At 36.0% G+C, this 116,583-nt stretch overlaps 7 protein-coding genes and 1 long non-coding RNA gene across 16 annotated transcripts; 4 read left to right on the top strand and 4 right to left on the bottom strand.

Moving 5' to 3' along the window:
- Window positions 1–5,878: 5,878 nt before the first annotated feature.
- LOC127842036 (M-phase inducer phosphatase-like) lies at window positions 5,879–13,199 on the bottom strand. The gene is made up of 9 exons (XM_052371353.1): window positions 13,058–13,199; window positions 9,407–9,443; window positions 8,829–8,996; window positions 8,532–8,690; window positions 8,098–8,256; window positions 7,425–7,523; window positions 7,130–7,260; window positions 6,761–6,878; window positions 5,879–6,421 (listed from the first exon to the last, which is right to left on the bottom strand). The coding sequence occupies exons 1-9, from the start codon at window positions 13,060–13,062 to the stop codon at window positions 6,284–6,286; spliced, it is 1,014 nt and encodes a 337-aa protein (XP_052227313.1). The 5' UTR covers window positions 13,063–13,199; the 3' UTR covers window positions 5,879–6,283.
- Window positions 13,200–17,080: 3,881 nt separating this feature from the next.
- On the bottom strand, window positions 17,081–24,317 carry LOC127842035 (M-phase inducer phosphatase 1-like). The gene is made up of 9 exons (XM_052371352.1): window positions 24,203–24,317; window positions 20,551–20,587; window positions 19,953–20,120; window positions 19,656–19,814; window positions 19,222–19,380; window positions 18,552–18,650; window positions 18,257–18,387; window positions 17,887–18,004; window positions 17,081–17,565 (listed from the first exon to the last, which is right to left on the bottom strand). The coding sequence occupies exons 1-9, from the start codon at window positions 24,205–24,207 to the stop codon at window positions 17,428–17,430; spliced, it is 1,014 nt and encodes a 337-aa protein (XP_052227312.1). The 5' UTR covers window positions 24,208–24,317; the 3' UTR covers window positions 17,081–17,427.
- Window positions 24,318–31,270: 6,953 nt separating this feature from the next.
- LOC127842558 (M-phase inducer phosphatase 1-like) lies at window positions 31,271–35,014 on the top strand. The gene is made up of 6 exons (XM_052372118.1): window positions 31,271–31,425; window positions 31,774–31,926; window positions 32,524–32,622; window positions 32,970–33,100; window positions 33,593–33,710; window positions 34,115–35,014. The coding sequence occupies exons 1-6, from the start codon at window positions 31,348–31,350 to the stop codon at window positions 34,250–34,252; spliced, it is 717 nt and encodes a 238-aa protein (XP_052228078.1). The 5' UTR covers window positions 31,271–31,347; the 3' UTR covers window positions 34,253–35,014.
- Window positions 35,015–39,165: 4,151 nt separating this feature from the next.
- LOC127841381 (zinc finger protein 236-like) lies at window positions 39,166–51,369 on the top strand. Its single transcript, XM_052370189.1, has 4 exons — window positions 39,166–39,269; window positions 42,712–42,817; window positions 46,273–46,475; window positions 46,993–51,369. Exons 2-4 carry the CDS (start codon window positions 42,721–42,723, stop codon window positions 48,886–48,888), a joined length of 2,196 nt encoding a protein of 731 aa, XP_052226149.1. The 5' UTR covers window positions 39,166–39,269; window positions 42,712–42,720; the 3' UTR covers window positions 48,889–51,369.
- Window positions 51,370–54,756: 3,387 nt separating this feature from the next.
- LOC127841382 (mediator of RNA polymerase II transcription subunit 28-like) lies at window positions 54,757–73,036 on the bottom strand. The gene is made up of 6 exons (XM_052370190.1): window positions 72,884–73,036; window positions 71,681–71,747; window positions 62,603–62,715; window positions 61,606–61,853; window positions 59,059–59,240; window positions 54,757–55,722 (listed from the first exon to the last, which is right to left on the bottom strand). The coding sequence occupies exons 1-6, from the start codon at window positions 72,956–72,958 to the stop codon at window positions 55,601–55,603; spliced, it is 807 nt and encodes a 268-aa protein (XP_052226150.1). The 5' UTR covers window positions 72,959–73,036; the 3' UTR covers window positions 54,757–55,600.
- Window positions 73,037–75,645: 2,609 nt separating this feature from the next.
- On the top strand, window positions 75,646–78,616 carry LOC127842005 (uncharacterized). The gene is made up of 3 exons (XR_008031455.1): window positions 75,646–75,967; window positions 77,224–77,408; window positions 77,791–78,616. It is a non-coding gene; the product is annotated as an uncharacterized LOC127842005 (long non-coding RNA).
- An 11,702-nt stretch (window positions 78,617–90,318) lies between these two features.
- Window positions 90,319–93,547, top strand: LOC127843101 (uncharacterized). Its single transcript, XM_052372915.1, has 5 exons — window positions 90,319–90,475; window positions 91,713–91,843; window positions 92,266–92,346; window positions 92,837–92,854; window positions 93,395–93,547. Exons 2-5 carry the CDS (start codon window positions 91,714–91,716, stop codon window positions 93,406–93,408), a joined length of 243 nt encoding a protein of 80 aa, XP_052228875.1. The 5' UTR covers window positions 90,319–90,475; window position 91,713; the 3' UTR covers window positions 93,409–93,547.
- Window positions 93,548–98,129: 4,582 nt separating this feature from the next.
- LOC127842385 (zinc finger protein 62-like) lies at window positions 98,130–115,460 on the bottom strand. 9 transcript variants are annotated; one of them, XM_052371867.1, is made up of 5 exons: window positions 115,369–115,460; window positions 108,786–108,893; window positions 104,498–105,021; window positions 102,106–102,298; window positions 98,130–100,827 (listed from the first exon to the last, which is right to left on the bottom strand). In XM_052371867.1, exon 5 carries the CDS (start codon window positions 100,675–100,677, stop codon window positions 99,745–99,747), a length of 933 nt encoding a protein of 310 aa, XP_052227827.1. In that variant the 5' UTR covers window positions 100,678–100,827; window positions 102,106–102,298; window positions 104,498–105,021; window positions 108,786–108,893; window positions 115,369–115,460; the 3' UTR covers window positions 98,130–99,744. The 9 variants fall into 7 exon arrangements, 8 of the variants coding, with proteins under 8 accessions (XP_052227827.1, XP_052227826.1, XP_052227829.1 ...); XM_052371866.1 differs by having other exon boundaries at window positions 102,106–102,213; XM_052371864.1 differs by lacking the exons at window positions 102,106–102,298; window positions 115,369–115,460 and adding exons at window positions 115,139–115,174; window positions 115,251–115,345 and having other exon boundaries at window positions 108,795–108,893.
- Between the last annotated feature and the right edge of the window lie 1,123 nt (window positions 115,461–116,583).

The following is a 116,583-nucleotide window of genomic DNA, read 5'->3' as shown; positions in this document are numbered from 1 at the left end:
TTCGTACAATAATGATGTATACATCACCAATAATCGATAAAATTGTATTTCACGGCACGCATGATTACCTACATTACCAAATCCAGCAATACACCAAAGAGCTATGCATTTTGTATTTATACAACTATCATGTTCTTCGTCGTCAACTTTTTCGCAAACGTCCATAACAACAACACCAATAAATAAAAAACCAAAACTCAGCGTACGTAAGGTCACCATTCTAGTCGTGATCATAGTCAGCGTATGTATGGTCACCATTCTAGTCGTGATCATAGTCAGCGTACGTATGGTCACCATTCTAGTCGTGATCATAGTCAGCGTACGTAAGGTCACCATTCTAGTCGTGATCATAGTCAGCGTACGTAAGGTCACCATTCTAATCGTGATCATAGTCAGCGTATGTAAGGTCATCATTCTAGTCGTGATCATAGTCAGCGTACGTATGGTCACCATTCTAGTCGAGATCATAGTCAGCGTACGCATGGTCACCATTCTAGTCGTGATCATAGTCAGCGTACGTAAGGTCACCATTCTAGTCGAGATCATAGTCAGCGTATGTAAGGTCATCATTCTAGTCGTGATCATAGTCAGCGTACGTATGGTCACCATTCTAGTCGAGATCATAGTCAGCGTAGGTAAGGTCACCATTCTAGTCGTGATCATAGTCAGCGTACGTATGGTTACCATTCTGGTCGTGATCATAGTCAGCGTACGTATGGTCACCATTCTAGTCGTGATCATAGTCAGCGTACGTAAGGTCACCATTCTAATCGTGATCATAGTCAGCGTACGTAAGGTCACCATTCTGGTCGTGATCATAGCCAGCGTACGTAAGGTCACCATTCTAGTCGTGATCATAGTCAGCGTACGTAAGGTCACCATTCTAGTCGTGATCATAGTCAGTGTACGTAAGGTCACCATTATAGTCGTGATCATAGTCAGCGTACGTATGGTCACCATTCTGGTCGTGATCATAGTCAGCCTATGTAAGGTCACCATTCTAGTCGTGATCATAGTCAGCGTACGTAAGGTCACCATTCTAGTCGTGATCATAGTCAGCGTATGTAAGGTCACCATTCTAGTCGAGATCATAGTCAGCGTACGTAAGGTCACCATTCTGGTCGTGATCATAGTCAGCGTACGTAAGGTCACCATTCTAGTCGTGATCATAGTCAGCGTACGTAAGGTCACCATTCTAGTCGTGATCATAGTCAGCGTACGTAAGGTCACCATTCTGGTCGTGATCATAGTCAGCGTACGTAAGGTCACCATTCTAGTCGAGATCATAGTCAGCGTACGTAAGGTCACCATTCTAGTCGAGATCATAGTCAGCGTACGTAAGGTCACCATTCTAGTCGAGATCATAGTCAGCGTACGTAAGGTCACCATTCTAGTCGTGATCATAGTCAGCGTATGTAAGGTCACCATTCTAGTCGAGATCATAGTCAGCGTACGTAAGGTCACCATTCTAGTCGAGATCATAGTCAGCGTACGTAAGGTCACCATTCTAGTCGAGATCATAGTCAGCGTACGTAAGGTCACCATTCTGGTCGTGATCATAGTCAGCGTACGTAAGGTCACCATTCTGGTCGTGATCATAGTCAGCGTACGTAAGGTCACCATTCTAATCGAGATCATAGTCAGCGTACGTAAGGTCACCATTCTAGTCGTTCATATGTAGTTTTGACAAAACGGGCACTCTTTCCTATGTTATTTTGACAACCCGGACATTGGTTCTTACATTATTTAGGAAGCCCGTACATTCGTTCCTACATTAATTTTGACATAGCGGACATTCGCTCTTACATAATTTTGACATAGCGGAAATTGGTTCCTACGTTTTTATACATATTATTACAACATAGTATATGGTGATCAAAGGTTAACACCTATAAAAAGACGACATTGTAATGTACCTAATTTGTTAACAGCATGCCGATCAAAAAGAGCCAATCAATACGATTCAGATTAATTAGTTGACTAATTAACTTACTTACTGGCAGTTTGTCGATTCTTTAACTTCAATTAAGCAATCATGGAAAACAATATATAGTATACATACCAATGGCCCTGCAAAGTGTTGACCCCGAGATAGTTTTTGGCACCGATGTGTGTTGTGGATAATTATTATTTACTTATATACATGTAACTTTGTATATAATTGCACATATCTGCTTATTTTCGTGTTTTGTTCATATTTAGTTCTTTATGTATGTACACACGAAAATATAAGTGTGTTTTTTCATTTCTATTATTTTTTCTTTATATCTTTATAATAACATATTAAATAAAGAACAACATAATAACTTCTTACGCGATTTTTTATTTGTTATTCCATTTACAAAATTGACACTTATTCTAATCAATGTAACTAAGGAACGAATTTCGAGGATAGCGATACTGAAGGGTTATTCATATGTGTACATTACTCTCATTCAAACAATGAATTTATTGCATCTGAAATATATTTATGTTAGCATTCCATTGTTATCGTCATCTGCATATTCATCTGTACAGAATATTATTTGTGCGTAAGACTGATAGAATCGAGCAGAAAACTGTGTTAAAACAAACATTTTCTCTAAAGCATATCGCTGACCATTTTGGTGCTATAACGAATTACGGGAACCCGTGCGCCTTGCAAATATGTAATTGGTGTGCCCTTCCGTGCACAGATCACGGAGTCACGGAGAAAATATACACGTGATATTTCAGCGCTTGAATGCGATCAGAACATTCTGCTTCTTCAAAGTAACTTACTGAGACTGATTTGCTCTATGCAAAAGCCATTAAAATATCTACATTTTATATGCAATCTACTCAGAACAATGAAATGTCACTGATGGGTACATTTTTGTACTTCACCGAATCTCAGTAATCATTACGCTCATATAAATATCTATGCTTACGCGTATGTCATAGTAAAAATATATACATAAATCATTAATATATGTCTCCACGCCACATCACAATTATATGAACTCAACCTCATAAAAAAACGTTCTGTGATTATTTTTTTTAAATACACACAAAAATAGACATTTTAGAATTCATAGTGCTTTCCGTAATATATGCATACATGTACATATGGAATTTGATGCCGATGTTTACCTGAAATTGTATTGATCAAACACGTTAAAGTAGAATATTATATGTAAAATTTATTTAGTTATTTCCCTAAATTGTACAGTATATCAATCGTATCAACACTTCCGATAATTAACTGTCCTAGTTGACGATTCTGTATAACCTATCGTAGATTGCGAAGTGTGCATTTAGTAACGTTTTCATTCTTCTCCTCGTTTTAAAATACGCTCATTTGTCAGGTTTATACCACACACAATTCGGATGTCATCATTATTGTTTATGTTCTACTTTCTTAATTGATTCTTCTTACAATCATGCGGAATATGGTATTGTAATAGTACTAACAGCTAAAATTTGCTATGATTAATCTAAAAATATTTACCGGTGTAAGTACTAAATTTGTTACCGTGTTTGTAATCGTATAGTTGTTGCTGTTGTTGACAAGACAAGCGTTTTATTCGTGATCAGTACAGAGTCATAATCTAGAAAATAATGTCGCTTAATACAATTAAACAGAGGATGTTTTTATCAGAAAAAAACATGCAAAAATTGATTCCAACACAGTATACAGGCTACGTAACTAACAAACACAGGGAGAGTTATGTACATGCATTACATGGTGACATATTGTCTGATATATAGTGCATATTTTATATAGCTTGAAACATTTTTTAAAAACATATGCGTTACTAGATCCCATCCTTGTCTTTACATGTGTATACTGAAGGTCTAACGTAAAATCTTTATCGAGAAATGTTTGCCTTATGGTAATGTAACATGGGAAAATACGTATAAAAAGTAAACGTCTTCTATATCGCGATTACCACAATACAAACAGTATCTTTTGTTTCTTGATATGCGACCTTCATTTCCGACAGTATGACAGCTTAACCCATCTATGCCTTGCGTCTAGAAAAAAGGCATTGGAAAACAGCGTAGACCCAGATGAGACGCTGCATGATGCGGCGTCTCATCTGGGTCTTTGCTGTTTGCTTAAAGGAATTTCTATAAGAAATATTCTAAATATAGAAAAACAATTACTAGACATCCCTTATTTTGGATATAAATTGATCCAATTTTAAAGGATGGGAGAGTCCACAAGGCATAAATGGGTTAATCACGTGCAGGGACAGCGAATATCGGCCACTGGTCATGTAAGACATATACCACCCTGCTATATTTGATTTAAACGGACATATTCCCGCCCGTATATATCCGTGCAATTTACGTGCATTTAAAAATTGAATTACTGGTAAGAAATCAAGCATTTTTCAGATAAAGATGTTTGGGCATGCGACAATCACAGACGGACACAAAACAGCGGTCTGGGAGCGGCCGATAGCGATTTAAGACAGTCATGTTTGTTAAACAACATCAGCCTAAGATGCTTAAATCGTTATCAGCATCGTCACCATCAACACCAAAGTCATTATCAACACCAACGTGATCATCAAAACCAACGTCATCATCAACACCAACGTCATCATCAACACCAACGTCATCATCAACACCAACGTCATCATCAACACCAACGCCATCATCAACATCAACGTCATCATGAACACCAACGTCATCATTAACAACAACGTCATCATCAACACCAACGTCATCATCAACACCAACGTCATCATCAACACCAACGCCATCATCAACACCAACGTCATCATCAACACCAACGTCATCATCAACACCAACGCCATCATCAACACCAACGTTATCATCAACACCAACGTCATCATTAACAACAACGTCATCATCAACACCAACGTCATAATCAACACCAACGTCATCATCAACAACAACGTCATCATCAACCCCAACGTCATCATCAACACCAACGTCATCATCAACAACAACTTCATAATCACCAAAAACGTCATCATCAACACCAACGTCATCATCAACAACAACGTCATCATCAACAACAACGTCATCATCAACACAACGTCATAATCAACACCAATGTCATCATCAACACCAACGTCATCATCAACACCAACGTCATCATCAACACCAACGTCATCATCAACACCAACGTCATCATCAAGACCAACGCCATCATCAACACCAACGTCATCATCAACACCAACGTCATCATCAACACCAACGTCATCATCAACACCAATGTCATCATCAACACCAACGTCATCATCAACACCAATGTCATCATCAACACCAACGTCATCATCAACACCAATGTCATCATCAAAACCAACGCCATCATCAACACCAACGTCATTATCAACACCAACGTCATCATCAACACCAACGTCATCAACACCAACGACGCTGTCGTTATGGTTAACGCATGTCATTATAATTTGAGTCGCGTTCTTAGAATACTGGGCATTATGCATGTGCGTTAAGTGTCGACCCATATTAGCCTGCGCAATCCGCACAGGCTAATCAGGGACGACACTTTCCGCTTCTATCACATCTTCCGTTTAAATGAAGTCTCTTCTTGGCAAAAATCCAATTTAGGCGGAAAGTGTCGTCCCTGATTAGCCTGTGCGGACTGCACAGGATAATCTGGGACGACACTTTACGCACATGCATTATGCCCAGTTTTCTCAGAACACGACTCATCCGCAAATTACCACATATGGTTAATCATGTTAAATTGTCAGTTTAGCATACACACATGACACATAAATAATATAATTCATGTCATTACAACAGTATATCAGTTGTGTTTGTTGGTTTGCATACGCATTTCTTGCAGAAATGAAAAACATAAACAAGTATAAAGCATAAATAAACATTTTATTATTTGTGAAGCACTCTCTAAAAACATAAAAAATATATATTACAGAGATTCATGATCATAAAAAGGTAGAAAAGGACAGAAAGATACAGAAAACACGAGAATTTGGGAATACAAGGAAAATACAAGAATGAAAGAAAGGCATACATTTTGACACAACATAACAGAACGAACATAAATAAGTGACGTAACATAATATATGTGCAGATTTAAATGCAAAAATAAAAACGGCATAAACACGCAAGCAATAAAGATGGATTCAAAAGACATATCATTGCAAGCTATCACAGATAAGTCAAAGTTTAATGCGGCCTTGGACCAACAATTCACCGAGTTAAAAAGCTTCCGCGCTATGTCTTTGGTATTTCAAACACTAGTATCGAAACGATTTGGTCATTTCGGTAATGGGCAATAAGACTTTTTCCCGTCCTTCTAGAATCTCAGACTTGTTCGTGTACAACTCGGCCTCTCCCCAGCGGTCCAGGACTTGGACTTGCCCCGGAAGTGACGTAGGTCGTCCGCGTGGTCCTTGTGGAGCATGGGCTTGTACGCCTGCGGCTCACACTGACTCTGGAAATTCGAAAAAAAAAAGCGTATAAAGTAAAACGAAAAAAAAGCATACAATATATTTTTTCTGAAAAAAAAGAACTTAAAGTTGTGAAAATTCATGCGTTGACATTTATATTCTGATATCGGTTAATATCGGTTAATATTGATTTTCATATTGGAGGTCATCAATTCAATTGTTACTTCTATTTCGTGTCCCATGATGATGTGTCCCTTCAAGTATCATATTATGTAATGCTCAATTCGACAGATGCATTATTGTGGCGTGTGGACACCCGAACAGAAGGCGGCAATAAACATTTACAATAGTATTATTGCCGGGAAGACATATGCTCTACTTACGACGTGCGTGAGAAAGAAGGCCTTGTAGCCGCCCTCGAGCAGGTAAACTTCCGGGAAATGAAGATGAGGATACACGTCCGAGTTCATGTCGCGGTCCTCGCTTCGTAAATGGCGGTACCTGTAATTAATGTAGAAATATTTCGTAAGAGCCATGTCACGAAGAATTTAAAATGATTTTGTTTCAAAATCATAATCGTTAAACTATATAGCGGTTGATGATTTTAAGTGTTTATCTATACGACAAATATATTCAAACTAATTACGTTTACTTTAAGTTGAATAAAAATTTATTTACTACGAGGAAAACTGTAATCTCGATTCTAGTAATTTCATACAAAAAAAACCACCGTGTACAAAAACATTCCCTACATCTTAGGTCCCCTCTCTGATGAGAACTCGCAATGGAAGATCAGCACGTGACGCGTGGAAGACACGTGGTTCTGTGCTCTTGACACGAGGAAATCTCGAACCATCTCGCGAGTGTACAGATTTAATGCACCCTTAAATGACAAAATATATACTCAGTGTAAAATAATAATAATAATAATAATAATAATAATAATAATAATAATAATAATAATAATAATAATAATGATAATAATAAAAACTGTAAATTGAGAGATCGTACCAATTCTTAAAACTCAAATCTGATGGTGTAAGCTACCTGAATGTGTCCGCCCTCGAACTCGTAGGGGTAACGGCAGTCAATAACTGTGACGTCATCAATCTCGGCATCATAGCAACCGAGCAACACTGCGGACATCTAAAAAGAACCGGTGCAGATTGAGTAATTTGGATGCAACTCGATCGTTTCAGATGGGGCGGGATATATTTTGAGCCACAGTAGGTGAAATTTACCCCGACTTCCCGGGTATTCGAAAAATATATAATCTTGCCAGAAACCCCAGAGCGCGGTGGACGATGAGAACTTAATGTGCACTGTGGTTATCTGTGGCTCATCTGATGAATAATATCGATGCCTAAAGATAACGGAGCAATACCGTATTATTTTAATGAAGAGATACATCTCGATGATATATATCATCTAATATATAGAGATACCCAACGCTTAAGGTGGTTCACTTAACCAACTCACATAATCTTTGCATCTCAAATCAGTAATTATGGGTTGTTGATACTATCCGCAGATAACACGCATTTATTGGAAATAAATGAAAATGCATCTCAGGTTAATATAGAAACGTTATCGAAATCTGCTAGCCAAAGCTATCGGACGCCACTGGTTGCAATTCCTCACAAAGTGTTGATGCTGCATTGATAGCATTTAGCAGAGCTCTAGATGTGATTTCATCTCAACTGCTGGATAAGATCCTTACCGTATCTGGAGAGATGGCCTTTAGATCCTTGTGTTTCCCGACCACCGTCGGCAGAATGTAAGGTCTCGAGCCGTCGGCGATCAAGTCGGCGTCGGTAGACAGCTTTTGGACCATGGCCTTGATGCAGTCATCCTTCTGGGAAAGGGCGGGTGAACTCGACTGAAACAATGAATGAGTATTAACTGTTTGCAATGATCGTTCAACACGTCTTGGATTTGTCTATGCTACAGACACCTGCTAAGGGGTATTCACAATATTTCCCTATGTAATTACATGTACATGTATTTTAAAATATTGTTAAATTAAGATATGGAAGAGTCTTTTAAACAATCTTTCTTCTTTTCCAGCACTATTTGTAATTACAAAATATTTAATCGGCTACTCAAAATAAACGCAATATACGTTTACGCGTGTTTGAAAAACAACAAACATACCTTCAAACAAATGTTATTTATAGCGATTTCCGCCTCACGTAGGCGCTTGGTTGCGGGTGAGTCGTCGGCATCTTTCATCTGCTCTGCATGACGCTTGCCCGAAAAAAGGCTCCTTTTGACATCAAATGACAAAAAGCGGCCGAGGGGTTTGCGACATAACTGAAAAAAGCAAATATAAAGTAACAAACGTCATTTACGTCGTGGTCGGTTGTTTTGCTGAACATCTTAAGAATGTTGGATGATACATCATCGTTATGCCAGCTGATCCTTAACACTCTCGTAATACCTGGAACCTACCTCTGTAAAGGAGCCGTCCAGACCGGAAGCGGTACAGGGGGTATCCGAGGTTGACTGGGCGCTGTCACTGAGTGACCAATGACCTCCTTTAAGTGGCGGTGTGATGATGGAGTCAATGTCGTCTGCCGGCGAGGTCTTGGCGGGGGTAAAACGAAGCATCTCGGAAATCTTGAAATATTGTAATATATAATTTGCGTAAATAAAATAAAATCAGAATATGAAGGATTCTGCATATGGTTTTGTCGACAGTTTTTGTTCACATATAAATGCGTCAATCATGTTTTATAAGGCTGTGTGTTAATTTATATTATATCAACTTTGTACTAGAACAACCCACACATCATACATTATAATGTCATAAATAATTTATCAAACTTCATAAGACATTGCAAAAACTGTATTTTATTGGTTATCGCGAATAAATCAGTCTCTGTAATATATCAATGAAATTTCGATTCTAAGCAAATGTGACCAATATCTAAATAGTAAATATACACACAAAATGTAACCGCTTTCTTTGAATAACTCAATAAACATATATAATATTCAACGTAAATATTAAATGGAAAATAACTTACTGTTTTTGCCTGTCTGCTCCCACTACACACTTCGGTTCTGTAACAGACAAAAGCATAACATGACCTCTCCTTTTATGTCAGAGAGATATTTATGCAAATTAACGTGCATCACTCGAGCGTGGATCTCGTTTTTTCGCCGTCATTAGGGGACAATAAAGATAAGGATCGTACAATATGCTTTGGCATAAGCGCCGCGGGTAAATTAGGGTGCTGAACCATCTTTTTAAGTGTCATCAATCACCAGGCGGTCACGTGACCAATATAAAATAGAAACGCCTTTTATTTGTGCCATGACGCTTAAAAAATACGAGAACAACTCGATTTGATATAATTTATTGTAACAAATAAGCGATTTTATTTATTTTATTTTCCGTATACTCACGTTAGATAGTCCATTAAACGGAAAAAAAATCAAATTGTGTACGGACGTAAACACGATAAGCTTAATTCCTTAAAGCCAAGCACACCGTGTTACATTGATATTTCCTGACACCTTTTAAAGCATATCAAGACAGATACAGTACTTCGTCTGCGACTGATAAAAGATGCTACCATATATTTATAAAGTAAATGCTCTAGATAGTCCAACATGCGATAATGCGTGTATATTCAATATTGTACTTGAATGATGTAACGCTATCGTATTGCTTTTTTCTTTTTTGGTTTTGAGTAATTCTGCTCAATATGAGCTCCAGTTTGATCCTATATTCTGTGGCTTAAATACGAGTGTCCGCTGTTTTTACAACAGCCTAATCGTGAATGGACGACCCGCGAAAAGACGCCGTGGGTTTTCATAAAGAATTGTCAATCTGATAAAAGGAGGCCTCGATCATTGTGCGAGCTTTTCCCTTGTATATGCTTCGTTCAAAACTGTTACAAATATGTGTTTAACGACAAAAAGCCACTTCCGCATCACCTATCATTTACCAAATACTTTCGCACGCGCATTAAAACGGTGTTATAATTATAATATAACTACTAGTATTTTATTGTGCTCCAATATATCACTTAAAAATGGAATTTGCATTCTATTGACTATTAAATCGCAAATGTGTCATAATCACTATCGCATGTGTTATTATGCACCGTAAGTGAATCATTTTTACTGAAATTTTTAATTTCACTGATTGTTTATATATGTAATCAATGCGAAATTTAAGTATTGTTTCAAAAATGATCAATTATACTTTTTTAACTAGACTATTTGTAAATGTTTTATAAATTGAACTCTTTAAAAATACAACAAACAAACAAACAAATATTTTATTTAAGTCTCAATCACATTGCATGTTCATACCACAATTTACACATACAATATAACACAATGACATGAATGTAACCAGTCATAAATGACTTATTAGAGACTGTCCATTTTAAAAGACTTTACATTTAACATGATTACAACATTTATAAAAAACCAAGTTTTCATTATAATTAAAAACATTTTTACCATTAAAACATACTAAAAGATATTCTAACTAAGACTCTGTGTGTACATATATACAGTCAAAGTATGATTATGTCCTAGAGTATAAAAATTGTTTGCGTTCATATAAAATCTTAAAGCAGGTTTTGGCAGTAACATGCGTTATTATAATTTTTAAAAGTCGCAAGTATTTTTTCATCATCTGACAAATTTTCATAACTGACACTTGGCATATTATTAATTACAGAAATAAGTTCTGTTCTACACTCATTGTACAATGGACAATGATATAGTACGTGCTTTTCATCTTGTACAACATTCTGGCAATAAAGACAACATTTATTTTCTAGTGCTAAATTCTCATATCTTCCCGTCTCAAATCGTAATGGTGCAACACCGCATCTAAATTTTGTAAAATATGAACGGTATTTAAAAGGTATATTCATTATCAAATAATTCTCTGTACAAAAATCTTATTTAAATTTTTTGTAAATTCTCAGCTTGTTTCCACTATTTCCTCTGATAGATGTATGACTATCTAACAATGCTTTCTATTTCAACTTTTCAACAATTTATCTTCAATGTAGTTAATTACAGGTTTAGAGTTGCCACTAGCAAAATTCAACAATTCAATAAATTAATATTTTGAAGACACTTTTTCAATCTACATTTAACTATAAATATAGCGGAAAACATTCTTACTTATTGAGTACAGTCCTTTTAACGTCAGATAAAAAATAACCTATACTTAAAACTTGGTAAGAAATTATCCATGATAAGGTATTTATGCTCCAAGTTGTAAAATGAAACAACATATTGTAATAATACTTGTACAATTTAAAGTAGTATATCAAGAAATAAACCTTTGTGTTTCAATAAGAGCAAACAATTACAGGTTTTACGTTATTCTTTTGTTTACGTAGAAATAGTCGTGATCGTTTTGCATAAATAATGACTTCCGAGCAATGCTTAGTAAGAGGCGAAAGAACCTGTGGCAAATCTAAAATTATGTTTTTATTGCACATCAATTTCCAATAGCGTTTCGGTGCTAGAGGCACCGTTACCGGCCCCTAATTGCTTTTTAAAGGGCTGCTAGCATTGATGGACGTTATCAGGCTTCCTTCAACTTGTACACTGTCAAAAATCGTGTAAATTGTCAAGAATGACAGGTTATAAGATGGCGTTTCAATTTTCCGTTTAGCATATCTATATTAAGACAAACTGTCCGGGTCATATACCAGTGGCACTAATAAAATTGAAATGGCAATATAGAAAACGTTCAATTTGAATGCAATTAAATAAAAAAAAATCACAGCCATCCTATTATAATATATTTTTAGTACTTTAATGACGTTTATTATTGTTTCAACCTTGGAAATACATAACCATAATTAAAGTTCATAATAAGAATTTAATATATTTGATTGATCATATTGAAATGGACCCCATGATCTCTTTTCGAGGATGCTTAATTTCATAATTTGAAATATATCTACCTAATTTTACGAAAAACGAGGACAAAATACGATGTATGGGTACATGCACGCGCATATCTTGCTGTGAATATAACAGAACAGATCAAATAACCAACATAATCAATTGAATTAATCTTTGCCTTGGCGCATGCGCTTACTTTGAACACGTGCATCACGATGGTTTGCTTCTTGCATACAATAGCGCAACGAATACTTATCGGAAGTGACATACTTGATATTGTACATGGTTATTGCACGTAATTGCACGTGCATCGTAATCATAATCGGTCGCTTCCGTAATAATATCTCACATTTTCGTAAAAAAACATTAACAACATTAAGATTGGTAAAAATATAACAGGATACATGCAAACATATTTATCGATACTGTGTAAATATGATAAGTGTGCTTATTTCTAGATACACATAATGAAAAGGAACATGTTGCGACGAAACGCAAAATATATAATATTTATGGATCGTTGACGAGCAGATGTCGCTACATGTATACATTATACCAGATACCATGTACCACACACAGATATATAACTATTTATCTTTCTTATCTATCTTCGGATACTGTTGAACTCCACTTTCGGGTATTATCAACAGATCGCGCTGTCAGTGCAAGAAAAAGATTTATACAATATTGTACAATAAAAGTATTGACAGTGAGACTTCAAAGAAAGAAAGTAAAACTGAAACAAAGTTTGAAAGTGTTAGTATAAGTCTAGACAATATATAACTTACATCATCTTGTTGGAAACACGTCTATTTAATCCAGTTCAATATAACATACACCGATAATAATCAATTCTAAATACTAGACGTTATGCACTCTAATAGATGTTTACACGAAGAAACCTGCTAAACAATAATAAGTATTCTCACGGCGAACGTTACATATAAGACAGACGAAGACAACTTTGGAAGCTACTTGAGAATGAAGGTGGATTAATCTAATCCGCGATACGGACAGCAATTTGAAATGTGTTCAACATGAAGCAATTTACAGTTTGTACCGTTTATGAACCCGCAACAAAAGGCGTAATCAAATAATTGGTTCAAATGACCGTTAGAACCGAATAGCGGTCTGCTTTTCAAATTGAATCATCAAACATGCATTTACGTGTAATTAAACAGTTAATGAAGTAATCAAGCACGTGCGAGATAAAGACGTTGGGGCCTGCGACAAACACAGACGGACACCTCAAAGAGCCCTCGAGCAGGCGCCGATGTGGATTCGTGACAGTTTGCTTGTTACACAAATCTATATCAGCAGCAGATGCCGAAGTAGCAGTAACAGCAGAACCTATGAACTTGTATAGTACAACAACAGGCATGAAATCATTTCCCTTGTCACCACCACAGTCATGATAGAAGTGATGTTCATCATTATAGTGTTTATTATACTACCGGTAATATTCATCGGCATTATTATAATCGTCATTATAGTTATCAGTTTAGTCATTATTATGGCCATCATATTTGTGATAAACATTTGCTTAGTCATCAACATAATAAGCGTCATTGACATCATCATATTTATTATCATTTTCATGTATTTTGTTCTTTAGCTTTGTCATCAGAAGATTTATCACTGTAGTCATCAACATAGTCGACATTATATTCGACATTATAGTGATAAACGACGTCATCTGCGACGTCATCTACGACGTCATTTGCGACGTCATCTACGGCGTCATCTGCGACGTCATCAAAATCGCCATCCTTACAGCGCAACTCATATCCATCATAAAAGCAATCAATCTTGTAATAATCATCATACCCATTCTCATAGTCAACATTATAGTCAGTTTTATGATCGCATGTTAACCTGCATGTTTACCTGCTTCATAATCGGCATATATAGATGCTTAATCGCCATCAACAGCTTCATCATTCTTTCATTTGGGTTATTCAGATTCTTATATTACTTTCATTCTAACAATTAATTTCTTGCATGAGACTATTTGGATCGAGCAGAAAGCTGAGTTAAAACAAATATGTTATCTTAAGCATATCGCCGACTGTTTTTTTTTTTGGCGCGATAACGTGTTACGGGCACCCGTGCGCATGTAACTCGTCCGCCTTTCGTATGTATATCACGCAACAAAATAGAACCAAAGTCCCGAGGGTAAACAATCCCATTAGTCAGTCAGAACAGTGATATTTCAGCGGTTAGAGGCGATCTTAACGTCTTCTTCTTCAAAGCTACTTACTGACGTAACTAACAAACAGTATACAGGCTACGTAACTCACACACAGTATACAGGCTACGTAACTAACACACAGTATACAGGCTACGTAACTCACACACAGTATACAGGCTACGTAACTCACACACAGTATACAGGCTACGTAACTCACACACAGTATACAGGCTACGTAACGCACACACAGTATACAGGCTACGTAACTCACACACAGTATACAGGCTACGTAACTCACACACAGTATACAGGCTACGTAACTCACACACAGTATACAGGCTACGTAACTCACACACAGTATACAGGCTACGAAACTAACACACAGTATACAGGCTACGTAACTCACACACAGTATACAGGCTACGTAACTAACACACAGAATACAGGCTACGTAACTAACACACAGTATACAGGCTACGTAACTAACATACACAGGGAGTGTTATGTACATGCATTACACGGTGACATATTGTCTTATATATAGTGCATATTTTATATAGCTTGAACCATTTTTTTTAAACATATGCGTTACTAGATCCCATTCTAGTCTTTACATGTGTATACTGAAGGTCTAACGTAAAATCTGTATCGAGAAATGTTTGCCTAATGGTAATGTAACAAGGAAAAATACGTATAAAAAGTAAACGTCTTCTATATCGCGACTACCACAATACAAACAGTATCTTTCGTTTCTTGATATGCGACCTTCATTTCCGACAGTATGACAGCTTAACCCATCTATGCCTTGCGTCTAGAAAAAAGACATTGGCAAACAGCGTAGACCCAGATAAGACGCCGCATGATGCGGCGTCTCATCAGGGTCTTTGCTGTTTGCTTAAAGGAATTTCTATAAGAAATATTCTAAATATAGAAAAACAATTACTAGACATTCCTTATTTTGGATAGAAATTGATCCAATTTTAAAGGATGGGAGAGTCCACAAGGCATAAATGGGTTAATCACGTGCAGGGACAGCGAATATCGGCCACTGGTCATGTAAGACATATACCACCCTGCTATATTTGATTTAAACGGACATATTCCCGCCCGTATATATCCGTGCAATTAACGTGCATTTAAAAATTGAATTACTGGTAAGAAATCAAGCATTTTTCAGATAAAGATGTTTGGGCATGCGACAATCACAGACGGACACAAAACAGCGGTCTGGGAGCGGCCGATAGCGATTTAAGACAGTCATGTTTGTTAAACAACATCAGCCTAAGATGCTTAAATCGTTATCCATTATCAACACCAACGTGATCATCAAAACCAACGTCATCATCAACACCAACGTCATCATCAACACCAACGTCATCATCAACACCAACGTCATCATCATTACCAACGTCATCATCAACACCAACGCCATCATCAACATCAACGTCATCATCAACACCAACGTCATCATTAACAACAACGTCATCATCAACACCAACGTCATCATCAACACCAACGTCATCATCAACAACAATGTCATCATCAACACCAACGTCATCATCAACACCAACGTCATCATCAACAACAACTTCATAATCACCAAAAACGTCATCATCAACACCAACGTCATCATCAACAACAACGTCATCATCAACAACAACGTCATCATCAACACCAACGTCATCATCAACACCAACGACATCATCAACACCAACGTCATCATCAACACCAACGTCATCATCAACACAACGTCATCATCAACACCAATGTCATCATCAACACCAACGTCATCATCAACACCAACGTCATCATCAACACCAACGTCATCATCAACACCAACGTCATCATCAACACCAACGCCATCATCAACACCAACGTCATCATCAACACCAACGTCATCATCAACACCAACGCCATCATCAACACCAACGTCATCATCAACACCAACGTCATCATCAACACCAACGCCATCATCAACACCAACGTTATCATCAACACCAACGTCATCATCAACAACAACGTCATCATCAACACCAACGTCATCATCAACACCAACGACGCTGTCGTTATGGTTAACGCATGTCATTATAATTTGAGTCGCGTTCTTAGAATACTGGGAATTATGCATGTGCGTTAAGTGTCGACCCATATTAGCCTGCGCAATCCGCACAGGCTAATCAGGGACGACACTTTCCGCTTCTATCACATCTTCAGTTTAAATGAAGTCTCTTCTTGGCAAAAATCCAATTTAGGCGAAAAGTGTCGTCCCTGATTAGCCTGTGCGGACTGCACAGGATAATCTGGGACGACACTTTACGCACATGCATTATGCCCAGTTTTCTCAGAACACGACTCATCCGCAAATTACCACATATGGTTAATCATGTTAAATTGTCAGTTTAGCATACACACATGACACATAAATAATATAATTCATGTCATTACAACAGTATATCAGTTGTGTTTGTTGGTTTGCATACGCATTTCTTGCAGAAATGAAAAACATAAACAAGTATAAAGCATAAATAAACATTTTATTATTTGTGAAGCACTCTCTAAAAACATAAAAAATATAAATTACAGAGATTCATGATCATAAAAAGGCAGAAAATGACAGAAAGATACAGAAAACACGAGAATTTGGGAATACAAGGAAAATACAAGAATGAAAGAAAGGCATACATTTTAACACCACATAACAGAACGAACATAAATAAGTGACGTAACATAATATATGTGCAGATTTAAATGCAAAAATAAAAACGGCATAAACACGCAAGCAATAAAGATGGATTCAAAAGACATATCATTGCAAGCTATCACAGATAAGTCAAAGTTTAATGCGGCCTTGGACCAACAATTCACCGAGTTAAAAAGCTTCCGCGCTATGCCTTTGGTATTTCAAACACTAGTATCAAAACGATTTGGTCATTTCGGTAATGGGCAATAAGACTTTTTCCCGTCCTTCTAGAATCTCAGACTTGTTCGTGTACAACTCGGCCTCTCCCCAGCGGTCCAGGACTTGGACTTGCCCCGGAAGTGACGTAGGTCGTCCGCGTGGTCCTTGTGGAGCATGGGCTTGTACGCCTGCGGCTCACACTGACTCTGGAAATTCGAAAAAGAAGCGTATAAAGTAAAACGAAAAAAAAAGCATACAATATATTTTTTCTGAAACAAAAGAACTTAAAGTTGTGAAAATTCATGCGTTGACATTTATATTCTGATATCGGTTAATATCGGTTTCATATTGGAGGTCATCAATTCAATTGTTACTTGTATTTCGTGTCCCATGTGTCCCTTTAAGTATCATATTATGTAATGCTCAATTCGACAGATGCATTATTGTGGCGTGTGGACACCCGAACAGAAGGCGGCAATAAACATTTACAATAGTTTTATTGCCGGGAAGACATATGCTCTACTTACGACGTGCGTGAGAAAGAAGGCCTTGTAGCCGCCCTCGAGCAGGTAAACTTCCGGGAAATGAAGGTGAGGATACACGTCCGAGTTCATGTCGCGGTCCTCGCTTCGTAAATGGCGGTACCTGCAATTAGTGTAGAAATATTTCGTAAGAGCCATGTCACGAAGAATTTAAAATGATTTTGTTTCAAAATCATAATCGTTAAACTATATAGCGGTTGATGATTTTAAGTGTTTATCTATACGACAAATATATTCAAACTAATTACGTTTACTTTAAGTTGAATAAAAATTTATTTACTACGAGGAAAACTGTAATCTCGATTCTAGTAATTTCATACAAAAAAAAACCACCGTGTACAAAAACATCCCCTACATCTTAGGTCCCCTCTCTGATGAGAACTCGCAATGGAAGATCAGCACGTGACGCGTGGAAGACACGTGGTTCTGTGCTCTTGACACGAGGAAATCTCGAACCATCTCGCGAGTGTACAGATTTAATGCACCCTTAAATGACAAAATATATACTCAGTGTAAAATAATAATAATAATAATAATAATAATAATAATAATAATAATAATAATAATAATAATAATAATGATAATAATAAAAACTGTAAATTGAGAGATCGTACCAATTCTTAAAACTCAAATCTGATGGTGTAAGCTACCTGAATGTGTCCGCCCTCGAACTCGTAGGGGTAACGGCAGTCAATAACTGTGACGTCATCAATCTCGGCATCATAGCAACCGAGCAACACTGCGGACATCTAAAAAACCGGTGCAGATTGAGTAATTTGGATGCAACTCGATCGTTTCAGATGGGGCGGGATATATTTTGAGCCAAAGTAGGTGAAATTTACCCCGACTTCCCGGGTATTCGAAAAATATATAATCTTGCGAGAAACCCCAGAGCGCGGTGGACGATGAGAACTTAATGTGCACTGTGGTTATCTGTGGCTCATCTGATGAATAATATCGATGCCTAAAGATAACGGAGCAATACCGTATTATTTTAATGAAGAGATACATCTCGATGATATATATCATCTAATATATAGAGTATCCAACGCTTAAGGTGGTTCACTTAACCAACTCACATAATCTTTGCATCTCAAATCAGTAATTATGGGTTGTTGATACTATCCGCAGATAACACGCATTTATTGGAAATAAATGAAAATGCATCTCAGGTTAATATAGAAACGTTATCGAAATCTGCTAGCCAAAGCTATCGGACGCCACTGGTTGCAATTCCTCCCAAAGTGTTGATGCTGCATTGATAACATTTAGCAGAGCTCTAGATGTGATTTCATCTCAACTGCTGGATAAGATCCTTACCGTATCTGGAGAGATGGCCTTTAGATCCTCGTGCTTCCCGACCACCGTCGGCAGAATGTAAGGTCTCGAGCCGTCGGCGATCAAGTCGGCGTCGGTAGACAGCTGTTGGACCATGGCATTGATGCAGTCATCCTTCTGGGAAAGGGCGGGTGAACTCGACTGAAACAATGAATAAGCATTAACTGTTTGCAATACTCGTTCAACACGTCTTGGATTTGTCTATGCTACAGACACCTGCTAAGGGGTATTCACAATATTTCCCTATGTAATTACATGTACATGTATTTTAAAATATTGTTAAATTAAGATATGGAAGAGTCTTTTAAACAATCTTTCTTCTTTTCCAGCATTATTTGTAATTACAAAATATTTAATCGGCTACTCAAAATAAACGCAATATACGTTTACGCGTGTTTGAAAAACAGCAAACATACCTTCAAACAAATGTTATTTATAGCGATTTCCGCCTCACGTAGGCGCTTGGTTGCTGGTGAGTCGTCTGCATCTTTCATCTGCTCTGCCAGACGCTTGCCCGAAAAAAGGCTCCTTTTGACATCAAATGACAAAAAGCGGCCGAGGGGTTTGCGACATACCTGAAAAAGCAAATATAAAATTTACACACGTCATTTATGTCGTGGTCGGTTGTTTTGCTGAACATCTTAAGAATGTTGGATGATACATCATCGTTATGCCAGCTGATCCTAAACACTCTCACAATACCTGAAACCTACCTCTGTAAAGGAGCCGTTCAGACCGGAAGCGGTACAGGGGGTATCCGAGGTTGACTGGGCGCTGTCACTGAGTGACCAATGACCTCCCTTAAGTGGCGGTGTGATGATGGAGTCAATGTCGTCTGCCGGCGAGGTCTTGGCGGGGGTGAAACGAAGCATCTCGGAAAGCTAGAAATATTGTAAGATATATTTTGCGTTAATAAAATAAAATCAGAATATAGAGGATTCTGCATGCGACAGTTTTTGTTCACATATAAATGCGTCAATCATTTTTTTATAAGGATGTGTGTAAATTTATATTATATCAACTTATTATTAGAACAACTCACACATCATACATTATAATGTCATAAATAATTTATCAAACTTCATAAGACATTGCAAAAACTGTACTTTATTGGTTATCGCGAATAAACCAGTCTCTGTAATATATCAATGAAATTTCGATTCTAAGAAATGTGACCAATGTCTACATAGTAAATATACACACAAAATGTAACCGCTTTCTTTAAATAACTTGATTTTGCATGTATTGTTGTTATACACTCAATAAATATATATAATATTCAACGTAAATATTAAATGGAAAATAACTTACTGTTTTTGCCTGTCTGCTCCCACTACACACTTCGGTTCTGTAATAGACAAAAACATAACATGACCTCTCCTTTTATGTCAGAGAGATATTTATGCAAATTAACGTGCATCACTCGAGCGTGGATCTCGTTTTGTCGCCGTCATTAGGGGACAATAAAGATAAGGATCGTACAATATGCTTTGGCATAAGCGCCGCGGGTAAATTGGGGTGCTGAACCATATTTTTATGTCATCAATCACCAGGCGGTCACGTGACCAATATAGAAACGCCTTTTATTTGTGCCATTACGCTTAAAAATACGAGAACAACTCGATTTGATACAATTTATTGTAACAAATGAGCGATTTTATTTATTTTATTTGCCCTATACTCACGTTAGAAAGTCCATTCAACGGAAAGAAAATCAAATTGTGTACGGACGTAAACACGATACGCTTTATTCCTTAAAGCCAAGCACACCGTGTTACATTGATATTTCCTGACACCTTTGAAAGAATATCAAGACAGATACAGTACTTCGTCTGCGACTGATAAAAGATGCTACCATGTATTTATAAAGTAAATGCTCTAGATAGTCCAACATGCGATAATGCGTGTATATTCAATATTGTACTTGAATGATGTAACGCTATCGTATTGCTTTTTTCTTTTTTGGTTTTGAGTAATTCTGCTCAATATGAGCTCCAGTTTGATCCTATATTCTGTGGCTTAAATACGAGTGTCCGCTGTTTTTACAACTGCCTAATCGTGAATGGACGACCCGCGAAAAGACGCCGTGGGTTTTCATAAAGAATTGTCAATCTGATAAAAGGAGGCTTCGATCATTGTGCGACCTTTTCCCTTGTATATGCTTCGTTCAAAACTGTTACAAATATGTGTTTAACGACAAAAAGCCACTTCCGCATCACCTATCATTTACCAAATACTTTCGCACGCGCATTAAAACGGTGTTATAATTATAATATAACTACTAGTATTTTATTGCGCTCCAATATATCACTTAAAAATGGAATTTGCATTCTATTGACTATTAAATCGCAAATGTGTCATAACCACTATCGCATGTGTTATTATGCACCGTAAGTGAATCATTTTACTGAAATTTTTAATTTCACTGATTGTTTATATATGTAATCAATGCGAAATTTAAGTATTGTCGTTTCAAAAATGATCAATTATACTTTTTTAACTAGACTATTTGTAAATGTTTTATAAATTGAACTCTTTAAAAATACAACAAACAAACAAACAAATATTTTATTTAAGTCTCAATCACATTGCATGTTCATACTACAATTTACACATACAATATAACACAATGACATGAATGTAACCAGTCATAAATGACTTATTAGAGACTGTCCATTTTTAAAGACTTTATATTTAACATGACTACAACATTTATAAAAAACCAAGTTTTCATTATAATTAAAAACATTTTTTCCATTAAAACATACTAAAAGATATTCTAACTTAGACTCTGTGTGTACATATATACAGTCAAAGTATGATTATGTCCTAGAGTATAAAAATTGTTTGCGTTCATATAAAATCTTAAAGCAGGTTTTGGCAGCAACATGCGTTATTATCATTTTTAAAAGTCGCAAGTATTTTTTCATCATCTGACAAATTTTCATAACTGACACTTGGCATATTATTAATTACAGAAATAAGTTCTGTTCTACACTCATTGTACAATGGGCAATGATTTAGTACGTGCTTTTCATCATCTACAACATTCTGGCAATAAAGACAACATCTATTTTCTAGTGCTAAATTCTCATATCTTCCCGTCTCAACTCGTAATGGTGCAACACCGCATCTAAATTTTGTAAATTCTGAACGGTATTTAAAAGGTACATTCATTTTCAAATAATTCTCTGTACAAAAATCTGATTTAAAAATTCTGTAAGTTCTCAGCTTGTTTCCACTATTTCCTCTGATAGATGTATGTCTATCTAACAATGCTTTCTATTTCAACTTTTCAACATAAAACAATTTATCTTCAATGTAGTTAATTACAAGTTTAGAGTTGCCACTAGCAACATTCAACAATTCAATAAATTAATATTTTGAAGACACTTTTTCAATCTGTATACAGTATAACTATAAATACAGCGGAAAACATTCTTACTTATTGAGTACAGTCCTTTTAACGCCAGATAAAAAATAACCTGTACTTAAAACTTGGTTAGAAATTATCCATGATAAGGTATTTATGCTCCAAGTTGTAAAATGAAACAACATATTGTAATAATACTTGTACAATTTAAAGAAGTATATCAAGAAATAAGCCTTTGTGTTTCAATAAGAGCAAACAATAACAGGTTTTACGTTATTCTTTTGTTTACATAGAAATAGTCGTGATCGTTTTGCATAAATAATGACTTCCGAGCAATGCTAAGTAACAGGCGAAAGAACCTGTGGCAAATCTAAAATTATGTTTTTATTGCACATCAATTTCCAATAGCGGTTCAGTGCTAGAGGCACCGTTACCGGCCCCTAATTGCTTTGTTAAGGGGCTGCTAGCATTGATTGACGTTATCAGGCTTCCGTCAACTTGTACACTGTCAAAAATCGTGTAAATTGTCAAGAATGACAGGTTATCAGATAGCGTTTCAATTTTCCGTTTAGCATTTCTATATTAAGACAAACTGTCCGGGGCATATACCAGTGGCACTAATAAAATTGAAATGGCAATATAAAAAACGTTCAATTTGAATGCAATTAAATAAAAAAAATCACAGCCATCCTATTATAATATATTTTGAGTACTTTAATGACGTTTAATATTGTTTCAATCTTGCCAGTACTTAACCATAATTAAAGTTCATAATAAGAATTTAATATATTTGATTGATCATATTGAAATGGACCCCATGATCTCTTTTCGAAGATGCTTAATTTCATAATTTGAAATATATCTACCTAATTTTACGAAAAACGAGGACAAAATACGATGTATGGGTACATGCACGCGCATATCTTGCTGTGAATATAACAGAACAGATCAAATAACCAACATTGAATTGAATTAATCTTTGCCCTGGCGCATGCGCTTACTTTGAACACGTGCATTACGATGGTTTGCTTCTTGCATACAATAGCGCAACAAATACTTATCGGAGGTGACATACTTGATATTGTACATGGTTATTGCACGTAATTGCACGTGCATCGTAATCATAATCGGTCGCTTCCGTAATAATATCTCACATTTTCGTACAAAAACATTGACAATAATTATTAAGATTGGTAAAAATATAACCAGATACATGCAAACATATTTAACGATACTGTGTAAATATGATAAACGTGCTTTTTTCTAGATACACATAATGAAAAAAACATGTTGCGACGAAACGCAAAATATATAATATTTATGGATCGTTGACGAGCAGATGTCGCTACATGTATACATTATACCAGATACCATGTACCACACACTCGAGATATATAACTGTCTATCTATCTTCGGATACTGTTGAACTTCCCTTTCGGGTATTATTTACAGATCGCGCTGTCATTTCAAGAAAAAGATTTATACATTATTGTACAATAAAAGTATTGACAGTGAGACTTCAAAGAAAGAAAGTAAAACTGAAACAAAGTTTGAAAGTGTTAGTATATGTAAAGACAATATATTACTTACATCATCTTGTTGGAAACACGTCTATTTAATCCAGTCCAATATAACACACACCGATAATAATCAATTCTAAATACTAGATGTTATGATGTTTACACGAAGAAACCTGCTAAACAATAATTAGTATTCTCACGGCAAACGTTACATATAAGACAGACGAAGACAACTTTGGAAGCTACTTGAGAATGAAGGTGGATTAATCTAATCCGCGATACGGACAGCAATTTGAAATGTGTTCAACATGAAGCAATTTACAGTTTGTACCGTTTATGAACCCGCAACAAAAGGCGTAATCAAATAATTGGTTCAAATGACCGTTAGAACCGAATAGCGGTCTGCTTTTGAAATTGAATCATCAAACATGCATTTACGTGTAATTAAACAGTTAATGAAGTAATCAAGCACGTGCGAGATAAAGACGTTGGGGCCTGCGACAAACACAGACGGACACCACAGAGAGCCCTCGAGCAGGCGCCGATGTGGATTCATGACAGTTTGTTTGTTACACAAATCAATATCAGCAGCAGATGCCGAAGTAGCAGTAACAGCAGAACCTATGAACTTATATAGTACAACTATAACAACAACATTAAAACAGGCATGAAATCATTTCCCTTGTCACCACCACAGTCATGATAGAAGTGATGTTCATCATTATAGTGTTAATTATACTAATATTCATCGGCATTATTATAATCGTCATTATAGTTATCATTTTAGTCATCATTATGGCCATCATAATTGTGATAAACATTTGCTTGGTCATCGACATAGTAAGCGTCATATACATCATCATATTTATTATCATTTTCATGTATTACGTTCTTTAGCTGTGTCATCAGAAGATTTATCACTGCAGTCATCAAAATAGTCGACATTATTTTCGACATTATAGTGATAAACGACGTCATCTGCGACGTCATCTACGACGTCATCTGCGACGTCATCTACGGCGTCATTTACGGCGTCATCTGCGACGTCATCTACGACGTCATCTACGACGTTATCTACGACGTCATCTACGGCGTCATATGCGACGTCATCAAAATCGCCATCCTTACAGCCCAACTCATATCCATCATAAAAGCAATCAATCTTGTAATAATCATCATACCCATTCTCATAGTCAACATTATAGTCAGTTTTATGATCGCATGTTAACCTGCATGTCTACCTGCTTCATAATCGGCATATATAGATGCTTAATCGTCATCAACAGCTTCATCATTGTGTTATTCAGATTCTTATATTACTTTCATTCTAACAATTAATTTCTTGCATGAGACTATTTGGATCGAGCAGAAAGCTGAGTTAAAACAAATATGTTATCTTAAGCATATCGCCGATTTTTTTGATTTTTTTGGCCCCTTAACGTGTTACGGGCACCCGTGCGCATGTAACTCGTCCGCCTTTCGTATGTATATCACGCAACAAAATAGAACCGAAGTCCCGAGGGTAAACAACCCCATTAGTCAGTCAGAACATTGATATTTCAGCGGTTAGAGGCGATCTTAACGTCTTCTTCTTCAAAGCTACTAACTGACATCTGATATGCTCAAGGTTTACAATGTATTTTAAACACGTCACGATACATATTTTTTCATATATAAAATCAAGCATAGACGAAAACTAGTTAAAATGTCTTAATTTGTACGCGTTCTGCTCAGTTCAAATATACTTCACTGCCACATGTACTAATACAATGAAATGAATCTAAGTATTTTTTTAACTATTAAGTTCTTATAATTATCTATGTTAACGTGTATGTTATGATAAAAACATATTAATTAATGCATGGTTAAGAAAGGTTGCAACTCATGAGCTCTATCTCGGGGTTCAATAAACGCTTTGAGACTTTAGAACAGAACAGAAGAGAACAGACAGTTTTATTTAGACTTATACATATATACATAGTCTTTTGTACATACAATTATATATAAAGCAACAATAAAACAGTTTTCCTGAATTCCTTTTTTGTAAATAATCCACAATATCATTGAATAAAACCCAAAATAAAAGACACTTTAGATTATTCATATTGCATTCCATAAAATAATGACGCATTTATGGATTTAAGTGAGGAGGTTGACCCGACATTTTATTTACCTTAAACGTTAAGAGGAGAATATCATATCTTAAATGTATCTAATTATTTCCTGCCGTGTACGGTATTAAATACAATATATTATGTGCATATGAATACTATCAAAGTACTAAATGCGTTGCCGCGTTTAAAACGAAGAAGTCTTATGAAACATTAATTTCGATAGGATAAACGCTTATCCATTTAAAGCGACAACGAATGCCGGACAATGGTTCTCTTGAACACACCCATCCCGTCTAATTTAAGTAAGGCGAACATATGCCGTCCCGTTTTCTAACCCGGACACTGACCCTCCCATATTGTCCCATATGATAGGTCATACAAAATCATGGTGAAACATGTGTCCTCAACGTTTTTTTTTTGTAATAATTAAATTAATCCGGATGCAGCTTATGCGTGAGTCACATTTGCTTTGATTTGACTTTATCAAATGAATCAATACACATGCATATAAACCTTTTTTGCATATAACTCAATTTACAACAGATTTGTATGTAACCCCGGAAATTTTACGGTTGATTAATTCTCGCTGTATACATGTCTGTATAGCAATGCGGTGAAAATAGTACATTTAACTTATATCAAATAATTACATACGAATACCAATTGCATAAACACTGAACGTTTTAGTTGTCGGTGTAGTTCATACACATGCAGTGATGTCCAACAAAGCAATGGGATGATGAAATAATAGTATGCTTTTCGTACATATAACAGGACTTTCATAATTTGATTCTTCATCTGTAAATATATCTGTTACGCACTCACTGGAGACTTGATTCTTCATCTGTAAATATATCTGTTACGCACTCACTGGAGACTTGATTCTTCATCTGTAAATATATCTGTTACGCACTGACTGGAGACTTGATTCTTCATCTGTAAATAAATCTGTTACGCACTGACTGGAGACTTGATTCTTCATCTGTAAATATATCTGTTACGCACTGACTGGAGACTTGTTCATAGTACATGCATTTGCCTTACAGATTTATTCATCAGATCAGTGCAAGCTGATGACATATGCGAAATCATATGTGTCTTGTCCTGAGAAAACTGGGCATAATGCATGTGCGTAAAGTGTCGTTCCAGATTAGCCTGTGCAGTCCGCACAGGCTAATCAGGGACGACACTTCCCGCCTAAACTTGATTTTCGGTAAGGAGGGACTTCATTGAAACTTAAAATACCATAAAAGCGGAAAGTGTCTTCCCTGAGGACGACACTTTACGCACATGCATGAAGCCCATTTTTCACAGAACAGGGCACATATCTGCTGCTGACAATGGGATTTCAGTATCTGTTGCTGCTATTGATTTGTGCAAAAAAAAGCATGTCACACCTCAAGGCAGCTCTGTTGTTTGTCGCAGGAACGAACGTCTTAATTACTTCATTTAATTCATAATTGCACTTAAATGCATGTTTGATGGTTCCATTTTCAAAGCAGACCGCTCTCTTCGTTTAAAGGACATTTGAACCAAATATTTGATTACGTCTTTTGTTGCGGTTTCATAAAAAGAACAAACTGCAAATTGCATTAGTTGAATAAATTTCAAATTGACGCCCGTATATTAAAGAAGGATATTCCAACGCGAAGTGTCTAGTTTCAATATATTTTATATTATGTATTTTATTATAGTAATAGCTTTATTATTTTCAGGAATGGGTCTTTTTATGACTCATTGTTCCTAAATGATAAAATCTCAGCGTCCGTAACACAACTGCGGGTATATTAATTGAATTATTAATAAGGACAAAGTAAAACTTTCAATAAAAGATGTCTCAATAATGATATATGGTTTTCGCAGGTGATTATACGAACGATAAGAAGCACCCTTTTCAATGACAATTTACACGATTTTTGACAGTAAACAAGTTAACGGAAGCCTGATAACGTCCATCATTGCTGGTGGCCCTTTAAAAAGCAATTAGGGGTCAGTAGCAGAGCCCCTAGCACTGAAACATTATGGGAAATTAGAGTGCAATAAAAACATGTCACGTTGCGTCTTTATTTACGACTAATAAACTATTAACTGTCAATTAGGGATTTTGCCACAGGTTCTAGCACCTCATATATAACAGTGCTCTGAAATCATTATTTATTCAAACTTTCACAAAAATACATTTAGTCATTTTGTCACGATAGAAAATAACGTTCTTATTGCATGTTTATCTGGATATTATATTGTACACGGTAGGAGACTTATTTATTTGATTTCTACTTTTTGCCTTTATGGAAAATAGCTTAATTGTTTCTATCAAGAGCTAGAGCTGATAGATTCAGACCATTTTATTTAAATTCTCAGTTTATTTTCTAGAAAAGAACAGTTTCAATTTATGTCGTGGGCATTGTAAATCACATCAATTTTTACATACGTTAATAATTACCATCAAGTTCGGAACATATGCGAGTATATGAATTGCATTATGAAATTATTCACATTGAACTGAACTTCTTAATTTAGTTAAAGGAAATTAATTCGTAGTAATCGACGGAGATTTGCATTTAATGCATAAATTATCATTTTTGGCCATTTTAAAGTAGTTGATCATAACAGTCTAAAGATCGGGTTTTATCAAATGTAACTTTAAAAAATATATATTCATAATTGTCGGTTTAATTTGATATGGAATTTTTATCCTATCAATTGCAAAAACAATCATAATTCATAGCGATTATTTTTAGAACTTATTGAGAATAATTTTGGAGTTACCGGTAATTCAATAAAAAAAGCATTTAAAAACTGTAAAAATAAAAGGTAATTGATATTAAAATAGATCACTTTTATATAGTTTTTAAGGAATTGGTTTTCTATAAAAGTTGGATTTATACGCGGAAATGGTGTGTTAAATACTGCGGACTTTAAGTAAGTAAATGCGGAAATGGCTTTTTGTTGTTAAATATATATTTGTAACAGTTTTGAACGAAGCAGGTACACAGAAATCAGTCGAACAATGTGCAATGCTTCTTACCATTAGATTGACAATTTCTTGTGAAAACGCGCGGCCCCATTCCGCAGGCCCTCCATTCACGATAACGCGGTTATAAAAACAGCGGACACTCGTATTAAAGCCACAGAATATAGGATAAAACTAGGGCTCATACTGAGCAGAATTACTCAAAACGCAAAAAGAAACAAGTCTGCGATTACGTTACGTCAGATCATCTATAGAACACGTACGTGCGCCCGTTATCACGTATATGTTGTATCTTAAGCGTTCGCGTTATTTATACAAGAAGCATCTTTTATCTGTCTCAGACGAACAAGTTTGTTAACACATGGTTTTATATTATATGCATGGAACAAATATTGCATTTTGTTAAGTGTGTTTGAACAGGGAAGGACTATCGTGTTTTCAGAAGATGGATGTATGCAATTCGTATGTATATGTACATAGACCTATCTAATTTCTCTAAATTTTCTGAAGTGGGTGATATAGTTAAATGGGCGCTGTCGGAAGAAAGGTTTAAATTACGAGCGCTCATTTGTTCAATATAAATAGTTGTAATACAACTGTCTTAATTTAGTTGCAGATGGTGAAGTAATTATATAAACGTCCTGTATCACACGTCTTTATAACACGTTCTATTATAGGAGAAATGTACACATTCTCAACGGCTTAGATTAGAACCCAGGAAATATTAAGGTGCAAATCTTCTCTTCTCATGTAAGGGAAACATATGCCTTACGTGACTTCACTAGTAAAAGACGACCTCTTAATATGGCCCAGCGTCATAATTACCCTGCGGCTCCTTTGGTCGTGCATCTTACGCGATCATTATCTATTGTGTCCACTAATGAGTTTGACAAACTGAGATCTTTGATCGAGAGATGCGCGCTCTAATTAGCACAATTAGTCAACGTGAGATATCGGCTGTACATCTTCATATTCTTTATTTCAGACCCGCACTTTCTACTTGTCGTACCGGACCTAAAACAGTGAGTTTGATATTACTTTACATAATTTAAAATTATCATTATAAAATAATAAACAATAATACCGTTTAAATAAATTAATGTTATAGTATTAAATGTCATAGAATTAAATGTTAATCTAATAAATATGATAGTAATAATTAATAATTAATATTAAAAAAAATATTTCATCAATAACTTTATTATTAATAAAAATTGCTATAATGATTATTTAATAATTGTTATTATTTATTTAATAATAATAATTTATTTAATAAGTTGTGTAATAATACTAATTAAATTAATAATAATTATTATTTAATACTGTTTATTTATAAGTAATAAATATTATCATTTTCGTTATTGCGATTCTCGATATCAATGTTACTGCAATCAAGCATAAACTGTTTACATCAACGGGCTTCTTTGGAACCTAAATTGCATAACAAGATTATAATTATTTATTTAGAACCGTGTATATGAACAGTTAGTTTTCTTCTAGCTATCAGAGATGTTGCGTTTCACACCGACGAAGAATGCCGACGCCGACGACATTGGCTCCATCATCACCCCGCCGCTTAAGGGAGGCAGCTGGTCCCTCTCGGACATCTCCCGGACAGTGTCCGACACCCCGTGTACCACTTTCGACTCTGTGTTCACCGAGGTAAACAGTTATCTGAAAATGTCATGAAGATCAAGCAGAAATATGAGAATACTACAATCTTTTATTTTTATAAGGATTAAACTTAAGACATACAAATAATTTGCATTTTGGAATTGTATCAATCTTAAAAAAATGTTTGTAGATTTTTGAGAGAAAAAGCAGCATGATACATGTTACGGAGTAAAAACCTTTGTTGTTTTTTTTGAAAAAAACCCAATGAATTTGTCGAGATATATAGAGTAAAATCATCAACATGTGCTCTTATGATTTGTTAAATTGATTGTATACGTCAAATGTAATTTGTATGTTTGTTTAGCAAAAATCACAATAAGTTATCAAAATGACGTATGTGACATTTGCTTATTTTGTTGTGTTTTTAACTAGACTTGCCGCAAGCCCCTCGGCCGCTTTTTGTCGTTTGATGTCAAGAGGAGCTTGTTTTCTGGCAAGCGTCTGGCAGAGCAGATGACAGATGTAGACGACTCACCCGCAACCAAGCGTTTACGTGAGGCTGAAAACGCCATCAACAACATAAGATTACAGGTATGAAATAATTGTTGAAAAAAATGTTTAAAATCCAAAGTTTTTTAATTTTAAGATTTAAAAAAAAGCAAGTCATGTATTAAGTAAGAAAAACACTCCTGTTTGTTTTGAGTGAAACCCTGATTTAATTAGTGAAATATAAAGAACATCCTATTATATTTTCCCGCTGCGTGCAAATGTTGAGTTGTAAGGGTTGTGTCCTGTCGACATTACAGAAAATCCACTATTAATTATTTATAGCGTTGCTTGTTTAAATTTAATGACAACTATTTATTTAGGTTTCAGTTCATCTAAGTTAAAATGTGTTTTACGGTGGGCATGTATAATTAGAGCTGTTTCTCTGTATAGTCACCGGACCTGCCCCAGAAGAATGAGTGCATCAAGACCATGGTCCAGAAGCTGTCCACCGACACCGACGTGATCGCCGACGGCTCGAGACCTTACATTCTGCCGACGGTAGCCGGGAAGCATAAGGATCTGAAGGCTATATCTCCAGATACGGTAAGGACCTTATTCAGCAGTTAAGATAAAATCGTATCTTAACCCTTTCAGTGCGGGAACCGAATTTTAAAGGCCTTTGCAAACAGTTTGGATCCAGATGAGACGCCACAGAACGTGGCGTCTCATCAGGATCCAAACTGTTTGCTATTCTGATAGTATTCTTTGAAAAAAAATGAAGAAAATGCTAATTTTATAAATTCAGCAGACGACATTTTAGCAGACGACAAATTTCCCAGCATGCAAAGGGTTAAGTTAAATGTTATCAGGTCATCATCCTCACTTTATGAGGCATTGCAACCGTGTGGCGTCCGATTAGTTTGGATAGCAGATTTTTATTTGGATCCTAATCGAGCTTTAATAAGACACGTTCTGAAAGTTTTGTTATTACTCAGTTACCGCGGGACCAATCGATGCTTTATTAAATGTCCGATTAGGGAGTTCGATTAAAAGAGACTGATGAATGGCTCATATTAATATAGTAAATCATGACAATTGATTTGTAATTGAAAGTAATTTATTGTGACTTAGAAATATTTCTCTGGGAATAAAGTGGCGTATTTGGACCATTAATAACATTACACGTTTCTTTCCCCGTAGATGTCCACTGTGTTGAGCGGTTGCTATAACAGTGAGATTGGTGACGTCACAGTGATTGATTGCCGCTACCCGTACGAGTTTGAGGGCGGACACATAAAGGTAGCTTCATCATCACATTAGTATTATTATTATTATTATTAAAATACTCAAAATAGTGAAATAGATGGATTAGGATATTAAATGAATAATCGAGTATATGACATTTTGTTAAAGCTTACCCTGCAAAAACAGGCGTTTTCAACGTTTTTTATGTCACATTTTAGCTATTGAGCGTTGAAGTTCATAATTGCCTGCGATTTTTTTAATAAAGTTAAAGCGTATTCTACTGTAGCACACTGCGGTGATGCCTGAAAAAATGTTCGGATTATTTTTCCTAGTAGTGTTTTGTGTTGATAATGCATTCGAATTCATTGTTATTAACATTCATGATTTTTTTTTCCTTTTAGGGATCTTTAAACTTGTATACACGCGAGATGGTGCGAGACTTCCTCGTTTCACGTGCACATAACCACGAGTCTTCCACGCGTCACGTGCTGATCTTCCACTGCGAGTTCTCGTCAGAGAGAGGACCCAAAATGTAAGTACTTCTACTTCGTACAGTCAATTGATTACTATAACAGGAAGGCTAATTATAGGCAGTATAGACACTGTCGAGTACTGCTGTATTGGTAACATGTGTTCATTGTCGGTTAAAAAATCTGAAGAATTGAGATAAAAAGGGATACTCGTTTGGGAACTGAACGTGATTACATTCGATTAAAGTGTTTATAAATACTAACCGGACTGTTTCGTTAAACATTTCTTCGTGTAGCAACATCATACAACAAGAAATGTTAAAATACAGGGTAATTGATCAATCAAAATATTAAATATATTCTTAATTAATAAAACAATCAAAATATTCGACATTTCAGAGACGCAGATAATATAATTCTCTGGAAATTTTATGGAAACATAATTAATTTCAAACTCTGTAAATACTTAGAAACGTAGTTTTAATATAATAGACATTTGAACACTGCGCGTATAGAGTAATGTACCTAACGAAATATTGCTACGTTAATTGTAGGTACCGTCACTTACGTAGCGAGGACCGCGCCATTAACTCGGACGTGTATCCTCGCCTCAATTTCCCGGAAATTTACCTGCTCGAGGGCGGCTACAAGGCCTTCTTCAACGCACACGTCGTAAGTTTAACACTGTGCTAATTGTATACATTAAAATCACAAATGGGTGCGATTTTTAACACGTGTTCTTTACCGCGACAAAATTTGTTCACACTACCATAATACTTTTACCAAGCGGTGTGTCGTACATATGTATCCAATAACCGATAAAATAACCGATAAATAACATTTACAGAGCTTTACTAAAATTAATTTTTCAGCGAAGTTTGGTTCGAACTTCTGTCGATTTATTATTTGATGAGATTTTTTTAATCATGATAATATATATTAAAACCTAATTTTAAGCCACTATATACACACATAAAAAGTATTGCTTAATAGTACCACATTCATTTGCCGTATGCTAACAGTAAAAAAGTTCAGTATCATGTAATAATATATACATATATTTTTCGTATTTCCAGAGTCAGTGTGAGCCGCAGACTTACAAGCCCATGCTCCACAAGGACCACGCGGACGACCTACGTCACTTCCGGGGCAAGTCCAAGTCATGGACCGCCGGGGAGAGGCCGCGTTGTATACGAACGAGTCTGCGCTTCTAGAATGAATCATAAGTGACTAGTCTTACGTGGAAACTCTCTTACTATGGGAAGTAATATGTCGTCGGGTCACTATTTTGGAACCCGAAGTGTTACCCACAGTTTTGGACATAACTATGATCTCGTTATTTTATTGTTTCAATGTATCGACACAGTTTTGACATTATTTATGACCATATGTGTTATTAAGAGGGGAAAGATCTGTGATAGCCCGCGGACAAATGCTGCTTGCGATTTGTATCCCGTTTTGTTCAATGTTATTTTTGACGCCTATGTTTATTTGTTATATCTGTGTGAAATGTCTTCTCTATCTTTTTGTTCTGCGGTTTCCTCTCCTGCATCTTCCTATCTATGCGTCTTTTTGTTCGGCATTGACATTGTAAATAGTGTAAACAGATAAGTTATTATTATGTGTGTTATGTCGTTGTCTGGTCGTGATATGCACAAACATGCCTATGTCGTGATATGCATCAACATGCCTATGTCGTGATATGCATTAACATGCCTATGTCGTGATATGCATTAACATGCCTATGTCGTGATATGCATTAACATGCCTATGTCGCTATATGCATTAACGGGCCTATGTCATGATATGCATTAAAATGCAGATTAATATGTGTTAATAAAATTGCATCGAATAACATGTATTAACAGGAATATGTTAATGTGAACTTTGTAATATGATATTTTGGCCATATTTGCATGGTTAAATTGTGTTGTTGTTTTCACAAATAATTGGCATATATCTTGTATGGATACGACAAAGAAAGTTTATTGTTAATGATTTGTTATTCTTAAAAAATATTAAAATACAAACAAGATATTGTGTCATTGTTCCTAACGAATTTTATAATATTATATGGTTCTGTCCAAGGCCCGGCCACAATTTTTTCATGAAATCCCCTTTATATCTGATTCAAGACCGGAGGTTGTCATTTATTGGTCCGTAGTGCTGGTTAATCTGATTTCCTAGGAAAGATGTGAGTTGGTTAAATGGTCGCCGTGAAATTACTGGAAGACTGTTGAAAACCGATAAAAATCCATTACAGACATAAGCAAACCAAAAACAAATAAAGGAATTTTGCCAAAGCCTTCTATTATAAACTATAATTTACTATTTATATAATAAACCCGTGTTAAATTAATTCATAGCGCACACAGGTGCGTATTGTCGACAGAAACGTGTACATTTGATGAACATATAAGAACATCTTACGTGTTAGTCTACTCTTCACAAAGACATAAGAGAAAAATGATTACGGAATACATAATTCTATACGCATATTGTATTAACTCATGTATAATGTACCTTAATGTCAAGACAGTATAAACATTTCATTGGAAGATACATAGTAAATTATACTTTAGTTCATTACGAGCATATATTAAAATGAACTTGTGCAAATAATCTACACTGTATAAAATAATGAGATCAAATCGTTTCAAAATGTAAAGTCGTATTCGTTATATACACATTTAATTTCGTATCAATAAACTAAAACATGAAACCATTTTAATCGGTAAAAAATAATGAAGGCATGCAAGGCAATATGTTATGCGATTAAAAACTTATTTTGTCGTCAAATTCATAGGGACCCGGCACACAAAAAAATCATATATGATATATATATATATAAAGATGGTCAAATTAATACCGCTGAAATCAACGTCCGCGCCAATCGTGATACATCGACTATCTCCGGATTCCTCCGTAAGAATTAAATCGTCTTCTGAGGGCCACCGCGCAGTGATTTGAGTGGAACCAACATAGCTGGTGATTATACCACGTGATGATAGCCGAGCTATGTGGTAAAATAATTTAACCGTTGCTATTTTTACTTTTTTTGGTGTCTATTTATTTTACGACTACCACTTAAGAAACTTATAATCCAAACGAATTATCGTTATGCATAGCCCATTCTTGAAACATACGCAATTAATGAATTTTAAGAAATATTCAGAAAAGACTAAGATGGAACAATTGGTCTTATTCTAATTATTAATTGGTCGAAATCATATGTCAGTAGTGCTTGTGTGCCCACGTTATCGTCCAAGGAATGACGTACATACCCGTGCCCTCGCCGGAAATGCCAAACCCCTGAGCGATATCGCCGAAAAGTGATAGTTGCACGAAGCCATGCTTGGGGTCCACACCACCGCTCCGCCAAGATCTTCATTACAAAAGAAAATGTTTGGGTTACATATGGCTATTAAAAACTAAAAAGATATTGTATAAAGCTAATACAACAAATGTAGCCAATGAGATTATTTTAAAGGTAATATACATACTTTATTTTGTTTATCAATAAGACAATTCCACAATCACTCACAAAATCGGAGGCATATTAAATCGATAATTCACCGGTCTAGAAATAAATGCTTTAAATAAATATATGAACGCAAGAGGTGATTACAATATGTTTCGCTATAAACGAAGAACTGGAAATGTACGATGCATTTAGTTATAATATTATTTCATTATAACAAATACAAACATTGTTCAAACTATCACAAAAACCGCCGATTTACAGCACGTTTTGAGACGATGTCTGTGGAATCTACATGAACCTACGTATACGTGTACATATTATGTTTAACGTTTTAATATACCAATTTTGTATCATTTGATGTCCATTTTAAAGTCAAGATTTAATCATGTCATAACAACAGCCTGTCAACTAACCTGTCATATTTTGTCAAAGTATACTAGAAAAAAATCGTTTATATGTGTGAAAAGTGCATGTTTTCTCTTGTTTATATTGACATGTAAAACTGTTTTGGCTCCACGTTTAACTTTTTTGGTTCATGCACACATATTTGGTACACAAAAAGCCGCTCCATGAGGTTAGTAATTTGCAAGATTATATGCAACAGAGAAAACAAGTGCACAATACACATGTTCAAATGTAAGCGAACGGCGCCATGTTTAACGGGAGATGTTTTTCAGTAAGCGAGACCATTTTCGTTCAACGCGAAGTAAGGAAAATTAACTGTAAAGAGTGATCACTTTTGATGACCATTAGAAATTAATTTTGACATTTTATTATATAACTCTATAGTTCTGGAGTGCTACTTTAATTACCTGCAATGGTCTCTGTCATAACTATGAAGACGGATTAACTGGGTATAAAAGCAAACGCTTATAACTCAGCCTCTGATCATTATATCTTTATATCGACAAAACAAGAACTGGCATAATTGCGCAGAATTCTTGTTGTTAAAAACTAACCAATGGAATGAGCTCATTTTTTTCTTATCTTATGATACTCGTTGACTATTGTTGGTGCGTGGATCCATGTTTTTGTGATCGTTAAATAGTTACCTCACGAACATGCTCAAATTGCGGTATGGAACATTTCATGTACTTATTAGTGAAGCTTACATATCGAGCAGTAGCAATCTAATTGCAAACATAAAGGTCGTTTTTAAACATCCCCCAACCCCTCCACAAACCCCCTGTCAAAGTTTCCGATTAATTGTCAAACGCTTCTTGTAGACAGATAAGTGAAATTAACTTGTACAAATTATAATCATTGTGCTTCATTTTCCAGCAATATCCATTTATTGAAGATGAATGTAAACATTAAATGAGAATAATTGCTTTTTTGTTTTTAACAAAGATCTATTAATGAATATTAATAGATCTTCGTTTTTAACGATCTCTTTTGTAATGTACGCATGGTAATATCAATTGTCGGATACCCATGGATAATCAAGCCGTTTAACTCCAGCATCAAATGAATGGAGAGAAGCGGAATGGGGCAAATGTGTACCAGAAGATACACAAACTCACAGCGAAATGACTTAGGCGAGTAATATATGTGTAAGCTCGCTGCATTTGAATCAAACAAATCAACATTGATGGTTTAATCTGACTCAAATTTTTGGATAACGCATTATTATAATAACAAGTATCCCTTACTCTCATTTAGTATCGGTCCTCCTCAAAGTATCGCGCCTTTAACGAAAACCCTTCAAGAAGTGTTGAAAAGTTAATGTTTTTCAATTTTTAGTTGTTATTTATTTGATGAGTATCCATCACTATTACGACGATCATTCTTGTGATTTCCGGTGTTCGTTGGAAAGTAGTTCAACTTTATTCCAGGGTGATGCTATGCTTTTTTACAGGGTCTCCTACGTACGTAACACACAATTATGTTAGTTTGTTTAAGGATTTATTTAGCATTATCAAATGTTTTATATGCCGCTTATGTTTTTAATGAAATGTTAAGAACAACATGAGAAAGAGTTTCGTTGTTCCATTATGTTATTTTTTAGAACAAGCACATGCGCGTAGCAACCAATCAGAAGGGTCGATACTATGTGACAATTGTACATGAAAAAGATTAGTACATGGAGCTAAGTCTAGCCAGTATTTTGTCAAAACATTGTCGATTTAAATGCAGTTTTCGTTGTTATGTCCAAGAATACACATTAAACTATAGATTGACATATAACACATGCGTGCTTTTGTATTAGTTCACTTCCAAAATTCGTGTGTATTCATGAAGAGTGCCGAGACCAGAGAAAGACATGCTAATGAACATGACATTTTAAAAGTTAACTACGCTAGAAACAAACGCTGCGGAAAAATATACCTATCATACAAAATGGGTCTCCAAAACTGTTGTCTAGAAAAAGTATCATCTTGTCACGCACTTAAATTATTCAAATGACCCAGCAATAATATACGATCCGATTTGAAAGTGACAAATCTATATTTTGACTCCATATTCGTTTAGCATCGGTACATATGCTTAAGACAGGTAAAGTTTATTAAGAACAATACTGCTCTTTTCCAATTTTTCTCACGTTTCACAGACTAACTTAACTGAACTTTTTGTAATTTGACCGTTTGACTTTGACTGTACTGAAGCCCACATTGAAATGTGGCCGTTTCGTTTCATTAGTTGTATGTAGCCTGAGACTAACTTCCGGCCGGAAACCGAAAACCATACTAATTCCCTACATTTAGAACGTAGACTCATATCAGTTGTCAAAGGTTTAAATACAAAAGGTAACATGAAATCATACTTTAAGCATACATTATTTTTTTATCAAGAAGTTATCAAAACATCATTTCATTGTCATTGAAACTGAAAGTGTACTGACTGAGTCACTGACTCATACCGTTTTACTACAGGTTAAACACCACTATATCTCTATCCTGTCTTGAACAAAATCTCGTACTTGAGTGAATCTTCATGTAATACTACCAGGTTCATTCAGCAGACATTTTTAGCATGGCTGTTTTCGGAGAAAACCCGAGGTATTGTCATAGCTAGCTCGTTCGTCCGCCGTCTGCTCGCGTCGTGCTAAAAGCTTTACATTGGCTCTAAAATCAAATTGCTTCCACCTACAACTTTGAAACTTCATATGTAGATATGTAGTTTGTTTAATACTTGACCAACCTGGCGAGTGCTCTTTTTCAAGTTGAGAAATATAAAATTCAGTTTCAGAACTCCTGCCACATCTATACAAATTGCGAACAATTTTTTGAACGAACAAAAAATAGGTTTAGTACACAAAGAAACAGCACTTTCGTTTTCACAATGAAAAATGACGTCACGGGAACAGTAAAAATAATTCTCATTGCTCTAAGCTAATCGATTAAAAGTGAAAAAAAAAAGTTAAATTTATTGGTCATTCCGTGAAGAATAACATTTGATTTTAATGTAAATATCAATAAAAAAATAATACATAACTGGTTAATTATAATACTTCTTATATTTAATTAAAAATAAACAGAAAAAATAATTATTAATAAACAGAATAATTCGTGATCAGAAGCCTTAGCCAAAATTTACCATATTGTAACCATTTGTCAATCAAGCGTGTCTTTCAGTGATAGTTGGTCTGAAATATTAAAACTCGAAGGGCGAGTAGATTAAAGTAAAGGGTGAGTGGATTGTCAGGCCTACTCGCCCTGTAGGGCAAGTGGCTCTGGAAAAATTCTTTTAGGCCTGCAATTTACATGAGCCTTCATCTTCAAAATTTGTGCCAATATCTCAGAATAAGATCCCATGGGGTTAAAAATTTGGTCTTTTGGTTTACTTTAAGTAAAGTCTTGCTAACACTCTGAAGCCTCATTTTTCATGCCTGACAGTCGGAGTGAAACTTGCGCTGAACATTTGTTGTAATTAAATCACAGCAGAGTTCTTAAACAGTTCTGGACCAATAAAAGACATGTCAGTGCATTTTTCCTAACATTAATAGAGTAAAACCTTGTGAACAAGTCTATCTCAGCCAAGTTCTGAAATGGCTTTATCAGTTGAAAAACATTGCTTTCACGGGGCGGGTCAGTTCCCTTTAAATGGATGTTGTGAACCTTGGTATGTCACAATTTTTCCAAATGTTCATGAATCTTGCCTAGAATATTTGTTCTTATAATATCTCAGCCTTGTGGTTGAGCAGTAAAACCTGTTGTTCACTCAAGATGTCTTATTTTTCCAATTTTTTTTTATGGAACTTAAGATTTGTTGAGATTTCAGCTGCGTTTGTAAATGGTGGATGTCCGTTTTAAAAAATAGCGGCCAGGAGAGAAACTTTTCTGTGATAGTATATAGCTATTTTGAAACACCATGAGCCTTCTCAAATTCACATTTTTTGCCCAATCATCATAAAACATAAAACTTACTCAGAAACTTTGTTCTAATGCAGTTTTTTTTAATTTTTTGTTTTTTAAATTGGGGCAGGTAAAAAAGTGTGTATTTTCCCAAATGGGACCTAAAAATTCCCAATTGAAGGTCCCCCCCTCATCATTTAAGTTGAACCTTTGTAAATATAATATTGAAAACACTTTTATTTTAGATTTGAAGTATTTGTAAGCAACACAACAACAGCACTCATTAACCAATTTTAGTAAAAACTCGGCGATTTTCCCGTTGCAAAGGGTCCGGGCCCCAAAATTGTGGAAAAAAAACACACTGGTTCTTTGAAAAACTTGGCCTCCAGGGTTGGGGCAGTTTGCTTTTGAGGCTTTAGTTAAACCTTGTGAACATTCTGGAAGTTAATTTATTGCCTAATCGTAAGACATCTTTGTCTGAACATTTCCTCTAGTGATATCTGGGTCCAGTTCGATAATGGTGCCAGTAAGTTAAAAAGAGCTGCACAGTTAGGGATGGCTGCTTTCCTCTCATTGCTTTAGTCAGACTTAAAGTTGATTTAGGTTTCAGGCGAGCTCGCACTGGCCTTTAGCCCTCTTGTTATCTGAAAATGAACAGTTTCTTTGCATAATATCAAGTTTGGTTATCACTGAAATCTCAGGTATTGTTGAGTAATCAATGTTGTTGTTTTTTCGCTAAAGTTCGAGTGGCTGTTATTTGGCTCCACTCCCAGTAAAATAAGTACCATATTTTGTCATGTATTGCACACCCACCCTGTTTTTTAAATTCCAAACTGTAGAAAAAATATCTCAAGCCCAAAAATCTATTTTTGCCTAAATGCCTGCCGAAAATTCCCAATAAAGGTTTCCAACATTTTTTTTTAAATTTGTTTCCCTGCCCAGCTCTGTAAGTTGAATCTAAGTAAATGTTATATTCATAGCATTTGTATTCTTAATTTTAATTGCAAAACACAAACAACACCCATTTCCAAATTTTAGTCAAAACAAAAAACATGATTTTTCCCAATCCAACGTGACCCATCCCCTTTCCGAAAATGGTGAAAAAAGAACACTGGTTGTAGTGCTTGCTTGAAATGTCTACTTTTACATGTACATGGATTGTTGTTTAACTGGTTTTCTGAAGGAAAAGACTGGTTATTAGATTGGAGAATGTCGGCGGGCGGGCTTGTGAGCTGGCTGGCGGGCGGAACAAGCTTGTTCTGGCCATTACTATGTCGTTCATTGTGAGATTTTAAAATCAATTGGAACATTTGTTCACCATCATTAGACGGTGTGTCGCGCAAAAGAATTAAGTTAATATCTCCAAGCTCAAGGTCACACTTTGAGTTCAAAGGTCAAAAATATCCATTAATGAGCTTGTCCGGGCCATAACTATGTCAATCATGGTGAGATTTTATAATAATTTGGCACGTTTGTTCACCATCATTGTAAAGTGTGTCGTGCGAAAGAATTACGTCAATATCTCCAAGGACAATTTTGTCCCTTGTTTTCATTTGAAACTAGAGATTTTCATGTAAACCTAGGTAATTTGTCAAGGTGTTCAACTGGCTCTCTTGTGGTATAATTACACTGAATCCTGCAAATGGGGATACAATGGAACTGTCGTGTCATCATATCACATGCATGATGCAAAATCAGCTCTTCTTTTAAAATTTAAAACAATGTATTTGTTTGGCAGAAGGTTTCAAATGACAAATGTGCTAGGTATCTGTTTTCATCCATTTATTGGCATCCTGTCTTAATCACATCTGATTTAATGTCTTGCTTTAAAACCTAGAGCGGGCTCTAACGAACATTAAGCCAATGTTATAATTTACGTTTTTAATTGTTTTAGATACCAGCCATGGAGTCATATCTAACATTGCTTTATCTTACACTGGAGCAAGAAGAAGCAGTGAAAAAATTGTTCCTTCAAAAAGGATGGAAGTATCTTAAAGCAGGTATACAATGATGCTTGTTGTATCCATCTTTGTACCTTGTCAATAATGAAAGTTTTGTGCCCAAACAGGAGTTTTATTTTTGTTATGGAAACAAGCTTCAAATGTGGGGCAAAATATAAGTAGTTTGCATGCTGAGCTATGAAATGATACTTGAATACAATACTTATGTTCTTGAATTTTTAAAATTTCCAAAGTGTCTTTATTACTTTAATATGACTGGGCTCTCAGAAAAGTTTAATCAAGAGCATTTGTAAGAATGAAGTTGACAAATGAGGCTTATGGGAATGTATCTTTCATTTGTAACTCAGATAGCTTATGGTATGTTTGAAGACCTTAATAGCTTATAGTGGCAAGAAATAACTGTCTAAAAAGTTAAAACATGCTTTATGAATGTAATTTATTAAAACATTGTAAATTGCTCATTTATTGTTTCGGAGAAAACCTGAGCTATTGTCATAGCCAGCTCGTCGTCTGCCGTCCGCCTTAGGCGTCGTGCTAAAACCTTAACATTGGCCATAACTTTTTAAATATTGAAGATAGCAACTTGATATTTGGCATGCATGTGTATCTCATGGAGCTGCACATTTTGAGTGGTAAAATTTCAAGGTGAACATCAACCTTTAAGGTCTAGGGTCGAAAAAAACAAAGTCAAGGGAAGTAATAAGCTTTAAATGGACATAGTTATCTGACCTGCCCACGTATACATTTTTGTTGAATAAATCAAAGCTGTGCATTAGGCGGCATTGTGTTTCTGACAAACACATTGTGGTAAAAGGTCAACGTCAAGGTCATCCTTCAAGGTCTACGGTAAAAAATACAGATTTAAGGGAAGTAATAAGCTTTAAAGGCAGATAATTATTCAATATTGAAAATAGCCACTTTATATATTTGGCATGCATGTGTATCTCATGGAGCTGCACATTTTGAGTGGTGAATCTACAGTCACAGTAGTGGCTTTTAATTATTTGCTACTAAAAATAGAGATTTGTTAGAGACAATTATTTTCAAGGGAAGTAATTTATATAATTATAAATCTCATATTATATATTTCCTTACCAAGAATTGAAGTTCTTTTCACAGTTACTGTACAGATTTATTATTTAGATTAATTTTAACTCAAATCTTTGATTTGTCAAAGGTTTTTTTAAATAATATAATTATCATTTCTTTCATGTACTTAGTTGTTAATAGTACTGTCCTGTACTAAATAGTAAGTCCTGTGGACTTATGTCCATAGATACATGATGACATCTGGCTATGATCTCTTTAATAAACCACAGGCCTTGGTTTTCAGTGATGTCTGACTTGGGCAGTTTTGACTGTCTACAGACCCCCCCCCCCCTCCCCGGTTGGATTGGACAAAATCCAAGGGAAGTAATAAGCTTTAACGGGAGATGATTTCTATACCTGCCAAATGATAAATAGAAATTTTATTTCAAAGTGGCGCAGTAGGGGGCATTGTGTTTCTGACGAACACATGTCTTGTTGGGTCACTAGGTCAAAGGTCAAGGTCACTGTGACCTCTAAAAAAACCAAAAACAATTCTGACGAGCTTTTGCAGCCAAGCGAAGCACCCGTTATGCGGTGCTCTTGTTTATTTATTGTTTTTAGCTCACCTGAGCACAACCTGCTCATGGTGAGCTTTTTGTGATCGCCTTTTGTGCGTCGTTCGTCGTGCGTCGTGCGTCGTCAACATTTTGCCTTGTGAACACTCTAGAGGCCACATTTATTGTCTGATCTTCATGAAATTTGGTCAGAACATTAGTCCCATTGATACTTCAACTGAGTTCGAAACTGGGTCATGCTGGGTCAAAAACAAGGTCACTAGGTCAAAAAAAGAAAAACCTTGTGAACACTGTAGAAGTCACATTTGATGCCCAATCTTCATGTAATTTTGTCAAAACGTTTGTCTTAATGATATGTTTGTTGAGTTAAAAAATGGTTCCGGTCCATTTAAAAACATGGCCGCCAGGGGGCGGGGCAGTATTCCTTATATGGCTATAGAGAAAACTTGTGAACACTCTAGAAGTCACAATGTTTGCCCAATCATCATGAAACTTGGTCAAAACATTGGTTTCATTGATATCTCGGACGAGTTCCAAAATGGTCCAGATCGGTGAAAAAACATGGCTGCCAGGGGGCGGGGCAGTTTTCCTTATATGGCTATTGTAAAACCTTGTTTACACTCTAGAGGCCACATTTATTGTCCAATCTTCATGAAATTTGGTTAGAAGATTGGTCTGTATGATATCTTGGAGGAGTTAGAAAATGGTTACGTTTGCTTGAAAAATATGGCTGCCAAGGGGCGCGGCATTTTTCCTTACATGGCTATATATGGCTTTAGTAAAACCTTGTGAACGCTCTAGAGGCCACATTAAATGTCCAATCTTCATGAAATGTGTTCAGAAGATAGGTGTCAATGATATCTTGGATGAGTTTGAAAAGGGTTACGTTTGCTCGAAAAACATGGCTGCCAAGGGGCGGGGCATTTTTCCTTATATGGCTATATATGGCTATTGTAAAATCTTGTTAACACTCTAGAGGCCACATTTATTGTCAGATCTTTATGACACTTGGTCAGATGATTCATCCCAATAATATCTTGGACAAGTTAAAAAATGATGCCGATTGGTTGAAAAACATGGCCGCCAGGGGGCGAGGCATGTTTCCTTATATGGCTTTAGTAAAATCTTGTTAACACTCTAGAGGCCACATTTAATGTCTGATCTTCATGAAACTTGGTCAGAAGATTTGTCCTAATGATATCTTTGATGAGTTCAAAAATGGTTTGGGTTGCTTAAAAACATGGCCACCAGGGGGCGAGGCATTTTTCCTAATATGGCTATACATGTATATCATGCTTTTGTAAAACCTTGTTAACACTCTAGAGGCCACATTTATTGTCTGATCATCATGAAACTTGGTCAGATTATTTATCCCAATGATATTTTGGATGAGTTCATAAATGGTTCCGGTTGGTGGAAAAACATGGCCGCAAAGGGGGCATGGCATTTTCCTCATATAGCTATAGTTAAACCTTGTTAACACTCTAGAAGCCGTATTTATTGTACGATCATCATGAAACTTTGTCAGAAGATTTGTCCCAATGATATTTTGGACAAGTTCGAAAATGGTTCTAGTTGCTTGAAAAACATGGCCACCAGTGGGCGGGGCATTTTTCCTTATATGGACTTATAAATCTTCATAAAACTTTGTCAGAATATTTGTTTAAATGATATCTTGGATGTGTATGAAAATGGTTCTGGTCTGTTGAAAAACGTGGCTGCCAGGATGTTCACTAGTCATGAAAGTTGGTAAGAACATTTTGTTCTAATGACATCTTGGGCTGCACAGAACAGGTCAGTTCCTTTGAATCTCAGGTGAGCGACTGTTGGCCTTTCAGGCCCTCTTGTTTCTTAATCTTTACTAAACTAAACATATGTAAATCATTTCAGATCTGTCGTCGATGACAGACACTCTTGGGCCTTCAGCTGCAGTGAGGCCTGGAAACGTCTCTGTTGTTGCCACCAAGAGAAAAGCTGCAGAGAATCCGCAAAAGCAAAATGGTGGACTGAATTCTGGCTTCAATACAGCTGCTTCTGCAAATACTTCAAAAAGAAGGAAAACTGGTGAAGGTCAAGGCATGCATGAAAATCTGGTAAGTACCGGTAATTTTTCAATAGTTATTGGCCACTTGTTACAGCCATATGTTTTATATTCATTTTGGTTGAAAGGAAAAGCGGCTAAAATGTATTTTTACTGTATTTACCGGTATGTGGGACTCTCATCAGCAAATCCATAATTCTCTGATTAATTTTATTTTTAATTGATATAGTTGTTACTTTATAAATGCATGTCATCGATAGCCATATATATGTATTTTTGGTTTAGTCATATTTAAGCAAAAATTCCATCAATGACTGTGGAAGTTGGATTAATAAATGAAATTTTCACAAATTGTGCTCAAACATGGCCACAATTTATGAAGAAAGGGGCTGCAGTGAACTCGAGATTTGCAAGAAAAGGGTTCTTCTAATCATTTAAACAAATAAAGAGTAACATCGCTGCAGTTTGTTGTGTTTGTGTGTGCGACAGTGTGTTCTACATGAAAATGGGCTTGCACCAATTACTGGATGTCTTAGTCACAATTCAGCTCAAGACTGTTGTATTTTCAGACACTGAATACTTACGTTTCTGGAAATCACTCATTGAAAGGGGAGTTTTGGGAAGATGAAAAGCTGACGGATTGTTGGAATGACAACCAAGCATTGCGGCCTGGAGGTATTGGGCTGAAACAATCCACATCCATATACGCTGACGGAGCAAACGCAGCCATTCCAGGGGAGCAGTTTCAGCCACCTCAGAGCAAACAAATTACACTCGTACAGTGCGGTATATGTGAGAGGAAATTCAAGAAGGCGAAATACTTTAGTATCCACTGGCGAAAGGAGCATGCTGTGAAATGCTCAAAATGTGTCGCGCCACTGAACAACGTAAAAGAGCTAGTTTTGCATATGAAGACCCAGCATGGCGCCATGAAGATCACCTGTAATGTGTGTCAGGTAGAGGTATCAGATGAGGTTGAGTTTACCAAGCATTCTGGTGACCGCCACTCAGAATTGGAAGCCTCTGGGGATGCGTCCAGCGGAGTCATGACTTACCGCTGTGGCACTGAACAGTGCAACGAAAAGTTTCCATCTGCAGTGGAATTTGAAAGTCATTTTATTACGCACTTCTCGCATATTGAGTTTGAAGATAAACAATGCATGAAAGTTACAAAGGTTGTGTCACCAACTTCTGATAATAATTCTCTGATCCAGTCAAATTATCAGCAGCCAGTTTCAGATCAACTTGATGCAGGCATGAACGAGTCAAACACTGAAATGAGTGTGAACGCTGACAAGCATGATATGGATGCATCCAACCCAATGCCTGTTCCTGTGGTATTCAAATGCAACAATTGTAATAAATCTTTCAGAACTGTCAAACAGTTTAATGACCACTCGAATGCAGTCCATGCTTTAAAATGTCCACACTGCCAAGGAAAATACAAGTCCCAAGACCTTTTAATCAACCATTTAAAACTTGTTCATGGCGCAAAAATGATGCAGTGCACACTGTGCCAACAAGCTGTTGCACCTGGTGTTGTTTTTGATAAACACTTTGAAGACTTTCACAGTGAGAATCAGTCAGCAAGCACATCCTGCAGTCTGGAGTTGTATTTGTGTGGGTATGAAAATTGCGCAACAAGTTACGCGACTGAGTCCGAGTTCGATGCTCACTTTTTGTTACACATTGCAGACCTGAAGTTACCTATACCAGGCTACACAATAATTCCAGATAATAATACGAGGAAAGAAACACGGTTTGCTACAAGTTTGGACCCAGCCAACGTGGTGGACCAGACCAATGTTGAGCGACATATTTGTAAGGTATGCAAGCATTCATTTAAAAGAATTAGGGGCCTTACTAAGCATTTTTACCAAAGACATGATCCAGCCTTTAAGTTCAAGTGTCCAATGTGTGTGAAGAAATACAACACCGAAGACAGGTGTTTGCGGCATATTTACAGTCACGAACGAAAAGCTTACAAGTGCACATTCTGCGACAAAGTATTCCCTAATCTAAATCAGTGTAGACCGCACTTCCAAAATGAACACAAGATCAAATCTATCAAAGAAATTATGTCACAAATACTGAGGCTCTGCCGGTATGGTGACTGTGACAAAGTTTTCAAGGACGATACAGAGTTTGGAAACCATGTGCGTAAACATAAAGATGAAGTGTCCATGGATATTATTAGAGCCACTGTTCAAGTACAGCCTAAAGTTTTGGATATGGTGGGCACTGGTCAAGTACCTGACGATGATGTGGATATGGAAGAACTAGGTACTGAGGAAAAAAATGCATTATTAGTAGACGAAGGTGACCATAAAAACCTGACCAAACCTTCTATCTTATCTCCAAGTGCTATTGTTGATGACAGTATCAAAATGGATGACAAGCAAGCATTTACAAGAGAGGAAGGTGCCAATGACATGGTAGAGGTGCACATAACAATAAATGAATAAGAAGTGAACAGAGACTTCAGAAATAAATTGGATTGTAAAGGTGTGAAACATTCTTGAAGATTTTTAGCACATTCCTACATTGTATGAACATCAATAAAGACTTTCCTAGATTGTATATGGAGTTGTGTGGCAATTTGATGAGTGTGAACTGACAAAAACATAATTGTATTACACATGCTTATGGTAGACATAAACAAGCCTCTTTCTGAGAAAACTGGGCGTAATGCATGTGCGTAAGTTGTCGTCCCAGATTAGCCTGTGCAGTCTGCACAGGCTAATCAGGGACGACTCTTTCCACTTTTATGGTATTTTTAGTTTCAAGGAAGACCCTCCTTACCTAAATCAAGTTTAGGCGTAAAGTGTCCAGTTTTATCAGAACAACCCTCATATAATCTATCATGAATTAACTTGTGCAGATGTTTACCTTATGATGTAATGATTCACAGTCTTATATTATGGTTTTCTACATTTATGCATCATGTACTGTTTGGTAGATCAAGCATGTGTGTGAATAGTTGATTTGTGTGTGTGTAAATTTGATGGTTGATTTGTGTGTTTGTTAATTGAATGGTTGATTTAAGTGTGTGTATAAATTGAATAGTTAATTTGTGTGTGTACATATTGAATGGTTAATTTTATGTGTGTAAATATTGAATGGTTAATTTGTGTGTGTAAATATTGAATGGTTGATTTGTGTGTGTAAATATTGAATGGTTGATTTGTGTGTGTAAATATTGAATGGTTGATTTGTGTGTGTAAATATTAAATGGTTGATTTGTGTGTGTAAATATTAAATGGTTGATTTGTGTGTGTAAATATTGAATGGTTGATTTGTGTGTGTAAATATTGAATGGTTGATTTGTGTGTGTGTATATTACTTAGTTTTTTGTGTGTTCATTTATTAAATGAACAATTTGTGTGTAACCTATTATTAGATTTGTAAGTGTGAAAGTTGAATGATTTGTGTGTGTGTCTGCATGTAAAGTGAATGGTTGTGTCTGTATGTGTGTCTGTATAAATTGAATGGTTGATTTGTGTCTGTGTAAATTTAATGGTTGATTTACTCATATGATTGCAATGGTAAGTATCTGACTGTTAAATTCTTGTTTTATTTTCCTACATTTATATTATAAAGAATGTATTCCTTGACTTTGTATGGCAATTAGATGAAGTGACACATCTTTTATTTTGGCCAATAAATGTTTGCATGTTGATGGTGGCCGAACCATTGCCAACCCTTCTTTTCATGCCGTCACTATATTTTTCAATATGATAACTGCTGCTAATAAGAAACTTATTTCATTGTTGTATAAAATTATAATTGAAGGAAGAGTCAAATTTGTACGCCCACCTTCGCGAAAGAGGGAGAATATTTGTTTTTGGCCTGTCTGTCTGTCAAACTTAAACTTTAACCTTGGTCAGAACTTTTGCAATATTGAAGATAGCAACTTGATATTTGGCATGCATGTGTGTCTCATGGAGCTGCACATTTTGAGTGGTGAAAGGTCAAGGTCATCCTTCAAGGTCAAATATATGGGGGGGGGGGGGGTGACAGTGTTTCACAAACACATCACTTGTTGAAAGAGCTCTTGATAATATATGTCTTGTTCTGTGAAAGCTGGTCATAATGCATGTGCAGAAGGTGTCGTCCCAGATTAGCCTGTGCAGTCTGCACAGGCTAATCAGGGACGACACTTTCAGCATAAACTTGATTTTCGGTAATGAGGGACTTCCTTGAAACTAAAAATACCATTAAAGCGGAAAGTGTCGTCCCTGATTAGCCTGTGCGGACTGCACAGGCTAATCTGGGACGACACTTTACGCACATGAATTAAGCACAGTTTTCTCAGAACAAGACACATAAGTATTTCAATTTAAATGTTTAACCATAAAACCCCAAACTCATGACCACTTCAAAAAACAAAAAAACATTAACATCCCAAAGGTATACCAGTATTTTGGTGGTACCATTGTTGAATACCTGGTATTATTATTTTAGATGTGGTGTATTTATAATTCATGCTATTCCATAGCGTTTATTATGTAGAGTGTGTCTCACAAAGCTTCTTAATAATATCCTTTGTGTTTATTTTATTTACATTAGATCAACACAAATTATGTCAATTTATAGCGTCTTTTGAAAGATGTTGAATGAACATTTTTATTTTAGAAGCAGATTTAATTAAGCACATAGATTGAAAATTTTGCTTTTGCTTAAAAAATGTTAGCATGTGTCATTGTTAATGTTTCATGTTGTTGGCTTGTTCAATAAAAATTTATTTACACAAAACCTCTTACAAGTTGGTATATGCGATACACTGTGGTACCTTAAAATGATCACTGCGCATAATAGCATCTTGCTTTAACACACCCAAAGGCAGCTTTGTATGTGTGATTTTTAGCTCTACTGGCCAAAGGCCTGAAGAGCTTATGTCATGGCGTGGTTTCTGTCGTCCGTCCGTCAGTGCGTGCGTTAGACTTTTTCTTGTTTAAGCGATATAAGTCCACAGTTTTCATCCTATTCTTTTCAAACTTGTCCAGTGTCTTTATATTAATGAGGACTCGAACCCTAATGAAAATGGGTTACATAAGAGTAAAAAGTCCAGAATTATCTCCCCTTGAATTTGAGAAAATTGTGTAATAAGGCTTGTATACGCAATAAAGTCCACAGTTTTCATCCGATTCTTTTCAAACTTGTTCAGTGTCTTTATATTAATGAGGACTCAAACCCTATTGAAAATGTGTTACATCAGAGTAAAATGTCCAGAATTATCTCCCCTTGAATTTGAGAAAATTGTGAAATAAGGCTTGTTTACGCAATAAAGTCCACAGTTTTCATCCAATCATTGCCCAACTTGCACAGTGTCTTTATCTGAATGATGAGTCAAACCCTATTGAAAATGAGCAATATCAGAGTTATAAGTCCAGAATTATTTCCCCTTGAACTTGAGAAAAAAAATGAAAATCTTTAACATTTTGCCATTACTTTTGCAATATTGAAGATAGCAACTTTATATTTGGCATGCATGTGCATCTCATGGAGCTGCACATTTTGAGTGGTGAAAGGTCAAGGTCATCTTTCAAGGTCAAAGGTAAAAAAAATAAATTCAAAGTGGCGCAGAAGGGGACATAGTGTTTCCGACAAACAAATTTCTTGTTTGTTTACATATAAAGTTCTATCCTTTTGAAACTTCAACAGATGTTTTATATCATCAAGGGCCAGAACCCCATTGAGATTGAAGAAAATTTGTCCAAAGGAGTCATTTGAAGTTTAAATTTTACGTTTCTTTTTGTTTATGCGATAAATTTCCCATTTTGGGTCTGTTTATTTAAAACTTACTCAGATTGTTCATACTATCAAGGGCTTGAGCCCTATTGATTCCAGCCAGTAGAGCGATCCAGGCCCTCATGGGCCTCTTGTTATAACACTGTCAGCACACTGGCATCACATGACCTCATTTTTATGTCCCCCCCCTGTAAATTCTTGTGTAACCCATAACAATGAGTGTTGTCTCGTACATGTACTACTTGAGACAAAGCCTTGATACCTGTATGGATGTTATCTATGAGAACACTGACATCACCTGACCTCATTTTCAACTTGAAATCAACAGGCTGCAGAATCAATGGGGTTAAAGGGGCCTTTTCACAGATTTTGGCATGTTTTGAAGTTTGTCATTAAATGCTTTATATTGATAAATGTAAACATTAAGTTTTAAAAGCTCCAGTCAAAAATAAAATTTTAAAAAGGAAAAAAAGTAGCCCGCAGCAGGGCTCGAACCAGTGACCCCCGGAATCCTGAAGTAAAAACTCATTAACCAACTGAGCTATCCTGCCAAGCATACATAGTTGCGTATTTTATACGTTATATAAGCAATCTTCGTAGTTTCACAAATATAAACGACAACAACAGAACTCTCCAAATTATTCAATCGTTTCGTGTTGCAACACTTTATAATTTTTAGGTTTTTAAATCGTCAAAAGATACATGTAATGGCTATATCAAAAGATGCATATAATGGCTATACCGGGGTATTAGAACCATGGCAAATGTTCAGTAATACTGTTTCCTCACAAATATCATAACTAAACCGAAAATTTGTGAATCTGAAACAACTTTTTTCAATTTTGTCAATTTACCAAACCGTGAAGATCCCTTGAATACACAGGCTGAACAGAATGAAAACACTGTTAAGAACGTTATTATTGCAAATCTCAAGTTATAGAAATATATTTGCAAAAATCTTAAGTGCATAAAAGACTGGTTTTTCTTGCAATGTTAATGCCGATATCTTAAGATCTAAGAATACATCATTGAATACGTCTGAAATCGGGGCCAAAATGTCATGTTGCGTACAGCATAACTGTGTACATTTTGAATTGCATATACACAATAATGCTTTTGGACAAGAACACAGGCTTATTAAATAAAGTAATTTTTATGTTTTTCACATTCCCATAATAAACTGTCTTTAGTACACTAGTTGAAATTCTTCAGAAAAATTGTTTTACAAAAGTTATTTGAAAAACAAAGCACCACTTACTGGTGTGTTTACATCCATTTGAGAACCTCATAAAGTCACGTGATCCTGCACCATGTCAACCTACTATTGCCGTTTTGGATTAGAACTTATTCAAATGGACCAAAGCATTAATTCTGACAAGGCTTCCACAAGGGAACATAGTAATGAAATGTGTATATGCTCTGCATGATAGAGAAAACTTGACCGTCACTATACATACATTAAAATTACAGGTAGTTACTTAACAACCATGTTATAATGCAAATATTATGCTGCATACTTCAGTATCTAAACTCTTTTCACTATAAATAAACTTGTGCTGAAATTTTAGAGATGTCATTGCACTGGCGATATTGCTCCAAGCAAACAAAGATAGGACCAGGTATAAAATCATATGTTGATGACAAAAAAATAAATGATTTCAGACAAATTCTTCTGAAGAAAGTCCAGACATTGAAAGCTTCCCAGAGCTAATGACAGACCATGGGCAGGGCGCCGGTGAGGAAGCAGACCCAAAACACTGCAACGGAAATAATTTGCAGGTTGTCAAAGAGCATTCAATACCTGAAACTACCCCTGGGTCGTCAACCAAACGCAAGTCGCTCATCTGCGATGTTTGTGGGAAACAGTTTGCCAGGTCAGACTCACTTGGTACCCATAAGAGAAGAATGCATGGAGGGGATAATAAAAAAGACAAGGGGAAAAGGGGAACCGAGACACCCAAAAAGCATATATGTGAAAAATGTGGCAAAGGTTATATTTCCCGCTGTAGTTTGGATGAACATATTAACATAAAACACTCGCAAAATACCGATTATAAACTTAAATGCACACACTGCTCATTGACTTTCGTTCGAAATCGATTTTTGGAACAGCATGTGAACAAAGTTCATTTAAATGTTCAGCCTTATAAATGTGATTTTTGTGACAAGAAGTTTTACTCGGAGTACTACCAGGACCAACATAGCAAGAGCGGTGCTTGTCAGGGTGGCAATATTGCCAAGTTCAAGTGTTTCAACTGCAATCAAGGGTTTTATTCTCAGAGAAGTTTGGAGATTCATATGGTTGCTAAGCACTTTGGTGGGGCGTATGTTTGTGTGTGTGGCAAGACTATCAAATGGGAGGGAGATGTGCCTAGGCATAAGTCACTGTGTAAGACATTCAGGGAAAAAAATAAGGCTTGTACGACAAGCGAAGCTAACGCACATATGAACAAAGAAATTGGTGGCACAAATGTTTTGGAAATACCTTTTACAACCGAAATATGAGTTTCTAAATAAAGAGATGACCACTACAATGTGTTACATTACTTGCCTGAATTGATAAAGTTTTCTGGTTTAAAAAATGTTTTATTCTGATTTTATTATTTTATTGCCGTTGACAATATTTTCAGTACAAATTTATACAAAGCAATTTTTGTATGCATACTGCATTGAACATGGATCTTACAAGCATAATCCATATTGTCAATTGGAACATAATAATCATATGCATAATAAAATTGAATTTCCATGTTTATAAAACTTGTTTTATATGAATACCAATACAATATTCAGTAACAATGAAGTTTGTTGATATTTCAACCAACTACTAGTGTTTGATGAATGACCCTACTGTTTTGTCTGCCAAGGGTATACGTTAACCCGAGCGCGCCGGCCTAATACGATTTAAGTGGGCTGGGTTCATCTATTCAACTGGTGGTTATGGGGAGGTTACATAGTGATTGTAATAAAAATTCTACATAACGGGCGCATTATAGCTCTGCTCATTTGACTAGCAGGGCAGGAAATAGTGGTATAGATCTAAACCTAGTTGATAGCATTTAAGAATTTAATAAGCCTTATTAAATCTGCATGCTCTCATAAATAAACACTAATATTGTTGTATCCTGAAATCTTTAAAGCACTGTCCCCCTGACTAAGGCAACAGTTTCTCCCTTTCACACATCCAGGGATTATCTCCCATGAACATGTATTGAATTTTCTCCATTGAACACATCCATGCATTGTCTCCCTTTTGTCTCTTATGGGTCTCTTCAGCACATGTCTCTACAAGATAAAACAAGCAAATCTCCCATAAATACGTCACATACAGGTATTGCATCATCTGGGCACTGTCTTTCACGAATGCGTCCGCTGACTTAAAACCATAACTTCTACTATTTCTTGCTTGTTCCTATCAACAGCAGGCTATCTTCTGTCTGGCAGACCGATGTTGGAAGTGGTCTGCTCGAGGTAGGCTAGAGGCCCCTGAGGATAGGAGGGCGGGGGCTGCTGTCTGGGGCCCATACCCATAGGCAGGGGCTGCATTCCTGCAGAACAAAACACCAATCCAAATATTCAGAAACTATAAAACTTAACAATTTTATACATTTTAGCATTTTTTTTGAACAGCTGTGTTTATTTAGTTTATGGTGCATTAAAACTGTCACTGTAATGCCTGAAATATCCCCCCCCCCTTCAATGCCTGCAGGGCATAGGTACTTAAATATAAGAACTGGTATCCCAACAATGAAAGCTTCATACCTATTAAGGGTTTGCTTAGATACCCCATAGTAAAGTCAAGATATTCCCTGGATAGAATTTTTAATGGGGACATTCAAAAGGGCAATAACTGTGAAATTATGAAATCAAGTTCATATTGAATGCAATATATTGCTACATTCAGAATTGTACATTTAATAAATGAACAAAGGGCAATAACTCTCTAAATATGGAAGCGATCATTCTGTTTCTGCAAATCCTATCAATAAGATTTGCATTGAGTTTCAAGGTGTTACATTTTAATTGAACAAGAGGGCCATTTTGGGCCATAAACCCTCAACTGAGTTCACCGACACCCACCTGTTTAAGACTTGACCTTTTTAGATGCACCTCACCAAATTTAAACTTGGCCTAGGTATAGTCGGTAAGTATTCTGACCAAGTTTCATGTAGCTTGAGGCATAAACTTTGATCATTAAATGGCAATAATTTTTTACCATGCTTCTATGTGCATGTGACCCAGATTTTACCTTGGCCTTGATATTGTCAAGATAAACATTCATACCAATCTTCATCAAGATTGAGTCAAAAATGTGGTTAACTAGAGAGGTAACAAGGTTTTTAAAACATTTGACCTACTGACTTAGTTTTCTTGGCCCACATGACCCAGATTTGAACTTGGGCTCAATATTGTCATGACAAACATTCTGACCGAATTTCATATAGATTGAGTCATATTTGAGGCCTTTTGGGTGGCTTTCCTAACATGGTGACCTAGGTTTTGGATGCCTTTGACCCTGATTCACACTCAGATATTGTATAGATAAGCACTCAAAGATTCATCAAGATTGGATGTTTATGTAGACAATGCACACCCAAAGACGTACAACGACAGATGCCAGACATAGGGTAATAACATTAGCTCACATAGAGCACTTGGTGTGCAGGTGAGCTAAATATCAACAAAAGGATATAACTATAAAATATGGAAGCAAGAGTTATTGTTAGTGTGCACTGCATATCCCAATAATTAGATCTAGCTACCTATTAAGTTTTATGTGGATACCTCTTTTAGTTTTAGAAATATGCTCTGTACAAAATTTAAGTAAACAAGAGCTGTGTTTGTGAAACACAATACCCCCCTACTGTGCTTTGAAGCCACACGACAGCTTTTTTAGAAACAAGGTTATATTTTGAATGTAAAGGTCACAGTGACCTTTGATCTAGTGACCTCACACCATGTTTGATTGTAGATCTCAATGAGATGGATGCACATGTGAAGTTTAAAGAACATAGACCCAAGAGTTTTCATTTTATGAGCAAGGTTAAAGTTTTGGGACAGACACACAAATACAATAACAAACATACAGGCCAAAAACAATATAACCCCTGATCTTTCGATCTGGGGGCATACAAGATTAGGAACAAAAAGTACCAAAGGGAAATAACTAATAAACTAGTGGAGCAAAAGTTATGGTCCTTCTACACTGTGCACCACCAATCAAATCTATTTACCTAAGTTTCAAGTTGATACCTTATTATACAAAATTCAAGTACACAAATTCATAAAGGGCAATATGGGAGCATCTGCAGTTAAGGATCTTGCTATGCACAATATTTATATGATAATAATAAGTTTACTGATAACATAAATGGAAAGAACCCATATTTTTCTTATTCTTGATGTCAACCTAGTCTCAAATATAAACAAGAGATACTAGTAAAACCTGCATGCCCCCCTCCCGAAACTGTTCAGTCCCAATGTACAGCATCAAGAGCAAGCAATATTGATCGATGTATGGGTAGTCCAGCTGAAACAGGCCATTTTTGTTCAAACTTCCCAGAGGTATTCTCATGTACAAGAGGGCCAAGATGGCCCTAGTTCGCTCACCTGAGAGGAGTCGGTTCATTCAATCTTTACCAAACGTCAAACTTGACTTAGATATTGTCCAGACAAACATCCTGGTCAAGTTTCATCATTATTTAACCAAAACTCTGGCATATGGAGTGTTTTTGTAAGATTTTACCTGGTGACCTATGAGTTGACCCCCCCTTACCAAACATCAAACTTTGCTTACAAAAATAAATATTATGACCAAGATTCATAAAATCTGAAACAAAATTGTGACCTCTAGAGTGTTTACAAGGATTTTGTATAATATAATGAAAATTTGGACAATCTAAGGGAACAAGGAAACAAATATTCTGATCAAATTTCCTGAAATTGGGCCGAAAATGTGACTTCTATAGTGTTCACTATATACATATAGAGAAAAATGCCCCGCCCACTGGCAACCATACTTTTTTTACCGATCTGGACCATTTTCGAACTCGTCTAAGATATCAATAAAACCACAGTTTTGACCAACTTTCATGATGATTGGGCAAAAAATGTGACTTCTAAAGTGTTTACAAGGTTTCTCTATAGCCAAAAAGGAAAACTGCCTCCCCACTGGCAGCCATGTTATTCAACTGACCGGAACCATTTTCAAACTCAACTCTCATATCTAGGAAACAAATGTTCTGATCAAATTTCATGAAAATTGGGCCAAAAATGTGACTTCTAGAGTGTTCACACGTTTTCACTAATATACATATAGAGAAAAATGCCCCGCTCACTGGTGGCCATACTTTTTCACCGATCTGGACCATTTTCGAACTCGTCCGAGATATCAATAAAGCCAATGTTTTGACAAACTTTCATGATGATACGGCAAAAATTGTGACTTCTGGAATGTTTACAAGGTTTCTCTATAGCCAAATAAGGAAAACTGCCCCGCCCACTGGCGGCCATGTTTTTCAAAGGACCGGAACCACTTTTAAACTCGACCAACATATCATTAAGGCAAACATTTTGACAAAGTAACATGAAGATTGGGCATGAAATGTGACTTCTACAGTGTTTACAAGGTTTTTCTTTTTTTTTACCTAGTGACCTAGTTTTTAACCCAGCATGACCCAGTTTCGAACTTGATCAAGATATCATTGGGACAAATCTTCTGACCAAGTTTCATGAAGATCGGACTTGAAATGTGGCCTCTAGAGTGTTTACAAACCAAATGTGGACGACGGATGGGCGGACGGACGGAAGTCGGACAAAGACGGACAAAGACCGGTCACAAAAGCTCACCTGAGCAATCAGGTGAGCTAAAAAAGGACTCATACCTGCTGCAGCCATTGGTCCCTGTACGGAGGGGTGCATGCTGGTCTGGTAAGTCTGGTACTGTCCCTGGCCCGGTCCTAGACCCCCCTGGCCTGGTCCTAGACCCCCCTGGCCCGGTCCTAGACCTCCCTGGCCTTGACCTAGACCTCCCTGGCCTGCATGCTGGGACATCTGCAACTGCTGGCTAAAAACAGGCAAATCTTGTGGTATTACCCTGGTAAGTTAAGTAAATACATGGTAACAAAAACACATGAGGAATTAAAACCATTTGAAATAGTTTTCAATAATGGGCAGGGACAAAATCAACTAGTGACCTGAAAATCAATAGGGGTCATCTGCGAGTCATGATCAATGTACCTATAAAGTTTCATGATCCTAGGCCTAAGCGTTCTTGAGTTATCATCCGGTAACCATCTGGTGGACGGACATACGGACGGACCGACATGTGCAAAACAATATACCCCCTCTTCTTCATATAAGCTTCATAGACTAGGTGCATAAGAAAATACATTAATAAAAAATAATAATAACTTGAGTCTTTGATTGTTGTTTTTACAAATACATGTACCTGTATCTAATTACTACTACCAATAATTTAACAGAGTTTTCAAATACCAAACAATGGTTTTCACAAAGAAAAGTAGGATTTGCGTTCAAGATTGCACATCTCGAAGGAACCAGAACTCATTCTTCATAAAATTGTTAATATACTAAGTTTCAAACTTCATTTTTACATGTACAACTAGTTCCATAATTCTCTTATTTTTGGGTATGAATCAATATGGAGATTAACACGTATTCAGTTTTAAGAACAACTAAAAGAATTACATAAGTTTATGTCCGACAATAAGCACTGTACTTCATGTAGAAGTATCACTATTAGCAGACACTTATTTAACTTTGCAGCACATTTTAACAAGACATTAAAGAACTGTTGAAAAAAACCGTATTTTTTTACAATTATTAGATTATATTGATTAAAATATCACGACTGGTATATTACATTACTTGAAACAAGTTGTTAAGTTTTCATATTTTCAGTATATTCGGTAATAAATTTTACTGGGTACCAGTACCAGGAAACTAGCAGTTAACGCCAGTAGATTGATCATCATCGTCACGTGGTAAACCCAGGAATGCAAATTGTGCATGCGTAGTGAATTGTATATATTATATATACAAAAGGGCCATGGTGGCCCTGTATCGCTCCACTGTTTTTTAAAGCGAAAAAAGCGTGCAATGCGCATGGGTTGAAATGTACTTAAGCATGTGACTTTCTCTTTCTATCCATCGTCCCACTGAGCGTTTAAAGTTGGAAGGGTGAGCATTTTTATATATGGAAAACGTTACTACGGTGTTAACTAAACAGACTAAAAAGCCAGGGAATTGTTGCACAGGTCCTTTGCTTATAACGTAGGTACATTTATCTCTCCAAAAGATATTGTCGTTCTTTCTATTTCACATATTTTTAGATGCTGAAGATCAAATCTATGCATGTTCTACAAGATTAATGAAAGTTCCTTCATTCAATCATGAATCTTTTTCCAAATTCCAAAAAGTGTTTGTAGGTTTCAATGTTTCTGTAACTTATATATAGTTCATGACATATGCAAAATACCTAATGACGTAGATCACCTGAACTTTACTTCTTTCTTGAGGCATTAGTGAGTGTAGCAGGATTGTTAACGTGGTGAAGAAATTGTTTATTGTACAAAGAAGATATTTGCTAGAGGAAACATAAAGTTACGAGTTTTTCAGGTTCATGAGGTGCTGAAAGGCAGTAGGAATGATAACTTTGTAGAGGTTGTTTGTTTGAGACAAAAAATTGAATAATAATTCATCAAGATGTTGCGATCATGGCAACACTACTTGCATATGGCGTGAGGTTTAAAGAGATCTCATGACAAACAATTAGCATGACCTAACTTTCCTTTACTTTTTCCATCTGATGTTGGTTACCTGTCATTTTTGTTTTTGAAAATTACTAGGATTGCCTATATTGAAATAAGGTATCTGACCTATTCTCTGATAGGTTGCTAGTAATAGACTTAGCAGCAGTCATGTTATAAACAAGGGGATTGTTCACGGCATCGATAGAATATACTTTTAATAGATACATCTTTTTTAAGTTGGATTCTCCTTACTTTTTTGCTACTAAATATAAAAATCACTTAATTTCAATGTAACAATTTGTTATTAAAGTTTATCTTGAACAAATGTTTTTTGCAATCTGTTTATAAATCATAAAATGATGTCATTCAAAAATTTGATAAATATAATAAAACAAGAATTTTGAGAATGTTAACATAAAAGAATAATACTAACCATTTGGTGAAAACAAAATATGAACTTTTTTCAAGTAATGTAATATACCAGTTGTAATATTTTAATCAATATAAACTAATAATTGCAAAAAAATACAGTATTTTACAACTTTTAATTTCTTTGTCGTCGTGGTTGACGGTACCTTTAAAATTGGCAGACAAATAAGCCAGTTTTATGGCTCTGAAGATTTGCTGAATAGTCTGGGTAAAAAATGAAATACAAACCTGTATTGGGGTAAGTGTCCCATAGACTGACCAGACCCCATCAGCATTGCCTGACCCGAGTGTGGAGGTGGGGTGGGGTGTCCACCGAGGGGTCCCATGGCCCCTTGCTGCTGAGGGATCGTCTGAGGGGGCAGAGGAGGGCCACCCTCCCGGTCCTTTATCAACACCTGACAGCGCTTCAACTTTTCAGCATGTTTGTCAAGAAGCTGCTCCTTACGGGCTAACTCTGTCTTGAGGTCATTGATCTCCTGGATAATGCATGGGACACATAACAGTTAGTACAAGAAGGCGCTTGTTATAAACCTGCAAACACAGTTAAAGAAAGGGAATATTGGCAAGGCTTTTGTTATGACCAAACTTAATTAGGGAGGGGGGGGGGGCAAGGGGCAAAAAGTTTGCCCTTGTCTATTAATACTTCTGTCTTTTTTATATGAAACAATACTTTTCTGCACTTGTTTCGCATAGTATTCAAAACATATTGCTGCTAGACTAAGAGTACTAAAACTCTACATAAATATACATGTATACATATTAACCAGCATGTTAAATTGCTCACCTCCATAATTTGGTTTGGATCATATGGCCATAACCAGAAACATGGCCCTTTTTGGAAACAAAAATGTTAAGTTTTTAATTTGTGTCATGTGTAACTCAAATGGTTGCAGCTAGAGGACTTAAATCCCAAACAATTTTATGAAGTTTCCATTAAATACTTAGTAGTAGACACAGTAAAATTACACAGACGTCACCATATGGGTGAACAGTATACCGATAGCTCAACAGACGACACCATATGGGTGAACAGTATACCGGTAGCTCAACAGACAACACCATATGGGTGAACAGTATACCGGTAGCTCAAAATATTTAATAAATACTAAAGCAAACAAATAATTTCAAAAATGTACTTTGTTTAGAACAAAGAAGCATTAGCATAACAGCAAAAAACCAATGAAACACTTTTTTTTCACTTCAAGCAAAAGTATAGAAATCTTACATCTTTAACAAGATCCTCTGGTTTTTGAAAACTGATCAGCATTCTTTTCCTCAGGAAGAATGCCTCGGTCTGTCTAGATAACTCCAAGAACTTCTGCATGGCATTTTCAACACCTGAAATAATTATTGCAATCAAATTACTTAACATCAGGCGATTAAAGAATAACAAAGGTCTATCTAACATTTTTTGACGTTGGTTTTGTAATACTTTGTTACCTTGCCAGAAACAAGTTTGGTGAAGAGGCACAAAATAAACAGGTGTCACAAATGATTTGTATGTATACATATATTGCCCCTAATTTAAGAAATAGGTGTACATATCTTCCATCCATTCAGGACAAAACTTTACTCTGGACAAATATTTCCTTCTGCCAGCCAGCTCTGGTGTTCTAATAATATGGCCATTTAAAACAAAGGGAACTTGGTTTATAGACTTCATATTTGAGGGTATGCTGAATTTGCTAAATAAAGACATCATTCATCAGTTATACAAATATAGCCATTGTGTTGGTTGTTTGTAACATGTTAATTAAAACTCAATGTCTTGCACAGTAACTGCTGTTTTAACCAAACAAATAAATGACTTCTTTATCTTAAAAATTACATTAAATGCAGCAGAATAAGAAACAGCACTAGTACTTAACACAATGCTTTTCTCAAAAAGTATTGCATGGTATTTAGGTTTAGAAGTCTACAGAAAACAAAAACATTTGTTGTCAGTGTAAATGTGAAAATTTAATTGATGCTGTATAATATATTTATGCTGCTACGATTGAATCCAACTGGCAATTATTGTATGTGTCCCCAAAAATGTTCCTGGAAAAATTAGATGTTAATGGTGTAAAAGCAAACCCTTTCTGATTTTGTTGTTGAGCATTTTTAAGGATAGTCCATATAAACAAATTCCCAGAGCCTTTGATTATTTCTGCTGTGACGACTCTGGGGGTCCATATGCTACCCTTCATAAACAAAACCGCAGCTGATCAATGCACTACCCTAAACAGATGTCATTCATGACAAATTAAGGAAAGCGATTAATAAACTTCAAAAAAACATAAGAATTACCTGCATAGCAACCTACAAAGGTCCTAATAAAACACAACAATGTTTCAACACACTATTCTTGTTGACATTTTTTTTTGAAATTTGGAACAGTGTAAATATTGAAAAAGTGTTATCTACTTGGGCTACATCACAGTGTGCAAAAGATTGGTGTACTGCAACCTAACCAATAGCTTCATCTTAAGTTGGCAACCTTATGACAGTTTTTCATGATCTTGGATAGTTATACGAAAGAAAAACGAAGTAAACAAGAGGGCCAAGATGGCCCTAGTTTGCTCACCTTTTTTTAACAAGGCCTTGTTCATAGCCAAGTTGAAAAATTCAGTACTCTAGAGCATATTAGATTGGTTGTCTTCTAATTACTTTTGCAGTGTGAGCATATGATTAATTCTGATTGAGTACTGTCCATTTGTATGTTTTTTTTTGCAATCCAAACATTTGCAAGTTATGCTAATTCTACATGTGTTTACAAGGTTTTTGTAAGATTTGGACCTCCTGACCAAGATTTTGACCCCACATGACCTAATGTCAAACTTTGCCTGATATTATCAAGAAAAACATCCTGGTCAAGTATCATCATTATTGGATCAAAACTACAGCCTCTAGTGTGTTTACAAGGTTTTTATGCTCCCCGAAATATTTTTGGTGGAGCTTCCTTCCTTCCTTCCGTCCTTCACACTTTTGTTACAGTTTCTCATAGCACCTTCAATAATTTACCAATCTCTTTCATATTTGGAATGTAGGTACCTTGCATGGACCTCTACCTTTTGATGAGGTTTGAGGTCACTGGGGTCAAGGTCACCGCGGCTAATAAAAGATTTTTCCGTCACACTTTTGTTACAGTTTCTCAAAGCACCTTTAATTCTTTACCGATCTCTTTCATATTTGGCATGTAGGTACCTTGCATGGACCTCTACCTTTTATTGAGGTTTTAGGTCACTGGGGGTCAAGGTCGCTGTGGCTAATAATAGATTTTCTGTCACACTTTTGTTACAGTTTCTCATAGCCCCTTCAATTCTTTACCGATCTCTTTCATATTTGGCATGTAGGTACCTTGCATGGACCTCTACCTTTTGATGAGGTTTGAGGTGACTGGGGTCAAGGTCACCGAGGCTAATAATAGATTTTTCCGTCACACTTTTGTTACAGTTTCTCATATCACCTTCAATTCTTTACCAATCTCTTTCATATTTGGCATGTAGGTACCTTGCATGGACCTCTACCTTTTGATGAGGTTTGAGGTCACTGGGGTCAAGGTCAAGGTCACCAAGGCTAATAATAGATTTTTCCGTCACACTTTTGTTACAGTTTCTCATATCACCTTCAATTCTTTACCAATCTTTTTCATATTTGGCATGTAGGTACCTTGCATGGACCTCTACCTTTTAATGAGGTTTGAGGTCACAGGGGTCAAGGTCACCATGGCTAATAATAGATTTTCTGTCAAACTTTTGTTACTGATTCTCATAGAATCCTTCAATTTTTTACCAATCTCTTTCATATTTGGCATGTAGGTACCTTGCATGGACCTCTACCTTTTGATGAGGTTTGAAGTCACTGGGGTCAAGGTCACAGAGGCTAATAATAGATTTTTCCGTCACACTTTTGTTAGTTTCTCATAGCACCTTTAATTCTTTACCGATCTCTTTCATATTTGGCATGTAGGTACATTGCACGGACCTCTACCTTTTGATGAGGTTTGAGGTCACTGGGGTCAAGGGGACCGAGGCTAATAATAGATTTTTCCGTCACACTTTTGTTACAGTTTCTCATAGCACCTTTAATTCTTTACCGATCTCTTTCATATTTGGCATGTAGGTACCTTGCATGGACCTCTACCTTTTGATGAGGTTTGAGGTCACTGGGGTCAAGCTCATTGAGGCTAATAATATATTTTTTAAGTTGTTATTAACACATAGATTGACAAAGCGCATCATCAGGGAGCATCCATCAGTTTCACTGATATTCTTGTTGTAAGATGAGACCCAATGACCCAGATTTTGTCCCCACATTATCAAACGTCAAACTTGATCTAGATATAGTCCAGACAAACATCCTGGTCAAGTTTCATCATTATTGAATCAAAACTCTGGCATATGGAGTATTAACGAGGTTTTTGTAAGATTTGACATGGTGACCTATATTTTGACCCCTCACAGGCTTTCTACTGCCATTCCACAAAAAACTAGGGCAAAAGTAGGGCAAGATTTAAGCAAAGAGTAGGGCAAAGTCCAATTTTACTGTTAAAAAGTAGGGCTAAATAAGAAAATTATTACCATTTTCAGCTGGAATTATCGTTAAATTCATACATATCCTAGTCCATCTCATGCTGTAAGAATGCCTTGTTTTGCCCATCCTTGAAATACAGGCACCTGAAATTTTTATTTCTTAGTTAACATCAATTTACACAATGGAACACAATAATGAACATGACATCAGGGATTTTTCTGCCTATTTTGGGAAAAGGAGTCTGACCAAATTGGGAATTTTTTATCGACAAAATTGGTCATTTTGGGAATTTTTGCTTCGATGAAACCGCTCATTTGGGGAAAAATTGTGAATTTATCATGCTTAAATAATTCAGTGGTTTAACAAATAAATTTGCGTTTATTTGTTATTTTGTCTTCTTTATATAAACAGATGCAATATTGGGCATGTTCAACGTTTATTCAAGTACTGCATTTTTGTTTTTCAGTTACAGTTACACTCTGAGATAAGAACAGAACAGTCAAAACCTTATAGCCGATATTTTTTATCAAAACAAACACTGGTTAGTCACACAAGATAAAAGACACTTCATTCTAAAAAAAAATAAAAAAAATAATTCATTTTCTTTCTTTTTGGAAATTTGAATATTTTTTATAATTTTGGTTTGGGATCGGGTCCGTTTGCTTTGGGAGTGCCTCCGTTTTCCGGAGGCGCAGACAGTGCTGAAAAAACCCTGGACATTCAAAACATACACTGTTAATCTTATAAAGCAAAGTACAAAAGCCCTAAGTATTACCCCTTTCCTCCATGAGTATATACCAAAATTCACCCACTATGAATATACAAGGGACAAAATTGTCACAAAACCAGGTTTTCATTGTGAAAAAAAATCTGATAAAGGGAGAAAACTCAAACTGAACTTTTGAAATGACCAAAAAAAAATTAACCCCCTTTGTAAGTTTTTTTTTTTTTTTAAATCTATTTTTAGTCGTGGCGACCTTGACATTGGAGATATTGACGTGATTCTTTCGTGGGACACACCGTCCCATGATGGTAAACAAATGTGCCAAATGATTTTAAAATCTCACAATGAATGACATAGTTATGGCCAGGACAAGCTCATTTATGGCCATTTTTGACCTTTGAACTCAAAGTGTGACCTTGACCTTGGAGATATCGACGTAATTATTTCGCGCGACACACCGTCCAATGATGGTGAACAAATGTGCCAAATGATTTTAAAATCTGACAATGAACGACATAGTTATGGCCCGGACAAGCTTATTCCGCCAGCCCGCCCGCATTCGCCAATCTAATAACCAGTTTTTTCCTTCCTAAAACAAAGAATTTTCTCACCACAGGCAATAGTGAAGAATATTATATTTTGATTATAAGTGTATATAAGCAAACAGAGACTAAGGTCTATTTCGTTTGCTAAGGTGTTAAAATGAGTATACATGGAGTAGGGGGTTAAGCAAAATTAGTTTCAAACCATACAGGGTTGTCATTATAATTGCAAAGGATTATGTGAAATAGTAACTGATTAGGCCGGGGATAAAGGGGCCGCCTAGGCCCCTTGTGGGTCCAGGGCAAGGCCCTGGTAGGGGACCGACCGTAAACAAATTCTAGACATTTTGAGGGACAAAAAACTGCTATTCTCAGAGCACAAAAAGTTAAAATGAGGTCTAAAAAGAAGAGAAAATTTTAAGATTTTCACATATTTAGTACATATAATGTACAATGTAAAAACATATTATATTGATAGATCTTTGCATGTGCCAACTCTATCCATTAACCGATAATCCATTATTATTATGATTTCTTTTTTCAAAACCAAAATACGGCCAATATTGACAATGAATGTGTTAAAAAATTTAGTAAACACAAATGTCCACCATTTTTTTTATGTCAGTGAAACTGACTAGTTATAGTATTAAAATGGACATTGTATGGATCTAAGTTGTTAGTATGTTACTACTACAACATAGTATTAACACAAAGCAAATCAAGGCTGGTCAAAGCAGTTGATCAATGCAATGTCTTATATCAAAGTACAAATGCCTAGGTGTTAATCAAATTCTAATCAATTTACACAATTTGGCTCTGTCACAAAGATTCCTATCGTTTGCTAAATCAGGGGCCATAACTCCAAAGATATCTGATACACTTGCCTCAAAATACTCAGGTATACAAGTTCACATGCTGACAACTATTAACAGAAAGATGGCTCTAGCAGTTATACTTTTGAGTTCTGCGCGACACAAACTTTAGGCTATGGACAGCCAGATGGACGGACAGACAAACAATGGCAAATCACCCCCTCCCTTTTTTGTGGGGTCATACAAATTTTTTTATGATAAATATGACAGTTAGGATAAGCAAGCTTAACATATAAACTAAAATGTGTTTTGTAAGAAAGGAAAGCAGCATCTGCAATTACGAATTTAACCCATAAGGTTTAAAACACAGCATGACATGTGTGGGTTCCCTCAGTTAGTAGCATCATTGGGAAAAAAGAAACTTGGCAGTATAAAGTCTAGATGAAGCGTGCATATCTGTCATCTCTATTTCAAGAAGCACATATGTTATGATTAAATAGAACATACATGTATTTTCACAGTGTAAAAATATTATTATCTTACCTAAAGACCAGTATGTCTGTACTGACTAGCCAAGGAACCATGGTGCTTTCAAGGATGGACATCACAAGGTGATCCCCCAAACACATCTAAACTGTACTCATTACAAAAGATTCATTATGGATGGAAATTCTGAAAATATCTAAAGAAGAATCATGTCAGCCTTCATTTTACATTTTATTTATTTTACTTGCAATATGAACAAGAGATGTGTTTGTCAGAAACACAATGCCCCTTACTGCGCCACATTGAAATAAAATTTCTATTTATCATTTGGCAGGTATAGAAATCATCTCCCTTTAAAGGTTATTATTTCCCTTGAATTTTGTCCAACCCAACCAGGGGGGGGGGGGGGGGGGGTCTCACAGTCAATTATGACCATGTCAGACATCACTGACAACCAAGGCCTGTGGTTTAAAAGAGATTATAGCCAGAGTTGATCATGTATCTATGGACATAAGTCCACAGGTATGTAAAGAACATCAAAGAAATAATAATATATCATTTAAAAAAATATTTGAAAAATCAATCATTTGGGTTATAAATAATAAAATATAATAAATCTGTACAGTAACTGCAGTAACTGTGAAAAGAACTTCAATTCTTGGTAAGGAAATATATAATATGAGATTTATAATTATATTAATTACTTCCCTTGAAAATAATTGTCTGTAACAAATCTCTATTTTTAGTAGCAAATAATTAAAAGCCACTACCGTGACTTTAGATTCACCACTCAAAATGTGCAGCTCCATGAGATACACATGCATGCCAAAAATATAAAGTGTTCAATATTGAATAATTTTCTCCCTTTTGAAAGCTTATTACTTCCCTTAAATCTGTATTTTTTACCATAGACCGTAAAGGATGACCTTTACCTTTTACCACAAAACACAATGCCGCCTACTGCGCCGCTTTGATTTATTTAACAAAAATATATATGTAGTGGGCAGGTCAGATAACTATGGCCATTTAAAGCTTATTACTTCCCTTGACTTTGTTTTTTCGACCCTAGACCTTGAAGGATGATGTAAACCTTGAAATTTTACCACTCAAAATGTGCAGCTCCATGCAATACACATGCATGCCAAATATCAAGGTGCTATCTTCAATATTTAAAAGTTATGGCCAATGTTAAAGTTTTTTTCGGACGTACGGACAGACTGGCATACTGACTGACGGACAGTTCAACTGCTATATGCCACCCTACCGGGGGCATAAAAAGTAGGGATAATAGGCCTATTTTTGAAAAAAGTAGGGAAAAGTAGGGTTAAGAAAAAAAAGTAGGGAAAAGTAGGGATCAGTAGAAAGCCTGCCCTCATGACCAAACATCAAACTTTGCTTACAATATTAAATATTATGACCAAGATTCCTAAAATCTGAAACAAAATTGTTACCTCTACAGTGTTTACAAGGATTTTGTATAATATAATGAAAATTTTGTCAATCTAAGGGCAATAATTCTGGCATTTATTATGGGATTTTGCCAATTATCAAACTTGACTGAGATCTTGTGGTCATATAGCTTCTTAGCAACTTTGGTAAAGAATGCTTGAGAAATGTGAATGCTATAGTGTTTACAAACTAAATGTGCACAGACGGAAGATTGACAAACGCCGATCCTAAAACCTCACCTGAGCAATCAGGTGAGCTAAAGTGTTTTTTTTTTCACTGATCTGAGCCATTTTCCAACTTGCTCGAGATATCAATAAAACAAATGTCTTGACTACGTTTCACGATGATTAGGCAAAAAAATGTGACTGCTAGAGTGTTTACAAGGTTATTCTATAGTCATATTAGGAAAACTGCCCCCCCCCCCTGGCGGCCATGTTTTTAGACAGATCGGGACCATTTTCGAACTCATCTGAGATATAAAGAAATCCAATGTTTTCACCAAGTTTCATGATGATTTGGCAAAAAATGTGACTTCTAGAGTGTTCACGAGTTTTTATTACTATTTAAATATAAGGAAAATGCGCCACCCCCCCTGGCAGCCATGTTTTTCAACAGACCAGAACCATTTTCAAACTCAAGTCTCGTATCTAGGAAACAAATGTTCTGACCAAATTTCCTGAAAATTGGGCAAAAATGTGACTTCTAGAGTGTTCACATGTTTTCACTTTATACATATAGAGAAAACTGCCCCACCCACTGGCGGCCATGTTTTTTCACAGATCTGGACCATTTTCGAACTCGTTTGAGATATCAATAAAACCAATGTTTTGACCAAGTTTCATGATAGTTTTTTTACTATATAAATATGAGGAAAAACTGCCCCGTCCCCCTGGCAGCCATGTTTTTCAACAGACTGGAACCATTTTTGAACTTAAATCACGTATCTAGGACACAAATGTGTTCACATGTTTTCACTATATACATGTACATGTACATATAGAGAAAACTGCCCCTCCCCCTGGTGGCAATGTTTTTTCACCGATCTGGACCATTTTGGAACTTGTCCGAGATATCAATAAAACCAATGTTTTGACCAAGTTTCATGATGATTGGGCAAAAATTGTGAGTTCTAAGTGTTCACAAGGTTTCTCTATAGCCAAATAAGGAAAACTGCCCCACCCACTGTTGGCTATTTTTTTTAACGGACCGGAACCACTTTAGAACTCAACCAACATATCATTAAGACAAACATTTTGACAAAGTTACATGAAGATTGTGCATAAAATGTGACTTCTATGGTGTTAACAAGGTTTTTCTTTTTTTTTGACCTAGTGACCTAGTTTTTGACCCAGCATGACCCAGTTTCAAACTCCATCAAGGTACCATTGAGACAAATTTCTTCTAACCAAGTTTCATGAAAATCGGACAAAAAATGTGGCCTCTAGAGTGTTTACAAACAAATGTGGACGGACGGACAGACAACGGACAAAGACCGATCACAAAAGCTCACCTGTGCAATCAGGTGAGCTAATTAAAAGCAAGTAATTTGTGCTTTAATGGTACCATTTGCATGGGTTTGTTGTTCAGATAGGTAAAAGTTGATAGGTTTTTGCAGTTTAAGTGTTCCTTAGCCCTTGCATTGATGATCAAATTTTGCACATTTGGAAAATGAACGATGCATTGCAACTCTCAGCAACCCTTTGGGTTATAAAGCTGAGAGTTGAATTATTGCTACTATTTTGAGGAAAGCAATTTTAGTGAGATTTGAACCATACTTGTTTTTGTTTCCTCTGCATCTTGGACATTGAATGGCTCCTGGCTGGTCATCAATGTTATGCAGTTCTGAAAAGACATTTGAGAATCAATCATATGCATGTTACTTGTATTCATGATATAAATTATGAAGTAATATTCATTACAAATCATCATCATCTTCAGTAATTGCATCCCTCTAACTAGAGTATTTTCGCAATGCAGTTAAAACTGTGGGTATACAGCAGACAGGTCGGACTTTAAAAAGACGAAAGGTGTCTCTCTATTTACAAGGTTAAAAACATTAGAAATCTTGTCTAGATGGTGTGTGATGCCAGTGACACCCGGAAGGACTCGGGTGGCGACAGGTCTATCATGCTCTGTGAGAGGCTGTTCCACAGGATGATGGTGGCAGGAAAGAAGCTGCTCTGGTAACAGGTACTACTACACTGGATCTGTCTGAAGCACTGGTTGTGACCCTGGGTGGTGGTTCTAGAAGGATGAAGAAATGGTCCAGGGGCATATCCCCAAGGTTGTTCTGTATTTTGTACAGCATGGTACATCTTGATATGTTGTGCCTGTGTTGTAAGGTGTTCCAGTTCAAGTCTTGGAGCATGGTAGACACGCTGCTTGAAGTGGAGTAGTCCTTCTTTACAAAGTGAGCTGCTCTGCGTTGGACCATTGCCAGCTGTTTGGATTGGTTGACTTGGTGCGGAGACCAGACTGATGATGCATTTTCTATGATGGGACAGATGTATGTCATGTAGGCTTTTAGTTTTAATTCGAAGTCTGATGATTCTGGCTTGATGTTTCGGCGGAGAAAAGAGAGGGTTGAGTTGGCTTTCTTGGTGATGTTATCTATGTGGTTTCTCCAGTTAAGGTCGTGGCTAATTGTTACACCAAGGTTTTTGGCAGAGTTGGTTGACTATTGGCAAATATATGCCAAATGATTGCCTTAAGTATATATAACATAGTTAAATACTTATCAGTCAGTGATGGATAGGAAATTTGAATGAAGATTAAACGCTAATATGAAAAAAATACAACAATAAAAATTGCTTTTGTTGGGATACATTTTGATATAATTTAAATGTCCGAATATGTTTTCCGAATCACTAAAGCAGTTACAAAGAATAACAATTCTTCATTAAACCATAGTTTCACGCATGACCGCAAACAAAAAGTAAACTGATAAACGAATAAATATTGAAACATAATCGTGTTACCAGGAATGATGATTCTAAGTCATCAATGAGCGTTGAATTCGGCAGGTAATTCGAGTTGTCCATGGGCGCTGCCATTTTGAAAGTCGTGTGCACTTTGAGGTGGCTATTGTTCAAATGGTGGTTTACCGGTGTTGATGGCTGCTTGATTAATTGGTGGATGGACACAAACGGATGGACAGGAAAAAATGGCTAAACGTAATAAATCAGGGACCTATACAATGTTTGTATGGGTCCCTGAATAAATTGAATCTGTTTCAAATATTCATCCCGACGAAAGATTAAACATATAATATATGGACACTTAAAACAGCTTTTTAGGATCATACGCGATAACTTCACATGCGCATTAAATAGAAAAGACATGTAATTCAGCCCAAGGATAGAAAATACAGAGCAAGACCTTATTTCCATTGTGATCCTTGCTTTGATGACAATGCACATATATTTCAATGGAAATACATATTTACAATACAAATAAAAAATATCCGACGTAAATATATTTATATAGAAATATAAAAGCAGTTGCGCGGCAACTTGTGCAATGAAAATATATATCATTGTCAATATTTAATAGCACAGTGTCAATGAAAATCATGGAAACGTAACAAAACAGATTTACTTACATTTCAGTTAAATTACACAATACCAAATAAATTAGTTAATACATATACAAATCTATGCAGAAAAATCGAACCAAATATGTATATCAATTTTTTATTATTGTATAGAACTACATGTAAATATAAAAATAACAACTGTTAATATTTTTATGCCCCCCCCCCCCGGTAGGGTGGCATATAGCAGTTGAACTGTCCGTCAGTCCGTCCGTCTGTGACTGTCTGTCAGTCAGTCTGTCCGTCCGAAAACTTTAACATTGCCCATAACTTTTGCAATATTGAAGATAGCAACTTGCTATTGGGCATTCATGTGTATCTCATGGATCTGCACATTTATAGTGGTGACAGGTCAATGTCATCCTTCATGGTCAAAGGTCATATGTATGGCTTCAAAGCGGCGCAGTAGGGGGCATTGTGTTTCCGACAAACACATCTCTTGTTTCACGAAATTTTAAAAATCTGATAACTTATTAATTTCTGTAATACTCTCGGGTTGTGCATGCCACAATTCATGTACCGATGGATTCTGCATGGACAACTTATAAGGATCCAACTATTTTCACATTCGGGACCTAGAAATCTTGCCTGCGTATGTAAATATTGTGTTGTGTATATGAACCGAGTCACGAGAAACAATTGGTGAATCAGAAACTATTTTAAATACCGTAAGCTGTTTTTAATTCAGTATAAATATAACAAGGTCGCTGTGGTGTAGTTTGATATGGTGTCCGCCCAGCGATCGGGAGGTCACGAGTTTGATTCCCACTGCGTGAGCGTTCTTTAGATTTCCCCCGTAGACACCAAGTACTGGTTATGTCCTAAGAAAGGGACTCGAAAGCGTTTCAAATAAGCCTTAGGCTTTATATGCAATCGAGCTAAAATAAATAGGTTTAAACTAAATATTACAAGATGGATTGATGGACAGTTAACGAATGATTGTACCAGGAAAATAGATCGAACGAATGACTGAAGGATTGATATATCAACTAGTGATTGAATCCGGTGATGGGAATTATCGAATGATTAGATTCGATCGGATGAATTTATGGAAGGGTCGACGAAATGATGCATGAATTGATTGATTGGTGTTTGGATCGGATGATAGGATTGAGGGAATGGAGTAAACTATTACGATTATTTGATCCGGTGGAAGGATGATGAGTCGATCCGATGGATGGGATGATAGACAGACGACTTGATTCGAAAAATGAATTGATGACGGTACGAAATGATAATGGGGTTTTATTGATTGATTGATTTTTCGCTAGATAAACGGGCGGGCGAAAAACTGATTGTATCGATCCAATTACTGGAATGACCGATGAAACAAATAATGGATGGACGGCGGATGGATGGATGTATGGATGGATTGAGGGAGAGAACAAGGAGGTATTTGGATAGTGAGGAATAAATGGAATGTTCACTGTCATTATAATTGAACGAATTAATGAATAAATGATTGAATAAATAGAGAATATATGGTTGGTGACTTTTGATATCATGTGATATAAGACGAGTCTGATATGGCGTAGGAAAAGGCGAGGCTTGCCGAGCCTTTTCACACGCCATATCGGACGAGTCTTATATCACATGATATCAAAAGTCACCAACCATATATTCTATTTATTATGCCACATTTTAAAGTAAATAAGAAAATATTCACAAAACAAACAAAAACAAACAACCGCTAAATTCATTGATAAATATGCAAATTAGTAGCAACCTGATTACATCCGCTAGCGTCTATGCATATATATTTACACATAAAAAAATAGTTCGAAAGTAAGCAACAATCAATCAAATTTAAACGCACATAATACAAAAACTAAAGCGAGAAATCGAAACTTAAAAGAACAATTTCTGCACTAAAAACACAATACCAATATTTTTTTACAATAACACATTCGACATGTACTTCCAAGAGTACACACCAACCGCTATTTTCAAAGCGAATGTGTAGAGTGAAAATTTCAAACAATAAATACAATAATCAAATGGAACGGGATTTTAACGTAGTGTGCACTTTGAAAGTGATAAGAGTGATTTATTTTTCAACTTGTCCATCTCCGTAATATACGTTTAGTTGTGAGATGTTCACAGTTTTTCCCCAAAAAACAGGCCTTCACGTGCGAAATCAAAGTGTATTTCGAGTCGCTGGAACTTCATAATGAAGCTGCTTTTGTGCAATATTCAGCGACGTTACCAGCTGTGTGTTAGACGAAACGAAAATGCTTTGGTTTTGCACCGTGTTTTGAGACTGTCAGGGTGACATGATGGATTAATTGCTGTTTGACTGACAATAAATGAACATGTTTGTGTTTGGAGATAGCCAAGGTTAATATCTTCACAATTGGGAAATCCCAACATAAGTTGACTGCCAGTTTGACCACTGATCTACATAATATCAGTGGGAGAGCATGCTGAATCCCGCAGCTTCTGCACCATATGTTTCCTGTCCGAATAGTTGGTAAGTTTCATTGTTATGTATGCATGCTTAAACACACATGTTTCATTATTTGTGCCATTTTTTTACACCCATTCTCATGCTGATGAACCAATGATCAGTGCCAGTTGTTCTACTGTCGCGAACTGTTTATACAAAATTGTGGAAAAATGAGTTGCGCACTGTTCGAAATTGTGAAAAAATGAGACACGCACTGTACCAAAATTTGAAAAAATGAGTCGCGCACTGTTCAAAATTGTGGGAAACATTAGTTGCCCACTGCCACTGTTCATTATGATTTCAAAATTGTGGAAAAATGAGTCGCACACTTTTCATAAATTAAATTTTGAAAAAATGAGGCACACGCTGTACAAAATTTGTAAAATGAGTTGCTCACTGTTCAAATTTTTGCAAAAAAATAAGCATGCACTGTTCATTCAAAATTGTGGAAAAATGAGTTGCGCACTGTTCAAAATTGTGAAAAAATCATGTCACGCGCTGTACAAAATTTGGAATAATCATTTGCGCACTGTTCAAAAATGGGGGACAATTTTGTGGGGCACTGTTCATTCAAGATTACAAAAAAATAAGTCACAAACTCTTCAAATTGTGAAAACACATGAGTTGCGCATTGTTCAAAATTTGTAAAAATGAGTCGCGCACTGTTCAAAATTTGGAAAAAAAAGGAGTCGCGCACTGTTTATTCAACATGGTGGAAAAATGAGTCGCGCACTGTTCACAATTTTAAAAAATGAGTTGCACACTGTTCAAAATTGTGAAAAAATTGAGTCACGCACTGTTCATAAAAAAATTCACTGTTGAAAACTGTGAACAAATGAGTTGCGTGCTGTGCAACTTTTTTGAAAACATGTGTCGAAAACTGTTCAAAATTGTGTCGCCCACAGATCAACATTGTGACAAAATGAGTTGCAAACTTTTTTTAAATTGTGAAAATTTGAGTCCCGAACTTCTTTAAATTGTGAAAATTTTAGTCGCAAATTTCTCAAATAAGAAAACAAACACATATTCCCTTAATAAGCAAAAATAGCCCCGAGTCCATAATAAAAATATTTTAAGTTAAAAGAAATTCTTAATTATTTTAATATAAAGTGGAGTTTATACATTTTCATTTTGTATTAATAATATTGTGTCTATTAAAGTTGTAATATGTTCAAGTTGTGCCATAAAAATGTTATTAAAACACTCTATTTTGAAATGTTATCTCCTGTTGGATTTGTTTTATTTTATTATAATATGAAATGTTTTTCTTTTAATGGCAGAAAGTTGCGACCACACATTCCATGGGTGATGATATCTACCAAAATTCTTGGCGGCACAGTTCTACCCTCGTCAGTTGCACTTGTCCGAGTCTTTCTCTGCCTCTCAACCAACTCGAGATATTCCCCCCCCCAACTGCATCCCGGCACAGCTTCACATCAACCCATCTAATTAATTTGTCGGAAAGGTAATACTTTTTTGTCGACAAATTTATTTTTGAGAGTATTTATGTAATTGTTTTATCTGAACATGTTATAAATCTATATGTCACTATATTTATAAAGTTTCAATTTTAATACAAATTATATATCTGGATTTTTATTTTTAACCCTTTGCATGCTGGAAAATTTGTCGTCTGCTAAAATGTCGTCTGCTGAATTTGTAAAATAAGCATTTTCTTCATTTTTTTCAAAGATAACTATCAGAATAGCAAAGTTTGGATCATCTGGATCCAAACTGTTTGCAAAGGACTTCAAAATTCGGTTCCAGCACTTAAAGGGTTAAAGCAGTTATGCAATGAATGTTTGATGATGTTTTTTCTTCTAAAGGAATCTTTATTTTATTTTCAGGTTGACCACACAAATTTCCTGTTTGGTTGTGGAGATAGAATCTTTTTTTTTTGTGAAAGTTTGATTTCAGACACTTAAAAATTGAAATTGTCATGTATTATTAGGCATGGCAGGCATTAGCAAAACATCTCAATCAAGTATTAATTATTTTACTTTGTCAATGTTAATTCATTGTGTATGCTATTCACCTGTTTGCCTTGCTTTTTATAAGAATGACACAAAAAAGGAAAGCATTTGTAAAGTATTAGTTAATTTTTTTTTATATAATCTTAGACGAGATGTTTAGTGAATATTTGTCATAAATTCTTCTTTAACTTGATCAAATCTGTCATATTTTATTTAAAACGTGTTAAGTATATTTGTGTTACGTTTTAAATGTTTATCATTACTGTTTTAAATTGTGTTCATCTGCAGCCAATGAATGGTAGGCTAGCGGTGCACATTTGTATTTGTTTAATTTTTTTCCATTGATTAATGCTCATTTAATTCATATTTCCCTATAGATATATACTTAATAAAGTGTTAGTTTTGTTTAAAAAACAACTTATTGTTTATTAATGTTCTAACTTCTGAATAAAATATGAATCGCTGTTTGTTTCCATTTAAATCAAAGAAGCGACATACCACGCCTACAAAAAAGTAGTTCTCAGAATGGGCGGGGCTAAAACATGGAACGCTAAAAAAAATCATTGAGTAAACCAAATATGGGCGGAGTTTTAAAACGGATATTGATGGGCGGAGCTTAAAACTGTTATCGGATGGGTATCCGATAACACTTTAAAATATCATGTCAGCGTCTCCAACGTAAATGCGCTGTCGTGGCATAATAAATACGATTAATTGTTTTAGTTATTATATATCGAATGTCCATATCTTAGGGTATGACTTGATTACAAACGTGGACAGCAACAAACATGGACAGCAACAAACGTGGACAGCAACACACGTGGACAGCAACACACGTGGACAGCAACACACGTGGACAGCAACAAACTTGATGTGTTTTATTCAATGTACGTGACCATGGCGGTAATCTGAATGTCTATGTTGTATTCTCCACATAAACAAAACATATATACTTGTTTGTAGCTAGAGGCTTAGAAATATTTATATAATACAATTCACGACAATACCTCACCACAAAACACAGCTAAATTGAGTGAACATACATCATTTATGACAATCATTATATTTTTATATTTTGGTTTGTTGTTCTGATTGCTTTGTCAAAATGTCCATATGTTTGTCAATGGTTAATGCGGCGACGGTTTGTCATTTGATGACAACATTGGCACCAAGTTAATACCAGTCGTTATAGACTAAATACTACATAAATGTTATGTCAATTAACCACGTTATTTGTCAACCTTGACGTTTCACAGAATGAGTCATCATACACATTCAGGCTGTAATGACGTCTTTTTAACGTTGTCACTTAAGTACGCATAACGCAGTGTTGATTGAAAGGACTCTAAGAAAAGATCGTTAACAGACAATTATGTCATCAAAAAATAACATCATAGTTTTGATCGACAGCGAATTAAGTCAGAATAACACATGCTGCTTCTTCTTTAAAATTTTAGCAATAAATTACAGGGTTTAAAGCCCGTTAACATGTCAATCAAGTGTATGCCATTCTCTCATTGTTGAAGTTTATACGTTTTTTGAAATCCTTTTATTATGAAGCAGATGGCAATGCATGATTTAACAATGAAATCCGTATTCATATATGAATTGCCATCATAAATTGTAATTCACGTAATCGAACGATATTTCTGCCAATGGTTACTGAAGGTCAGTGTTTATATGAGTCTGGGCATAATGAATGTGCGTAAAGTGTCGTCCCAGACAAGCATGTGCAGTCCGCACAGGCTAATTAGGGACGACACTTTCCGCCTTAATTGGATTTTTGCTAAGAAGATACTTCATTTAAACGAAAAATGTCATAACAGCGGAAAGTGTCGTCCCTGATTAGCCTGTGTGGATTGCCCAGGCTAATCTGGGAAGACACTGTACGCACATGCATTTTACCCAGTTTTCTCAGAACACGACTCATATATGAGCCGCTTTCTGGGAAAACCGGGCTTAATGCACGTGGCGTAAAGTGTCGTGCCAGATAAGTCTATCAAGTTTGTTGTTGCTGGGGCAACACTTTAAGTAAATGTATAATGCCAGGTTTTTCATTAGCCCTCATGCCAAGATATGATGTATAACATAACATTAGCTTGTCTTCATCTTGGGGCATCGGCTTTTTAATTAATGTGACGTCATCCGCTCAATTTTCACGAATGAAATTGAAAACATTTTTTTATATAATTAAAAAATGTAATTTATCATATGCCTTTTAGTGAACCTAAAATTCTATTGGTGAATGGAAAAACGATTTAAATGAAAAATATACGGTTATATAGTTTACACTGCAATTAAGATCGATTAAATAACTATAAGAAATCGCTATATTATTCTTATTAAATTGATATGTCAATGTCAGTTATATGTCCTGACAAACACAAAATGCATGTACAATTCTTAAACCCCATTTTATTCTTAAAGGGGACTTTTAACATTTTTGGTAAATTGACAAAATTAAAAACAAATGTTTTAGATTTCGTTTTAGTTATGATATTTGTGAGCAAACAGTAATACTGAACATTTACCATGCTCTAAAATATCCATTATATGCATCTTGGACGAGTTAAAACCTGAAAATTATAAAGCGTTGCAATGCGAAACGATTGAATAATTTGTAGAGTTCAATTGTTTTGTGATGTTACGAGGATTGCTTATATAAACTTTAAAATACAGCATTAATTGTATGAGGATGGATGGCCGAGTTGTGTAGACGTTGGATTTTTTCTCCATGGGTCAGTGGTTCGAGCCCAGTTGAGGGTTATTGTTTTTTCTTTCTTTACGTTTGTTCTTGTTTGTTTTTTACTGGAGCTTTTTTAGATCCGATGTTTTCATTTATCAATATATTTAGCATTTAATGACAAACTTCAATAAATGCCAAAATCTGTGAAAAGGCCCCTTTAAAACCCATGGAAAATATATACAACACGATTGTTTAGACCAACGGCGCAAAGATTATGTCACGTTTTCCCCACCAGTTATGAAGTTGTTTAGCACAAACTGATTATGTTTAAACCATCTTCGCTTATTCGGGTTTAATTGTTTGTACTCACTGCGGGGAATCACGTGATCACAAAAGTACATCGTACGCACAAAATGGCGGAAAAAGCTCTCGCTTAATGACGAAAATCAAGGTATTCTCATATTTTATAATATCAAAATAAATGATAACTATGCGCAGAGTACCCGCTTAGTCGCCTTATGTACCATGGTAATTGTCGTTTTTCTATGATTTCTGTAGTTTTCTCAAACATTCAGGAACAATAAACAATGAAAATTGTACATCGACTGAACATACTTTATTTTGGCGTATTTGCTATTCAAGACGACAAACAACGAAATAAATACAACAAATTTTTTGCTTGATAACATGCTTAGAATATTTCGTACAAGGTTGTGCCCGTTGTTTAAGCTTTTTTAGATCTGTGGCGAGGAATTTGGAAAATAGTACATCGTCTGAACGTTTTTTGTTTGAGTACATCGTCTGAACGGTTTTGAGTACATCATCTGAACTGCTTCTGTTTTTACTTTTAATGCGATGTTTATCATAATAAAATTGTAATAACATCTGTTATTTTACATGTTTACATAGTGTTTAATTCTATAAAATTGAATTTATAAAATTAAATACAAGACACGCTCGAAAAAAAGGTTGTATATATATATATATATATATATATATATATATATATATATATATATATATATATATATATATATATATATATATATATATATAAAGGCATGACTATAATGTAATACGAGGCATGTCATTTGGACGAAAGATCCTTGGCTTTTCACATATTTATATTTAAAAGACCAAATGTAGTTTGCAGTAAAACTAAACTGAACATAACATTTCTTTTTACATACTTGACACATGTGAGTGCTTATTAAAAATATAAGTCTCGGTTCGAAACAGTGGCAGCTCTGAGCTTGCGGTGATTTTTGCCAAGCTTCAATAATATATGTAGTATATAATATTAAATGTAAATCTTAGTCTTAATTACATATATTTGGTAATCGATATATAATTATTTTTGTGAAGATAAAATATTGATGTCATCAAAGAAGTTGATATAATTAGATGTCTGTTATATGTAGCTGTTTTTTATTTCAGAATGCGCAAAAAGGCAAGTCGATCGCTTCATCGCTTGAAGAGAAAGCGCTTGAAAACATAGCAAACAATACGATTAGTTACACCAAAATGCATTTCGTCAACTGCATGTCACACTGGAGTTTGTCTGCAACAAATTACACCTGTGCTAACGCCCATTAGGCCACCATTTCGTTCACCAGTGTATAAAATATCTCCACCCAAAAAGCGAGCAAAGAAAAGCATTTCTGCAAGAGCTCTTTTTGAGCAGCAGCCATCTTGGGAAAAAATATGCCGTGGCATTCATGACGCTACTGAATCAGATTATCTTCTGAACATTAACAATGGATCAGTCAAAACGAAAAGCGAACAGTTAAGTGGAATCGATATCGTGTGAATCTCAAAGCTATGAGAATACTACAACACAAGCAGACAATTTAACGAGATACATATTCAGAAAATATGTTGTACTAATGTATCTAAGGTATAAAATAGTTGTATATCTACATTTAATACATTAACTCTTCTCAGATTCTACCACCTCCTTTTAATATAGACTTTTCGAATGCTTTAATAATGCTTTAAGAATGCTTTGTGCTATTTTATGCCAAATACAAATTATGTTTATGTTATGTCACGAAATAAAATTTAATGTTAATAACGCAGTTAGTAAAATATTTTATTGACTCGAATGGCTGCTAAATAACTGATATAATAACTTCTACCGGACATGTGCCCAATTTGATGGGGGGGGGGCGGGGGGGGGGAGGACAGATATAAGACATTAGCAAAACAGCAAATACTCTTAACACAAGTATACTTGATACTTCAAGAGGAATTTACTGGATTAAAGCATTTTGAGGACTTTTATATCTATTATCTATTTTATATCTATTATACCCGGTACATGAATGTCTTCCTATCAGAATATACTGCTGTTGATAGCATGCAAAATGTTGAAATAATGCATTTGTACACTTCAGCATGAGGTGCATTACAACTAGTGCTTATGGTATTTTCTACATTGTCAGATACAAGTTCCAATAGACAACATCAGTGCAGCAAGTTTTTTTTTATAAACGATAGTGTTAACAAGGTTTTGCTATAGCCATACAAGGTAAACTGCCCCGCTCCCTAGAGGCCATGTTTTTTAACGGACCGTAATAATTTTCGAATTCAGACAAGGTATCATAACAACAAATGTTCGGACAAAGTTTCATGAAGATTGAAGTATAAATGTGACTTATAGAGTGTTTAAAAGGTTTTACTATAGCCATGTGAGCAAATATGCCCCCTGTCGGCCATCTTTTTCAACCTGAACCGTTTTCAAAGAAAGCTGATATATCATTAAGACATACGTTTTGACCAAGTTTCAAGAAGATTGAACTATAAATGTGAATTCTAGTGTTAACAATCTTTTTCTTTATTTTGACAAAGTGACCTAGGTTTTGACCTGGTGTGACCCAGTTTCGAACACGAAAAAGATATCATTGAGACCACTTTTCTTACAAAGTTTCATGACAATCAAGCAATAAATGTTACCTTTAGAGTGTTAACAAGGAAAAATGTTGATGCATTAATGATCCTAAAAGCACACCATGAGCACCTTGTGCTCAGGTGAGCTAAAAATAAGAAACTTAACGTTATATGTTTTATGAAACAAATGTAATTTTTATTTGCAATAAACTAAATTTCCAGTACTTTATATTGATTATGTCATAGTCAGAGAGGTAAATATTATGCACATATACAGTACATAGACTGGCATGTTCAAAAATTCAAATATATGACTGCTAGTTTAAATAAATTCTTTATCACAGTCATTCTCAAGATTTATTAAAGTCATATCACGGTGACAATTTTCTCATCAATCCCTTGGCCGGTTCGGCTGTTAGGGGGAAATGAGTGACAGCAATACAGAAATCCCCCTCCAGTCAAGTCTGTTGTATGCTGCTTAGAGTAATTCATCCATGGGAAGGGATGTCCACTCTTAAATTATCCATCCAGCTTTTATTCTGACGCCCTCGGCGTCGACCTCCCTCTAACGTGCCCTGGAGAACAGTCTTGCACAGAGATTCGTGCTGGGTGACGTGTCCAAACCAAGCCAGCTGTACATTAACACAAATATTATTGGTCATGGTAGTGCAGTTATAAAATTGCTCTTACTGAAGCTTGTTTCATTCCGTTCACTGTTGTATATTTCTCAATATGAAACAATCAAAAGCAATCCAGTGTAATTTGTCCATTTCATATTGATGGCTTAATTTATTTGCCCATCGATATGTAGAACATTACCGGATTCGATTTGCAGTTGGCATATATGGTAAAGTCTTCTTGGACCTTGTGTAGTACAATCTGATCTCAGTTCTGAAATTTAAAGATACAATAGCATACAGTTCACAATATAACAGCAAATATATTTTAACACATTGAATAAACATGCATTCACAGATGGGCATTAAGGATTGTTTTGTCTATTAATTTTTGTAGTAAAATTAAACGAATACTAGCGTCATTAATAAAGTTATTGGCTGATAACAGATGTCATTACAATTTTATTATGATAAACATCGCATTAAAAGTAAAAACCGAAGCAGTTCAGATGATGTACTCAAAACCGTTCCGACGATGTAGATCTACTCAAACAAAAAACGTTCAGACGATGTACTATTTTCCAAATTCCTCGCCACATATCTAAAAAAGCTTAAACAACGGACACAACCTTGTACGAAATATTCTAAGCATGTTATCAAGCAAAAAAATGTTGTATTTATTTCGTTGTTTGTCTTCTTGAATAGCAAATACGTCAAAATAAAGTATGTTCAGACGATGTACAATTTTCATTGTTTATTGTTCCTGAATGTTCGAGAAAACTACAGAAATCTACGAAAAACGACAATTACCAGAGTACATAAGGCGACTAAGCGGGTACTCTGCGCATAGCTATCATTTATTTTGATATTACAAAATATGAGAATACCTTGATTTTCGTCATTAAGCGAGAGCTTTTTCCGCCATTTTGTGCGTACGATGTACTTTTGTGATCACGTGATTCGCCGCAGTGACTAAGGCATTTAACTAAAAAAAAATAAGTTAAGATAAATAAAGTTCCAAATGTATAAGCTTTAGTTAGAAAAATAAGAGCGTGTTAGAATATAAATTATATAGGGTTATTATTGGTATCTATCATCGTTTGTTGTCGAATTAAGCACGGTTAGGAATATAGATGCATGTAATCTCGTGCGTAGGTATTGGGATTTCATATGCATCTATATTTCTCACACAGCATATTTATAGTGACCACTAATCACGGTGCCTATACCACGTGCCTTTTTAAGAACTGTATGGGGAGTTAAATGTCAACAAAAGCACGACAAAGGTAAGATTTTTAAGGATAACTTTTTTAATATGTCATCATTTTCAATGGGATAAAGTGGAGAGCCCGCTCATTCATGAGAGTTTTCTATAGGTACCATGATTTTGTAAAACAAATGAATATTTTTTCAGTAAAGTGCAACCGCGCGTCTGAACGGTTAGAAAAAGGTAGGATCTGTGTGGGGAAAATATTTTATTATGACACAGAAACATCACCTCTCGTGAAATAAAGCAATAAACTTTATGGGCGGAGCTTACACTATATCATTTTGCATTCTTTTTTCAGGTTTCTTTCATATATTTATGAAAACAAAATCAAGAAAAATATTCTAACAGTAATATGATCTGTGTGGTATACGTGTTTAGAAGGATCTGTGTGGTATCCGTGTTTCTACAATTGACGGATAAATTGAGACAATAACGACAATATATATATTTTTAAATTAATTTCAATTATTTCAATACAACAATTACTACTACTACTTCTATTACCCATACTTCTGCTACTACTACTACTACTTATACTGCTACTACTACTACTTATACTGCTGCTACTACTACTACTACTACTACTACTTCTACTACTACTACTACTACTACTACTACTACTACTACTACTACTACAACTATTACTACTACTAGTGGTAGTAGTAATAGTAGTAGTAGTAGATCTAGTATTATTATTTAAACATTCATTCATTTCAGTAATCACCTATTTGGCACTAGTGAGCGGACAAGGGTTAAGGGAAGAAAAAATAGAGGAAACAGTTTCACGAGACAGGAATGCTATACAGAAGGGGACACTAGGTGTAAGGTGGGAGCGGGCGAGACGAAACGATACCAAACTGTTGCCAACAATAAGAATGCGGATAGACGAACACAATGGACATTTTAATTCTGACACAAATTCTGCAATAGAAATTGTGTCAAATATTACACAGGTTGACAAAAAGCAAAGGCATGTTCTTTCCTGAGTAATACGTCTGTTTTAAAATCAAATTTGGAATACAAACAGATAAAACATAATCCACCAGACGTATTGGCTTGTCATTTTGTTGTTATTTAAAGTTTAAGGTAAACGGTATGTTTATTAAAAACAAAATACTGGTCATAGTAGAAACATATATATATGTGTGTGTTTGTGTGTTTTATTTCATATATGGAATTCATATTGTTGCATTAGTTTATTACATAGTATAGATATTGACAATCATTCGCCATGTGTTGGTGATAATGTCATGTTATAAATAATGTCGTTGTATTCAGTCTACCAGTGTATGCTTATCTTTAGCATTAATTATTTTGAAGAGAATATAAAAAGTAAATGAATAAATATTATATTATATGATTATATATGTACGATTCTCCTCTTGTGTTGTGGATGGATGCAGCTCTGAAGAATGTCAAGACGTATTTCGAATTAAGGAGTATTGTATTGTATAAACAACCACATTGCATACATTGTTTACTGTCAATTACCACGGCCTAGAGAAATTATAAGCAGGCAGTTAATTATGTAAAGCAATCGTGAAAATCCCTAGTATTAGAAACCCTGACTGCTTATGATTATCGAACTAGCTCGTGACAGCGGTATTTAAAATTAAAACCAACGAAAAAACATCGCAAAACTTTAATCAAGTTATAATTTAAAAAGAATCACAGATTCAATACTTCAAACCACAGATGCGATATAATAATGAATAACGTAAATCCAAATTATTGCACAATTTTTTGAGAATGATTTCAAACACAAAAACGAACTAAACGAAACCTAAAAATTAATCAAATTCGGATAACTTTAGAATCATTTTGAAAAGTAAAGTAAAAATAAAAAAACGAATAAAATAACGTAAAACGATAATGAAGTTACACAGAAAAACTGTAAACTATTATGATTTTTAATCAGTATTCACGGATTTATGTGAAGTCCTCACGTATCCAGAAAGGTTTGCTTTGCGTTTGTACGTTTTGAAACACTCCTCACTACTGTAACACTTGTCATGCATGTGGGTATTGACGTGCTCTCTGAGGTCATTCTCACTCCTAACTGCCAACCCACACTGGTAACATTTCACCAATCCCTCTTTTTTGCACTTTTCTCTCTAGCCACGAGTAGGTACTCGTCCGCAAAGCTCCTGCCGCACTGTACACACACGTGACATTGGGGTCCTTTGTTCGTTGAAGCCTTCTAAGATAGTAGGAATCCTGAGAAAAAAACAACATATTTTATTCACGTGACATTTCAATGCGTAAACACGCTATTTCAAAAATGTTAGTATCTGAGGACACGCGTTCGTTAGTTTCAAATTACAAGCGATTTGACGATTATTGAGTTATTTCAAAATATATGATAACCTGAGAGATGAGATATATTGTATATTTGTGTTGTTTCAAGAAAATCCGTTCATCTGTTTGTTAGCATAACTGTATAAAAATGTAACTATTTTTAAGGTATTTAATCTTACCTGAAATGCTTTCCCACAGCAGTTATAGTTTCCAGAGTTAATGTGTCCCCTAATGTGGCGCAAAAATCCAGCTCTAGTCTTCGACATTTTTCCGCATTTGGAGCATTGAGCCATACCTTAAAGCAAATATAATATCAAAAATAATATACGATACATTACTTCACCTGACAGTAGTGTTTGGCGCCAAAATAAAAATGGAATTTGATACAATAACATAAAGTGTACACTTATTTAAGGTAAGCATGGACTTGTCATCGATTTAAGATGCCCCAGCGTAAAATTTTAATATTATAATGGGGATTGTACAGCATGCGGTGCAAGCGTAGTGTATAGCCATTATGTGTTTTACATGCTAGCGCATTTAAAAATCCCGTTTCAAATACATTGTTGACAAGCATTTTTTTAAACAACTAAATAGAACTGAAAAACTTAAAAACAGTATACCACACAGATCCGTTGAAAAACGTATACCACACAGATCATATTACTGTAAGAATAGTTTTCTTGGATTTTGTTTCGTAAATAAATAACAGAAACCTGAAAATGGATGCAAAATGATGTAGTGTAAGCTCCGCCCATAAAATTTATTTCTTAATTTCATCAGAGGTGATGTTCTTGTGTAAAAAAAAATAATGTCCCCACACTGACCGTTCAAACGCGCGGTTGCACTTTACTGAAAAAATACTTATTTGTTTTATAAAATCATGATACCTATAGAAAACTCTCATGAACGAGCGGGCTCTCCACTTTATCCCATTAAAAATGGTGACATATTAAAAAAGTTATCCTTAAAAATCTTACCTTCGTCGCGCTTTTGTTGATATTTTACTCCCCACACAGATCTTAAAAAGTCACGTGGTATAGGCACCGTGACTAATAATGCAGTGGAAAAGTATTTTAATACGTTTTTTAAAAGAGAATGTTTTCGTAAGATTGGTAAAGAATGGATATATTTGGCAGGGAAATGCTTCGCAATTGTTCGTGAACAAGGTTTACCCGGAATATAAGTTTAGGCACCCTTTTATCTGTGGATCAAGATCTTGCTTAAAGCTGATTTATTGCATGACATGTTGTAAGAAACAAAATACACACAGTAAATAGTAATAACGCGGATCGTAGATTTTTGTTAAGCTTTTTATTTTGTTTAGAAGCCAGTTTAACAACAAATTTGTTCAAGGTATTGTTTTTTGCGTCTTGTATTTTTGTGAGGCATAAACACTCTAGCTTAACGTTAGTATGATAAAAATGACTTTTATTAATGCGTGCTAAGCGACGTAGAACCACAGGTGGTTAGCGTGTGGCTTATATAACATATAACATATATATTTGATAGTGAAATATTTTTTTTTTCAGAAAAGTTAATTTTTCGTTATAATATGATTATTTATCATTCAAAATGATGTTTTCACTAATTAATATCATAGCCACACGCTAACCACCTGCGCGTAGAACTCGAACTAAATGTTCATGTTTGAAATGGTTTTCAGGATGACAGCAAGAAAATATGACATTTTAATTGTAATGTCTTTGTTAACGTATAGTAGGACAATTTTTAACAGCGAAATAGTTTATTTCTTTAAATCGACATGCCCTATATAAATTGGTCACCATGTTGTTGCGGTGTGCATATTTTTTCCTTCCTCCGAAGACTTTTGTTGGAAATTTTTTAGCACAGGCTCATCAGGGATAAAACTTTCCACCTTCAATAGATTTTCGTTCAAAATAAACGAAAAATTCCATAAACGCGGAAAGTGTCGTCCTTGATTATCGTGTGCTGACCGCACAGGCTAATAGACGATCCTTAACGCACATGCATTAAGCCCAGTTTTCCCAGAACGAGGCTCATTTATTTATCATTTAATGTTACAGATTTTTCAACGAAAAAAACAAAGCTATGCTTTCTTTTTTATTAATTGAAAAATAATTCAATTCTGATATTTTTTTACTTGCATATATAGGATATTAAAATATAAGGGTCTTGCTGTGCACATGTTTACCAATGTTATGCGCTCGCTTCTCTTTGAATTTATCTGCTCAAAATCAAGTAAACGTGACGAAACGCGCGATGTTCCCGTATAATTAATATGTTTTAATTAAGTCAGCATATCATAATTGGTTTGTTCTAAAATCATTACATAAGTGTGGATAAAGGCTGTCAAGAAAAATTAATTCATTTATTAAAATAAATGGTCTTTTGTGAATCACGCGTCTCCCTATAAATTAATCACAATATGCATTCAAAAAATGTTAGCAAGGCTAACCAACCCAGTTTGATTTGCCGATCACAATCCACTCACTAACCTCACAACGCAACCATTATTCCGTGTTTTTTTCTCCGTAAAACCATACAAGACAAAGTAATAAATGTCTTTCAGTGACAAAAAGCAACTTAATTTATTGTTCTTTTTCAAAGATGAATGACAGCTTGGACACCCAACACATAAGGAACTCATCGAGTTGATTGCGGTTAAGCTTTATTGATTGCACTTACAGCCCCTTGTCACGTATAAAGATTTTATGTGCAACTCCGGAACGTATATAAACGCTCGTCGATTGATGCCACATCGCCACAAAGTCCTCTCGACTTGCGAATCTTACCTTCACCTCGACACCTAACAACGTGAGTATCCGTTTTATTCCGTATTTAGAATATCGTTTTTTTAAGTTTCAGTAGTTATCTACTTTCTTCAGTACTGTTATTTGATTCTGATCTTGTCTGCGAGACTATGATCTAGTGATGTGTCTTGTTCTGAGAAAACTGGGCAAAATGCATGTGCGTAAAGCGTCGTCTCAAATTAGCCTGTGCAGTCCGCATAGACATTTTCCGCTTTAATGGTATTTTTCGTTTAAAGTCCTATTTTACCGAAAATATAGTTTAAGCGGAAAGTGTTGTCCCTGATCAGCATGTGCGGACTGCACATGCTAATCTGGGACGACACTTTACGCACATGCATTATGCCCAGTTTTCTCAGAACAAAACACTAGTGACCACTACAATGGTTTCATTTGATCAAGTCTCCTACCATTTGTGCTCATGCAAACTGAAATTTATTGTTCAGACAAATGTGCAATTGTAACATAGAAACGTCAACATTGTTTTTCACTTTTATTATACGTTAAAACTGCGTTTGTCATTTTGATTTGTTCTAAATGATTTTGTGGATGCCTATCTCAAAATGCAAGATCTTGCCTAGCATCTTGGGTAAATAGTGATCACCTCTTAAAACAAACATGTATAAGTCACGTATTTTGACACGTTGATACGGCAAACATACGTATACAGTTTAGAAAAAATATATTTAATATAAGCAAGTGTGGGTGCGTTTCACACACACGCAGCATAAGCAGGCATTATGTACAAAAACTTTTGTGTTATCGCTTATTTATAAAATAAATCCCTATATGCTTTTACCACATAAAACGAAATTCAAAAAGGTAGACCCACCCAGTTTATTTCATAACCGTGTTTAACGCTAACCTTCAAAAGTGGTACCAGTAGCTCCGAGGTGTCTGTCAGACGGTGTTCCCTAAAACATGTAGGAGCAGTTGTCGTGTTCTTGAATTCAATGCTGCGATCGACGTGTCTACTTTAACCCTTTACCACTTATATACGTATTTTGAAGCATTTGTAGTTCTTGAAAGTTAAATTTAATTAAAGACCTTTCTTACTTTATTCAAGTCTTAAAGGCTTCATTTACAACCCTAAGATACTGATAAGCAGCAAAAGGCATACAACCTGAACAGACTGCGAGTTACTTGCAGGCTGTTCTGGTTTTATGCTGTTTGCACATAGCCAGTTTCACTTTGCTTCTGAATGGGAAAGGGTTTATTGTGCACTCGCTTCATATTGTTCTCAGCATGAAGTTCCTGGTTTGCGTGATGGTCTTGGCGGTGCTCTGCCAGGCCGCTATTGCCTTCAACAACTGGCCCGTGGTCGGCGGAGGCTGGGGATTAGGCGGCCCAGGATACCTGGGGGATTGGGGATACGGTGAGTAGGAGGGTCCAGTGGTCGGCGGTGAGTGGGGATGTAGCGGCAAAGGATATATCTTGAGACTATGTCTTGCGATGCTTAACAATACAGGCCTCTGGGGCTCATCAAGCCATCTTTCACCACAACATGTCGCAATTATGGTTTTCCACTGATGCATTTTATATTTTGAACTTATATTGATAGATGTATAGCAGACTATTTAGGTCCATTAATTAAACTTGCTTCGACCTCCAACCATTTCAATTCGAAGTCACTATATAGTTTTAAGGGCCATACTTTATACAACAAATAGCAGTAATTAAAAATGAATTAAACATGATAAATATGTATCATCTACAAACTTTATGTAAAGGGTAATACATATTAAAATCATAGTAAACACGGAATCAAAGTACCCTCTGTTTATGTTCGACTATCAGGTGCTGGTGGCTACCCCTTCTACGGCGGCTTGGGTTACCCACATGGTGGATTCTACCCATATCGGAGATGGGGTCATCCGGGTAAGAACCGTAACTATGGCTACATAGATGTCCGTTGACGGGCTCGTCAAACTCTCCTAACTTGACTCATTGCTCATATCAAATAATTGTCGCCATTATACTCACAATCAACTTAAATATTTTTTTGTTAATTTTTCTGATTTGCATTTTTGAAAACGAACAAGATTCTTTCAGATTATGAATGTCTTTATTCCTGACTTCACTGTCTAAAGTTAACACACAAAAATACACTTTAATAGGTTTTCGAAATTGTTCAAACTGTGTTTTGTTAAATAATGTATTGGCATTTCATATGTTATCTTGATTGTATTGTATATTTTTATGTATAATGTTACAAGGGTGTAGTATTGAATCTCCAGTTTGCCCATGTAGTACTAAATACTGTCCAAACTGTAAAAAAAATATTTTAATAAATTCTATTTTATTATATATTTGTTAGTTGACTATTTGTATTGTAAATGTTTATCGAGATATGTTGTTGTTATTTCAGGTCACTATTTGGGAAAGAGTAAGTTTTTTTCTTTTACACTGGTGTTGTAGTAAATCAACTGATTTTATTAGCTCTGCTGTTTTCGGAGAAAACCCGTGGTATTATCATAGCCAGCTCGTCGTCCGCCGTCTGACGTCCGCGTCGTGCTAAAATCTTTACATTTTGTTAAGGTTTTGAAAATTGGCTCTAAAATCAAAGTGTTTTAACCTACAACTTTGAAACTTCATATGTAGCTGCATCTTGATGAGTTCTACATGCCACACCCATTTTTGGGTCACTAGGTCAAAGGTCAAGGTCACTGTGACCTCTAAAAAAAATTCGGACAAGTTTTCATTTATTCAAAACTGCACCCGCAACCGAGCGTGGCACCCGTTATGCGGTGCTCTTGTTATCTAAACGGTAATTGTTATCTAAATGGTAGCATATACAAGTTAGTAATAAATTTACAATATTTCGATTCTCAAGCAAAAATGTGCTTATTATAGTTATATAAATATACATTTAACATATAGCCGAAAGTGTCGAGTAAACATTTATGTTGTATTTTTACCATTTCAGAGGCTTATTACTGAGACCTTACTACAGCTTGAAATATTGGAATATTACTACTGCCTGACTCAACGGACAATGCCTAGGATGCTTTACTATTGAAATATACTAATTCATTCATTAAAACACAAGAAAATAAAGGAAATAGCAAGTTAATATAAATCTTTGTTACTTGTTCTTTAAACTGACCATGATCAAGACATATTGCATTCTCGTTAAGTAAAAAATATTAATAATTACACAGACGCTAACCCCACCCACACACATTACGGTATATCAAAGGAAAACAAGCAAATTCGTTGTATGTATATCCCCCGCCAATATGCTTCTGGACACTCATACAAAGTTTCAATGAAATTTGCCAAACCACTTCCAAGATATGGCTCTGGACACACAAACAAGCATTTTTTTCAAGATACAAAGGGCCATAACTTTGTTATTATCAGATGGTGTACAATGCCATTTGGCGTGCATCATCCTATTATCCATACATAAACTCATACCAAGTTTCAATGAAATCCGCCAAAGCACTTCCAAGATAATGCTCCGGACGGACGGACGGAAAGACGGACGGAAAGACGGACGGAAGGACAGACGGACGGACGGAAGGACGGACAACGCCAAAACAATGTCCCTCCGCCTACGGCGGGGGATAATTATATGAGTCTGATTTCCAAATTTTAAGGTTTCGTGCAGTTAAAAATGCGACTCAAATCGGCATTTTGATGTTGTTGTTAATAACAAACATTTTTGCATCATGTAAACAATATATTTAAACTTGATTAAAATATGACATATACGGTAATTTATGAATTATTAATATTGTTTGTCAGCGATTCTAGCGAGTATTCATACTCTTTCATACTTTATCCGTTGAGTTGTATGTCTACTTTGATTGAACAACAAATCAAAAATTCTATTGTCATGTATACAGTTCCAAGACATAAAAGCCTTCAGCGTCCAAGTAAATGCATGCTTTTTAGTGCGGTGTAGCGCGCATACGTACATTCATATACCCATGTATATACAACACATGTAGTTTATTAAAGGGCTCATTGTCTATCTGAATTTAATTCATTACCTACTAGTTAATAACAGAAACTTATAAACTAAAAAAGGTGACGACATGAAAGTCTCTACCGCGGCTTTAACTCTTTCAGTGCGGGAACCGAATTTTGAAGGACTTTGCAAACAGTTTGGATCCAGATGAGACGGCACAAAACGTGGCGTCTCATCAGGGTCCAAACTGTTTTCTATTCTGATAGTATTCTGTAAAAAAGATCGAAGAAAATGCTTATTTTAGAAATTCAGCAGACGACATTTTAGCAGATGACAAATTTCCCAGCATGCAAAGGGTAAACGTGGCAGACTCTTGCGCAATAATAACAGCAACAAGGAGGTATATACAAGACAAATAATACAACATATGCATTGAAACGTGATTAACAAATCACGAGGAAATACAGTTAATAAGACGTTAGAAATATAAATCTCATCAACTTGACTTCTTGACAGCAATTTTTGAACGTGATAATGTCGGATTGTATTAAAATGCTAGTTGGCCTTATAGCATACATATATGTATATATAATACAAAAAATAAAACAACAACAAGGGACATATGTATACAAATTCGAAATGGTGTACATAGCGTTCTTTTGATTTCTGTTCGAGTCGACAGCAAGGCATAAGCCTTTTCCATGTTGGTCAAAAAGCATTCGGGAATGTGAAATTCGTCGAGATATGTTACTCAGCTGTTCAATAACGTACTTGTCAATCATAAAAACACGGAGGTTTTGGATGCGAATGTCGTTCTCGTTGTTTGAGAATATTTTTTCTATTTAAACAGTACAATTTAATGCACGGCTATAGTGAAAAAATCTCACTTATCATTTGTAGAAATGTTGTTTCACGTATTTGTATACACGAAATTTGGTGGAAGCGCATGACGTTGATGCAAACTCAATCTTATTTGTTGTTAAATGGATTGTGTGCAACGTTATTGTATATTGATTGTATGGGGGGGGGGGGGGATCGCTCAATTCGTCACATATGATTTTTTTTTACATATAGACGAAACTATAGAGGAACGCTCTGTGTTTGAGCATACACGTTAGATGTAGAGACGTTACACGCGATGTAGTATTGAAGTACAGCAGGCAGAGAGTAAACAATCTTTCAATTACAATACTAAGGCTCAGTGGGTCATTGTCGACTTGAAATGGCCCACAAGTCATTCGGGGGTGACCAGAAGCCGATTCATGTCACCCTGTGTGACTTCAAGCCGACACTAGTCAACCCCGCTCATTGGGTCATTGTCGACCTGAAATGGCTTGAAGTCACCCGAGGGTGACTAGAAGCCGATTCATGTCACCATGGGGTGACTTCAAACCGACCGGGCGACTTAAATCGGCTTCATATCACCCCGGGTGACATGAATCGGCTTGAAGTCACCCTGGGGTGAAAAGAATCGGCTTCTAGTCACCCCCGTGTGACTTAAAGCCATTTCAGGTCGACAATGACCCACTGAGCAATACTACGTATAACGGACCTGCCTTCTGGCGGCCAGTTACTAGTATTTCAGTAGACTGGAACTATTTCCGAACTCAGCCAAGATATTGTTAGAAAAAAAAGTTATGAGTGAATATCATAATGTTTCGACAACAAATGTGACTTCTTGCGTGTTCACTTATTTTTCGGCGTAGCTGTATTAAGCCAGCTTTTCACCTTACCTGACCTTTGTAAGTGTCCAATAAAATTCAGATAAAATTTCCCGCGGCTAGGTACGAATGAATACACTTCATTTATTCTATTGGCTGATTTGAGTATACCACCAGAACATTGGAAACATATCCGCGTCTTTGTAACACTGTTCTACTGCATGAAACAATTTTATCTCTAATGAAAAGGCTTAATAGATAGAACAGTTTTACACTCAATTCTCGACATCAATGCAGTTTGCGCGTGCACCTTTTATTTTCATAGAATTACCAGCGCAAAAGCATTTATACTTAAAGGCTATGTTCTCATATTTAGTACTTACTTCCATATTCCTGTCAACATGTAAACATGTAAAAGTATAAAGAGCAGTGGAAGCGAGGCCTCACTTAAATGGATTGCATTTCAACACGCGAGGTATCGAGTTTATGTACAGGTCATCACCGGAGTTTGCGGCCAGTAAAATAATCGTTATATAATAAAGACGCTATCCGTGAACTAGGTGACCTGGAATTTTCTTTAGACCAGACATATGTTAAATGAAGATATTCAGCAATATAATTATGATATGTCAATAATAGATTCTTAATGTGTTTTCAACAATACAATGATAAATATTATTTTTGATTAATTTAACAATAATTATTCCACCATATCGACTAATGTATTAAGCATGAGCACGATGATTCTCGATACTGTTGATAATCGAATAAAATGGCAATGCCCGACAAACCACTTAGCTTCCAGGTCAATCCACATATGACTGTGTATTTATTTGATGTATATGCATTCCGAAATAAATATGTTTAAACCAAACCACTAAAACAGGTTTGTTCGAAGAACGCGCCTATAAATACGGATACTTCGCGTGTGGCCGGTTGACTCATATGTTTTAATTTCACGTCCATTCTTCTTTTGGTTTTCTGTTTTGTTCCTATAGGTTTATGACCAGCAATATATAATAATGTAAAATAAGCCGCGAAAACTCCGCGTAACATCCCGTACTGCGTGTGATGCAGCTAAGAACTGCACAGAAAAAGACATTCGCTATCCTTGATCTCATTCATTGAACTATCAACGCCGTATTTCTTTTTTTTCAAAGACATTTCTTGTTTCTTTTATTTCACCTATAGGCATATGTTTTGACCGTACGTGATCCAGTTTCGAACTTATCATTGGGCGATTGGATTGGGGCAAATGTTGGAACCAAGTTTCATAAATGTGACCTCCACTGTAAACAGGGTCTAGTTCGACAGTTCACGACGGATTACGAACGACGGAAAAAAGTCAATCACAAAAGCTGACTGTTGCCGGGCAATGAGCTGGATTGCTCAGGTGAGCTAAAGCAGAGGGTCAAAGTCGCTCACTTGATAAACTGAACAGTTCTGAGAAGCTTTAGAAATGTTTACGGAGCCATTTTAGAACTCGGTATGGATTTTATTACAACTTATTTTCTGAGCAAGTTTCATGACGATTGGACGAAATTTGTTACTTCTAGAGTGCTAAGTAAGCGTCTCTATATCCAGATGAGGAAACTGTCGTGCCCCCTGGCGGTCATATTTTTTACAGACCAGAACCATGTTGAACTTTGTCAAGATATCATAAGAACACATACATTCATTTAGGGAAAACCCCAGAGGCCATGTTTTATAACTGACTGGATCCATTTTTAACAGTGCGGATATATCTTTAACAAAAATGTTCTGAGCTAGTGTCATGCTGATCTGACCAATAATGTGCCTTATAGAGTGTAAACAAGCTTTTAATTTTTGATTTTACCTAGTTACATAGTTATTAACATCACTTGACCCAGTTTCTAATTCGGCTGGAAGATAGGAGATAGGAAGATTGGGCAATACATGTGGCTGCTAGTATTATCAAGGTAAATATTATCTTCCTTATTTGAAAACTCACAAAAGGTGATCACAAAAGCTCTTCATACGCATGATGCCTCACAGTACCTAAGAAACCAATAGCATTCCTATAAGATAAGAGCAGAGATGTAATAAACAATGTAAAACTAGTGTTTTTTATGTATTAGTCATTTATTAAGAATTTCCACCAGAGGAAAGGCCTGTACTGAATAAAAATAGCGGTTTGTGCATTCAATTATCAAGGCTTAATAAAAGCTAAACAAAAGAAGAGATACATTACTCTTTACAAATAACATCCGAGATGAAAATCTGACCTATAACCTTGAATTCTAACATAGACCTTTCACCTAAGAGCATACAAATTGTATATGACTCATCGTATGGTCTTACAAATACTATTAGAATCCTAGCCGACATAAAAAGTAACAGAACGGAAATCGAAGTTATTGACCTTTGTTCTTGATTTGTGTGACCTTGACTTTGCAGTGAGGAGCGATACCAATTATAAGTGACACATTATCTGGTAATGGGGATTAATAATCTTAAGTAATATTTACATTCTCTAAGAAATTAAAAGTTGCAGAAACATTAATTTACAAACTTTGACCTTGAATTGTGACATTCATCTTTCTTTGAGAACAATTGGAGTTGAACACTGCACATTCTGATCATGGGGACTAATAATCTGAAATGATATTAAATTCCACCACAATCAGTTACGAAGTGGAAACAATCGTTTAGATCTTCTCACATTGAAATTTATCCTTGACCTAGTAAAGAAGCATTCAATACTCAAACTACAAATGGTTCAGTCATAAAGAATAATAATCCAAATAAATATAAAAATCCTTTAAGTCAAATACAAGTTCAACTTCAGAACAAACATTTATTTACTTTGACCTTGAATTATGACCTTGACATTATACTGTGGAGCATGGGAGTTGTTTTAGACAAATTGTCTGGTCATAGGGAATCATTATCATAGGTTGTATTTTAATCCTTTCAGGCAGATTAAAGGAACAGAGCAGAGATGAAAACCATAATGATAAGAGTGGAAACTAAACCGTATGCCCATTAACCTACAATTTGACCATGGTCACAAAGGATCAGTTCTTAACAACACATCGCCTGGTCAAAGGGAATAATAATCAAAATTTAAATAAAATCCTCCAAATGTGGAATAAAAAATACAGGCTTAAACTTTTCACTTTCAAATGTGACCTTGACTTTTTGCCAGGGTGACTTAATAATGCCTTCTTCAGATTGCTTCAATCACCTTAACATTGTAGTCAGGTTGTATGAAAATCGTTTTATGGGTATAGAAGAGAAATATCTTATTGGAGAGTAGATACTCAAACTTTTGACCTTGAAGTATGACCTTGACCTTAATTTGCATTGACCTCAATATTTTAGCCATATTTCATGAAAATCTCTCGATGGGTGTATGAGATATGGATTGCACACAAAATGGAATCTCAAACCTTTGACCTTAAAATATGAACTTGACCTCAAGTCAGCATAACATTTAATGCAAGTTCCATGATTATCTGTCAAATGGTATACAACATATGGAGGAGACAAAAAGTTTAAGGCAGACTGACAGAATGATAGACTGACATATCCCTGAAGAGCATTTCTATACACTCCATCCACATTGTGGCCAATGATTAATAATGGGATGTTTCAATGGATAAACATGTACATGTGTATGTGACTACAAAATCTATACACATTTAAGATGCATAACTATTCTTCAAGCCAGGGTTTTCACAACATATCCTGGTAGGTTGTGTTTACAGGCTGAAAACATGTCACAGAAACCGTATTAGCCAAGTTGGTGGAGTTTTCCAGATACGAAGTCATCACAGATGAGCCACCAAGGTCTACAAAGCTTAGCTGACCAGACCCCTGGCTGTGAACCGGATCTATCCCGATACTGTTGGTTGGGTAAATCTGATACCCAGAAGACGATATACTGACATTCGTTGAAGTACCATGAGTTTTCCCATCTATATTAAATGCTGCTTGGTCATCTTTTTCATTTGTACTCTTATTTCTGTCTTTTTCTTTTGAACATCTGCTCATGTGACGCTTACAGTCATATTCAATAAAGAAGCCCTTGTTACAGTGCGAGCATGTATATGGTTTACGATTAAAATGATCTTTGTTCTTATGCGCCTCAAGTCGGACTGGTCTACAGAATGATTGGTCACATATATCACATTTGTGTCTAAATTCTGCATTTTCTGTATGCTTTCTTAAAATATGTTCCTTGAGTGTTGTTCCACTGTTAAAAGTCACTGCGCAGTATTCGCACGTGTATTTACGTACATAGGGCTTCCTGGGTAGCCCCTCGTGTATGTACATTGAGTGCGTTTTCAGGGCATCATGGGACTTAAAAGACAGGCCGCACAAATCGCAAGTAAACGGACGTTCACTTGAATGGGAAACCATGTGGACTTTAAGTCGACCTTTTGTGGGGAACGACTTGCCACAAACCGAGCATTCAAAACGTAATTGCTCACAAGGTTTTCTATGGGCTACTTGCATATGCTGTCGTAGTGATAGCAAGTAATTGTACTTCCTGTCACACTGCTTGCACTGATATTCCTTTGGATGTTTGACTTGCTTATGTTCCTCTTGCTCTTGTAGTGTTTTAAAATACAAATTACAGGCACTACATTTATACGGAAGATCCATATGAGATAGGATATGGAGTTTCAGCCGACGTCTAATGCATATTTGATTGCATTTGGGACAGGTGACAGTTTTGGATTGTGTTTTTGACAGTACCCGTTTGGCTAATGTCTCCGCCTTTTTCAGAAGTATGTTCACATCTACAGCCAGACCCTGAAAATATCAAGATATTGCAAAGGCTGCGTATAATACATTCCCACTAGTTACTGGAACTCTATGATTTATACAGTGAAAACGCACTAATTGTTGTAAGATGACCAAATAGGCAATGCTAAGCCCACATCTTTAGTGAAGCCTGGTGAAATACAATTCTTTTTTTAAATGATAAGAATATTCATGAAAAAAAAAAGGTTTATGCAAATAATAAGTGCATATTAAAAAAATGTAATTAGAACAAGTGTTCCAAAGTCGAAGACATATGCCCCTCCAAACAGTTATTGATCTTTCCCTCTTATTGCGCCAGTAACCATGACCTTTGACCTAGTGACCCCAATTTCAAAAGGGGTCATCTACTGTCGTCGGCCAATGCACATGAGAAGTATCAAGCCTATCGGTGAATCAGTTGACGATTTATTGATCAGAAACGATTTCACACTTACTTAGTGTGTAACAGTGACCCTGACCTTTGCCCTAGTGACCCCAATTTCTATAGGGGTCATCTACTGTCCAAGCCAATCGGTCAATTCATTGACAATTTTTCAAACTTTGTGTGAAAGTGACCTTGACCTTTGACATAGTGACCCCAATTTTAATAGGGGTCATCTACTGTCCAAAACCAATGCACATTGAACTTTCAAGCCAATCGGTCAATTCGGTGACGAGTTATTGATCGGAAACAAACTCGTCAGCCGACATTCAGACTGGTCTACCGACAGAAGGCCAGCAAAAAAATATACCCCTTCTTCTTCGAAGAGGGGCATACAAATAAAGTTTTAACTGTCAATATACTCCTTAAAAAAGGTTGAGGCAGTTTTATAGAGAGGTTATTTCCACCCATTCACCACATTATATGATAATGCAAAAATTTGGATGTTAAACTACTTAGGTTATTTCCACCCTATCACCACATTATATGATAATGCAAAAATTGGAATGTTTAACTACTTATGTTCAGACACAATTTGATTGAATAACTATTACCTTATCCAATGCTCTCAATTTAATGATTATTACTGTATTAAACTTGACCATCATATTAGTATTTTCATACTTGATTTGTGATAAAAGTTAGTTAAAAAGCAGAAGTAATGATCTAGTTTTCATGGAAAAGAGCATGTTGTATAATGGCAAATAAAGCCAAAACAAGTCATGTGACCCTGTCTTTTTAAATTAAACATGGAATCAATTTTGAAGTTTTGTTTTTGGAAGCAAAGTCTTAAGAAATAATAATATTGAAAAACAACAACACAAAAATTAAATCTAGTTTTATACCAATTAAATGGTTACTTTGACGAAGTGGTGTAGTGGATATGGTGTCCGCCTAGCGCTCGGGAGGTCATGGGTTCGATACCCACTGTTGGAGCGTTCTTTAGATTTCCCCTAAAGACATCAAGTACTGGTTCTAGTCACAGGAAATGGACTCAAGAGCGTTTCAAATAAGCCTTAGGCTTTCTATGCAATCAAGCTAAAATAAATAGGTTTAAATGGTTACTTTCCAAAAATGTTTAATATTAAGTTTTTTCAAGTACAGTTGATTGATCATAAACTAAGTGTTTAAAAGACAAATAAAATTCTAAAATTTCACATTTAGGAATGGCTAAAGAACTGTATAAACATGAACTACGCACTAAGAGATAGGAGCAATTATCATCTTCTTAAAATAATAAGAGTGTTTTGATTATGCATGCAGTTACTTAAATATGTCATTAAGTCAAAACAATGCCTTCAATATAAATGACATGGTAGACATTTTAATGTTTTAATTTTGACTTAACTTGCATTAATCAGACAACTTAAACATAATTTTTAGCACATTTGATTTCATAACCAATATTTCATATATATTTCTTTTTAGAAAGAACTCAATGCTCCCTCTAGGCTTAACCCTTTGCTACTTAGACGTATTTTGACGCATTTGTAGGCCCATAGACTGTTACATTTAATTAAAGACCTTTGTTACATGTACTTAATTCAAGTTTTAACCCTTTGCATGCTGGGAAATTTTTCGTCTGCTAAAATGTTGTCTGCAGAATTTCTAAAATTAGCATTTTCTTCTATTTTTTCAAAGAATACTATCAGAATAGCAAACAGTTTGGATCCTGATGAGACGCCACGTTCTGTGGCGTCTCATCTGGATCCAAACTGTTTGCAAAGGCCTTTAAAATTCGGTTCCCGCACTGAAAGGGTTAAAGGCTTCATTTCCAACCCTTAGATACTGGTGAGCAGAAAACAGCATAAAACCTGAACAGACTGCGAGTTACTCGCAGGCTGTTCTGGTTTTATACTGTTTGCATATAGCCATTTTCATTTTGCTTCTGAGTGGGAAAGGGTTCATGGCAACTTGCTGCTCCAGATATAACCCTGCCCCTTGGATTCCCCTTTTCTTGATATCATCATATTATTATACACTTTTTTTTTAAGTTTAATGAATAAAATCAATATTTAACAGTGACAATAGTTATATTTATTATAGTAAAATATATTTTAAATAAAATACAATTAATATTAATTCTATTCATATGTAACAGATCTATGCAATATTGAAAATATGCCAGAGGGATTATATGAATGCATCAAGAGCACTTTTGACAAATTAGAACCCTGCCATTTTCTTATCCTATACGGAGCACTGTATGAACTATCGTTTGCTTACAAGTTTCAAAGTGTCAGAAAATCACATGCTTTGAATTTTAGTTTAAGCAAAATATTCAGTAAGTGCCCATGGATAAGTTCATGGCACAATTTATTTGTCTGCAAGCAATAAATTCAGTTTTAATTCAAGACATTCCTGATATTTTCTCATGAAATACATTGAAACACAGTCATGTTTGTTATTCAAATCTAACATAAATTAATATTAACAGAAATTACCCTCACATAATCTATGACAAGCTGAGCATGGAATTTTCTAACCCTAGATTTTAAGCATTTTTTTTATTTTTAGCCAGTTTTAGATCAAAGTGTTGCTTTTCATTACCAAATGGTCCTATTCAATTTGGCAGATTAAAAAAGAGCTGGTGTTAAAATTATTAAACTAAGTCTTAATCATGAATGTACAAACTAAAGTGCAGTGTTTAGAAAGTGATGTAACTTACACTTGCACCACTCATTAAAATGTCCTTAATTTTTCAATTTCATTCTTTGGCCTCTTTAAGCACAATAATCATTTCTGGCATTCCAGCTCACCCATTTTAGACATTTGCCATAATTGTAAGCTAGAAAAACAGTATAACAGTGTCAACAACTCTATTTATCTGTAGCAATATAGGTTTATTACTGTTAACTACTCTAATTACAACACACCTTTATGTGATATATCATCACAATACCCCCTTCCCCCACTCTTAGTTTTCACCGTTTTATTTCAGTAAAGAAAGTGCAGCAGCCAGCTTCTATAGCACTATGAAGTTTGATGATGATGGCCCGAAGCTTTCATCTAAATAAATAGCCATGACAAACGCATGAGCCTTTTTCAGTCAAAAGGACTTTTGCGCCATTCACCAAAATAATAAAAAACCAAGTGCCTTTTATTATAAAACATACAAGATTGGAACTGTAACAATCAATAAACAATTGCAATTTAAAACCATCTAATTAAACCTGTGAAAAGTTCTTATTGAAGGGAAGTCACTCATCAGGCTATGAAAAATTGTCGGACACCAACCTGTCTCTCATCCGTATCCAGATGTTCAGCAAACACTCTTGCTTTGGCATCAAGGCTGGCCACAGTATGACATCTCTTCCTCCTAAAACATTTAGAGTTACTGCCCCTCTCTTCCGAGGTGCATGCCAGCGTATGCCTGTAATGTGACAGACCGAGCATTGAGTTGGGAGTTAATTCCTCTTGCACTGCTGTTTGTGCATGATCACCAGATGGCTTTATGTTCTCTGGGCCATCGAATGTCTCAGCAATATCTTCAACATTGTTTTCATTGTCGGTATTATTTTTATGATCGTCTTCTATATCTGCATGATCTTGAGTCAGTTCTTCAACTACAATTGACTTGCATGAGGTGTTGGACCTCTTTTCACGAGTCCTTAGGTACCTTGATCTAAGCTTTGCCCCACTATCAATGTCTTCTGTTGTTGGTATACTTGGACATCCAGGACCAGGACTTTCAGGAACATCTCTGATGCTGACAGTGGATAACTGAGGTGGACCTATTTTCTCTGTAATAACTGAAAGATCTGTCAAAAGAAATTGTTTCAAGTGAAATGCAGCCAATGTATACATGAATTTGTGGCAATTAAAATTGCAAACAAGGGCTGTTTGTAAAACATGCATGCCCCCCATATGGGCTGTCCGTTGTAGTGGCAGCCATTGTGTGAATACAATTTTTGTCACTGTGACCTTGACCTTTGACCTAGTGACCTGAAAATCAATAGGGGTCATCTGCGGGTCACGATCAATGTACCTATGAAGTGTCATGATCCTAGGCAAAAGCGTGCTTGAGTTATCATCTGAAAATCATTTTACTTTTTTGGGTCACCGTGACCTTGATCTTTGACCTTGTGACCTCAAAATCAATAGGGGTAATCTGCAAGTCATGATCAATCTACCTATGAAGTTTCATGATCCTAGGCGTATGCGTTCTTGAGTTATCATCCAAAAACCATTTTACTATTTTGGGTCACCGTGACCTTGACCTTTGACCTAGTGACCTCAAAATCAATAGGGGTCATCTGCGAGTCATGATCAATCTACCCATGAAGTTTCATGATCCTAGGCGTATGCGTTCTTGAGTTATCATTCAAAAACCATTTTACTATTTCTGGTCACCGTGACCTTGAAGCGGGTATATACGATCTTGTCAAATATCTATTAATTAATATAAAATGTGTAAAAAAAACTTATTATACACATATTTCAATATAAACTAAAATAAAAGTTAAGAAGAACATGTGTCGAAAAATGGGAAATTAGACATATATTTAATTCTGAAATCGAAAAAGGCTGTACAGCCGAATTCGCCAGCATGTATATAATGCATGTACGATGTGAATCTAAATTTAGTTGAACGGTTCATTTTAACTTACTGCAGCGATATCGATTCATACGACACACGAACACTTACTTAAAAGACGAATGCATCGGTTATTGTAGAAAAATATGTACGAATTATCTTCGTCACAATCGGCTCAGAGCGCTAATTTGTATTAGCTGCATTTTATGAAATTCGTCTTAAATGTATCATTTTTCTTGCATATTGTGTGTTATGATAACATATTGGTATCAATATATAACAATTTAACACATAAAAATCGTATATACCCGCTTTAACCTTTGACATAGTGACCTCAAAATCAATAGGGGTCATCTGCGAGTCATGATCAATGTACCTATGAAGTTTCATGATCCTAGGCCCAAGCGTTCTTGAGTTATCGTCTGACAACCACCTGGTGGACGGACAGACCGACCGACAGACCGACATGAGCAAAGCAATATACCCCCTCTTCTTCGAAGGGGGGCATAATTATGAATGTCTAATTGAACATTGAAATGGAATTAAAAGATACCAGGTAAAACATTTTTATCCAAATGTACACTGATGTCTACAAAGAATCACCCATAGACCCCTGAATTTACTAGCTACCAACCATCAGCATCCAGTAGTAGAAATTCAAAATAAGCAATTAATTATAACTGAGGGGCAGGCAAAGTATTTGTGCAGGTGTACTGTGAAAAGTTACATAATGGTTATGCCAGAAAAGTATAATGCAGCATCGAAACTAAATTTACATTTTTTTCATCATTTTGGGAACAGGGCCAGGTTCCTTTGGATTCGGAAATATTGCGACCTTTTTACTAAAATTGGGAATTTAATGTTAATTTTATGCTTACAAATATTTTAAAATTGATAATAAAAAAGATTTCATTATTATATGTTCAAAAGTTCAAATTATAGAGCTGGATTCGGAGATGAATGACATGTTTAAACTTATTAAAACAAATTATTTTTTGGAAACCTTCCATTTACAGGTAAGTCCCATTTGGAAAAAAACACTTTTTTCCATAGGGAATGGGTCCCCTACCTGACCAAAATTTGAACCGTAAAAAGTTAAAACACATACACTGACTTAAAATGTTTATTATTAACTTGAAATATTATTATATTTAACTGTTTGCAGCCCTGAGCTTCATTTCAGTGATTCATATTTATAAACACTTGCTGGCTAAAAATCGCTGAAACTGTTGATAATATAAACAAGAGCACCGCCTTGCGGGTGCAGACCGCTCATCTATTTTCTTTTTAAAGGTGAAGGGACTCTCATTTTCAATCACAAAGGAGGGAGGAGTGGAGTGAAGAGGGGTGTATAGTGTGGGGTTGTGGACATTTATTACATTATCTTCCAAAAAAGCGAAAAAAAAAAATAAAAAAATCGGGGGGGGGGGGGGGGGGGGGGGGTTTGGGTGCGATGGTTGGACGGTATTTCAAACATAACCGTTTTAAAAAAAAATGGGGGGGGGGGTATAGTGTGAGGGTGTGGTGATAATTTGTGAGATGATCTTAAAAAAAAAAAAAAAAAAAAAAACAAAAAAAAAAAAATGGGGGGGGGGGGGTGGGGTGGGGGGGGTGGGGTGGGGGTATAGTGTGAGGGTGTGGTGGTCATTTGTGAGATGATCTTAAAAAAATAAAAAAAAAAAATAAAAAAAAATTAGGGGGGGGGAGGGGGGGGAGGGGGGGAGGGCACAGGGGATGGTTTGGGTGAAGTCTATTGTGGTATGTCAGGTAAGAGTAGTTTCATCAAAGTATCAATCAAATCTAATCATAAATAAAGAAGTTATGGCAATTTTAGCAAAATTTAATAATTTGACCTTGAGAGTCAAGGTCATTCAAAGGTCAAAGTAAAATTCAAGTTGCCAGGTACAGTAACCTCATGATAGCATGTAAGTATTTGAAGTTTGAAAGCAATAGCCTTGATACTTCGAGTGGATCGAAACACAAAATTTAACCATATATTAAAAGTTACTAAGTCAAAAAAGGGCCATAATTCCGTAACAATGACAACCAGAGTTATGCAACTTGTCCTTTTACTGTACCCTTATGATAGTTTGTGAGTGTTCCAAGTATGAAAGCAATATCTATGATACTTTAGGGGTAAAGTGGACCAAAACATAAATCTTAACCAAATTTTCAATTTTCTAAGTATAAAGGGCCCATAATTCCGTCCAAATGCCAGTCAGAGTTACATAACTTTGCCTGCACTGTCCCCTTATGATAGTTCATAAATCTTGCAAGTATGAAAGCAATAGCTTTGATACTGTAGGAATAAAGTGGACCTAAACACAAAACTTAATCAAATTTTCAATTTTCTAAGTATAAAAAGGGCACATAATTCTGTCAAAATGCCAGTCAGAGTTACATTACTTTGCCTGCACAGTCCCCTTATGATAGTTAGTAAGTGTTGCAAGTATGAAAGCAATAGCTTTGATGCTTAAGGAATAAAATGGACCTAAACACAAAACTTAACCAAAATTGTCAATTTTCTAAGTATAAAAAGGGCACATAATTCTGTCAAAATGCATGCCAGAGTTATCTAACTTTGCCTGCCCAGTCCCCTCATGATAGTTAGAAAGTGTACCAAGTTTGAATGCAATAGCATTGATACTTACTGAGAAAAGTGGAACTAAACGCAAAACTTAACCAAAATTTTCAATTTTTTAAGTATAAAAAGGGCACATAATTCTGTCAAAATGCACGCCAGAGTTATCTAACTTTGCCTGCCCAGTCCCCTCATGATAGTTAGTAAGTGTACCAAGTTTGAATGCAATAGCAGTGATACTTTCTGAGAAAAGTGGACCTAAACGCAAAACTTAACCGGACGCCGACGCCAACGCCAAGGTGATGACAATAGCTCATAATTTTTTTTCAAAAAATAGATGAGCTAAAAAACTACAACAAACAAACAAGCATAAATTGCAATCAAAATATTGTCTAGGTTATGAATACCTGGCTTACAGAACTTCCATCCATTCTTCAGGAAGAAATGTTTCAGGGCCTGTTCCTGTTCCAACGTCACATAGAGCAGTGTGAGGTAAACATCCATACCAGTTAGTCCTAAACAAGAATTATATTTTGAGAATGAAACCAGTTTCTGTGAACCCTCTGGAAAATACAATTTGCCTGTTAAAACACATAAACAAATCTTCACGTAAATACATTTAAAAGAACAAGGGCTGTTTGTAAAACATGCATGCCCCCCATATGGGCTGTCAGTTGTTGTGGCAGCCGTTGTGTGAATACGTTTTTTGTCACTGTGACCTTGACCTTTGACCTAGTGACCTCAAAATAAATAGGGGTCATCTGCCAGTCATGATCAATGTACCTATGAAGTTTCATGATCTTAGGCCTAATAATTCTTGAGTTATCATCAGGAAACCATTTTACTGTTTCAAGTCACTGTGACCTTGACCTTTGACCTAGTGACCTGAAAATTATTAGGGGTCATCTGCCAGTCATGATCAATGTACCTATGAAGTTTCATGATCCTAGGCGTAAGCATTCTTCAGTTATCATCCGGAAACCATTTTACTATTTCGAGTTACTGTGACCTTGACCTTTGACCAACTGACCTGAAAATCAATTGGGGTCCTCTGCCAGTCATGATCAATGTTCCCATGAAGTTTCATGATCCTAGGCATAAGCGTTCTTGAGTTATCATCCTGAAACCATTTTACTGTTTCGAGTCACTGTGACCTTGACCTTTGACCTAGTGACCTGAAAATCAATAGGGGTCTTCTGACAGTCATGATTAAAACTACCTATGAAGTTTCATGATCCTAGGCCTAAGCGTTCTTGAGTTATCATCCGGAAACCATCTGGTGGACGGACCGACATGAGTTAAACAATATACCCCCTCATGTTCGAAGGGTGGCATAATAATATAACAATTTAAACATGGTTGAAGCACCACGGCTTTTAAAAATAATCAACTCGTGTACTACTGTAATTACTCTTAGGGTAGTTTTCAGACATTCAATTTTTTTTTTTTCGTGTCTGAAAATTTAGATACCAAAATTATTCAAAAAGTTTGAGTGTCTATTATGTTATGTTACATATATATAACAAATGTTATGTTTGTTTGTCAATTATTATATTGAAATAAAACCAATGTATAAATAAGCAATAATTTTATTGTGCTGTACTATCCTTTTTCTGCTTTCAATAAAATACAAATTCACTTATTTTCAATCTCTTACCTGAAATGGTATATAAAAACGTTGTAAAGAAACAACCATACCGCTTCCTGAAAATGACATAATTTCAAATGCTGTTGGGTGAAACAATTGTTTATTACCAGTATAGATGGTAATCTACCCAATAACATAATTGTAATGGTCCATTGCCCTCAAGGAATTCTATGCCAGGTTTTATGACCTTAATCGGGATGTAAAACTCCATGATCGAAGGGTCCCAGATAAGCAAAAATAGAGCAGAAATCTAGTAAAATAGCGCTGTAAAATATATTGTCTGACAAATTGGAGTCATTAATTATTGACAAAAAATCTGTTTGTCCGGAAAATAATTATTTTGGCTAAAATAAGGGGGTGTTCGAAAACTTAAGAGTGTCCCAAAACTTTGAGTAATTACGGCACTTAGTGTAACTTGCAAATAAAGCTAAAACATAACTGGTAACTGTAACTGAAATGCAATTAAAACTGGCAATTTAAATGAAATATTTTATCCTTAATACTTGATGTCAATGATATGGCCCATTTTAACTGAATTGGATTTTATCAATCCGTTAAATCCCTTTGTAAATAATTCATTGTGCTACGACATATTATAGAGGATATTTGTTGGATTCGGTGGATTATTGATTTTAATTCACGGTTGATCATAGAAAATATATTATTTCTATGATCATGAGTGAATTAAAATCGATATTCCACCGAATCCAACAAATTTTCTTTTTATTTTATGCCTTTTTTCACAGTTTATATGCATTGTAAAAGAGTTTAACTAAAGAATTTCGCTGGCATTATGACGTCATTTCGTCATTAAAATGATGTCATTTCACAGTAAACAGTGAAAATTATCGATAATTTTCACTGATAATATTCACTGTTTGAAACAGTCAAATTATCAGTTTTAATTAACTGATATTTCTCTATAAACCACCGGAAAGCATATAATAAATAATTATTATTAATAATACATTTGTTATATTTTCATAAAACAGACACAGATTTAATGAATTATCATCATTTAACTTGAATATCTTGTGTGTCTGCCGGACATTGTTAAAACAGTAAAGAAGCAAGTTAAAGGGACTTGTTCCCAGATTTTGGCATATTAAAGTTAGTTATAAAATGCTTTAAATAAGAAATGTCAACTCAGAACTTAAGAGTGTCAGTCTACTATAACACAATAATATCTTAGATACATTGTACATTAAAGGGGCCTTTTCACAATTTGGTAAATCGACAAAATTTAAAAAAGTTGTTTCAGAAATGCATTTTTTTATTTAGTTATGATATTTGTGAGGAAACAGTAATACTGAACATTTACCATGCTCTAATATAGCCATCATATGCATCTTTTGACGATTTAAAAACCTGAAAATTATAAAGCGTTGCAAAGCAAAACGATTGAATAATATGGAAAGTTCTGTTGTTGTCATTATATTTTGTGAAACTACGAGGATTGCTTATATATAGTATAAAATAAATCCTGCATTGTATGCCGAAGGATGGTCGAGGGGTCTAAGTGGTAGACTTTTTACTCCAGGACTCCAGGGGTTCGAGCCCTGCTGCGGGCTACTTTTTTTCTTTTTTTTATGATTTATTTTTGATTTTTTACTGGAGCTTTTTAGAGCCAATGTTTACATTTATCAATAAAAAGCATTTAATGACAAACATCAACACATGCATCTCCGCCAAGGACGGTTCCAAACCTGTGCTGAAAAAGGAGGAGGGTTGGGCGTAGGGCTAGCAACCCCACCCCGTGAAAAAATGCTTGCTATGGAAACGACAACAAGGGAACAAACGACAAACGGCGCCGGGAGCGAAGCAGACCAGGCAACTGGACTTATGAAGGATGGGGATCAAAGCCGCAAGGACGTCCCCACCCCGAAAGCAGAACTCTTGACGCCAAAGCGATGGATCAGATTTGGATGTTAGAACGTGCGAACACTCTACCAGACTGGAAGGCTAGCGCAAGTGGTGAGTAAGCTGAACCGAAACAACCTGACCCTTGTGGGAGTAACAGAAGCAAGATGGACTGGCTCTGGCTAGCAGAAGATGAGTTCTGGAGAAGTCATCATCTGGTCAGGAAGAACTGACAACGACCACCGGGAAGGGGTTGCCATTATCATCAGCAAGAGCAAGGCCAACACCGTGCTACAGTGGAAACCTGTGAACGAGCGCCTGCTGTACGTCAGGATAAACTCCAAGTACGCCAAGCTGTCTGTTGTTGTGGGCTACGCACCAATAGACAATGCGGAAGAAGAGGACAAGGATGCATTCTACGACGCCCTTCAAAGTGTTTTAGAGGACATCCCCCATCACGACGTGCTGATGTTGCTCGGCGACTTCAATGCAAAGGTTGGCTGCGACAACAAAGACAGGGAGAGGACCATGGGACAACATGGAGTGTGTGTGATCACCGACAATGGGGAAAGACTAGTCAACTTCTGCCAACAGAATGACTTGGTCATAGGAGGGACCCTGTTTGCGCACAAGGAGATCCACAAACTAACATGGACATCACCAGACGGCCGGACCCAGAACCAGATCGACCACATCATCATCAATGGTCGGTGGAGGCACTCTCTGCAGGACGTGCGTGTGATGCGACATGCAGACATCGGCAGCGACCATAGTCTTCTGGTGGCCAAGGTGACTTTGAAGCTCAGGAAAGCCCAGACAGGAGACATCAAGAACCAACGCTACAATGAGGTCAAGTTGAAAGACCCAAAAGTAAAAGAAGAGTTCAGGCTAACCCTCAGGAATAGATTTAGTATTTTGGAAGATGAGGCAGTACTGACCATCGAGGGCTTCAACAGAGTAATGAAAGAACCAGGAGAGGAAGTTCTACGCTTCAGAAAGAGCAAGAAGACAGAATGGATCTCAGACGAAACGTGGTCTCATATAGAAGAAAGAAGACAAATCAAAAAGAAACTGCTGGACACCAAATCCCTAAGACTTAAGAAAAGAATTTCAAAGGAATATAGTGAGAGAGACAAGGTGGTGAAGACATCAGCCAGAAGAGACAAGAGGAGGTACATAGAGAGGCTGGCAGAGGAGGCGGAGACAGCAGCCGAGCACAATGACATGAAGACAGTGTACCAGAGCACTAGGAAGCTGAAGGACGACTACGGCCAGCACCATGACCTTCCGGTGAGAGCTGTAGACGGAACTCATGTCACTGTGGAAGAGGAGAAGCTGAAGAGATGGAAGCAACACTTCGAGTCCATCCTAAACCGCCCAGATCCACCAACCCTAGCCGACATTCCTGAAGCTGAAGAGGACCTTGACATCAACCTTGGCAACATCACTGTAACGGAAGTCAATGAAGCCATCCATAAGCTGAAGAATGGGAAGGCGCCTGGCGACGATGGAGTGTGCCCTGAGATGCTGAAAGCAGAAGACACAGTGATGCCAGATTCTTCAAAAGATTTGGGAAAGTGAAGAAGCGCCAAGCGACTGGAAGACCGGCACCATTGTCAAACTGCCCAAGAAAGGAGACCTGGGGAACTGTAACAACTGGCAAGGCATCAATTTAATATCTCTCACCAGTAAGATCTTCAGCCGCATCATCCTCCAACGCATCACAACAGCAGTGGACGGTATCCTTCGCCAGGAACAGGCAGGATTCAGGAAAGGCAAGTCCTGCATCGACCACATCTTCGTCCTGAGGCAGATCCTTGAGCAGTCCCATGAATGGAATGGATCCCTCTACGTGGTTTTTGTGGACTTTGAGAAGGCCTTCAACAGCCTACACAGAGACTCCCTCTGGAAGATTCTGCATGGTATCCCTCAAAAACTTGTCAACGGCATCAGGTCCCTGTACGAAAACTTTGAGTGCAGAGTCATCTACAATAACCAGCTCACTGAACCATTTAAGGTGGAAACTGGAGTGAAGCAAGGATGTATCCTCTCGCCGCTCCTCTTTTCAATGGCAATTGACTGGATCATGCACCGCACCACAGAGGGAAGGAGGCAAGGAATACAGTGGATGCTGACCTCGCTGCTAGATGACCTGGACTACGCTGACGATATCGGGCTACTTGCTAGCAGGAACCAGGACATCCAGCAGAAGACACAACAGTTGGCACTGTCAGCAAGCACCATAGGTCTCAGGGTCAACATTGGAAAGACTCAGGTCATGAGGAAGAACACCAGAGTGGGCGACCCAATCACCATCAATGGCCAGCCTCTGCAAGATGTGGACAAGTTCATTTACCTGGGCAGCAAGGTCACCACAGATGGAGACTGTGCAAGGGAGATCAACACGAGGATCAGCAAAAAACCAACCAAGCCTTCGAGATGCTGAAGCCCATCTGGAGGACCACAAGTCTTAGCATGTGCACCAAGCTCCGCATCTTCAAGAGCAATTTGCTGAGCGTCCTTCTATATGGGTCTGAGTGCTTGAAGACCACTGCTACCATCGAGCGCAAACTGGAAGTCTTCCAGAACAAGTTCCTGCGCCGGATCATGAGTCTTCTGGCCAAACATGATCACAAACATGGAACTGCGTGAAAGAGCTGGCGCAAACAGCATTGCTGAGACCATCGCTTTGAGGAGATGGAGATGGCTAGGCCACGTCTGCAGAATGCCACCCGACTCGCTACCCAGGGTGGCACTGAGATGGACTCCACAGGGGAAAAAAACACATGGACGACCGAAAAAGACGTGGCGCCGAACCTAGTGCGAGAACTCAACAGAGGCCTCACTCTGCAGACAGCACCCACAATAGCAGCTGACAGACCAAAGTGTCGCTCCCTTGCCGTTACCTCAAGCATCAGACGGCGCAGAGAGGATTGATGATGTGATGATCAAAACATGCCAAAATCTGTGAAAAGGCCACTTTAAAACTATTGGGACGATTGACTCGCGCGTCGACCGACAAGAGTGTTAGTAAGTCTGAAATAAAAGGATATAAAAGAGAGAATAAGAGTGTGTTAGTTATTAAAAACAGGTTAAAAACATATCAGGTATTCTATGGGGATCCTAACCCTAACCCTTAACACTTAACACATAACAACTAACGCAACACCTTATAATCCTTTTTATCCTTTATATTTCCTTAATATCGCCCCCAAACCCCCGCTTTGTCGATAGTGGTAAACAACTGCGTACCGGTAAAGTTCAATCTAGCCAAACTATTAGCTTCACCTACTCCTATAAATATGAGGTCGATTTACATCGTAAGCGGGGTAGCTTACGTCTAATTATTTGGACTAAGCTTCACCATGTTACGAAAGATTCGGGTAACAAATAATTATAAACAGAACTATCAACCCCTTCAAAAAATCAATGCCAAGCGTGTAATATTTGAATGAAACATGTTTAAGAAAAACAAAGTTAACCTGAACAGTGCAGGCTGAATTATATATATTCTTAGAATTCCGAAAAATAATGCACAGAAACTGAAGAGTCTATGTTCGGTGCAGGATAAATGATAATTGTAGGTTACAAAACACGGATTTTTTCCATGTTGAATCCGCCATAAGGTTATTGGCCATAAGTAAAACCGACCGCACAGACACACAAATCACTAACCGCTTCATATTATTTAGGCCGGTAAAATAGAAGGAACGTTTACGGAAACGATATCAAGATTGAACACATCGCTATGAATAGGACAGAACTGAAAAAACATAACATAATTTATTCGTTTACTCAGAATTGTTCAATTTCTAGTTACGTATCCACACATTGATAGTACCAAAGACCTATAAACAATATAGGTATTCTCAAGGTCTTTGATATTACAAAATACATTAATATAATAAGTGAGTATTGCAGAAATACTCCAAATCTAGTGATGTACGGACGATACGGACCATGGACCATACGGCATGGACCATACGGCCCAGATTAGCGGACCATACGGTCTAAAACTTTAACACCGTACAAAAACTTTTGTCAGAAATATTTCAATAACATTTTATATTCTATACCGTATTATAACTATGTCTAAATTAAATATAGACATTTAAACGGATCCTTAACAATACATTAATTGCTAATATTTCAAATACTGAAAAAGCCAACAATGTTTAAAATGAAAAATACCGTATTTACTTATATATTTTATGCCGTACAGAATGAAATTATATTATTTGATTCGGCACAAATTAAGCTTTCTACTAATTTACGAAATTTTCAATATTTGGTACCATTTAATTTGCAGAATCAATGATCTGTCTGGAATTCTTCAAGACAAGTGCACACAATGATACAAATAATGGCTTCAAGAATAAATCATATGTTGGGAACGACGCAGATTCAGATGAAATTTCTTTTTATGATGTTAAATATGTAGAATCAAAGCAACGTTTCTATACAAAGAAACACAAATTAATCTTTTATTGGTATAAGCATATGTGTGTATAATTGAATGGTGGATGAAAGCTGCATCTATACTGTAGTTGACGTGCCTTTTCTCATTTCAAACTGTTCTTCGGAATTAACATCATTATTTCCATCCCATACTGAAATTCGCCGGTTGAGTACACTTGTAAACAATTTCGCAAAATTCCTAGATAAGGTGATGTCTCTACAATTACTAGCATATGTAT

This window comes from Dreissena polymorpha, chromosome 8 (genome assembly GCF_020536995.1).
Source record: "Dreissena polymorpha isolate Duluth1 chromosome 8, UMN_Dpol_1.0, whole genome shotgun sequence".
NCBI classification, from domain to species: domain Eukaryota; kingdom Metazoa; phylum Mollusca; class Bivalvia; order Myida; family Dreissenidae; genus Dreissena; species Dreissena polymorpha.
This window is presented reverse-complemented; position numbering and strand designations above follow the sequence as displayed.

What these genes read in the sequence shown, in the direction of transcription:
- LOC127842558 (XM_052372118.1), top strand. Translation starts at nt 31,348, where the DNA reads ATGACAGATGTAGACGACTCACCCGCAACCAAGCGTTTACGTGAGGCT. An exon ending in TCAACAACATAAGATTACAG is followed by an intron (nt 31,426 to 31,773) that starts GTATGAAATAAT and finishes TTCTCTGTATAG; the next exon opens with TCACCGGACCTGCCCCAGAA. An exon ending in TCAGAGAGAGGACCCAAAAT is followed by an intron (nt 33,101 to 33,592) that starts GTAAGTACTTCT and finishes CGTTAATTGTAG; the next exon opens with GTACCGTCACTTACGTAGCG.
- LOC127843101 (XM_052372915.1), top strand. Translation starts at nt 91,714, where the DNA reads ATGAAGTTCCTGGTTTGCGTGATGGTCTTGGCGGTGCTCTGCCAGGCC. An exon ending in CCTGGGGGATTGGGGATACG is followed by an intron (nt 91,844 to 92,265) that starts GTGAGTAGGAGG and finishes TTCGACTATCAG; the next exon opens with GTGCTGGTGGCTACCCCTTC.
- LOC127841382 (XM_052370190.1), bottom strand. Translation starts at nt 72,958, where the DNA reads ATGGCAGCGCCCATGGACAACTCGAATTACCTGCCGAATTCAACGCTC. An exon ending in GGACACTTACCCCAATACAG is followed by an intron (nt 59,241 to 61,605) that starts GTTTGTATTTCA and finishes GCCTGTTTTTAG; the next exon opens with CCAGCAGTTGCAGATGTCCC. An exon ending in GGGACCAATGGCTGCAGCAG is followed by an intron (nt 55,723 to 59,058) that starts GTATGAGTCCTT and finishes TTTGTTCTGCAG; the next exon opens with GAATGCAGCCCCTGCCTATG.
- LOC127842036 (XM_052371353.1), bottom strand. An exon ending in TCAGAGAGGGGACCTAAGAT is followed by an intron (nt 6,879 to 7,129) that starts GTAGGGAATGTT and finishes CATTAATTACAG; the next exon opens with GTACCGCCATTTACGAAGCG. An exon ending in CCTTCTTTCTCACGCACGTC is followed by an intron (nt 6,422 to 6,760) that starts GTAAGTAGAGCA and finishes TCGAATTTCCAG; the next exon opens with AGTCAGTGTGAGCCGCAGGC.
- LOC127842035 (XM_052371352.1), bottom strand. An exon ending in AGGCCATCTCTCCAGATACG is followed by an intron (nt 18,651 to 19,221) that starts GTAAGGATCTTA and finishes CCGGTTTTTTAG; the next exon opens with ATGTCCGCAGTGTTGCTCGG. An exon ending in CCTTCTTTCTCACGCACGTC is followed by an intron (nt 17,566 to 17,886) that starts GTAAGTAGAGCA and finishes TCGAATTTCCAG; the next exon opens with AGTCAGTGTGAGCCGCAGGC.
- LOC127842385 (XM_052371861.1), bottom strand. Translation starts at nt 108,882, where the DNA reads ATGGATGTTTACCTCACACTGCTCTATGTGACGTTGGAACAGGAACAG. An exon ending in ATGGAAGTTCTGTAAGCCAG is followed by an intron (nt 105,022 to 108,785) that starts GTATTCATAACC and finishes TTCTTTTGACAG; the next exon opens with ATCTTTCAGTTATTACAGAG. An exon ending in TGGATACGGATGAGAGACAG is followed by an intron (nt 100,828 to 104,497) that starts GTTGGTGTCCGA and finishes TGATATTTTCAG; the next exon opens with GGTCTGGCTGTAGATGTGAA.
- LOC127841381 (XM_052370189.1), top strand. Translation starts at nt 42,721, where the DNA reads ATGGAGTCATATCTAACATTGCTTTATCTTACACTGGAGCAAGAAGAA. An exon ending in ATGGAAGTATCTTAAAGCAG is followed by an intron (nt 42,818 to 46,272) that starts GTATACAATGAT and finishes AAATCATTTCAG; the next exon opens with ATCTGTCGTCGATGACAGAC. An exon ending in AAGGCATGCATGAAAATCTG is followed by an intron (nt 46,476 to 46,992) that starts GTAAGTACCGGT and finishes TTGTATTTTCAG; the next exon opens with ACACTGAATACTTACGTTTC.